The sequence below is a fragment of the Stegodyphus dumicola genome, chromosome 5 (genome assembly GCF_044657685.1).
Source record: "Stegodyphus dumicola isolate Sdum_Otavi_A_Nest chromosome 5, ASM4465768v1".
In the NCBI taxonomy this organism is placed as follows: Eukaryota; Metazoa; Arthropoda; class Arachnida; order Araneae; family Eresidae; genus Stegodyphus; species Stegodyphus dumicola.
Window position 1 is genome coordinate 61,180,183 of NC_140772.1, and position 144,179 is coordinate 61,324,361.

The following is a 144,179-nucleotide window of genomic DNA, read 5'->3' on the forward strand; positions in this document are numbered from 1 at the left end:
TTGGTCCCATGAAATAAACTATCTCATCACGTTACTACAGCGCAAAAAGCCATATTACGTAAACGGTACTTTACAATATAGAATTTAAAATAAAAACTGACTAAAATTACATATATATAAATTATTTTAAATATATACATTATTAGAAAACAGATATATATATGATTAAAATTAATTTGGGATATGTAACCTCTAGAAAATCGTCTCGCAGCTGAATGAAACTACAGTTTTAAAAGCGGGAAGTCAGAACAGGTGGCATCACAGTGACGTCAGATTACTGCCTGTTAAGTCAGTACCTCCAGGTACTGGTTAAGTCCCCCCCAGGGGGGGCCCAAGAGCGATGCGCAGTGCAGGGAGAAAGTTATGCCACATGCGCATGACGTCATGTGGGTGACAGCGTTAGTTCTTGGCGTTTGTTTACTTTCGTTGCATCAACAGTTTGATTTGATTTGTGTTGTTAATTTGCTATTATACCTAGGCGGAAGTGGCAAATTGTGCTATAGCGTTGTGTCAGAATTATACACGTTAATACGTTTTTTGGCGGAAAACACTCTTTACAACCAGATAAAATAACTATTTTTTTTAATGAATTTATGTAATTTTCATACATAAATGTGATGTAATTTTACATTTATTTTTCATTTTACTGCTATTTTACATTTAAATTGAAAAATTTCTCATTTTAAATCATTTTTTATCATAATCTTCATTTTGTGTATGAGACTTACATCGTAGTGAGATATTTAAACTCAGTGTCATGTTTACCAATACTGAGTACCTGAATGATTAGTTAATAAATTCGCGTATCCAACTTCATTCACATGTTTTGGTTACTTTCTTTACATCCCAAACGTAATTCTATGCATTGAAGCAGCGTCTGGGTTAAGCTTTGCGAACTAAGTAAACTGATACATGCCTCACCGTGAGGAAAGAACAATTTCTCGACCACACTATGATGCAAACATCGAATGAGTGAGTGACATATTTCCTTCAGTGTTATTTAACTGATGCATACAGGTATGTGTGATGTAATTTAATTGATATAACTTACACATGCTTGAACCTGAAGGAAAACAAATCTGTGTATAATGCCAGAATACAAATAGCGAAAGAGTAAGTAAGATATTCGGTTCAGTTTTATTTAACTGCTGCATATGTTTTAATTTTGATTCCATATAACTTGTTTTTAATTATAAGAGAAAGAAAAATAATTCAATATTGAACACATATTTCGAGTATAACAAAAGTATTTTAAGAAATAACCTGATAAAAATACATTAGTAATTAAAAATATTTAATTTGTGTACAGGCTGAATTGAAATTAAGATGTGGTGGTGTATTTAATTATGGCAAAGCACACTAGGGCTATATGCATAATAGGTGTGATGCCTTCGTGGAGGACCTTCTCAGGGAAACTGGCTCGTATACACGTTACGCATGAGGAAAACCACGAAAACACCCATGCAGCCAGCCCGTTCGCGGGATTCGGACCGAACTACCAGTGTTCAGCGACTTTACCGCTCGGCCGCTGGTGGGCCGAAACTAAGATGTGGGGCAAGTTTATTATTATTATAATTGTGCGTATATGTGTAAGAAAATGTATTTTAATTGTTCCATTTTTAATGTATGGAAGGAAGAATAGGATGCCAATATCGAAGATTATTTACTATAGCAAATAATCACGTCAGGATAAATGTTATATAGAAATCTTGTTGAATGTAAGGGATTATAAGAGTACTTTTAGATTATACTGAAAATATACGCACTTCTGCTAAAATCTGAAGTGAATCAGTATGAAGTGACTTTTCACTTTAAAAAGAATGAGATAAGTATTCTATTTAAAAGTATAATGACGGATATTAAGAAATTTGTAGAATTTTATAGTATTTAAATATGAATTTGTTAAGTCAAATCTTTTTATATATATTTTTGCTTGAGATATGTAATTTAAACTGAAATCACGATCATATATTTCTCATGGAATGTCAAAGTTCATTTGTATTAAAAAAAGTGCATGAGCAATGAAAATAAATAGAATAATACTTTTTGATTATGTTTTTACCATGGTCTTAGCAGTTATGCCATCATGTGTTCTGTTCAACAAGATTTATTTAGTGCAAACAATACTACGAAAAAATATTGAAAAATACCTTGTTTTACAATATTTATTTCCCTTAATTAACTTAAATATCGTTTTTCATTTTCTAATGCTTTCCTTTACGAAAAGAATTTAATGTTTACAATTATTTTCAGCATTCGTACGAATTCTGTGCATAAAATAAACATTTTCTCAGGTGTTCAGGTTCTTTAGGTGTATCTACCACATATAAAATGATCATTTTGCTTTAGTTTACATTTTTTCCATTACCAAAATCATGTAGCAGACGCGTCGGCCGATGCGTCTTGTCTCCCGGGTGACGTCACTACCAGCAACCAATGGCACGCTTTTTCCGTTCCTGGCCTAACCTTAGTATATTAAAGAACCTTGAGTCCCCCCATTAGGCTCGCGTCGGCGAGGAGTCGAACAAAGAAATGAGCTAGCCCTTTCTATTTATCCGTGGGTTCGAAGGGTAGCCAACTTTCACTGTCGACGAAATAATAAATAAGTACTAGAATAAAAGAACTGAACATTTGTAGTTAGTTCACTTTGTGAATTGTTCCTGTTCTGCATAGATTGGATGTACTGTATTTTGCCGTTTTTTCAAACTGCAATGTGAACGCAATCTTGTCGTCCTCCATTAAGGTACATAGAGCTTACTAGTACTGACTGAGTAAGATAGCCATAGTCCGTTCCGAATTCGTTTCCAGTCGACTGAAGAAGTATTGAATGATTTATGGTTCTTGTTATTTTTCTAATGTATATTGAGACTTTATTCTTCACGAAAGCATGTTTTTCGAGATATACGCTTTGCTGTATTGAACAATTTAAGGCATATAGCCTTTGAATGCATTGCCAATAAAAATTACGCATTCGAAAGTCCACAGCCATTGAGTTATTTGGTTTCCTAAATCACCTATCTCTTTGCTTAATTAAAATATTTTACATTACATTTAAATACTCAAAAGTCTGCATTTTGACTAACTATGGGATATCCTTCTTTCGGTTTTGAAGTTTTTTGAATTCTATAATTTCACTACAATGCTGGTGTCCCACTCTTGCGAAATATCGTTTAATTTTAAACCTTCTTTTGTCTTTCGAAATCAATCCTTTTCCTCTTCTCTTTTACAATTGTAAATTGTCTCACAGATAGATAAGTTGCTAGCTGCCGTATCGCTGGACCCGAGCTTGAACAACACTTCCTTACAGAAAAAGGTGTTGGTTTGAATCCCGTAAAAGAAAAATCGTACAGTAAACCTGTTTGTTACTCAAGGCCCATGCCAGTGACAGATATAATCCTGTGATTGTCGACCCGATAAAATTCGTAGACTTGTGATGCTATTATTAGACAAGTAAGACAAGTCACAACACAGTAGTAAACTAATCTCTTTTTGTAGCAGTCATTCATGTATAGCTAAGCTCGACCTGTAGCTCCATATATACATATGGGACTGCTATAACATCTAGTCGTGCACTTCCTTTTTTTCTGCAAGCAGCGGTACCAACAGTATGTATTTATACATATATATGCATATATTTACATATATGTACATATATATGTATATTTACATATTATACATATATACGCATACATATATATGCATATATGTACCTACTCTCTTACCGGCTTTAAAGTCCTTACCCGGCCTTTATTTTCGCAGTCGTTGGTCATAATCATACAGTGGTTGCCAAATTGTGGACACTTTTGGAAATTTTTATGTTTTTGAACTTTGTATGCTTATAGAAAACGCTACGTTTCACAAAATGCAAACTTATATATATCATTTTAAAGAGAATTTATTACTGAATTCAATACAAAACACAAAATTCAATTATTTGCAATACAAAAAAAGTTAAACCATAATAGTTATCGATATACATTAGATAGTGATGATTGCAGTGAGTTATCAGTACTTAGTAGGGTACCCTTTATTTTTGATTACAGCTTCACATCGACGTTTCATTGAGCTGACAAGAGTTTTAAGCTCTTCTTTCGTTATTACATGATGCCAGGAAACAATTATAGCCTCAATTAGTTCCCTTTTATTTGATGGGCGCCTCATTCGGACAAGAGTTTTCAAACAGTGATACAAATTTTCGATAGGATTGAGGTCAGGACTGTTTCCTGGCCATGACAACAATTTAATGCTCTTTGTACGAAACCACTCTTTCGATATTTTGGCCGTGTGGCAAGGAGCAGAATCCTGCTGAAAAATAAACGAAGCATTGTTGGGAAAGAGATCTCTGATGGAAGGTAGAAGTTTTGGTTCTAGAATAGTGTCAATGTATTTTCTGGCATTCAGTGTCCCATCGATGACATGAAGGCGACCAATACCATCTGCTGACATGATCAAATCATAACACTAACTGGGTTCTTCACAGTTGTTTGAATGCAGTCAGGATGTAGCAGTCAGGATGAATGCAGTCAGGATGAACCACCCACCTAACTTGCAATTTCAGCATAGGAAAGACCACTTTCTTGTAACACAATAATATTACATCTCTTCCTAGGTGTCCAATCTACTCTTTTATTTGATGTCATTGCTTCTTGACTAAATATTAAAAATTTTTACAAAATTCAATTGAATTCAGTAATAAATTCTCTTGAATTGAATTCAGTAATAAATTCTCTTTAAAATGATATATACAAGTTTGCATTTTGCGAAACGTAACAGTTTCTATAAGCATACAAAGTTCAAAAACATAAAAATTCCACAATTTTGGCTACCACTGTATACTTCCAGTTACAGAAGGTTTTATAAGATGAAAATATTCATGATTTAGTAATGTCAAATTTAAAGAAAAATTAATTTTGACCAAATAACGAAATCTAATTTTTAATGCTGTCTACCAGGTTCTATATTTATATTTGGGAAAGTTTTATTCTCACTATGAAAACAAAATACAAGAAGTTTGACAACAAAAATTAATCGGAGTATTTAATTTCAAAATTTGCTATTTTTGACATCATTTTCAACTCCTCTTGAGAGATGCGTTAATTAAATTCGAATAATTCAAAAACATAAGTTTAAATGAAGTGCAGCAGAAACTGTATAATTTAATTATACGCACACGGAAGTCATGTAGTGTCCACGTCAGACTTTTTAGATAAACACGTAGTCTCATTTTCTGTGGTAAACAGTGACCGTAGATTTTTTTCTTTGTTATGAAGCATATCTTTTATATTCTTAGATAACTTCTACTAATATTCTTACACTATTTTCATACTGAAAAAAAGCTTATCTTTTTTCGGAAAGTGGGAAAATGTAGTATTCTATTCAAAATTTATTTACATAAACTATTTTGAGCATACAGAAATCTTGAATGGACAAGTAATCATTTACCTTTCAGTAGAGAAGCCGTTGCCAGTTCGTTTTGTTTCAGGAACTCGTTTAATGAAATTCTTTCAAAAAATGAGTGCGCATCTTCCACATTTATTAAATTTTATTGTAATACTCGCAACTTTTTACCCCAAAGTGAGAACAAATATCATTTGCAATAGTTACACGAAAAAGAAGTTATAATTACTTAAAATTACAGAACATTTTGTATGTTGTTTGAACTAAAATATTTGTGCATTTTAAAAAGCGAAATTTAAAAGTGATGAGTTATAGGATAATAATAAGTAGAGGAAAAGACAAAAGCGAAACGAATGGGTGTGTGAAAGTTAAAATGATTAGAGAAATGGTATAATAAGTAAATTTTATTTTTGCGCCTGCTTTACCCGCATTTCCTATCACGTTTTCAACAAGTTCATTGAACAGTTTTATTGCTTTTAATCCCACATTTCCAGAATCGTCACTAGTAGTGTAAACCTGCTTGGAAACCTGCTGTATTTCAACATCTGATATTTAGTGGTTATTCAACCTTACCCACGGCGTAAGTTCGATAGTGTTTGAAACTTGCAATATAAATTAATTGTTGTCAATATAGAACTGCTGTCACCTTTCCTGATGGTACAGAACAGTAGATTCGTAATTTTTGACAAGATCCTACAAAATCATATTCTAATTTTGAAATAAATCTCTTTTATAATAACTTCACTATCCTGGTAAAGCTAATGAAATTCAGATATGATTTTAGGAATCACGATGCAGTCCGTTGCTTACTAAATTATCGGTTAGAAGAGAAAATATATTTCCTACATTTTAAAATGCCGAATTTCAGTTTTTGTACTAAATATTAATTAGCTTAATTTTTTAATATTATATGTATTTCCGCATAAATGAGGTTTATTTCAAATTAAATCAGTTGCTAATAAATATATGAATGTTTTATAAATATATTAATGTTTATTATGGGATCAAAATTTTTATTTTTCCTGCTTAGATTTACAGTCTTCATGGATATGTACGTACCATTACGCTATTCTTAAAATTAACATATTTTCATCATATTCACTAAGTACACGAAACACTTGTTATAATAATAATAAAACTAATTTAGTATAATAATAACTAATAACTATTTAACTATGTAGTTATTATTATACTATTACCTTTAGTTTAAAGTTACAAAGCAGAAGACATTAAACAAACCCTATCAAAGAAACCCCTATTAAAGGTATCATGGGGTTTGACTTCTAAAGTACTTTCTCCCTCCTTGATGCCTTCGTGGTGCAGTTGGAAGCATGTCCAACAAACAAGTAGTCCGAAGTTCGAATCCAACGAAGGCATTTTTTGTGTTTTCCGCTTTGTCAAACCTAATAAATTTGTAGACTAACGGAGAGTGGTGGAAAATATTGTTCTCATGCTTGGGGCTCTTCTTAACACTCGGTTAAATTAATGAAACCAGAAAACTTAAAACTTTTATCGGTTTGCACTACTGTAAATCTGAAGTAATGCGATGATATAGAAAATGTAGAATGATGATGGAGAAAGGACAGATGATTTAGAAACTTTAATTCGTAATAAGAAAAATTTGCTCTCAGCAGAGAAAAGTTAATTAATTTCCTCAATAAGTAATTTCTTCAGAATAGTAGCAGACTTTAGGAACATAAAATAAGATTAAGGATATTTAACATTTTGAAACCTAAATTTTCATGAACTATGTATAACAGATCCTATCACTGGACTTTGAGAAACCTTAAGATTTTGAAAGTGAATTGTAAATTTTTCTAACTGTTCAAGAAGTTTTAGATTCAACGGATTTTAAATCATGTAATCTTTTTTAAATACCCTATTTGTGTACACTGTATTCAAAACACAGAAATTATTTGTTTATTTTATTTGGCTCTGAATTTTTTCTATAGCTTTTTGGGTTATTTATGTGGATGTTTTATAATTTTTTGGAGGTGTTTTATTTTAAATTTTACATATCTAAGCATTTATAGATTTAAACAGATCTGGTAGATAGCGTTGAAGATATTAGATCTCAACATTTGCTCAGCTTGAGGGATGATTCTGACAAACCTCGATTCACATTTAATTCGTTCCTGAAGGCTGTTTTTCAAACGAAACTATTTTCTCATAAGAATTAATGTAAAATGGATCAATTCGTTCCTGGAACACACCTGATTGCTTAACTTTACAACAGTATTTTGTGCACAGGTTCATAATCCAAAACCAACAGAAGTAAGTAAATATGAAACAAGAAAGATAATTACAATATTAAGCAGATGTACAAAGAATATTGGACGCATAAATGGTAAATGATTAAGATTTTACTGTTTGGATGCAAAATTTTTGTTTTTACTTCTGAATGTGTTCTAATTCTTTCTTGCCCAGCTCTTTTTCAAAGTTCTCTAGTAATTTATTCACGTCTTCAGTGTTAACTTTCCAGCCTGTCCTTTTTTATAAAGGCAAAATATCATAGAAAATAATAAAAAATCCTAAGTGTCAAATCGCTGAAAGTCTCTACCTGGAACCCAAATCTGGGCATAATTTTCTCCAGGCAGATTCATCCTCCTGCTAAGTCTCTAGTTCTCCAGTTTTTTATTTGGGAGTTAAAACAACATAAATTTTAAAATGATATTTGCAGGAGTTACTGATTGTTAATTTTCTGTCAGATGTTACCTCAAAACACCTCTGAAAATCATATTTTGCCGGCTTGAGTGCTTGTACCTGGAGACACTGTTCACTATCCGAGGAGTTTCTTGTTCAACTACTTTGTCCTCGAACCAAAATATTCGTGAAGGGAGGCATTCGTGATCCGAGATTCTACTGTATCGCCAAATTTGTCGATATATGGACAGTTTTCTTAATTTACTGTGAAATGTCATCTCGCGCGAATTAGATTTTAATTTTTGTATTTATTCAGTAATGGTGAAAGTTAATTTAATTTCTGCAGGAACTGAGGGTTTGTGCGGCTGCATTTTATTTCAGCTTAACAGCGAGATCCGGGGAGCAAGTTTAAATATAACTAAAAAATCATAAATTCTCTATCACATTTAATTTCTTAGTATTATTCGTAGCGATATTAAATCTTCAATTACTTTTATATTATACATTTGTTCGGGGTTAAATACCAATATATGTTAAAATAACAACTTTTGATTTTCATATTTATGTTTTAATGATGATATATTTTAAGAAATGTTTGTTGCGTTAACTACTGTTCCCAGTGCACATCTTGTATGAAAAGCTAAGACAAAATTTATAATTTATACCTAATTTCCCACCAGTTCCAATTTGCCCAGATTCTATGAAGTTATATTTAATAACGTTTCTATTTTCATATCATATTTTATCTCCGCAAAAGCAACAACTATACAAAATTACATATATAAATAAATAATAATAATAATAAAACAATCTTTCAATTTTTGAATTGTCAAAGTTTATGGAAATCTTGTTATCTTCTTGGATCAGTCATCCCAAGCAATGAAGATCGTCAGTTAGAGCACTAACTGTATCAAACAGTAGACCAAGCTTTAAAAGATCATAAAGGCCTTTAAAAAAAAATTAACTGGAATGCCAACTTTTAAAGGAAACGGGAAATTTTCAAGGGTAGACGTCACACCTCTTTTGGTCCTTTTTACCACAGCACCCAAGTACTTAAAAAGACTTGATACTCATTGCTTTTGAGGCAGAGCAGGTCGTGATGCTTTTCTAGTCGTGACATCATTACGCAATTGCAACGACAAAACGCACCTGCCCATCATCAGAGCAGGCAAGAAACTGGCAAACCCATTACGTGGTACATTTCGCAAGTCCATCTTGCAAATCTCTCTTTTTTTTCAGAATTGTTCAGTTATTGTTGTTTCAGATTAGTTGTCTACAGCTTCTGTTTACATAAGTGGCCGCGACTGATAATACATATTTTATTGATACAGTTATATTTAAAGAAATAACTTTATCAGCCATTAGATAATCAGTTTTCCTTGCATATTTATCAGTTGTTCTAGCTTTGCATTCTCTGTTTTGTCTACTTATTGCGCCATCTATGAAGTTATGATACATAATTCCTAGTGCAAAAAGAAAGGTTTCTTTATATAAAGCTTTTTCAAAACAATTTACATTTTTTTAATCTCGCGTTTACATTTTTTTAAGTCTTCTCCTGATGACTACGAATATTTTTTATCTTAATATTTTTAGTAAAATTTGCTTATTTATGCAGTAATTTTTTAGTTTATATAGTTTGTATTGGTTTTATTTTTCATCAAAAATTGTTTCATTCTGTAGTTAGTTACTTGGCTGTTTCACTCTTTTCCATTCTGCATGTCTGTTCTAGTGTTTAAGCTTGAAATATTTCGAGATTTAGCCTCGCTAATCTGGGTCAGTCCGTCACTAGGAACTGCACTTTCGTCTGATTTTTTAAAGATATTTATCTCACGTCGAATGAAAAACTGCAGAAAACTCATATTATTCTTGATGCTTACATAGAAACTGGAAGAACTAAAATTCTAAAACTTAATTTTGTTGATGATGGGTTTGCTTGAAGTGCATATCAATCCAAAATAAACAGAATTATGCCATTATTAACTTTTTATAACAGTAGAAGAAAGCAAAATATGTCACTGTGATCTTCATCAGAGACATTTCATCTGGTTTTACAATTCAGTTATTGTTCCATGCCTCATTGTAAATTTCTTTCTGATTTTACATTCATTTCTTTTACAGATTTGAGTAAGAATGGCAGTATTCTTTTTAAAAAACCTGATGTAAGCACCATATGACTTCCTTGTACGGCCTTTTTAAGTTATACAAAATTTCTTGCTGCACTTCATTTAAATTTACTTCCTCGAATTAGTCTAACTTAATTAATCAATTCCTTAAGGCAAGTTGAAAATGGTATAAAAAATTGCAAATTTTGAAATTAAATATACCGGCCAATTTTTGTTGTCGGGAATTGAGCTTATAATTTTATTTTGTCATAACGAGTATGAAACTTTCCCAAATATTCGTATAGGAAACGGGAGATTGCATTAAAAGACAGATTTCGTTATTTGTTGAAAATTATTTTTTAAAAATTTAACATTGTCAAAATATGAGTATTTTGTTACTTAAAACATTTCTGCGGTTGGAAGCAGTATATGACTATGACCAATGATCGCAAAAATAAAGACCCGGTAAAGACTTCCAAGCCGGGAAAGAAGGTAGGTAAATATATATATGTAATAATAATAATAACTGTAATTACCTTAATGACTGGGCGATAACTGTAACAGATTTGGGCAGTTGTTTCGCTGCGTATTTTGGATGATGCACAACGAAGGAGTGACTTGTAGACTGACGTGGCCGAATCGAACTGAATTTTTATTGCTAAACAACGAAATAATTATCGAAACATACAGGTATTCTTCCTCACACATCATCATGAGCGCAATATGCACCCCACAACCTTATATAGCGTATCACATTTTAGATAACGACGTAGTTAGTAGCAAGACAAAGACAACAGAGCGACGAAAGAACGCGACTAGGAAAGTCGAAACAAAAGACAACACGTAGTTGAATTGCCACCGGTATTTATTGTATTGTAAGATTTTTCGCTGATTTTTTTAAGAACTATACGCTATGCAGAAGGTTAAGATGGCATAATGCGGAATTAGTTTTCAGATATGACGCAGTTTCGAAAAGGTTATTAGGATTTTTAGAGTAGAGAGGGGGAAGGGCTCAAGCTGGAGGAATTAAGGGGCTAAATTAAAGTATACTTCAGAGTATAATTGCAATAAAAAAGGGAAGTGCGCAACTAGATTGTATAGCAGTTCCATATACAAAATTTCAACATTTTACGGCTAATAATTTTTGAGATATGTACGGACGGACAGACGTCACGAAAAAAAAAAAAAAAACTTCCAATGGATTCGGGAACAGTCAAAGTGGATATTTCCGTTTAAATGGGATACCTGAAATTTTTCGGTACTGCAATATTTCCTTGACTTCGCACGAGGATAGCGCACAAGTGAAAAGAGATTCTAAATAAGATATAATAGAATTTCTACAAGGCACTTGTTGAGTTCTGATGAAAGGAAGAAGCATCATAATTTTAGCGATGTTTTCTTTTTGCATTGTTTTCTATGCGACGTTTTCATTCGGGATATTTTCACTGCTAACTGGAATAATTATTATAAACTTATAATTTTTTCCCAGTTTAGAAAAGCATTTATAACAATAATAATAATTTTAAAAAAAATTCTAAAAGCTTTCAGATTTTACATCCAAAGGGGCCTTTTTTTTAACAATTTGTATGTTACCTTTATTTATTAAATATCATGTTCTTCGCACTTAAACCATAAACTGAAATTCAACAGCAATATCGCAAAATAGTTTAAAATGAGAATATCTTTAGAATTTCAGGTACACCGTCTCGCGCGCTGGAGATAAAAATGATTTTTTCCCCGTACAGTGTTGCCATTCCTCGCTTTGAAATTGTTGAGTTCGTTAATCAGAAATTCTTTAATGCTTGACAAAATATGAGACAGATAATAAAAAAAATTGTAAGTTCCAAATTAGGGCTTCCAGATGCTCATATTCGGTGGAGGATTACGTTATTCAAAATTTGATGGCTCTAGGTATCGTTGTTTTATCACAATGCGAAAAACATATATATATATATATATTTATATATGCAGATTCTTCAATACTTAATTTCTTTAAATATAATACAAAGCTGTAATATTTGGTGGCAACAGTTTGAAAAGTGAATCAACGCAGAAAGTGAATCGACGCAAAACGCCAAAATTAATAGTCCTTCTGGGCTAACGCCCTTTGAGCTAAAAATAAATTTCTTCGTCTATAAATAAAAATAAAAAAGCGTAGAATATGAAATTTTTCTATATGTATTTATATATGGTAATATTTCAGCCTGCTGCTTCTGTTCTACAGAGACAAACGTATTTCAAAAGATATAGTATACCGCTCTTAAATTCATGGCTCTTCCTGACCGGAGCAAAAGGGGAATGGCTTAAAAAAATCTAGCATTTAATTTTTTTTTTTTTTTTTTTTTTTCCCGATAACGAGAAAAGTGCTAGGAAAAAAATAGTTCGGCATAAGAGATCACGCCATTGAACACGTCTTATTTCTTGTGAATATGAAGTTGGACTACGTGTGACTTCACGTGACTATGAGTGTCGGTCATTATGGTGTCACGTGTTTGAAAAACTGCTTAATTCAGAACTAATTCTGCCTGACAATATAGATCTACGTGAAAAAAGTACAGTCAAAATGGATCAACCTAAGAAGCTTCAACCATTCATGAAATTGTCATTTTATCCATTCAATGACCTAGTTTGATGCTTATTTTTTATAGAATACTGATACCAAAAATTTCTGAACTTCAGACAAAAAAAATTAAACGCGGAATGTTTTAACAAATGGCCAAAAAAAAAGTAATGGTTTTTTTTTTCTTGTGCAGGATATCGAAAAGAGAGCTAGAAAAAATAGTTTTAATATACAGTCAAGTTTCAAAGTGGCCTATATCTAAATCTGAAATATGTTTTCCTTAACTGGAAGTGAAATTCAACGAAAGTTCGATACATCTGGGTAATACGAAAAGTCATAATGTTTTTCTTAAAAATAAAACGTTTCTTTTATGATGGAGTTAAAAAAGAACAACGTTAATAATTCTGCAGAAAGATAAAATTTTCGCAATAAATAAAACACACAAAATCCTTATATATAGCTTTATACGTAAAAAATATTCAAGACAATAACAATACAAAATGTGTGTATTCATTCGTCTTGCATTGATCTAAATAAAACATGCAGAGTCATTAGGAATTTTGGAGCAAGAGGCATGAAAAATTATCAATGACCTCGCCAGGATTCAAACCTGGACCTCTCGAATACGCGCCGAGTATGCTACCCTTAAACCACGAAGGCATGCAGAAAGGAAGGAGAAAATACTTTATATACTCCTCCTTTTAAAGGGCAATTGGTGATTAGGGGACCCAATCGCCAATTCTTGATGGTGAAGAATCATCACCCACCACCTTTTAGTTCGGGAGCTGCTGTAGTAGTCATTAGTTATTTTTGAAGCAAGAGACACGAAATATGAGCAATGCCATCGCTGGGACTCGAATCTGGACCTCTCGAAAACGCGTCGAGTGTGCTACCCTTACACCACGAAAGCATGCAGGTAGTAGGGAGAAATGACTTATAAACACAGTAACTAATGACTGAAGACGAAAAGGGATAAATCTTATTGTTCAAGATGGAAATTTACCCCAACACTCAGCTTTTTAAGCAGAGCATGAGAAGAAATATGTAAAGAACTCTGACAAATGAAACAACTTGAGTTAGAAAATTTACTTATTTCTCTATTTTGGACATGTTTTTTAAAGTAACACTCCTATCTTTATTGAATGAGACACAGTAGCAAGGTATGCTATAATTACATTAGCATTTCAAATTTTACGTATTTCCTTTGAGGTCTCAACAAATAAAATTTTATTAATAAAAGAGAATGCAGTCTGGAAGGTGGACAAATGAAGAACACGTTTGTTCAGAGAATTTTCAGTAAAAATATAGTTTTAGCTTGAGCTCACCGTAACTTGGCTTGGGTATTTCCCCGTTTGTAGCAGGAACCGTAATTCCTACTGAGGACCACCAGAATCCTTACTCATACGATCATTAGTAGTTATTCATTTTATACGAGAATAATTTAATATTAGACAAAATGGGTTGTCAAGAGAGCATTATTAAAGTTTTAAAGTTTTATTAAAAGCGTTCATATCTAAAAAGCAAGCAATGAATTCCAAATTGAAAAGGGAATAAGGTCAAAATCACTGGACACCCCCCCCCGGAAAAAAAAAAAAAAAAAAACTAACATTGAAAAATATTTGGCTCAGATATGTTGTGTATAACAAAACTAAAAGGAAGTCTAATTTATAATTATATTGTTAATGTTTTGCCGTTTTACATATTAACAAATTCTATATTAATATTGACATTAAATGGGATATTTTATAACTAATCATTTTAAACGAAACGAAAAGGATTCTGCATTAAATTTCATTAGTAAAAAAGGGGAATTAGTGATTTAATCTGATGCTTAAATTCGAAGCATTGTATAGATAAGATATCTGAGTTCACATATAATAGGATCGGATATGATGATATTAATTCTTGGATAAAGGAGAAAAAGTACTAATTGCGTAGTCTTAAAGAAGGTGGACGAAAAATATTGTTAAATCATTTTGACAAGGGAAAAAAATATCTTATGTGGACACCGGCCACTTATACGGCCTGTTAAATTATACATATTTTTGCCGCACTTCATTCAATCTTTTTTTCTCTAATTTCATTAGAAATATAGTATTTCTCGTTAAATTAATTCAGTTCTGTCTTCGCAGCAAGGCAAAAATGCATACAAATTTAAAACATCTTCATAAAATTGTAAAATACAGAAAAGCATAAAACACCAAATACAGTTAAAAACTGTCAGTTAAATTTACAATTAAAATTAAAGTTTCTGATAAAAAAAAAAAAAAAAAAAAAAAAAGCAATTCAACTAAAAGGCAGGAAAACAGATTTTTAGGCGCCCAAAATTGAAAGTTTACTTTTGATCCTACACGGCAAAACGACGCTAAAGGTGGTACACAAACTGACTTAATTTATTATTCCACTAAGAGTTTGAAATGTAAACAAATGGTGCTCTCGTTAGGCTTAGCAAGACTTAACTAACTTTTAATCTGTTGATAACTCTACAAGTATGACATTACAAATTTTTGACAATTCTACAACTAACTAAAGGCGTAAAATCCTAAACCGGAACATAAAAGCAACATATTTGAAACACTTTTTAAAGTAAAATATGCACAATTTGTCAATATATAAGAATAAAAAATTGAGCTCACCGAGGCGAATAACAAAGGGAATATCTAATATCTGGTTCTAACAAAAGTTTTCCACCAAAAAACGCTCTTAATAAACTTTAAGAAAAAAAGCATGAAACCAATAGGTTAGTTATAAAATTATCTGGTTGTAATGCTGAAACTTTTGAGCCAAAAAAGTTCTTAATTAAAGTTAGGTGAAAAAAACCCCATTAAAGCAGTATCTTTAGTGCAGGTAGTAATCAACCCCCAAATCTATGATTATCTGTCGGTTTGGTAGTTTTTCAAAGCCTTTGGTCCAGAAACTTGGTGGCCGCGAGTCCACAACAACCTCATTTCGGACATACTGAGCACAATGGAAGATAGCACCAGCAAGATGTAGCTGCAGGTGTGAAAAAGGCAGAACTCTGAAGGAGCGATGTTGGAGCTATATGGTGTGTGTGGTGAAAGATTTCATTCGAGTCTGTACTCAGTCCATCTGGTGAATGCAGAAACATGTGTTCTTGCATTATCTTGATGGAACATTACTTTTTTTGCGTCAGAACTCAGTTCCGACGTTTTTCCTTGATAGCAGCGTCAACACGGACTAGCATCTCGCTGTGCACCTTACTGTCCAGGGTTTTACCTTTGAACAGATTATTATTATTATATTATTATTATTATATTATTATTACATTCGAACTTGAATCTATTTGAAGTTCCTTCTTTACTGGAAAAAAAAAATGTTAGTTCAAAATTTGGGAAAACAAAAGACCCTTCTTACAGCTTTAAATAATAAATAACAAATATAAATAATTATATTAAATATAATAAATAAATAATAGAAATTATAAGGCTCAGACAATGAAAACTGTTTTAAATATTGTGAGTTTAATATGGGGAGACAATGCCCAGAGACGCAGAGCATTTATTGCATTTGTGGACAATTTGGATGTTGAGTATGGTGACATTTCATTGTACTGTCAAATGCGCTGGCTAAGTGCTGGAAATTGTCTGCAACAGTTTTTTGGGTTGAGGAATAAAATTCTTGCTTTTCTCAAAAAAGAAAACATTGGGCATGAGTATCAAGAAATCTATTGGAAGAAATCCAGTTTTCAAATAATCTCACTTTTCTGAGAGACAAATAATACGGCACACTTCCCATTTTGTCAGCAAGTGAAAGAAGAAAATGACACAAATTTTAGTATGTTTCATGAAATAATTACTGATATCAAGAAAGAGTTTCAGGACTGATTCCAGGATTTTGACCCCCTAAAACAAAACTTCCATAGTTAATCCATTATATAGACATTGAAGTAAGTGAGGTGCCTTGTGGCATTCAAATTGAAATTTGTGATCTACAGGCAGATCTATTCTACCAGACTAAAAAGTGTGATGTCACTGAACATTTCTGGAAACTGATTTCTAAAGAACGTTTTCCCAAACTGCATAAATTCTCTTTGCAAATGCTATCGCTGTTTGGCAGTACATAGTTGTGTGAAAGTGCTTTTTCTGCTCTCAAACAAATTAAATCAAAAACTAGAAATCGCACTGAAAGTGAAAACATACTGAAATCGAGCCTGAGACTTTGCCTTCTAGAAATTACAGTGGACGTTGATAAACTTGCATAAAAAAAAAAAAAAAAAAACAGTGACAATTATAACATTGATTTCTAGGCTGTAAAAAAGTGATATATTAAACTAGTGATTTATATGTAATTCATTTTCTTTCTTTAATGTCTCTGGCCCTCATTCGCCTATACTAACGTTTGATTGGCCTTCGGGTAACTAAAAGTTGGACCACGCTGCTATAATGCATTGCTTCATGACTAAGCTAAGCTTCTCATCACCGATCAAATTCAAGCTGTCATTAAATCATCTGGGTGGAAATAAATGTATCCTCCTCCCCCCCCTACAGCTCAGATTTAGCACCAAGTAATTGCTACATTTTTCTGAGTTTGAATATGTTCTCTCTGGCCAACGCGTTTCGATAATGAAGATGAAAAAAATGAGGCTCAGAATTGGATAACAACAGGTGGTACATATTTATGAAAATGGAATTCAAAAGCTGGTTTTATTTTACGACAAATGTCTCAGTAATGTTGGTTCTTATATATAAAAATGGTAAAAAAATGGGGAACATGCTTATTGTAACAAATATTTTAAAATATCTCATTCAGGTTTTTGGTACTTAACATTTTCCTTCTGAATATTCCTTCTATGTGGCTTTCATCTTATCAGCCCCATCGCTTTTCTCTCTACAAAGAATTCAGTTATAGAAACAGGTGTCAGTTGCTTAATAAATCAACGAAAAGCCCCTTGCGTTGAAAGTTTACTTTTTTGAATTCCCTGCAATGTTCTTAAAAATTTTTAGCTATAAAGTATGCTTGCTCGAAAACGCAAGTCTTTAAAAAATTTATGAATTCTATTCTATTAGCATAACAGCTGACAGACACGATTGGAGACATAAGGGTATTCAAGGTCGTTTCCATATATGGAGCAAAGTAGGCGGGGCTAAAATGGTAATGTGACCTTCAGAAAAGGGAAAGTGATCATTAAAAAAAAATTCAAAAGGATGGGTTTGTTAAGCATTGTGTTGTTGCTTTCGCCTACGTAAACCGCAACCATACGAAACTACTTACACAAAACTAAAGTAAATTAGTGACATTATTCTTCCGTTTAATCAACGCAGTATTTTTGAACATCTCTTATCTTTAGGTAGTATGTGTGCGATTTTTCAGGGAAGTAAAGAAATAATTATTTGAATTTACAATTATTACACCTTTTTTTTATTACAATATAATGTAAACAGGATTTTATTGTTAAATATTGTATTTAAAATTTGTTAGCAGTAAACCTATGTTTAAGAGAGAAAAGAAATTAAAAATTAGGCAAAAGAGCTACCTTATTTTTGGCTTAGATTTCATCGAACCTCTGTCGATTTCGAAGGCGAACAAGGACAGGCCACAGAATGTTTTTCCTTCTGACGATGAGGGACCTATACTTGCAGGGCCGAATTTATGTATAAGCTACACAAGCTATAGGTTAGGACCTCCCCCCCAAAAAAAATTAAAATATATTATAACAAACTTATAAAGGGCCCCATATCTCAAATAACTTAGGGTCTTATCAAGTTTAAATCTGTCTCTGTATACCTGTTCGCCGTCGAAACAGGTAGAATTTCAAATAAATATTCATCAAACACAAAGTTGTTCTTATGCCTTATTTAAAACCTAAGTTTAGAAAAGTTATACAAAATAACTACACGGAAGAAATCCAATCAGGAAAATATAAATTTCCGATTTGTATCAAGTAAAATTTTGCAAACGGTAACCAATATTCGAAAATAGAATATTTATTCCAGGCGCCTTGCTTCCAAGGTATTGATTTAAAAAATTTTTTTACGTAAAAATTATGTTAATAAAATAACTAAAGCGATAAAGAGGAACGTTAATTGTAGGGCAAAATGACATTCACTCTTCGTTAAAGAGAAGTGAAAGTATTCATTCAGACTACTTAATTTCGAACTGATAAATATTCTGTGAAGAGATAATACAATAAGAGAGATACAGTAGTTCAGAAATTTAAAAAATAATTAATTTTGACCTTAATAATTGCTTCTAAAACATTTGTTTTTAATTGTACAAAATGAAAACATGTTTAAAACTGATATACTCCTTAACGGCGTATTAAAAAATTACTAGAAATATAGCATTTCATCTGGTTACAGAACTGCAGAGATGAATAAATATATCTAAATCTAAATTTTATATTTCTTCTTCAGTCTATCTAAATCTCATGGAATGCAATAATACCACACAAAAGTTCATTTGAAACAATTGCCAGACAACGGAATACCGTGACCCTGCCATTGAAAACGATTCGTGCCGACCGAGTGAGGAGAAGGAACAAATTAATAATCTCTCCCCTCCCGCCTGCGAAAGGTTTCAAAAAATGAGAAATCTGGTAGTAGCTTAGTCTTTGTTTGATCTAGTGCGCAAATTAGATAGGATAATGGAGAAGAAAAAGAATGTAATAATTGGAAAACGACTATTTTATGATGGTAGAAGGTCAAGTGAACCTGTTCTTTAGTTGTCCATTTAAAAGAAATGGTAATTTCCTATTGTGAGAAGTCTGCCACTTTCGTTCAAAATTTATTGACTGAGATTACAAAAACCGAAGGATTTATTATTTCGGACATTTAAAACAAGTATAATTAAAAGTTGGATCTCTTTCTTTCGCTTCATATGTGTATTTTAGTTGCTCCTTAGTAACATGTAATTTTCTAATACTTTTTTTTTCCTTTTTGTTTTAGAAACGAATATGTTGAAATGAATAATATATTCAATCTGTGCGCCTGCAAAAACTAAATTCGGTTTTCATGGGTAACTATAGTTCAATAGTTTTTTTTAAATAGTTGATTATTTGAACAGTGAAAAGGTGGGTTTTCTACCCTCTCATACAATTATATGTTTATGTGATATAGTTTGGAATGCGATGCAAAATCGTAGCTAGGGTTTGCAGTGCCCCGGGGACAAGTGAAGATTTCGCGCTCCCTCATGTTAGCTAAGAATGGAAAATATTTAATTCTAAAATTTTGCAACATCAGTTTTTCTCACCTGGCTGCTGCGTCCAGAGACAGATGTCCCCTCAGATCCCTTCTATCACTCACCGCATCAGGGCGTAAGTTGTGGTGAGTGAAGTGTTAGATGTGTAAAGAAGAAGCTTGCAGTCACGATCGATTTTAGTATTCTTTTTACTTCCTTGTACGACGTAAAAAGCAAGTATTGTAATCGCGAAAAGTTTCAGGCAGCGTATTTCAACGAAAATATCCATTTTGACCGCTATCGAATGCAGTTTAACGATATTTTTGCGTGATATCTGTACGTAAGGACAGAATAAAAGACTCGTTTCCTCCAAAAAAATTATAAAACTGCTTTAAAATGAATTCTGAAGAGAATTTTTCGTGGCGTCTGTACGAACATATGTACGTACGTATCTCGCATAACTCAAAACGAGTAGCCTCAGAACATTGAAATTTTGTATATAGGACTGCTATAACATGTAGATGTTCACCTCGTATTTTGGTTGCAATCGGCCGCACCAAACGTATATAAATATATTTATATATATCCACTCTGTTACCCGGGTCAGTGATCTCAGTTTCTTTACTCTTACATATTTGTAAATTGTACATTTTTTGCTTTAAAAATGATTGAATTATGTTGTTTTTATCTTTCGGTTAAGGATTTTATGCCTTTAGTAAATCTGTATGCAATATTTTTAGAATTATCAACAATTTTAAAGTTGTTTAAGTGCCGCTAAGCCTTTTTTTATGGCGGCCATTGATTGTTTATATTTGAAACAGTAGACTAGTGGATTTGTTGCCAATCTAGAGAAACTTATCTTCGCAACAACAAAGATAACGCGTTCATTTAGTATTGCCAATTAAATAATGCTAATCCTTTCTGGAATTTTTTCGAGGAAATAAGAGTTTAAGATTTACTTCGTAATTTTTAATATAGATATTTTGAGTTTTTATGCATTTTTGCCTTCTCGCGAAGTGAGAACTGAATTAAACGAATGAGAAATACTCAATAGTCCGTGAAAAACTGTTTCTTTTTTGTTTTGTTTGCTTAATTTCTTTTATACGTCGTTCTAGCTTTATTATAGTATTTGAATAGAACATGTGGCAACGTTTAGATAATTCTATTCTTTAAATGATATAAATTTTGTGCATTATGAGTTATAATATGAACGAAATATAATACTGTTAAGTGAATCTAGCGCCAGAGTGTCGCTATGGTAAACAAATACTAGAGTGAATTTTAAAGAATTCATTTATTCTATTGAGGTTTATGCGCTGTCGGCGAAGTAGATTTAATTCAATCCAATAAGTTTAAATGAAATGCAAGAAAAAATGCGTATAATTTAATATTCCGTACAAGGAAGTCATGTGGTGTACACATCAGATTTTTTTTGTATAAAGTCGCGCAGTAATTTCTTGTTTTTTTTTTTTTTTTTTTTTTTTTTGAAAAACTGCGTCGGTACCCTATGGAATTCTAAAATACATTTGAAGCAGCGCAATGGGCATTAGCAAGTTAGCAGCAGAGAACGAACGTGACGTATTCAAGATGAAATCTTGGTTCAGAATGAGTTAGTTTCGGTTATTTTTATGCTGACTGGTTAATATTTAAGCTTCTAGAATTATTATTGGCTGCAGATTTATATTGGCATCTGCGTCTTCAGTATTATTCAAGAATATTATGACATGGATTAATTTTTAAATGACACAGTTTAAAGAGCTTTTATTTTGAGCATTTCCTATTTTTAGGACAGAAAGAGAAAAACGCCAAATTAAAATGTTAAAGGATTATTACAAATTAGAGTTTTGCTTCACGTATTTTTTTATCTTATATATATTATACTAGCAAAGAAAAAAAATGCATTGGTTGTCACTGAGCATTTCATTTTCTACCAAAAATAAGGATTTAAAATCCATCGAACAGAACATTTATGTTAGTAAAATATATCTTCAAACGAAATCAATGATAAAATTCTCAATATCTGTAGCAACATCTCGTGGTTACTTTGAACATTAAGAATATAAAATGCTGCCTTATTCTTTTGATTTTTGAGAAAATTTTAATTATACATTCACGTGCATCCCCATTTAAGCAGGATATAAGGTTAAGAGAAACTCTTAAATTTGTTTGTTGAAAAAAATTCTGTGCATTGAATTTAGCAAGGTGTCGTGGAAGGGAACTCCAAAATCGTCGCTAAAACATAAGAGAAATCCAAATGAAAATTAGTATAATTCAAGTTAAAATTAAGTTTGGTATTAGTAATAAAGTGACATCACAAACTGCTGAGCCAAGAAAATATACGTTGTAGAGATATTAGGATTTTTTTTTTGGGGGGGGGGGAAGCAGGAGAGATGAAAAATAGGCAATCGCCTCCTCCGGGGATCGAACCACGGACCTCTGAAATACCGGATCAGTGTGGTGACCACTACACCAAGAAGGCACGCCGAGAATGTGGGAGAAATACCTTATAATGTGATTAGGATTTCTGAGTGAAATTTTATTCTAAAAAATGCAGTGAATGAGAATTTTCAAAACTTTGGGAAACGTCGGGAAATATTTAAATACATTTTGCAGCCTGCTTTTTATTATCGGAATCATTCAGTATGTTACTGGAACTTTTCGAACATTTCTCAGTTCTTCCGTTTGTAGATTTTCACTGATGTTCGTAACAACTAAATCTTCAAAATTAATGAAGCCACTAGAAATTCCGTTCTATTCGTCATTACGTATTCATTGGCAGACCATACTTAATACTTACGTATTCATTGGCAGACCATACATTGGCAGACCATTACGTATTCATTGGCAGACCATACTTCAGTTCCATTTCCTCAAGGAAACGTCTTCTCCCTTGACTGTTCCGATTTCAAATTTTCAGAGATAATTTTCCTTGATTAGCAAAGCATATGACTGTCATCAAGCATGATTCTTTCAAAGAGGTGCTACGTTTTTTTATGCAGTAAGATAATTCTTTAAAATCAAAGCCCTTCTGAAGGGAACTAGTTCATACAAGACTTCCATCACAAAAACGACAGTGGCTGAAATTTTATTTCGGGTATCATATTTGAACGGGAACATCGATTTTGACTGTTATCGATTCCATTCTCGATACGAAAAGGATTCTTTTTCCAAAACACATTGGAAAATGTATTTAAAATGTATTCAAAATGTATTTTTTCGTGACGTCTATACGTACGTATGAGTCTCGCAAAACTCAAAAACTATTAGCCGTAGAACATTGAAATTTTGTCTATAGAGTTGCTATAGCAGTCCTATATGCAAACTAGTAGATGTTTTACTATAATACCTAGTTCCTCCTAGCACCTCTTTGTTTCATTCCCAATAGGAAATACCAAAATATATCTATATGTATCTATCTATCTATATCTAGCTTCTATCTACCTATCTATTTATTCATACATATATATAGGGTATTTGATATTGAATGGGACAAAAGAATACCATAGTACAAATTCTGCAATTGATTTATTAAGTCGCTTTAATTAATTCTGAAACTACAGTTATACAAGTTTTATCTGACAACAGCAATGCAAAAACAGCAATGTCCGTTTATATACATATATTTGTAAGATCTGTCTCTTCTATTCCACATAAACTAAATTAGATTCTACAATGAACCTGGCGAATTCTCGCACAGGCTTGAATGAAAATACCAGCAAAGAATAAGGGTGAAAAATAACCCTTTATTAATTCCATCTAATAACAGAAAGGCACGATCTTCGTGTTGTGTAAAAACACCGTCAATTTGCGGTGAAACTTAAACGTAGAATACAAATCAATTCAAAGTCTAATTAAAATAGTTCTGGATTAGCACATCAAAGTGTTGCTACCATAGGTTGACTCAATAAAACCTAACAGGCTTGAAAATTATCCGAAATGGCCAAGAGGCGTACTAGCTTAACAGCGAGATAGCAACGAAACGTGCGCTGGCTAGCGAAAACACGTTGTGAATAAACTCAGAGATTGACTCGTTTAAATACTCACTTAACTTAAAGTTACATCCTAGCGAGGAAATGTGAGGGAAAGTTGATGAGTTCAGGAAAGATATCAAATTTAAAATAATTTTTTATGCAAAATAAGGGAAACCCTACACATTGAACATTTAAATTTAAAAAAATAATTCTTTACATTATTCAAACTGATTTTCTTTGTCTCGTGATCTAAGTTAATGAAATGCATGCAGGTTTGTGATAAAAGAATTGACACATATGAAGAAATCTAAGCTCTGGTTGTGAATGATAATCTTAACAAGTGTAATAAAATTAATTTTAATACCAAATTCAATTCAAGTTCTGCATAATAACCAACTGAGTATTTTTCCATAGAATAAGCTACAAGTCACTACTTGGAAAAATGCCTTGTAACTATTTTGTTCTTTCAGTCTCAGAAGGTCTCGTTAAAACAACATAAGATTTTACATGATAGAATATACTAGTCATAGTAATTAAGGTGGATAAAACAAGCTTTTCTGTAACCGTAGCTCTCCACTTAGATTTTATCGCGTTGTAGCAAAAGGAAGAACAGTCTAGGAGCCCCCCCCCTACAATAAAAACGAAAGCAGGTAATTTTTCTGCTGCCCGGAGCAAGGTCGAACGGGGCATTCTAATTTGTAGCGACGCTCATTGAATTTCAAGCATCTCATTATTAAGCATTTTCCTCATGTAATTGGCTCGCATATGAAAGTGTTTCCATTTCTCCAACAAACATAACTATAAATTACTGTTATGCAACCGATGGCCTACATTGGATTAATAGTTTTCGAGCACTAAATAGAATTCCTATTCTGAGTTTAAATTTTTCATTCATTTCAAGCGCAGTTTCTCATTGAAATATGTAGATTAATAGAAAGATGTCAAACGTAATTTTTTTCTTCAATACTTTGTAAGAAAAATATAGTGTTAAAAATAACTGATCGATTTATCATACATAATAACCCTATATATTACTTTTCCAACTTCAATTCTAGACTAAAGAACAGTTTGTTTTTTGACATAATGTAAGGATTCATAACATGTTTCAGTTTCAGCTGCGTATGTGTATTTCATGTTTCTAATATGTCATTTTACTTCAAGCCTCAGGATTATGGGCATTTCAGAACATTTATTTTTTTATTAAGGTTCTTATAACTAATATTCCAACCTATTTACTAATTGCAGAGATTTGTTTAGAAAAAATTAGGCAAATTATGAGTAATAATTCTTGCATAATTCAAAAAATTTACAAACTATCACGTGTAAATCGAATTGTTCAGTTACTTACAGATTACGAAAAATTCAAGAGTATGATAATATTATTGGGTTCTACGTGTTCGTAAATTTGGAGTGATTGATTACAACACTTAATGAAGAATCAAAACGCAATTTATTCGTCAGTGTTCCACAAAAGAGTTCCTAAGACTCGTTTACAGCCGTCAAAAAACTGCGATAAACACACTGAAACAATCAGCAACACGGCCTTCAGCTATCAGGCTATAACGGTGAAGAGAGCTTCAGGGCAAAGCGCTAGAGTACAGCTTCCAACTCGGTCGATATCTGTCGGAACTCAGGACGCGCTACTATTGTAATCAACGTACTCTAGATACTCTTTCGTTACATTGTTACTCAGCGTATAGGCAAAGCGCTAGAGTACAGCTTCCAACTCGGTCGATATCTGTCGGAACTCGGGACGCGCTACTATTGTAATCAACGTACTCTAGATACTCTTTCGTTACATTGTTACTCAGCGTATAGGCAAAGCGCTAGAGTACAGCTTCCAACTCGGTCGATATCTGTCGGAACTCAGGACGCGCTACTATTGTAATCAACGTACTCTAGATACTCTTTCGTTACATTGTTACTCAGCGTATAGGCAAAGCGCTAGAGTACAGCTTCCAACTCGGTCGATATCTGTCGGAACTCAGGACGCGCTACTATTGTAATCAACGTACTCTAGATACTCTTTCGTTACATTGTTACTCAGCGTATAGGCAAGGTATTTATAGCTTTTGACCTACCTTCGAGAACATTCTGGTGAAAACCGGTAAGAATTCGTTCTAGAAAAATCTTCGCTCCGTCTATGGTACATCGTCAATTTTCCCCGCCAAATGGGCGATTTCGAGCCAAATCTGTCAAACCTGCCTTTCTTTGTCACTTTCTGGCAACCCTGAACCCGCTTTGCGGGTAGGCTATCTTACCGCAGCGCTGGGCATTTCATAACAATATGTTGACTGAGCATCAAAATTCACGAATTACACTCATGTCCATAAATTAAGGATAATTCAGAAACACTCGGAAATCGAACTCTAAAGTAAAAATTTCACTTGTAGAATTATCGCACACATATAATATGAAATAATATGAAAATTACAGGAAGCCATCAGATGACGCCGATAGAACGTCACAATGACGAGAATATAAGAGAAGTGTATATAAGGAATGGTAGCTAAGAAATAAAATTGTTCACAATTGTTCTGTAAGCCGCTCAGTGCCATAACCGAATAGTTATGATACAAAGGACGCATGTGGAGGATTTTTTACGTGGTAGAATTATCAGTCTCCTGGAACGTGGACGCGGATGAGAGGTATCCAAGAAACTTGGAATAGCACAAAGTGTCACCTATAGGGCTTGGCAATGATTGCAAATCACGGAAATGTCAGTAGACGTTGCAGTACAATCCGGCCCCGAGTTACAACACCGAACAACTGTTTTGTATTCAGCAGTAAACAGAGTGCATGAAATGTTCAGCGCTTATTTAAACGGACTATTACATTCATACATTTAGTTCGATTATCGCAAACTGTGTATTTTCAAAAATAAGGCTCGTACGTCATACCTGAATTTCTCAAATTAAATTTGCTGCGGCTCAAAATGCTACGCAATTTTCCTCTTTTAGTGCGATGACCCTTCGGCTGATGGAGCTGAAACATCGTTGACCCTCATGTGATCAATAATACTGCTAATGCCGGAATATTGAAAATGAATATCGACCCTGTGAGAAAATTTCACCTCGAATGAATTTCTGCAATTTATCAACCGAAGTAGAAAACAACCGCCCACCTTCCGAATCGCCTTCCCACGTGACCAGGTTGAGTAAAAGTGTTCTTTGCTTGGAAATTTGGAACCCTTTCGCTCCATCAGCCTCTTCCCGCCCGCTCAGAATTCTTCTTTGACCTTCTCCGCCTGCAAGGTCAAACACTTTCCACGCCGCCGAGAATTATACAATTGTGTTAGCAGTGGAGAATAATTTTTCTTAGGATTCTTAAAGAATAGAACATTTTTTTCTACAGGTGTTTTCCACAGGTGAGTGATGCGTATTTAAATAGAATTTAGCTGCGTGTGACGGATTTTCGCACATAAAGCAAGGGCAAAGGCGGGAGGTCTTTTATTTTTTCTCTCTTCCTTTCATTTTTGAATCAGGAGTTGAAAAAAGTGCTGCTTAATAAGCTTATAAATAGTGTCATTATTTCGTAGAATTGAACCGAAAGCAATAACTCTCAAAATACTATCAATGAAGCATTACTAATGCTTTGATTCAAAACAGGAAAGAAGTTTAGCATCATTGAGGCTTAATGCAACCACAAGAAGATGTCTTTTGGATGTACCTCTTTCAGTAATCACACAAGTAAAAAAATTACTTTAAAATGTCTCATAACTAACATTATTTTAATATTCGAGCTGAACCAAAAATTAAAAAAATATATGAATCTATTAAGCCGGCTTTCTAAATTTGTAATGCTTAAATATCTTTTTACTGACAAAACTGTAAATTTGAAAAAATCAGCCTCAGCGTTGGCATGATAGCAGAGAAAACTTGCTGCCGCAGCTTTAGGCCAGCGTCAGAAACCCGGAGAAAGCATGGATATTTGTAAGTGTATCGTGTCTTTACAGTTATGGGATCACTTAAAAAACGATAGAGCCGAAATTTCTCTGGGGAGGTTAAAGGATGGAGGGGAGGTATGGGAGATCGTCGGATTCCTCCATCTGGGGAATCTTCTTTAAAACTCGGATGGAGCTCGGCAAATTCGTACTGTCACCTGTAATGTGTTTAAGAGCCGCGTTACACATTCAAAATATTTCAGAAAAACAACTGTTTAGTGCAATTCTTCCGCTTTGTCAGATGATATAAAATAGCCAGTCACCACCGATTATTTTTGGGGTTACCACCTAAAGAGGAGACTAGGTCTCCATTATAAACTCAGAGACTACCGATAAAGAAAAACCATTCAAGTTCTTTAATTTAGCCCTCGTTGGGTAAAAACATACACTCTAGAGCTTTTCGAGAAAGGAAAGAAAAGTCTCGCATCTTTTTTGTAATGATAAAGCCGGAGGAAAAATTGTTTGGAGCAGCTATTCGTCCAAAACATAAGAGTGTGTGATAGCACTCTAAGCCAACGATAGGCGCGTAGCCGAGAGGTAAGACGATGTTGCTATCAGATAAGTGAGCTAAATCACTACACAAATTTTTGAAATAATAAAACTTTATTATCCAAATTCGCGTAAAAAAGTCATTCTGTTTCAAAAGAACATTCTGTTTCTTCGCTCAATTGGCTTTTATTTAAGATCCATGATCTTATCCTGGATAGTGTCATTTTGTCAGTCAGCAGACTCTTGCCCTTTCCTAGTAGTCCAGAAGGTACTCGACGTGATAAAGTGCAGATCCATGCGTGAACTTATCATCAGCAGACTGCTTCTTGCCTCCATCCTCCTCCCCTTCGATGTTACTTGATACTTTCCCCCTTTGCGCGACTAACAATTTGCTCATCTATGTGGCATTTGAATGAGGGCAAGTTGTTGTCGCCCTCCAGCTATTCATAAATGTTTTGTTCATCCACATGTTCACCACCAGACAACTGTTTGCAGTTTGAGCATGACCAGCTGGTAACGGGTTTTAGGAAATTTTAACCATAATTTTGGATACGCCTGTATTTGCATCGAAACCTGAAATTTTTCTTAATCTTCTAAGTCCGGAAGGGTTTTTCTCGAAGATTTAATTAGAGTTGAGGATTTCACTTTCTGCCATGCGGCAGCACTCTCGTAAATATCATCCAGACTTGAATTTTTCAGAAAATTTTTTAAAACCATGTTCTTCCTAGATAAATTTACGTAACTTGGAAGAATGGTAGTTTCGCTTGGCCACCGTGATAGCTCCTTGGTCCATAAGATGTAGTAGGGCTGTCACGGCAAGTACTTTACAAAAAAAAAAAATTATCCGTCTCTTAATTTTAACGTCATTTCACTTAGATGGGATAGCGCGTTGTCTAAAACTAACATTGCTCTTTCAGAAGGGCCCTGTGATTTAAAAAAGTCTGTACCTGAGGTATGAATTTTGTATCAAATCACTGCTGAAATACTATTCTATTAATCGGTCCCCTTTTCTGATTGAAATAGTGGACTGGTAAGTTGGTGGCTTCCATGCCTTTAAAAGACCTTGCTTTTTTTCGTCTTTCCAATGAAAACCAGGCTCAGTTTGTGGTTTCCTGCCGTGTTAGAGCACGCCATTACTGTCACACGAGATTTACTGATCTTGTGACCAGTAGTATTCTCTTCTTTTTCAGACACAAGAGTTTTGGTAGGCAAGCATTTCCAAAATAATCCTTATTCATCAACATGGTATATTTGCTCTGGAAGCAAGTTTTCAGTCTCAATCAAGTCTTTAGAATCATTGCAAAAGTCTTTTGATTCATTCTGATCACTACTCAAAAGTTCAACGGGCACTTCGAGCTCTCGAAAACCATGGCGCTGTTTGAAACATAGTCATCCTGATGATGCACAGAATTCGCCCTAATTGCTGAAAAAAATATTTAGCTTTTTCTACACAAATCAATCCATTTATTAGGTTTCCCTGGGCTCTTTGCTGACTAAACTACTCTAGCATGGCTTTAAGGCTGCTATCACACATCCGTTTGTTTCGGAAGAACACCTGTCTGAAACAATTTTTCTACTTTGTCACAACAGCCAGTCACCACAGATCGCTTTGAGCGAAATCCATTACAAACAAGCTGATAGCTGATTGGTTGAAAATGAACAACTTGCAATTTTTTTCGAAAGGAAGGAAAAAAATCGTGCGCGTCTTTCTTTCAATGGCAAACCAGGCAGAAAAATTGTCCGAAACGGTTGTTCGTCTGAAACAAATGTATGTATGATATGGGCCTAACTAAGTACTCGTGGGTTGCTTTTTTTCATTGTTTTCCTTTGCTTTATTCCCACGGCGGAATCATGTGCTCACGCAAACCGCACAAGTTGATCCTTTTTCTTTAACAAATCACGCACAGTCTGCTCGCCAACTCCATATTGCAAAGACACTGATTTCACGCATGATCCGTTTTCTACTTTATTTATCGTTTCAAGTTTCTAATGAATGGGAAGAACAACATGCTTCCACAGGCCGCCCAGTCGGTATAGTGGTCAGGGAAGCTGACTGCGATGCCGAAGGGCCTGAGTTTGAATCCCGGAGAGGGCATGGTTGTAACTGTCCGTCCCTTCATAGGAAAGGCGATGGGGGCCCACCTATTAGGTGCCTCCATAATAATGAGACCACCACATCTGGCCTTGTATAGATTAATGGAGTGGGTTACATTTGTAATTGTTCACAATTAGCCATTGGGGGGGGGAACATGCTTCTACAGTTTTTCTGGCATTTTGTAAGCAATACTGATTGCAGTGATTCACATTCATTTGTCAATTTAAAAGTAAAATCTAAGCTTTCCCTTGAAACGCCGAGCGAGTAAGTTCAGCTTTTTTTCAGCGAAAGTACAAAAATTATTTGCCAACTTCTTCAATTACTGTTTCGCCAAATCAAGAGCGCGTCTTTCATCAACTGTAAGAAGGGATAAAAGACAGGAAAGGACAGGAAGGGATTTGTAACCGCAATCAAGTTGTTAAAAACGTGTTGGAAAGAGGAAAAGCAGAAAGGGGGAATAAGCCGGAAAAGTCGTCAACGGAAATTTTTCATCAGCGTTTGCTCTCTCTCTCTTTCTCTCTCTAGCGTATCTGCTGATGATTCTTGCAATAATATTTTTTCCCGCCAGAGCGCTTTTCTTTAGCGGGGTCCCGGCTAAGCCGCTAGTCTGAAAAGCAAATTTTACTACTCACATAGAATTAAAATATAGTGAAATATTTAACGAAAGCATTTTACATTACAACTGTAAAATTTTTATCCTCCACGATTTTCAATTTTCAGTTAACGTCATTAGATAGATGACAGGTATTTTGCAGAATATAAATCAATGTGTACCTAAATAGATTTTACGCTTTTATTTTTAAAAACACGAAGCATTATAACTTTTGCGCAATTCACTTCTCCAGTGAAAATTCTCTCCTATTAAAGCTCTTCTGTTGGAGACACAAACTCAAATACTTTTCATATAGCTGACGATTTTCAAGTATAAAGCATTCAAGAACTTAAAAATTTCATCAGAAAACAGATCCAAAGACTTTTCAAAGCTAACAAACTATAAGTTTATGAATCAAGTAATATTCATGGAGACGAACTGGACTGAGAAATACAAAGCCCATATAAAATATCTAGCTAAAAAGTGAATTACTGAAGTTACTGACTTCTGTGGTTTTATATTTGTTTTTATTTAGGATTAATCTGCTAAACAGTGTCTAATGTTTCAATAATTTATTTCAAAAACGTTTACAAGGAAAAGGATACATACCTATATTAAATAAAAGCTTAATGCTGATTTATTGCAAAAAATTTCAAAGCACATCCTTAATGATTCAAATTAACAACTTTATTTCAAGTGGATTAAAGCATTTTTTTATATCTCAGAGCATAATGAGTTTTATCGGAATCTTGATTTCCGAAAAAAGTAAATTTTTTAAATTGAAAATTATCTCACACTTCTCCTTTAATAGTGTTGCTATTAATAAATTTGTTAGTTAAAATATTTTTTCCATAGAAGCTAAAAATATGCTTAAAATTTGTTTGCATTTAAATGATATCTTTTGAAATTTTAAACTTATTAAAATTTTATTGTATTAAGATGCAAATCATAACATGTTGTTTAATTCATTGCATTGATGTTTATAAAGGATTTTTTCATTTTCTGCATTATCTTTATAGAAGCTTAGGTTTTAGCGAGTTTTTTACAAGTTATTTTTGTCTTATGATTTTTATTGCTTCATCGTAATTGGCACAGATGCCGAATTAAGTTTAGAGAATTAAAGATTCAGCATTATGGCAGTTAATGAGTAAGAGAAAATAACTTTCTGAGCTCTGTTTCAAACCGCTCGACACTAAACTCTTGGTTTTTAGCTCTGTTTGACAAGTCATCCCTATAAAAGCTAATACTAGTTTGTTCGCCTTGGATTTAACTTCAAATGAGACTGCATTCTGAGTTTCTGAACAGATTTCGGAATTGGCTTTAAGCTGTGTCCCACAAATAGTGATGGGTAATTGTTATTATTTCAGTTTGTAATTATAATTAGTAGATTTCAGCAAATATGTTTATTTTATTGTTCTCATGAACTAACGGAAGTTAGCAAAACACGAACATTCCTCTAGAAGTTTTAGGATGTTGTTTTGGAGAGCATAAGTTTGAATTAATTTGAGAAATAAATCCCCAGAATTTCTGTTCACGTTGCATTTATATATGTATTTCTCTCTCTCTCTATATATATATACTAGAAAGACCAGCGGTCATACGAAATGACGGCTGTTTTAGATATTATAAATTGTAATTAAAATGATTTGTGCAAAGGTGTCTGCTAATTCAAACTGAATTACACAGGGCAGGCGGCGAAGACGCACGCCCTCCTTTGCTTACTGCCCCACGGGGTTTTCCCTTCTACTTGCTTAAAATAGAGTGCAATGAAGAAAACCACTGGCGGTACATTTCTTAAGAGCCTCCGATAGCTCAATAAATAAAGATGATTTAAATAATAAAATGTTAATTCACATGTCAAAGATCTCTTTGTACTCAACATTTCTTGTGTAGATCTTTCCATTATTTTTAAGCTCGCCTTGCAGAGGACCATCCATTATTTTTAATTTTACGTCTGTTCTTTCGCGAACACTTGAACAGGCAACATAAAGTTGACCGTGTCCAAATGCAGGCTCAGGTAAAAGAATGCCAACACGTTTAAGCGTTTGGCTTTGATACTTATTGATGGTCATAGCAAAGGGAAGAAGAAGAAGAAGAAGAAGAAGATTTGGGCATTCCCCGTATCGAGAACTCAATCTCATTCCGGGTCCACTCCCCCTTTGGGCACATCGTGGTGGTTCAACCTCCACTATTACCATCCAGGAGAGCAGCGCACCACCTGGGGAAGTACCCCAGGCAGCACCGGTCGTCTAATGCTCCTACCAGTCGCTTGGGCGAGCCCGTCGCAGCGGGACATTACCCAGCGACCCCGGGGGAGACCCCCGGGTTACTAGTACCACGCCACGCTAGGACGTGCCAGACTCTGGGGCCGGCCAATAAGTGACCTTTCCCAGAGCCTTCAGAACCACCAAGTTCATAAATTTTATACCCCCGTGGCCGAGACTGCCTAGGTACAGATCCTAGCCAGTAGCTTCGCAGAATTCTCTACGTGGACCCCCGGGGGGATAGCAAAGGGAAGTTTTACAAGAAATTGCCTACGTCTCAATTGAAACGGCAACCCTGTGCCGTGGTAACTTCACCCCATTGGCTAGTACAGTTCCGCAAGCAACCAATAAACTATTGGCCACAAGCAGACACTTAAGCTGCATATAATAAAGATGTTTATTTATTCCATTTTATTTGTTTTTTCATCGTTGACGGTTTTTGCCGGTTGCATATTTCCAAATTCTAGTTTATATAGATATTAAATTTATTTATTAAATGTTAAGTGCACGTGCTCTTGTATTTTTAATTTTTCCGGTTTAGCTTTCTCATAATATTCGTCCCGAGCTGCCCTGCTATGGGGAATAAAGCAATTTACAGTTACGCAAGCAACCAATAAACTATGGGCGACAAACACTTAAGCCGCTTATATATATATATAGATATAGATACTGTTAAACATTACTTAGTAACGGAATAAACAAGGCATTCAATAAACGCAACACACTTATAAAAATTTAATATCCAAAATAATTTTGAGTTTTCTATCGAGTTTGATTGTCACAACTCTAAAATCACTCTTGAACAGTATCTTTCATGTAATCATCGTCATTATCATATGAACTAAGCAGAGGCTGCTTTAGATTTTTGAAACGAAGCAAAATGTTACTTGAGCTAGGCCTGGTGAATACAGCGGTTGAGAAAGAAATCGAAGTGCGCAATACTAAGTAGGAAACCTGAAAGTGTGCGAGTACGTTGCCACGGAAAATCTGCACTTTTCTAATAAGTTTACCATGGAGGTTTTCTTTTGTGGCCCGTCAAGTTGGGTGAATAAGTTGTAATAAAACACCTTGATCACGGGATGGCAAATATTCAATAAATAATTATCTGATTTCATTCGAAAATGTGATAGCCAAATTGTTTCTAGCGGATTTCCTCGTTCTGAGCTAGTGGGGCTATGGGAATCCATACAACGTATTATTGTACTTATGCTGGATTATAGCAATAAATCTATGTTTTATCTGTTGACCGTAGTTTTGAATAAAAATAATCTTCCTCAGCGGCGCTTATCATAACATAAATTCTCAAGAGTAATCAACCCGGTTACGCTTGAGAATATATATATATATATATATATATATATATATATATATATATATGTATATACTCTCTGCTTGATACTAAAGGAAATATATATGCGGTTTCTACCGGTTACTCTATCTTCATTATTGTAGGTCAACATTAAAAGCATCCATACTTTCGATACATCAAGGATTTTACGTAAAACATCTTCCATCGACTCAGCACTGATGATTATTTCTGTCGCAATCCGAGTAACTGCTACATGTCGATTTTCCGTCATATATTGTTCTCCTTTCGTACGCAGTTCTTTGGTATAAATATATAAATGATATTCACTTGTGGATATACGTTCATAAATTTTACTGATTAACAGCATTTTTCAGGTCGTAAATAATTACAGGAATTGCCAGTAGTAAATAATTACAAAAATAAATTGTTTATCACCAGCGATTCTAACATTTAATTTTATACTTCCAGAGGATGATATCTTGTCAACTTTAACTTTTATTAAACGTTGTCTCATCATTCTACCAGTATTATCTAACAGTTAGGTCAGATTATTGAATATTCCAATTTTAATACTAATACATTTGAATATTTAGTTATAATGGGAAATTCGTTAGACCAGTTTCTTGAGCAATATTGATATTTTACAAAAATCGTACATGAAGATTTTTCATCTCTCATAGTAAAATTTCATATTTATTACTCATGATATTTTCCCTCCCAGATGGCAGAGTGTTCAGAGATTAAAAGTTACCGAATCATTCTATTATTTCACATTACCGTTTCCGAGAACGTTGGCTAGGATGCATCAAAGGATACAGATAATGCCCCCGCGAAGAGGAAGAGAGAATCCATGTGTGTAGCAGAGTGGATATACAAGGTTATACTAAAATCCTTGACACATTAAAAAATTAATTATATAATATGCATAAAGAATAGAAATACGAAGTTTTTAGATGTAAAAGTTTTTGTTTTGTAAATTTGACCTTCCCTTTTTTCAAACTAAATCTGGGCGCTGCAAAATTTTTATTTAAATAGAGGCGTTTGTCATCCTTCGCACTTCACAGTTGCACAAAAATGTTATTTAGTAGTATTTGTTCTCTACTACACACCTTGATTTCTTTTTGCGTGTGGGAAGGGAGAAGTATACCAAAACAAAGTGTATATACAGGAGGTGAAAAACATTACCAAACTTCAAGCACAATTAAATCAACTAAAACAGATTATTTCACAATCAATATGAATTCGTATTTGGACTGAAAATGAATATCAATTATATACGCTTCAAGCAACAGAGGTTCCTGCATTGAAGTTAGGTAAATAAGACATAGGATTTAGGTAATTATATAATAATTGCTGTAACAATATTTGTAAACTGTGCCTGTTTGGTTATGTATTTCCGTAATAAACGTTTTAAACACTTCAAGAAATTATTCATATTTATTTAAATTGGAAAAGGAAAATACTTCTTGCGGATTCTTTTAAATTTTTATGTATAGATATTTTTATTCGTTATTTCTTTAAAAGAGGCTACAGTAGTCATTCATTAATGAAAGTAATGTTCGAAAGTTCTAATGATTATTAAGTAAATTTGACAATCGTATTATGACGAAAATATTAAAAAGTGTTAATGAAAAGGGAATTTACAATGGAACTCTCTGTTTGATACTAAAGGAAATATATATAAAAATTTATAATTATATATATATAAATGTATAATTATATATATATATGTATACATATACGTAATTCAGAATAAATTAAAATAAATAATACACCTCATATCCATCCCATATAAACTTATTATTTATTTTGCAGTATTACCCCCGGCAACAAGAGAGCAACTGTTTGAACTGCTTTTTATCTTGTATTTATTCATTGGTACATATATAAACATATATATATAAACATATATATATATATATATATATATATGAATTTAACAAATAAGATATTATCTCATTCATATAAATCTAATTAAAATTTTAAATTATGAAAATTCAATTATAAACAATAATAAATGATTAATTATTGTGGCGAATTAATTTGTAATATCATTCAAATTAAGAAAGCGTAAGTAAATTAAGTCCAAACATCTAAATACATGAAAGAATAGATAATCCAAAAATTTCATCTTAAAAACGTAAAAAAATCTTTTTTTAAATAAATTAATTTTCATTTAGTGAATAATTGTTGAGCAGACAAAAGACAGATTTTTTCAAGGGAAAGTTGCCTCCAAACCTAATTGTTCAATTACTTAATTCGTGTTTCGTCATCCATATAGGCACGGATAAAGAATTACACAAAACAAAAAGTAGTGAAATATTTAAAGAGAAATTATATATATGTATAAAAGCAAATGTTTAATGCTTTTTTAATGTTTCGAAATTTCAGATTTTAAACGCATCTTTTTTTCCGTCATCAAATATTGCATTGCAATAAATATACTTAATTGTACCTTCAGCATTAGAAGTTATCATGTGGTGCGTAAAGCTACTTCTTAGAGCGAAACTGGAATCTTTAAATCTTGAGGCAAATTTTCGTTTTGTAGAGCTCTTCTATTAATTAAATCTAAAAAGGTAATCTTTTATCTCCGTAACTGTTTTATGCTTTTCAAGATGTGTATTATCTGAACAAAGAACAAAGAACAAACTTCAAGATGTGTATAGTCTGAACTTATTTAACTTTTTTCAGATTTGTCAGATCAAATATAACGTACTGGAAGTTATTGCTAAAAATGTAGTGGCATTTTCTGATTAAATCTTATAACTGTTTCTACTAGTAAAAAATTCGCGTTTTAGAAAATAAGTAACATCAGTTGTTAGAAGTTTGTTTAAGATCTTTGCTTCCGTAATAAATGAATGGAGTAAAGCGCCCTTTAGCGCAGGAAAATAAGTAACATCAGTTGTTAGAAGTTTGTTCAAGATCTTTGCTTCCGTAATAAATGAATGGAGTAAAGCGCTCAAATTGCAGATGTTGCAATTTGAGGATTCGAATATGTCATCTGATTTCCATCAGAGAAATATGTGTTATAAGCAGCTCTGTACGCAGGTACTCTAGGAAAATGTATGAGTATCGCTGTTAATTAGAATTAGCTTTTTTGCTTGGTGCTTTTCTAGAAGGTATTTTAACTAGCCTTAAAATTATGAGTTACTTCCTGGTTAGTGTAATGGCAGAAATATTTATTTTTTAACAATAGTGCAATACTTTTCAATGCCAGCAACTTTCTTATTGTGTTGTTTTTTGCTTCAGTAAAATTTTTTTTATACATTGGCTCAATTTACTTAACAGTTCAGGTTTTATTCTGTTCGCAGGAAAATTACGCTTTTCAGCTGGATAATTGCAAAGGATATGTGAATTGCAAATCCAGTTGTTATTTTTATTTTATGACAAGCAAAATGCTTTCAGATGTTAAAAAGAGGATTTGAGCGTGAAGATCAGATGAAATTTCATTTTATTTTATTTTACATGTTTTTTCCTTTGTAACTTCAATAACAAAGTTGAATGTTTGTCAATAAAGAAGTTGCATATACAGTCATATTTAAATAGTATTGAACACATGGTTGCATATTGGTAAAAGCCATAGTCACCCATTTGACAGTGTGCTGGACACAAAACGACGCGATGGTCGATTGCTGGAAACCCACATGCATTATAAAACTACATAGAATATCGAGTTTTCTAACGTTGTTCTAATGGCCTGAAAATTGTCCGCTATGGATAAGATAGTATTATTACATTACCCTTATGTTTCTTGAATTGGTCATGAATAATTTCAGCCAACTTTCCTGCTGCAGGATATCCTCGCCACTACCGAGGAAGAATGCTGTAATTTCTATCTTGTAAAGCAAGTGGAAATAAAGTGTATAAATAGTTTATAGTAAATGGTATGTTTCCCATCATCACCTAAAACGTTACATTGTATTTATCAAATGCCTGGACATTGACCATCAAGTCATTAGGCATTGAGCTCTCCAATACTTCTTTGCAATACAGTCCAAACTCTTATGTGCAGAACACACGTCCAGATGAGCAGCGTCCATGACTTGTCCAGAATCACACAAAGCACATGAAGGTGAGGCAGTCAGATTGAAACGAAACAGATGAGCACCAAGACAGTCATGTCCAGTCAATAGTCTAAACTCAGCCCTAGAAGTAGCACTAGGAGTCCGAGACACAACCGGCTTTTAATACCTAAAACGATACATAATATCCATTTACAACTGTGCCAGAGGAGGCCTTATTTTAATACATACATAGACAAATCTGCTTTTAACGGGCACTCAAGGGAGAGAGGCCTTTTTTCTGTTATCAGTGCGTATGCGCTAAAGAAGGAGAGAATATTTCTCATAATTTGAGTGGTCCGGGGATTCAGGACTTAGCGGGAAGTGTCCGCTAAATTGGAATATTCATAAAGGAAAGTTCGATTTTATATCCGCCCTCTACTTTTAATAAAAATACAGAAATAAAGAGAGATTTATTTCACGTGAAAAACTAATTAGGGTAGATCTGTAACATTGTTCGTAAGTAAATTGCCATTTGTGCCGCTTTATTACAACAGCGTTACTTATGCATCTTTGCAATATTATGTAATAATTTTACTGCACAAAACGTGCAGAATAGCATTTTCAATGTAACAGAATGCGTAGAATAGCATTTTTTATATACTTATGCAGAGATATTAAAATGTTATTCTGCACATTTTGTTTATAATTTAGAATAAGTTAATCAAATTTACACCTATTTCTCAAATTCTTATTGCTCTTGCTGCTTAATTTCTACTTTTAAAAATCAAAATGATTGAAGTTCGCCTTTGTTCTTCAAATTATGCACATGATTTTCAAAGACGAATTAACAATACTTTTTATAAGATAGAGGTCTGCAGCCCAAACGGGATAGTGGTTAGTGATTGTGCCGAAGGGCTAGGTTTCAATTTCGAGGAAAGCATAAATGTTGGTAAATGTGCAGTATGTTTGCAGCCTGGGGACAATCTAAATATATGGCAAGCCGAAAGTTCTCTCGTATGGTTTGGCGGTAGGAGAAAAGGAGTATGTGACCCTCGGAATCACCTCCCTCAAAATTGGTTTACACTTACATAATTAGTTCAGAAGGTCAATAGCTGTACGACCAATCTGAGTTGGTCGTAGAGGTATAGAAACAGAGAGAAATTATGCTATTCCGTTCACTTCGATTGTATCTGCCCAGTTCACTTCATCATGCCCTATCATGTGTGTTAAGGACACCTCAAAATTGGCGTGGAACCTGGTTAAAATCGTAGTCACCTATATGGTGCTCAACGGTTTTGCCAACGAATGGCGTAATCTTTCACTTCTTGCCATGATGAATTTCGTTGGCTTGTTTTGATGAGGTCAGGCAAGTTAGATTAGTCTCAACAACAGACAGAGGTCTTATAAGATTCAGTAAAAATATTTACAGAGAATACAAGTACGAATTTTATTAATTTAAATGCAAATTTTTTATTTTTATTTACTTACTTTTTCATATTTTTCTGCATGCTAAGATTGTGCTATTAAACATCTAGTTAAGGGTTTATCCTTCTAGTAGAAAAAGGGAATTCGATAGATAAGTTCCCAGACTTTGGTAATTTTGAGCATATAACGCATTTTTGAAAAACGTATAGGAAATTAGAATTTTTATAGAATTGTTGCTGAAGTTTCTATAGCTTTTATAGAACCTGCTGAAAATCTGTCAGAAGAAATACATTGTTGATCCGTTATATGAAGGAAAAATAGTACTCAGGAAAAGTAATACATATTACATAATTTATTCCCATTAATTTAGTTTAAAAGTGAAGATTTTGAGGATTACATGAAATTTAGTTTCATTAGATATGTAGTTCATATTTTAGTATATCCACAAATGAAACTTAAGATTTTTAATTCTGTAAAGACGCTTACTTGACCCGTGAGATATCGTTTAGAAATATGCATGTAAAAACTTAATATACACAGATGTCTTACTATCTGTAAATGATTGCTTAGAATTTTAATCAAGGATAGCTCGATTATTTTGATCATGTGAAGACAGAAATTTTTTACTACTTCAGCTGTGAAAAACATTTCTTTCACTGATAATTGTATAATGTATGAGAAATGCATAATTTTTTTTCATATAATTTTTCTGAAAAAGTGCCATGTCGACAATATTGTTTTTAATTTATAGTTAGAATTTGAAAATCTCTTCTTGATTCATACTTAAAAACTAAACTATAGTTCACGAATAAATAGTCAGAAGTTAAGTAGTCGAACAATCTTTTAGATGCACTTTGCATAATTTTCGAGGTACTATACTTCTCTTCTTAGTCAATAATACTTGTCTAGAAAAAAGGAAATCGCTTCGTCTTTTGTCTTCATAATTCAAAGTGCCATTTTAAAAATCAATGCATGCTTATATTCTCTACTTTTAAATCTAACTATTCTATTGGAGTTTGATTTTCTGCCTCTGAAAGGCTGGCTACAGATATTTAACTTAAAAATTTCAATTTCCTCTGAAGTAAATATTAGCTAATTCCTCCTTAGATTTTCCATCCAAAAGACATCTCTCCTTAGACAGATGCTCATTATATTACGGTTACCATATGTTCGTATTTAGTATTTACAATTTGTATTTTAAATGCTCTGTGTGTTTTTACACACAATTCTCAATAACTAATGAAATTTCCGAATTTTTAGTTAACAATGCAACTGCGATTTTTTTAAAAATTTTAATATAATTAAATAGTGCCAATCTAGTAATTACATTTGCAGATGCATCAAACAGACTAATACGAAATAGAACATGCGTTCCAAGTCAAAGCGTGGTAAATAAAATGTATAGGGAGAAGACAAGTAGCAGCTATTTTAATTCAGCATGTTACTAAAACTATTGAAAAATTTAATCTATAAAATAAAATTGTACTATACTGTGCGATTAACACAAATGAGAATTTCGAATATCTATAAGATAAAACTGCGATTTAAAGTTCAGTAAAGAATTTTTAAGAACTGAATGCTATGCTTATATTGCTCTCAATTCTGTACTGATTAACTGTCTTTTTACCTTGAGAAAAGTGACAGTAATTAAATTATACAGGCATTTATCCATTTATAGAATAACAGTAAGAAAATTTCAAAGAAAATTTGCTGTTATAAGACAATGAGCACAAAATAGAATTTTCATACAGGCTTAAGTCTGTTACCTTGTAGAGACATTAGGTATTTTGGAAAAAAGAAAGATGAATTATTCTTCAAATGTTCATTCATATAGTTATCTTATACAGTTAGTTCATATAGTTATCTTATATAGTTCATATAGTTATCTATTCATATAGTTCAAATGTTCATCATAGTTATCTTAATAACTTTTGAAAAATAGGAGACACCTATAAAGCAGCTTAAAGAGCTCATGAAAGATTGTCTATCAAATAACAGAATTACATAAAGAAATTTCAATCTTCTGAAAAATATAATTGCAATCATACTATAAAAATGTAAATATGTATTTCATGCTGAGAATTTCGTTTTCATTATTTTTAAAATTTTCTACTGGAAATTTTATTAGACACTGATTACTCTTACGAAATTCGGTAAACTTACTTCTATATTTTACCATGAGTAACTCGAAATTAATTTAGATCTAAAAAGAGAAAATTCAACAAACAAACTAAAAAAAAAAAAAAAAAAAAAAAAAAAAAAAAGACTTTCTTGAGACAAAAGTACTTCATATTAAAACATTTTTCATTTTTGAGCCGCGACTAAGGAAGTTTTCAGCCGTGTTGAAAAGGAGATTGCATTCGTTATACCATAGGTTTCGAAAACGAGTATAACTAATAAAAGCGACTGCGATGTTAATAGCCAAACAAAAAGCGAAAGCAATATAAAAGCGAATGAAAATGAGAGAAGCTAGAAGTTCGAGTTTGAAGGTTACTGTGCTACAACCTAAGGAGAAAACTCTCCTCGAGTAATAAACGGACAAGAATAGATTAAAAATAACAATAAAAAAGAAAGCAAAACATTTTCAAAATGATCTTTAGGAAAAAATGGGCCAAGATCCGTATATGGCTTCTTTGAGGCTCTTTTGAAGTCTTTGAAAGTGACGACGCATGCGCGAGGTAAGTAGTTGCGCATGCCGGGAAGTTTCTACCTGCCCATTGGCTAACAACTTCTCCGAAGACTCAACAGGTGAAGATCTTCAAGAAGAGAGTGAAAATATTTCTGAAGAAAAGGTACATCCTTTGGACACAGATCCTGTAAATAAGAAACAATCAGTTGGAACATTACTTATAAATTTTAAGGACTACTGCAACAATGTTTGTCAAATCTAATGACGTGAACTTGCGATAATTACCACAGTTTTTCATGGATGAAGAAACTGGTTAAGTAAGTCAATTAATTTTATTGCTATCACTTTTATCTTTTCCTGTTTTCATCTGTTGCAACTTGCGTCGCAAAATTTGAGAAACCTGAATTTCATCTGCAGTCTAATAGGAGATCTAATTTTCTTAGATCCAATACATCAGTTTTCAAAAATTTCGTTCTACCACTGGAGGATATTAATGTTCATTTTCATTGATATCAACTTTAAAATGAGGTAAAATTGTTAAAACTTAACATAGATTTAAAACCTACATTTTCGTATATAGATATATTTTAAATTAACTCATTACCTAATACAGCTTAGTTAATTTTTATGTTCTGTAATAACATTTCTTGCCTGCAGTTATTCAAAAACTTTCTTTAAAGTAATAGATCTTGACATGCAAAATAGAAAGAATTAAATAATGAAATAACTACATTCACTCACGCTTAATATTTAATTTAATCTACGATTATAGATATCTCTAGAGCCGCTTGATTTATAATGAAATCTTTCATCTCCATAAATCAGATTATGACCTTATTTCTAAATTATTTGGTTGAAGACTTTAATTTCAACCAATCATTTAAAGATGAATTTATTTAGATAGTAATCACAATTTAAGGGGTAAATGTGAATTTTGTTCGTTTCAAAAGATGCCAATATTCGTTTATATTTCAGTACAAATTTATTTTTTTATACTTTCAATAGATCATTAATGTTATTGTGAGGCACAACTACGGAAAAAATAAGTATTTTTAAAATGGAATTCACGGATACCATTTATCGGCTACAGTGCTTTTTATTGAATTATGTTGCATTTAAATTTAATACTTTCGATAAATACTGATGCACTTACATCAAGAAATTAAGCAACATTCTTTTAAAGTGGCTATATCGGAATCCATGCTATAGCAACATAACAACATAATTTCTAATGTTTACAATTTAATTCATAGAATTAGGCTGAACCGCAGTTAAATGAATTCAGAAGACAGCCTGTTTTGTAATTGTTTGCGTAATATCACAGCTTAAACTAGCGATCACAGCTTAAACTAGTGTTTCTCAAACTGTGCGTCGTGAGGTCATATGAGGTGTGCTGCAAAATTTTTGGATTTAAGCACACATTGTAAAATTTTGTTTCCATTTTTATTAAATTATTAATTAAATTCCAATTAAACTTGAGCAAGTGTATATTTTATTCAGTGAAAGTGTTGAAATTTAGAAGAGAAAACGGTATCAGGATCTATAAGATGACTCGTTAAACTATGTTCGTCTAGCTAATCACAATCTCTCTAGTGATATCTCTTCTTTGAGTTGTAATTCATTTAATTTCATTTCCTTATTAACTTTCCCACATTTGTCGTGACAAGATTAAGAGATATATCTTAGTAAAAAAATCCTGCTTCTGCAGAATTTGGCAAGACAAGGTCTCATCTCATTTCCATAGAATTAGGAAAGACAAAGTCCCACTTTAGGCATAAAATCTCATGCTTCTGAGGAATTCTGCAAAAACCAATAAGCAACATAAGAAACATAGACTTAATAGAATATAAATTAATTGAAGAGAAATTATATTCATAATACTGTTAGCTAAACCATACTAATATTATGAAACTGATATAATAATAAAAATGAAAAATCTCTATCATTATGAAGCAAGATCACGTATGTTCAGTTAAGTCTAATGTTAACCGAAAAAATGGTGGTCATCACTATCTTAAATTACTGCAACCAATGTTTTTACGGCTTAGAATAAACCCATCATTCTTATAATTTTTAATTTAATCCGTTCAGCGGTTTCAAATTTGAATATATGTAGGCAGAAAATATGTTATTTTAACTACAATCAATGACAAATGCGGCTGAATGCTCTGTGAATAGTATATGTCTTTTATTTAACTACTTATTTTTAAAAATTCAGTCTTTGGAAAATATGTTTTGGGAAATCTGATGTTTTTGTCAAAGGGCAGCTGCCTCTTTGTTTTGTTACAGTTCTCACTCTTTTTTGCTTCCATACACCAGTTTCACTATTGTTAGAAGATCATTCTCTCACCCTCTCTCCGTTCATCTCGTTGTAACCACCTGAGTTAAAAAAACCCGAAATAACCTGTTATTACTATCTTGAAATAATTTGTATTTATTTCAGAACGAATTTAAATATCAACAAAACAAAACATTGTACGGCCTATTGGCGTCAATGCACGTTCTAAGTTGGCCACTCTGTTTTATTGTATGTAATTTTAACTGCATTTGCATATCATTTTTGTAATTAAATTCTAGTTTTATTTCTTCCCCGCAACGCAGATATGTAATAAATCTGTAATTCTTAGATTTAACGAAAAGTGATCTTTTAAATGTCCCAAAAGATGATAAACCGTTGATATAGTTTCTGTATTCTCTCAGTACGTAAACCCATCACATAAATCTTTTAAGCTTCTTAAGAAACTTGGACTATGACTTTATCCTTTTTGATTTCGCAATTTGTTTACAGTGTTAATTTAAGTGTAAAAAAGTAAATCTTTCGAGAATATCTTTTCAAAGGAAACTACCCAAACCGCTGAATAATTAAAATGTTTAAATTACCTCAGTTTAATAACTGTAAATGAGATGATAAAGACAAATTCAGATAGTGAAAATAATATTCCTTTTGCAATCTTTATTTATCTACGTGTGAGCTTTCTAAAGAATATTTAATTCAATATAATTTAATTGGCAAAAATTTAAAAAAAGGTATAAGTTTTATTTGTGTAATAATTATGATGAATCTATTATATTTTGCATTTTTGATATAAGATACAAGTTACGGCATTGGTAATAACTGTGATTGAATAGTAGTTAAGTTTGTTAATATGAGTTAATTCTAATAGTGACGGGAGCTTGTCGTTTATTCCGGGACAAAGGAAGATTTTCTTATCCCCTCCGGATGAACCTGTTAATTTATATGTGTTATATTTGACTTGCAATGATTAAAAAATCAAGACGTGCTTTCTTTAAGTTTTCTTGAAGATTGTAAATTAATTACTTATTTGTGGGCAGTTAAAATATTACTTTTTAACATTAAATAAAAAATGAAGGTATAGTTAATGAGAATTTTAAAATATGCAAATTTCTGTGAAACAAATCTTGATAAAATTTTTATTTTTACAATAAACATAGCTTCCATAAAATAATTAAATCTGAAAGATTGTTATTGAGCGAATGTCTTTAGTTGTGTAAATGCGCTTTAAGGTGTTATTCAAGAAATAGAAGTCCTATATATTTATAAAAAATTAAAAGAAAGCTGTTGATCTTTTGCTCAAGCAATATTCTACGTAAAATTATTGCGTATTATTTTTAAAAAGGTTTCAGGAAGTTACAAATAAAAACAATAATGTTGATCAAATTTTGAAACAAAATTGAATAGAATAATAGTTAATTAAACTCCAACACGCTAAAAAATTGCCACCGTAGTAAAATACTGTAAACTGCTTAATTTCCATTTTGACTATGCTACAAAGTTTATTTATTTGTTTGCTATCCATCCCATTTACAATTTCTACGGTTGCTTGACCATGGGGGTCATTTGTGGTTACATAAATAATCAGGTGTGATGATTTCCGGGTTTTCAGGCAAGCTAGCCTGCCGTCTGAGTGACTCATAGATTTTGCATTGAGATTTGGCAACTCGTGCATTTATGGACTGTTGTAAAAGTGGTCTGGCAGTGGTTGTTTGTGACGCAATATGACGACCTTCATTTATCGATTCGTGCTTCTAGCTGTTTAAAATGAATGTGGTGGTGTGCGACGCTTGACGTTTGTTTCTTTTTTTCAGCTTGTCTGAATGAGTGAAAGTGGGAACGGTAGGAAGATTTAGATTTTACGAATTTTACATTCTAAGATTTTATTCTATTCAGCACAAGAAATGCCCTATAATATATCAACAGCGGCACACAATTTTAACGTAATAAGAAAATGTTAATGAGCGTAAAACTGAGAATAAGCTTTTAATTCTACATCGCAGATATTACTTGGAAGGGTTATTTGGAAAGTACGGCATTAAAAGTGAGTCTCGAAAACATATCACAAAAATTCAGTTTTTGTTTTCCTGCATTTTCGTTAGTTAAAGCATAAGAGGGAAAAATAATATTAAAATAAAATTTAAATATGTAGCAAAATTTAAATAAAAAAGCAAGTTAGAAAATGCTTAAACAATACTGCTATTTAATATTTCAAACTTTTTATATTACTTTTGCCCTATTGTATCACATTTTATAAGCATGCTATTAACCTTTAAGTTTGACTTAATTAATTTCCCTTTACTGAGGGTGATTGCCTTCACAATATTTAAAAATGACTTTTTTTGGATTTTTTAAGTAACCGTTAAAATTTATAACCGAACACTTATAAATTCAATTTCGTTGACATTCGCATTGTTTTTTAAAAATACCAAGAAAGATTTGTTCTCCATATTTTATGAAGTTTAGATTAAAATCGTGAGTGTTTTAACATCACAGAAAGATACTTTCAAGTATATATGTTAATATGAGATAAAATTAGATCTATTGGTCTTTAAAGTTAAAAATTTTATTATGCTTAAACAATTCGCTCAAGAAAGACTAGGGAAAATAGCCCAGAGGGATTTAAAAGAAGCAATGCATAACGTTCTGTGTAGTCACTCAAGTCGCAATTACGTAATAGTGTAAAAAAACATCGTAGTATCATCAACAGCTTTAGAAAAAGTATTGTAATATATTTCTTCACAATGTTAGCGAATAAGAAAAAAGACACCGAGTCACCAATGAATAAAAGGTACAAAAAAGTATGGAATGTTCTCATGATTCCAATTGCTTCAGAAAATTCATGTAAAAATGATAGCTATCTTGTTTTTTTTAGTTCACAATAGGAAACTTATATATATTATATATTGATAAACGGGATGTAATGTTACATAATGAAACGGAAGGCACTTTGGATGCAAATGAAAATCATATTTTCATGTATTATAATTAATGTCCCTCGCATTTCTGAATTTTTTTATTTTTGTAATTTTGTAATTATGAAGTTAATAATATTTCAAGATCTGTTTCTTTTAATGATACAAACTGCTGTATTATTAAAGTATTTGGTAACAGTAAGGAGGAACAAACAGATTTTGATTGGGGTAACAATAAAGAGAAAATAAAGTTCTAAATTTTATTTGAAAAAAATGGGTGGTTTACCTTCTGTTTTTTTTTTTTTTTTTTTGCAAAACTGAGAGGGTTGTACTGTTGCGTGCTAGAATATCATTACCAATCATTCTTCAGATTTTGGAGTTATATAATTTTCTAGTTATGGATAGCATGTATTCTTAAAAGGTGATATGATTAAAGAAAATACCTTAAATTTTTTTTTTAATTTGCGTGTGTAAAGTTTCTTGTGACACCTCGTGGTATATGAGCTCCACATTCAGCTTGGCCATCATACAGATAAAAGAGTTTTGCATTTTAGAATATGAAAATTATTCATGTGTATCGATGACAGTACAATAGACATCTACAAGTCACCAAAGCATTCTACGATTGTATTAATATTTCAAGAATTTTATTAGTTTGTACAAAAGCAAGAGCTTCGATGAGTGTTTTTAACGAAACAGAGAAGAGAGAAAAGGTATTGCAGGTAGCTTATAAAAATCAACAACTTGGTATATGAAAGATTTTGTGACTGCAATTGCAGCTAAGTTATAATAAATATTATAACATATATTAGACTCAAACGATTGTTACAAGATATGCGAATTTAGTAATTTTATACAAATGGCATTATAAGACGGCAATTTGCCAGCCGTCTAATATTCAGTGACCGGGAGATGTTCCGTTTATACTGACTAATAAATGGCCTCATATTGTATTGATATTGTTTACTAATAATTTAGAAAGGAACTGAAAAATGAAAAATAGTTCTCAAATTTGATAAGTTTTAATAATCTTCAAATTCCTTGCAGTTAACTAACTAGGTCATAATCATAAAGTATTCAAAAATATCTTAAAACACACTTTCTCAATCAGTGACTGACTTCTTACTATATAATTATCTAATTTTCAGAATGTTTCAATCTGTTTAGAAGGGGAGAGATATCAACCGCTTTGAATTCAGAAGATCGACCTTTTTCAGTTTCTGAGACAAGAATAATTTCTTAAAACTGAAAGGGATTATGATAAAAATTAATCTATATATGTGTGTAAAATATAAATTATGAAACAACATATTGCTACGAAACGGTAGAGGAAGTCAAGTTCCATATGCGCAAGTCTAATATGTAATAACGTTAGAAGCATATTTTATGCCTATCGTAAACCTTTATAAAATAATTAATCTTGACGAAAAGAATTTTTCTATAATTTTTCTCTACTAAACTAAATTTAATTTTCTTTAGTTTTGTTGGCATCAGTGTATATGTTTAATTACATAAATAAACTCAGATTTCAGTTGCCATAAATATTTTGATAGTATTACAGAGTTATTTTAACTGCGTAGATTTCGGAGCAGGGAACATGAAAAATCAGCAGCGCTGTCTCTGGGATACGAATTCCGGACTTCCCAATTGCTAGTCGGATGTGATTTCCAATCACAAATTAAAACCCGAGGCAAATAAAGGATAAAATTTCCTATAAGTGATCGTTAAAATATTTTAATGAAGTAACTGCTTTATATCTGGTATTGATGAAGATGAAAATGCTAAAGAAACGAAAATTTAGTGCGAGGAATTTGTCATACCTATCGTGTAGAGAAAAAATTTTGATTACCTTAGTTTCAATTTCAGAATGAAATTTTAGAAAAATTATGGACAGATTTTTCGATTAAATTTAGGAAAGAATTTAAAATTTATGTAAGAAATTCGAGCTTAGATTTATTTTGGTAGTTTAGACTGGCTTCCTTTCTACATAAATTCAAATTTCAAATTAGAATGCTTCCTTTCAACATATTAGGAAAATATATTCAGAGTTACAATTTATAATTGTTTTAGTATTAATTGATTATATTTGTCCTAAATTTATATGAAAAATATTTTAAAGTATCTCTACATATAATAAAAGAAAGAGTCTGGGTGTCTTTCGTTCGTGCTGCGCGTAAGCTATAGACCCAAGGCAACGAAATTTGGTACACGGGTGCATCTAAACAGCAGGGCACCTCGAAGCGATTTTTTTCAAAATTCGAATCAGATTGTTTTTTTATTTCATCTTTTCGATTTTATTGCATCATTTTAAACAATTTCATTCTTTTAGAAATGTGGTTTTGGCAACAGTTTTTCATTCAGTTGCATACTGGACTGATCAAGTATGATTTCTAAAATACCCTAAATAATATGTAAGAAGTATTTTACTGAGCTTGGGACTGATGACGTGAAAATCAGCACTGTTGCCACTTGGAAAAATGAGCGCGATAATTCTGTGCAGTTTTTAAATTTAATGTTTCTCTTGGATACTGGTCGTTTGTGGAGAGAAGGCAACGGGAAGTTGGTTAATTTATTTATTAGGATAATTAATATATGTATTACGGGATATTGCTTATTTCATTATAATTTTATTATATTTAATATATTTGTTTTTAAAATTTGTGTTTTTTCTTCTTTTTTCTAAAGTTTTCTGCAGAGTGAAACTCTGCGCAGTTTTTAAATTTAACGTTTGGTGTTCCCTTTAGGCATTTTTACGGTACATTTAAAAGCCAGACACGCTGCCAGTTAATAATAAATTTATCTAACGCAAACGGTAGGTAATGACATTGGGCCATGCATATATATTGTTGCGTGCGTACGGGTTCGTTTGAATTGAATGCACAAGTCCGATGAAAAATGGACAAAATTTTATTATTATCACAATAAAAATGCTTAAATTCCTTCATATATTCTTTCAGTATTACAATCTCACAGTAATTATCTTTTAACTACTCAAACGTTCAACAGAAGTTAATTCAAAACAGCTAAAGAAAGCTAATCCGCGAATTCGCTACAATCAACAAGAGCAGTTTTCTAAACAAACTCTTAAAACGACAACAAACTTACTAAATAAAACGAATTGAGAGGTTTTTCTTCTTTTTATATGATTTTAAATCGCGAGCGAGAATTTTCTGGAACTTTCTCGAAATTAAAGAGATATTTATTTATTAAATGTTAAATGCATGTGCTCTTGTATTTTTAACATTCCGGCTTAGCTTTCCTTTAATATTCGTCACGCGCTGCACTGCACGGGGAATAAAACAATTTAATTTATAATTCAGCTAACATTAGCTATTTAAATACAAAATCCGTAACAATATATAATTTAGACTAATGCAAATTTGTAAGACTAAATACATGGAAATATTTACTGATGTTTACCAAGCAATTGGCCCACTTTCATTTTAAAAAGCAACCTGATCAAAATAAATGCATCTTTGTTGTATTTCTGTTTGTATTTTACAAAGATTTTAGTATTTAAGTAATTATTTGTTTTTAAAAATGATCTGAATAATAATATTTTAGTCATTAATTTCTACAATTTCTCCTTCATACCGTTATACTGTATATTGCATTTAAGAACAAACAATTTTCTGCTGAAATAACTAGTTTCGTAGTTTGGCCAGGCCCCTATGTTATAAAAAATAATAAAGAATTACTTAAAATATTAATTCAAATACCTGCTTACATTTAAATACAGAACAAGGAGTAAGCTCTAAAATTTCGAACAGAAAATAATGAATGCTAAAAGTGTGATAAAGTATTAAGAGTATATCTTGTTATAATAAAGCTTGATATCGTATACTTATAACATAGAAGTGCCCATGTTAAACAGAGATTTCTCCCAGTTACCTTTGAAACTGCTGTCACGTTTTCATTCTCTAAACTAGATGGTTACGTGATCGCAGTCACATTAAAATGGGTGAGGGAAAGAAAAAGGCCGCCATTAATATGTCACAGAATAAATCAAGTATCAAAAGCTTTAAAAATTCTACAATTAAAGTGACTTTTAAACAAGCCATGCTAACAAAGGCTTTGTCAGGGAAAAAAACCTAATAATACCTTGAAAAAAAATTGCAATGAAATGGGAAATTCATAGATAGAAAAAGCGTAAATACCAACGCTTTAAAGTTAAGTTAGCTATGCTGTATATAAAAGAAAGTAAAGAAATTCTTTCTGATTATACTGCGTTTTACATATTTGCGATTTCATGGAAAATAAAATTCGCAATATTGTTGAAAATTTAGAAAATATTGGCTTGATTTCACTTTGTCAGCTAGGTTTTGTTTTCACCCGTGGAGTCACTTTTCAAATGTATGTTACCTGCAACTGACTGTCTTTACGAATTACGTAATACTTTGGAATGCTTTTATTTTATCTACAGCACGTGAGAATTGCTTTTCATAAATCAGCTCGTAATATAATACTTACGAAAATACCATCAATGATTATACGGAGTAAACAACAAAACAATTTCTAAAATGCAGATTAATTTTATATAACAGCATAAAAAAAGGCAACGAGTGTTTTTGGATCTAATTCTGCAAACTTTTTTGGCATAACTGTTGTTTATGTTACAGATGGGGAACACTTTAAACTTCCACTCGCATCCACACCCTTTTAAATGTGATAAATTCTTAGCAGAGAACCATCGCATCGTTTCCGTAATAATATATTTGTTGAACCTGAAAACAGTAATGGACAATGAAGATTTTTCAAATGAGATCACTTTCTGAAACTGATACTAGATAATTTTTAATTCTGTTTCTTTCCTCTCGCTCTTCTTGGAATTTTCAAACAGAGAAGGATGAAGCGGTTTAGTAAATTTTCTTGCATTTAAGCTCTCGAAAGTGATCGTTTAAAGAGTGTGTCCAAAAATGTCTCTAATGTTTAAAGAGTGTGTCCAGAATTCAAAAATATCCAGAACTATTCCATGTTTTATTTATGTCAATGAAGAATCTTCTAGTTTTAAAATATTGTCACATTTTATTTCATTTTTAGATTCGGAAAAAATATTTTAGTTCAACATTCAAACAGCAGCAAAATGCTCAAATGTATTATATCTCGTGAATATATTGTAGATTTCAGTTAACAGATAGTTAAACGCAGGTAATTCCAGCAGCTCTAGACATATGCAATTACAGATAAACCTTTCGCAAGAGAATATAATACTTTCCTTGCTTATCTTCCTCAAACCAAAGTCAGCAGCTCAATGGACAAAAGCACCGAAGCACTTTCTGAAAATTATGTAACTTGACTAGTGAGTTTCCAGGGAACTTCATTATTAGTGAGTTATAAAATCTCTAACACGACAGAACAAGACAACAACAAGTATACATGCAATGTGTAGAACAAACATTTACACTGTAGAGACATTAGGTATTTTTTAGAAGCAAGAGAGATGAAAAATTAGCAACCGCCTTCGCCGGGAATCGAACCACAGACCTCTGGAATACCGGCCCAGCATGCAAAACCACTACGCTGCGAAAGCACGCCAAGAAGGTGGGAGAAATAACCTTATAACATAAACTTATAATAATGTATATCAATATAAAATTATTGCACATTAATATCGTAAAACGCAAACAGAATTCAGATAATTTCCACAGTTACGTAAGTTACTTAAAGGAAAACCTTTCATAATTCTTATGTTTTCTTCTGCTAGGAATGTAACTAAGAGCACGCTTCTCAAATTGAAAACAGTTATCGTTTTCAGTCTTGATGAATAATTTTATTCTAGAATTTCAAAGAAGAAAAAAAAGATTACCATTTCATGAACAATTTCTGCCAGAAGATTTTCTTTCAGAAATGAATTTCTAAGGTTCCCTTTCAGAAATGCTTTATATCTCGACACCACTAAAGCATATTAACCCCAATTTATGCTTTGGAAAGTTTCAAAACTGCATATTTATGTATTATATTTATATGACACTGGAACAAGACATAAGGTATCTTGTTAACGTTTTTTTTTCCTTCCAAATTTACTAATACTAATTATTGTTTTGTTACTTTATTGAGGTGTAGAGATGCTACCATGATTGATGGATTATTTTCATCAGGCTTATCTCAAAAGAACCTATTATCGCCATTAATTTAAGAATATATACTTATCTCTCGAGTAATTACTTCAAGTACATGTCTACTAAGTGTTTGGTCGAGCATGGAGAAGCACGCGAAGGCTACCTGCTTTAAGGGAGGAACCCATTGATAGAAATGGTAATTATGAATTCATCAGAGTCGTTGGTTATTCAAAGGATCGATGTCAGTCTGATGAGTGCTTATTACAGTTCCTACGTTTTATTTCTGTATTATCGACACTTGTTCATTTAAAAAGTCACTTTTTCAGACAGACATCTGAGGACAGAGAATTATATTAATAAGTGTGGTTAAGAACTCCTAAAAATGGTTCTTATAATGATGGTCTCAAAGAGTATTGTCATCATTTACCCGAAGATTTATTATTGTACTTCACAAATACTTTGTGTTCATATGAAGAAGATTTATACTTACTATTACTCATTCACCATGGAACTTAAATCTATTATATTTTGCACACACCAAATTACGCACATAAAGTATTATTTATTGAATTTTATTCTAGCGATAAATAAAAATGATCAATGAAAATAAGCTGCTTATGAAGCATTTGAGCTTTTACAAATACTAGATACAGAGAAAGAAAATTATTTTTCTCTAATTTTTCTGCCAGAGGTTATTAATTTATATAATACAAGATTAATTACAAGAGCCCCTTATATGCTTATAAAACAGTAAACTGGGACTCGAACCCTGTAAATTAATGAAAAAATGCTTATTTAAGAAAGAATGTAGTGTCAACTATTAGAGGCAAAAGCAATAATTATTGATTTCGCTCTAATAATCGTGAATTTTAAATTTTAAAATAATATTTAATCAAAAATTTAATCGTGAATAAATATTGAATCAAAAAGTTAATTATCATAGTAAGATCCTCAAATTACATAAATACTGCCATAATCTAGAATTTGAAAGCTATCTGTGCTGTCTCCAGTCAAAATTATGTAAAATACGTATTATGAGTCCCAATATTATTTTGAAACATTTCATTTTTGCAAAACACAAAAATAAAAACAAAAATGATTATATACTGTGATTAAAAGATTATAATGTTTTACAAAACAACTTGCTTATTTTCCTCTTTTCTGTTGTGCACATAAATATAGATTTAAATTTTATTCTTTGATTTGGCACTACTTTAATTTATCGTTTATTTTACATGCCTATCGTGTAAAATGTAAAATTTTGACTGTATGCAATAATGTATGTATTTTGCAATAATGTATATATTGCTCATTTTGACGTCTCCTGCTTCAAAATAAATTAATGACTATACAGTGGCGCCAACACCAGGATTTGGTGATTACCCATAATACCCAGTTTCTCTTTAAAAGGGGGAGTTGCCTTCGTGGTGTAACAGTAGCGCACTCAGCGCGTATTCGAGAGGTCCGAGTTTAGAGTCCCGGCCAGAGTAAATTTAAAATTCTATTAACTGCTTAAGCAGGTAAATTTAAAATTCTATTAACTGCTATACGTAGCATTTATTTTCTCCTCAGTTTCAGTTTTTTGGTGTTTAAGTTTCCTTTTTGCTATTTTAGGGAAAAATATTAATTAATTCAAAAATATTATGAAATATATAAATATTCTTCTTGCATTCACAAATCCTTATAAGAATATATATTTACAGATTTTAAAGCGTGAAAAAAACATGTCTGCAGTGTTGCCATCATGCTATGACTTGTAAGTGCTTTATATTTTTATCAAGAATGTTTCTACTGAGGTATTTTAAAACTACGATGGTTTTGAACCACTTTAGTTTCGACGAGGAGGTTTTATAGCACGATGCCATGTTTTCTCCTTGCTTTCTTTTCTCCCACGATGTTTGTACCACAACATTTCTGCCTTGCGTTGTTTTCTCCGGGACGTTTTTGATTGCATTGTTTTCAGCTAACATCAGCTTGCAACGATAAACGTACTTTCTTCATTGATGTCTCAAGCTTTGATGAGCGATCCAGCGGACATCTCCTTTAACCATGTTCTGATTACCACCTAACCCTTAACTCTTTGAGGGGCAGGAAAAGGCAATTAACTTTTTCAACAAAACTTTTGTTTTATTTACTGTATCAGATGTTACAATGAAATTATTTGCGACAATTATACATATTTTGTCCAAGACGCGCGAAAAAAATGACCACTTCTGATGGTTAGTGTCAGTGACCACCGCCCACAGAAAACATCCCTACAAATCAGTTTCTGTATTATTTATAGAAACAGTTTTTCTTTTTCAAGCAGAGTGTAACTTTGCATTCCCACACTGTTCTTACAGGCCATTTCTTGGTGCTGCAGAATGCACATCGTCGTGATGTTGTCTTCGATGGCTGATGCTTATTTCCTTGAAGAAGAATTGCTGCATCAACTACTGGCTTATGTTTCTTTGCCATCTAGTGAGCTACAAGGGAACTTCAGAAACGGTCAGAATTTAAAACCACTCACACGAGTGAGTAAGACGTTCAATAGAAAAGGTGGTTACTATAGGTAACCACTGCCCTTCAAAGAGTTAAGGTCACCTGAGTTTAGATATCAAAAAATGGTCTTATAATTCCTCGTACTTTCGTTTATCGGACGTGAAAACTAAGAAAGCAACAATGGAAGCTGCCCTAAAGAGCGTTATCCCTAGAAAACCATACTTTATTAAAAAGGACTTGCCTTTAATCAGTTTTAAAGGTGATATTAGTTTAAATTCTAAAATTCATCCTGTTTCAGAGGCTGCGGATTCTGGCCTAGCGGCAGCACTAGAATGCGAAAAGAGTAAATCTAGAGTAAGGTGAAAATAAAATGAAAGTATTAATAAGTGAGAGTTAAAAATATCGTGCAAACATTCCAAAAATAATTCAGCATGGCTGCATATCCAGGATGATTCAAATGCATTATCACTGCAGAAGCTCTGAAAATTTAGTACAATAATTCCTATTTTTCAAAAAAATTCTTAATCATTAAGATTATATATTTAATGATATTTTAGAAAATGTAAAGATGTCTTTTGATGCAGTGGCCAATATATCTAGCCAGCAAGCTAGAGGATCTCGAGATCAGTTCCTAATGACAACCGAATTAATTTTCAAGATTCCGGTAATGAAAATTCTTGATTATTATGCAGCTTAATTACAATTCTTAGTATATCGTGCGAAAAGTTTAACTGAAAATGCTGTAACTCTTAACATGCTATTGTATTAATAATATTGTTATATTCGTGATGTCTACGCCTGACTAAATAAAAATACTTTAGCATATTGAATAATGAGCCAGGATTACAGAAAGTCATCAACAATCTTGACGGAAAATGCCCTCTTCAGAACTAGACAAAGCACACTCGAATTAGCAATTCGAGTGTGCAATTCGAGTGTGCTTTGTCTAGCTCTGAAGACAAACAAACAGTTCTGAAGGAAACAAAAGATTTCATTGTTCTTCGTTAAGAGACTGCAGCTGAAATAACCATTGGACATTTTAGCTGCGTAACTCTTCTTTACGTCAATTTTTGTATGCCTTTTCGTGAGACATTTCGACTCGGAACTCAAGAATAAATACGTCGCATGGCAATTCCAAAGCGGTAGAACCTGTTTCACTTTCCATGCGTTGGCTTAAATAAAAGAAAAATTAGAATTTTTTAGTATGAAAGAAGCTGAATTTTGTTCTTTCTTGTCTTCTCAGACTGGACGTTGTAAATTGATTTAATGTAGATAATAATACCGAACCGTTTCAAAAATGATTCAAACATTGAAGAAATACCTTTTATTTTCCGTGTAATCAGGCATTTAGGGGGAAATTAAACATTCCATCCATATAAAAGTATAAATCCACAAATCATTTCTTTCAAGAAGGAAATTTTCCTCTTTTTCTGAAGCTTTGCAGACAGATTTGAAATATTTTACAGTTAGTATTATTAAAAAAAGCCTGCTTTGTTTTTCGGACTTAACGTGCAATGAATAGTAAACATTTATTATTATTATTATTATTATTTTTAAATGACAATAGTTTACCATTTAGCTGAGAAAAAGAATGTCAGTTTTTAGTCTGAAAACATAAGCGGCGGGCTATTATTACGATAGTTTACACATCTGATTTTTCTGACATTGGGAGGCATTGGGAGTATGAAGTCGTTACAAAAAATAAAGAATATCACCCAATCTAGAACATAAATTTACAAAAATAATTCTTAAAGTCATAGATTTAAAATCGGAAAGGATTATATTGATTTTGTTTTCACATCATTTTCCTTTTTAAAAGGAAGTTTCCTTTTTTGTTGTAGCTGGGCTTATATTATCCTAAGATGGTGTTTTGTGTATTTTTTTTAGTTAAATTTAATGGATAACTTAAATGTTCATGGCACGTATACTGAGATGTATTTAACTATCTAAAAGTTAATAATATTTAAAATATTTTAATAGAAAATTTTTTTATTTCAAAATCACAGGACAATGTTAGCAAGCATATCAATTATATTGCAAAAAGAATTTTATAATTTAGTAGTCACAGGCTTCATATGCACTAGATTAAAAGCTTTTGTTTTCTCCGAAAATAAAGAACTTACAAAGTTATTGATGTAAGATTTAAAGTTAATTATGTAAAATTTAGAGTCAGTTAGATAACAAATACAAGCGCTGAAAACTACCATCTTCGTAGTTTAATATGTTCGGTGATTGGCTTCTTGCACTCAGTTTGTAGAGTTTTTCTGAAGCAGGAGATGTGAAAAATGTGCAGTGCCGTAGCCGAGACTCGAACTCCCGACCTCTCGAATACGCATTGAGTGCAATTCCAGTTACATCACGAAGGCACGCGAAAAGGAGGGATAAAATACCTTATATACTCCCCCCCCCATTTAAAGGACGACTAGGAATGAGGGTACCCGATCGCCAAATCGTGGTGATGACGAATTAAAGTCCTCCACCAACTTTTGAGCGCCATTGTGGAGTCGTAAGATTTTTTTTTTTTTAAATTTTTAATCAAGAGACGTGAAAAGAGTGCAATAACCTTGCCGGGATTCGAACTCCGGACCTTCCGAATACGCATCGAGTGTGCTTCTAGTTACACCACGAAGGCATACGAAAAGAAGGGAGAAAAATACCTTATAAATGCGCCTAGATTGACCTATTTCAGAGCTATTTTTGTGGTATTCTATATGATTAATATAAAGCTGATGTAATTTCTGGGACACAAATCTCCATGAAATCAACTGTCTTTAGATGTGTAACAATTTTTGCTTGTAAGTGTTTTTACATTAACCTCCCACTGTATCCAAGTTTATCTCAACAAGATTTATTAATCAGAGAAACTGTGCTTTAACCTATAACCATTAATACTGAGATTTTGAAAAGTTGTTGAATTTGATAACTTTAAGAGACGTGTTCCCATTTGAAGGCTGTACAACAAAACAGCAAAATACGCCTGTTCAGAAGTTTGAAAATCGGGGACTTTAATGGGTTTTCCTCATTTATTCCATGCCGTAAATAATTAATACATTTCGACATTATTCCATTGGTTTTAGAATAATAACACAAAAAATTTTTATTCGTGAATAAAGACGAGTCAGTTTACGTTATTTTTCACGTATAATGTAAGAACAAAAACAAAAATTCAATTTTTATTTTGAATATTTAACAAAATATTATAACAGTATTAAATTATCATTACATCTATTCAAAGTGTTGCATCTAATTAGCTTAACACATGTTTCTCACTTCTCTAGAAAACATCTTGTTAGGTAAGCTAAAAAGAATGAGTAAATACTTCTGTAGTAATAGTCTCAATTTATAAGTAATGGTATAAAGAAGCATAATTATGCAGAGACGGAAGAGGAAGCAAACGCATTCCAATCGATCCTTCTGCGTCCAGACACCTACAACTAAGATTCATAGCCATTGGAAAAAGAGAAGAAGATCATTCCATACCCCGCATCTTCTGCTCTGGTTAGGTCGATTACCCCTGCAAGTAAAGAGATATCAGTTCAGAGTCAGGGTGTCTGGTAAGTTCGATTGGATGAATCAGGTTTTGAAAGAAAAGAACTATTTTCCTACATTCATTGAAACTATATTCTTAAATTTATCATTACATGGGACAACGGTAATAAATTGCATGGGGCAATAATTGCATGAGACAAAGGTAATTAAAATGAATAAATCTTCTAAACCAACGAAACTATAATTTAAACAAGTTCAAGAGCATTTTTTATCCAATCCTTTTAACTTTAAACCCCAGAAATGTCAACTCTTTAGAACGAATAAAGTTTAACAGAACTTAATTCAGGAAAAAAAGGATTAAAAAAGGCAAGTGAAAATAAATAAACGCACTCGAGAGTATACTGAAAATATTTTCAATGCATATCAGTATAATTCAGGTTCTAAATTTGGATTTAAATTAAATTTTCTTTTTCGCCTGTTCAATTGCTATCTGTAGGCCGGATCTAGAATTGAGGACACTGAACCTTGATTATGTTAACTCCTGAAGAACTTCAACCTGCAGAAAGACTTGAAATATCGCAAAGATTCAGTATTTGATTACTTTACTCTGGGGTTTATTCGTTCTTTCTGTCAGCTTTTAAGATACTTTTGGATTTAGACTGTAAAAGTTAATAAAAGTTTAATGAATAAAAGATTAAAATTTATGTTTATTTACGAGCAAAGGTATAAGATGTATCTGGGTCAAAAAAGACGATTTGGGATACTTATAAGAGGAATATATATATAATTTTGCAAAGTCCTTATTTTTTATAACCAATTATTTTAAGAAACTTTCCATTCTGATTTCGTTTTCCTACCAGAATGTAAATTTAACGACGTATATGCAAATTTAAGCGAGTTGGAAACAGTATTTAAGCAGAAGTTTTAAGAGTTCGCAGTAGAAGAGTTAATTCTGAATTTATGCCGCGTGTTTGATTTAGTAACTTTGTAGTTGAATAGTTGGTGCTAGCCATTTTCTTTAGATTATATTGATATATTTTAGTCTCGGCTTTGCTGTATGCAGCCAATTTAGCGGTTTAGATAAAGTAGGAACCAGTCGAGTAGCTAATCTTTTCTTTATTGTGTTACATACTATTTTATGTTAAAGTGAATTAGCCACAATTGATGGTTAAATTGTGAGCACCGAGTGAGTGCATTTCTGTTCCGTTTAGTTAAAATAAAAAAGTTATTCTAACCTTCTTCTGCAGTCAGCTGTTCTTTTCAAGACCTATTGAGATTTCGCTACTTCATCTTTCAGTAGGTCTACAGTCTATGATCTCAAAACAAGGAGAGGACTCTACCATTTCATCAAATCCTCATTCGAAAGTGGTGGAATTTGGGAGGAAGTTACTGGACTTGGAACTTTTATTCACTAAGCTCCTTAGCGATGCTTGAGAATCACTTAATCTATTATAATTCTGGAAGATTGATTCAAAATACCTTATGAAATTCCATTTGACAGTGCAGAACTTAAACTATGGCTTATTACTTCGTGTTCGTGCGGGCAAACCTTTGTAGGTTACTTACTTTTTCGAAAACCAAAAATTTGAGTAAGCCATTTTTAACTTTAAATTCAATTTCATTTTTTTCCTGTCATCTGTTGTAGATTTTAATAAAACATATATTTCATTAAATGAAAAATAAATACAAATACAAATCTATGCAAGTACATTTGCAAAAATACATAGAACACAAGACTAAGCACGCTAAAACATAAGCATAGTCATACGCGTGAAAGCTCAATATTTAACGCAGTAAATTATCTAAGCAATACGCGGTCGCTAATCAGAATCGCATGAAATGAATGCAGGAAACTGTTTGAAAAAAATAATTAAAATCATGAAAATGAATAAAAAGCACGTTTTTTATTTAATGTTTAAACATTCGAATGAGTTGTTTTCTGCAAATAATTGCCATAATAATAATATAAGTATTTAATAAAAATGTATAAATGGTGCTGGCACCTTTTAAAATCTCTGTTATGAATTTTGTGATTAATGATAATCGTTTTTCAAGTCTTTGAAACTTCAGTATCAGGAAAAGCAAGCTTAAATTGCCGTAGATTTCGAATAAAACACTATCGATTTCGATGGCATTCAGATAGAAGTCCCTTTTCTACAGGGGCAAACCGCTTTGCAAATATGAAAAGTGCAGAAAAATTTTTATAAGCAACTCACTAGAAAAATTTTGCAAAAATATTTTGGTTTAGAAGAGGGACCTATATTTGATCGCTTTATTCAAAATCAACGCTAAACTAATGTTGCCTTTTTGTCCAGTTTTTATTTTGGCTGTTTGTCATGCAGTTATATGCGTAAAATGCTTGTAAAGTATCTCAAGTTCTCTTACAGCTAACTTCTTAGTCTATAAACTGTTTTATCGGGTGAAAGCTAGAGAAAAAACTCTAGGGGACGAATAAAGTTTCTTAATAACACGAAATGCCTTGGCATAATTCTTTTTACTGAAGATGTTTTAATGGAAACTATGAAAATGTGCCCTTGGGTCACCCATTCTGGACTTTTCTAGTTATGTTTGATTGCCAAAATAAATAAATAAATAAATTAAATTAAATTTGAAAAATGTCTGAAAGCTTTCAGATTTTATATTATGCCTAAAGGGGCATTTTTCCTTTACCTACACATACACATTTCGAAAGCATTTGGGTTAATGTTCCTTTGGGCTGAAAATATATATATATATATATATATTTTATATATATATATATATATATATATATATATATAAAAGAAAAATCTTTAGAATTTTGGATAGACAGTCTAGCGCGCTAGAGATAAAAATATTTGTTTCCGTACAGTGTTCCCATTGCTCCCTTTGGAATCGTTGAGTTTGTTAATCAAAAATTCGTTAAGAGTTTATAAAATATGAAATATTCGGATGGAGAACCATGTCATTCAAACTTAAATGGCTGTAGGTACCATTGTTTTTTCACAGTGCGAAAAAGATGAATACCTTCATGAAAATTCTTCATTATTTAATTTCTTTAAATACAATACAGTACGGTAATATTTGGTGGCAACAATTTGAAACGTGAAACATTTATAGTGAACTGACGCAAAATCCCCTTTCGGGACTAATAGCTCTTCTAGCTCCTACATATATATGCGAGTGCTACATCGATATTAGAGAGCTTAGAAGATTATAAAACTGTTAAGTGATTAAAGTTCCGCGAAACATTGATTCTTACATAGCTAAAACATAATTAGTTAATGGTAATGTAATTGAAAGTCAATTTTTATAAGAAATCTTTTTAGAAAAATTAATTATTTTATGGGAAAAAGACTTTCGTGATTTTTCCTTCATTTACTTGAGAATTGATTTTACTTCAAATAGAAGTGAATGAACTATTGATTTGAGATTTACATACCTCACCGTACATTTAAATTATTATAGAGAAAAATAATAATGAAAGCAATGATTGAACCACCATTCTTATATTTTATTGTTATAGTTTACCAGTGTAAATACGGCTTAGTTCAGAAACGCATGACTCAATACCGTGCGTTTGTAAATGCTTGTTGAATTGTTCTTGTTTCTTTTATTATTTCTTTTTAAAAGAACGACGTTTTCAAAATTTTCTACTAAAATTCAAGTTGAAAGCATTAAAAAAAATTTTTATTTCCAGATGACTCAAAAGATTTATAGTCCAAAAATGGAGTTCTGAAAAATAATTTGTATAACGCTTTTTTTATTGCTAATTCAGAAATTGTAATATATGCGCCTATTAAATTAAATTATTTAAAACGAAAGTCTTTTATGTTGAACTAAATATAGGTTACAAAATGATATCTAGATTAAAAAAATCAGCAAAATATAGGTTGCGAATGCACTATGCGAAATCTAGCAAAACTTCTCACAAACAAAAAATTCTCGATAGTTTCGACTTTGGGAGAAATTTTTGCTTGCAATGACTCATACCAGTTATTAACACACTTTCAATATTATTTTGTCCTGTCACCTACGAATTCTTTTTTAAGCCTCGGTATATCACTGGGCAAAACGAGGTCAAATCCGCAGTGTAGGCTGCTAAGCTTAATAGACAATCACCACCTTTCGGCAATATATTCCTTGTTTTCCAGAACTGGGGTGCAATAGAAGTGGGTGGCGTGCAAGGCTGGAACAGTCGGAACACGCAAACATGTAAAACATGCGTATTTGTCTTTGTTCTACTCTGAAAAGTTAGAACTACTAGAATTTTTTTTCTACTTTTCTCTAAATATGTGAAAAAGTTTAAATCTTTTCTTCGAATATAAAATCCATGATGTTAAATTTAACGATGGAATGAATTATTTCATTTCGACGGACTTTGGTAACTTTGGCAATATTTTTTTTATTCGAAGAGCTCATAACTAAATGCTAATTAGGAATTATAAAATAAATATACCTGTAGCCACAAACTCTGAACTGATGAAATGCACCCTAAGCTCAAAACGGCTGAAGAAAAGGGTGAACAAGACTGAAAATTTCTTAGACTTTTCGAAACTAAAATCTGAATAAAACCATTCAGCATCACATTTCATTAATCTAAAAGTTAGAAAACAGATTAAGTTTTATCCATAGCCTTTTTAAATTCAGAATCTCAGTTGATTTGACTTATAATAAGTAAGGCTGAATAATAGATACTAAAATTAAATTTAAATAGAGCAACTCCATTCAAACTCGAATTTTATGAAGTAAAATACAATTCAAATCCTCCACTTCATAATCAGTTTTGGTTAGCATACTGGGGAAATGCCAAAAAAATGCCTACCAATGTGGGAAATATTGATTAGTTTACTAGGACACGAATCGATCAGAGCAGGAAGTGAAGTTATATTTGACGTCACTTAGATGTTATTTCCACATAGCAGTCGCTAGCAAAGATTTTTTATAAGAAACTATATAAAAGATATGTATAAGAAAATAGATTTTGTAAGAAAAGGAATCTTCGTATGAAAAGCAACAGTTAACTTTTTTCATAGCATACAGAGAAAATTCACTTTAGAAGATTAAACTACTTTACAATTTTGCGCTGTGAAATTTGTTACTGTAAGCAAAGTAGGCAAATTTACACGCCCCACCTGGCATAAAAGATTTTAGGCGAAGAAAAAAGGCAATTCAGTGGGCATTAATCTGAGGAAAGAATCTTTTACTTCCCTGTCCGTACTTACAGCTAAAATACGATTCATCACGCAACAAATTGCGACATTATAAAGAATTGAGGAAGTAAAGGCAGGATTCGCTCAACCTCTTCAAGACGAAATCCATTAAGAAAACGTTAACAGCGGTTTTGCGGTTTTTCATTTCAATGGAATTTAGATATAACAGAATAGTAAGTAAAGAAATGGCTCGAAAGAAATATATTGTTTTGATTGTTTACTTTCTGAGGAAATATGCAGTTTATAACGCAATCTAAAATGAAAAAAAAAATAATAAATGATGAAATTCATCAAAATTCTTTTTCACTTTTAATATATTTTGATTGGATTGTTTTCTTTCTACGAAAAATGTAATTTTACTCAACTGATGTCCTAAGAAATATCTAAATGAATTTATGAAATTCATTCAAGCTCTTTCTCTCATTTTTCAAAACTTTTAACAGATTTCAGCTGTATCTAATTTTTCATTCAATAAAAGCTTTTTTCATTATAATTTCTTAGAAAAATTTACTATGTTCTTAGCGAATTGAATGGTAAGATTTTGGAGTAACCTAATGTTTCATTCTTTATTGTTTCTGCATAGCAGTTTAGTAGTCTAAACTTGACTGCTAACATTGTAGATTATTAATCAATGCGTTTATCACATGAAAATATTTTGAAAATGATAATATATATGAGTACTTACGAACATTAACATTTAACTAGTCAAAGGAAATCGTATTTTTATTTCAGTTACCTGAAGATAAAAAGATTAGATTCTAATCATTTAAGTTTTATCCATGAAGATTAATCCATAAAAGTCTATGATATTTTTCAAATCTTCAAATTATACTGCTGATGAAATTTAGATATAATTGATTATGGAAAATTATATGGAAAGTCTAGCATCTTGCAGAGCTATTGAAAGAACCTTAATTCGGCTTCAGTTAATTGAGGAAAAACCGTGATAATTCTAGTGTAGCCTCTATATACCTGCTATGACAGAACCGTCATATATCAAGCGGAATCGAAGCTTCTGAAAACCGAAAAATTCAGGTATTAATCACATAAGACTCGTTAATAAGCTTTCATTTAGTGTTTAAATATTCTTAATTTAAAGTAGCTTTGGAAATATCAAAACTCCGGGCTAAAAGAACGAAAGTTCTGATTTAAAATGAAGCTTACAAATATCTCTGAACAGATTACAAGCCTGAAGAGACAAATTTGTTGCTCTTTTTTCAAATGAGAAAGATGATTAATGAGTTATACCAAATTGTCTATATTAAAAACCTTAAAGTTTCTCGGCAAAATATTTATTGTCTTCATAGAAAGGTAATTAAAATACAATTTTTCGCTGCATTAATAAACCATTCTCATCTGAAACCACTTTTATGTTGTGAATCAATCAACAAATAATTTTCACATGTGGCGTAAAGAAAATAATAAACAGTTGAGTTTTTTGAATGCAAATATTTAAAAAAAGGAGCAGATTTTACAACGTTTAAAAAGCAGTATTTAATTTCCCCCAAACGACAATAATCTAATCTTACTTTGAACAAATTAAGGAAGCTTTCAATCTAAAAGTACGGTAGATACTCTTAAAAACTGATTTGCTGAAGTATGTCGGCATTTGTTTTCTAATTCTTCTGGAAAATTTCCATAATAATATTCAAACACGTTAAATAAAAAAAAAAAAAAAAAAAAAAAAAAAAAAAAAATTAAAGGAAATTTTGACAACTTATACGTTGCATTTGATTTTCCACAAATAATATTCTGAAAATGTATTACCAGTATTGTTATACATATATATAATAATTAATTTGATGTAATGTAAGGTTGTACATGTTTCCTTACGTTATTTAATTTAACTCGAAATGTTTGATAATATCCAAGGGAAAAAATCCCCGAATTTCCACTTCAAACAGAAATTTTCTTTTGTAGCTGATCGAAAATTATCTCGTCGAACTGAAATATTTTACATTTTCATATCTTTCATTAAAATTTCTTCACACGTATGAGAATTTCTTTTTGTTTTCTTATTTAAAGCCGTTGAGAGTTGAAGTTGTTAAGATCCATTGCCGAAATTCTTTACACAAGTTGCATTTATTATCGTGATTTTTGTACGGATATACTTTAATTTTTAATTTAATAATTTACGAAATTGGAGAGAAAAAGGTTTTAAAAAACAGAACTGCAGAGAACATTAAACATTTTCAATGAAGGAAATGAGAAAAGTCAATTGCGTCCTTTCCAGAAATTAAACTGCGCATTCTCCGATTGCTACCTGAATACGTTCATTGCTATACCGGAAAGACGCTCGGAAAAGTGCTTTTATAATTTGTTTGTCTTGTCGAGTACTTTCAAATCCATTACAGGCGAGATCATGCTGCTGGCAAAAAATGTTTCTTTTAATGAAATACCTACAAAATTTAAGTGTGTGAGACCTTTTTCCATTTAGACCAATGCGGCATTTATTCTACTTCCATTAGGAATCGAGCCTAATATTTTTCAGGTGATTGTTTTTATCACGGAAGGTAATGAAGTCATTGACTTTCCTTTTTTCATTTATGCCTCATGGCAGCTCACCGGAGGCCTTATAGCACTCCCCTTTACTAATTAACCAGAAGAATGCATTTACATCTTTAAGTATTTTAGTTCAGCCCACGTGAAAATGATTTCGAAAGGCTTTGCGATAAAGTCAGCTCACCAGGAATAGTTGACACATTTACCCAATGCTCCAGGAAATGATTCTCTTCATCTAATTAACCGAGATTCTTCTCTTTCCAAAACTAATTAGTTACTATTTTTTCTGCTTATTGACTTTTCTCCCTTGTTTAAAATTAAATGGAGATTTAAATACTTCTAATTAATAAGTTCAAAAGGTGCCTATGTAAGATAATTTCATGACTTTTTTCCAACAAAGTTTGAAGATCATTATTTGACAATTTAAAAGGACGCTTATTAAGGCTGAGACACCATTGGACTGAATTTTTTATTTAAAGCAAAATATTCGTAGGTTATTTGCCTAATTCCGTCTCAAGCTAAGACCATTTAAACTCTGAAGACCGTTAAAACTTTGAATTTCAGATTTTTATAAAGTTATAAAAATCTGAAACTAATTGTTACTAATATAAAATTGATAACATATGTATGAAGATTTCGATTTCATGAAACTTTCTACCTTGAAAACAAGAAAGAAACAAAGGTAAACTAAAACGTATGAGCAGTGAAAAGTAAACCGAAATTTAATTGAAGTGTACAGCGTACTGTGTGTTCACGTAGAGTATGTAAATGAGTTTGGGGTTCCTTTTACAGTGTTAAGTAAACGTTACAAGGTTAATGATAATAACAGTACAAGGTTAATGATAATAATTTGATTTTTTAAAATTTTAGAACCTTTTTAGAAATGTGAGTGCAGTCACACAAAGAATCAACATTATATGAATGCATTATTTTATCTAAAATTTTTTTTCATTGTCATGCTCCCAAATTATTTTCTGGTAAAGTATAATATTTGCCTAAATCTATGAATGTTAAGACATCTCTTAACAGAACATATATACATATATTCCTTTTAAATCCCATCCTTGTTGATGAGTGTATTTGTAGAGCCGTTTTTAGAATTTTTCGAAAAAAGAAACTGAAGACTGAAGTCAGGAAACTGAAGACTTAAGTCAGGAAACTGAAGAAATTCGCAATGTCCTCCCGGGATTCTTAAGTCTAGATCTCCCGAAAACTCGTCGAACGTGCTTCTAGCTAAACCACAAAGGCAGGTGGAAAGAGAGGGAAAATACTTTATATAGTTCTTTCGTGCCTTTCTCATTGGTAACCTAAAAATATCCTTATTACGAGTTTTCATAGACCCTAATTTTACCAAAGTAGTGATTAAATATTCATAGATTGACAAACAAACTTGTTTAATGCGATCCTAGTATATGAATTATGGAAAGATTTTGAAACGAAAGTAAAGTAAAAAAGTATAACTAATTTTAAATATCGAATTAAACTCTTTGTGATATCTAGTGATATTTGTGATATTCTTATTGGCTTTCCCTACACAGGAATAATGTGCAAGATGATTTAATTGCTTCACAAATGGACACTAGACAATTTTGTGTAGTGTCCAATTGTGACAATGGGGTTGTGATTTGTAACAACGAGGGCGCAATAGTTGTTTACTTTGCTCAGAATATGAATGATGCTTGTTAAGAACGTTTAGAAAGGCAAGATCGTAACATATTCAAGACAATAGTTTTTAACATTTTTCTTAGAAGCAACTTTGGTAGATAAGTTTAGGTAATACATCTCGATGGACACGCAATGAATTTATTCGTAAGGGCGCTGAAACATCTTTGAAAATTGGAAATCCTCCTTTGAAACTACTTTGATATAAAATACCTTATAAAATTTTAATTAAAGCGATGAAAATTCATGCAGCTTTGAAACATGTTCGTTTGTCTGCCTGCCCTCTTCATATATATATATCTGCCTATCTAATATCTGTCAATCTAGCAATGTGTCGATTGATCTACGATATATCTTTTATAGCTTATACATATATACGTAAACACACTGACCAGTCCAAGATAAATTTTTACGCAAGTTGCGAATAATATGTCTTTGAGGTTGTTAACTGCAGCTTTAGTACTTTTTGGATATGTAAAGATGCGATGTTGGTTGAATAAGTTAATAACGATTTTTGAGCAAAGAAAGGTAACGACAGGTAAACTAAAATCGATAATATATGCTTCAGAGTTTTATACTATTTCGTATAATTTTACTGCATTGTATTAATCTTTCTTTAAGCTTTTAAATATAGATGTGTGTGTCTGTGTGTATACGTGTTTAAGGGAACTTGAATGAAAGCGAAAGTACAAAAGGAAGTGCAATACTCTTAAGCGCGGTAACAGCTGCTGCATAATAAAGAGATAAATTCCTAAACTGATAAGATATGTTAAAAAATGTATTTACGGGGTGAGTACGGTATATGCATGAAATGAATGAACAATAAAGAAATGTCCCAAAGGTAAAATTAAAAAGAAAAAGAAAGCAAATTACGATGAAGAGTAACTGAAGAGTGAGAAATGGTTCATTCATTTCCTTATCAACAGCTTTTCATGATTAATTTAAATTCTTTCACGCAAATATTTGGAGAATTTTGCCTGTTTTATTCATTTTAAGTCTTAAAACCGATTATTTACTTTTCACAATGGTATTAATATTGATTATTTACTTTTGATTTTATTTTTATAATCATATTATTATTTATGCCTTTATGCACTTACAGGTATTAATTTGATTAGAAAGGAAGATAATGAAAAGATAATAAAAAAATAAAAGCCATTTCAGGGAAAGAATACTGAAGCATTGTATACTGAAGCATAAATTTATAGAAATGAAACTAAAAGTTCAGATTAAATGTGAGAAAAATTATGAATTTTCAATCTGTACCTTCCAGTTTCAGTTTTGGAGCACGTTATAAATATTCATCTTAACAGTGCCATTTTTTTATAACGTTCCCTAAAGTGTAAAATTGGTATCATTTCAACTTTAGATTATGGGTTCATTTACTATTGTTAGTTAGATTTAATACTAAATTTACAAATTAAAAAAAACGAAATTAATGGGCGCGCTGCTTATTTACATCAGAATAGTATTAGTTTCATCAGTAATTAAAAATGTAACCACTTTGTCAGTACATGAATTAAATATATAATTATTACGCACTGTATGGTAATTTATTTGACATAATTTACATACTCATATCTTTAACTTTGTCTGAATTTAGTAAATTACGCGAAAACCTTGATATTAAAAGAGATTATTAATACTGAGAGAAATTAGAACAATTTTCAAGAGAAACCAGTTTTCCTGTTATATGTGGAAATCTCAGGTAAATCCAAAGAACGATTTAATTTTTCAATGAGTTATTAAACTTAGTGTTTCAAGTTCCTATTTCAAATTAGCCTGAAATATATTTCTTAAAGCGCAAAAGGACGTTACTCCCGAATGGCACATTAGTCTCGAAACGGCATTTTGCGTTGAATCACTATAAACGACGTATCATTTTTCAAATTGTTGCCATCGAATATTATCTCCCTGTATTATACTTAAAGAAAATACATAACGGTACCTAGAGCCATAAGATTTTGAATAACGTAATCCTGCACCTGAACATCGGCACCTAGAAGGCCGAATTTTGAATTTGTTTTAGTATCTATTTCATATTTTGTAATACTTTAACGAATTTTTGATTATCAAACTCAAAGATTTCAAAACGAGCAATGGCAACACTGTGCGGAAAAATCATTTTTATGTCCAGGGCGCGAGACTGCTTATTGGAAATTCTAAAGATATTATTTTTAAAAAATATTTTGTGATTTTGTTGTTGAATCGAATTTTATGTGGCGTAAACGCCAGGAACGTAATATTCAATAAATAAAGTAAACACACAAAACGTTAATACTAAAAAACAACACAAAAAAGTTTCGTAAAGCCATATTAGTAAGAAAATTGAATATCGATATGACGAGCTGAAAAAAAAATAACAAAATTACAGAAATGTCTGCCAACACTTTACGCTGCGTCTAAACATATACTGCTTTTAAAATTTTTGTAATTTTGCTGTTGAATCGCATGTGGCGCAAGTGCAAAGAGAATGATGCTTAATAATAAAGCTAAAAAGACAGAAAAAAATGTATTATTAGTAGGAGGGAGTCTAACAGCAAGAACTCAGTTAGAGAGTAAAAAATTTTAACATACTCTTTTGGGGGACCCTTAAAATCTGAAACATTTCTGATTTTTAATTGTTTATTTATTTCACCCATTTTCTTTTCTTTTTTTTCTTTTTCTTTCTTTCTTTCTTTCTTTTTCTTTTTTTTTTTTTTTTTTTAAATTCCAAAGGGGCTTTGTCGCTGAAGGACTATTGTTTTCTTTTTGCGATTTTGCGTTGAATCACTTTTCAAACTGTTGCCACCAAATGTTAGAGTCCTGCATTATATTTGAAGAAATTAAGCAATGAAAAATCTGCATAAATGTATGTATATTTCTCGCATTGTGATAAAACAACGGTACATAAAGCCATCGAATTTTGAATGACGTAATCCTCCTACGAATATGGGTATGTGGAAGCCCAAATTTGGAATTTGTTTTATTATCGATTTCATATTTTGTAAAGTTTTAACGATTGTTTTTAAATTAACAAATTCAAGGATTTCAAAACGAGCTATGGCAACGCTGTACAGAAAAAACATTTTTATCTCCAGCGCGCGAGGTCTCTGTATTGGAAGTTCTAAAGGATATGCTCATTTTAAAACTCCATGTGTAACGTGTATACGAGCCAGTTCCCCTTAGAAAGTCCTCCACGAAGGCATCCCTCCCCTTAGGCAGATAGCCCTAGTGTGCTGTAGAAACCGTCGCAGTTTTTTCTAGTTTTATATTTTTATAATATTTTGTACGACGCCTGTTTCTGCGTTTGTCTTCTTCCCGACACTTTCGTCCGCTGTGTTTTCGGTAGACGCCTTCTTTTTATAGGACAACAACTAGTAATTTCTGTTTGCATTTTGAAGTGAAAATGATGTCCTTTTGAGAATTAAAAACAAATTGTCTTACAAATTCAACTGAAATCAAATTTACGAACCGTACGGAAAACAACTACTTAAATATAATAGCATTTCAGTCAGCAACATAAAGAGAAAATCAAAAAATCAATCATATTGTAATCAGTGATCAAGTAAATCATAGAGGTTTTTTTTTTTTTTAGTCCAAAGGCCGTTAGCCCAGAAGGGCTATTAATTTCGTTTTGAAATTTTGCGTTTTCCAAATTGTTGCCATCAAATATTAGAGCCTTGCTTTGTGTTTAAATAAATTAAATAATGGAGAATCTGCATGAACATATGTGTGTCTCTTGCATTGTGAAAAAGCAACGATACGTACAGACATCAAGTTTTGAATAGCGTTGTCTTCCACTCGAATGTGGGCATCTGGAAGACCAAATTTGGAATTTGTTTTTGTTATCTATTTTATATTTTGTAAAACTTTAACGAATTTTTGATCAACAAACTTGAGGATTTCAAAGCGTTCCACTAACATTAACGTCACGTGCATCTTCAAGCACGGATACTTTATGAGCGAGGTTTTTTTACATTTCTTACTGAGAGCAGCAACGCTAAGGTGTTACAATGTCTAACGGTATTTTGCGTCGAATGACTTTGAATGTCTGTATCACTTTTCAAATCCCGTTTAGACCCCCCCTCCCTGTGAAAAGAGCGCACCTTTAGTATAAAATCTGAAAGCTTTCAAATTTTTATCTTTTGCTTTTAATTTTTTTTTTACTTATTACGTGTTCCACCTTTAGGCACTACACGGAAAGGAAGAGATGTCCCTTGGAGGACTTTTTAAGGAAAACTGGATCGTATCCACGTTACACCAAGGGAAACCACAAAAACGCTTATGCAGCTAACCGGTTCGCTGGGACTCGAACCCCGGACCGCACTACCAGTGTTCAGCGGCTTTTAGCGTTCGTCCGTTGGTGGGCCAAATCATAAATTTATCCATGAAGTTAGTGTCTAAACTGAGTAATACTGTGCCGTGTGCACCTTGTATTATGTATCTTTTAATGATATGGAAATATTGATTAGGTACGTTCCTTATTTTTAGTCTTCCTTCCTGTTTAATCTCCAGTTTTTATTTGTAGATACACCTCATGAACGTACTTTTTCTCCACATTTTCAAAGTTTTTCTTTTGCTTTTGTGGCTGCCAATTATATTTTATTCATTAAAATGAGCATTATTTTCCTTTTTTCCTTTTATAATTAATGATAGAATACTGTGAAAACTCTGATACTTTTCTGCATTTTACCTAAAATCACATATTTTTTTAAGTGATACGATTATTTCGACATTATAAATGCATTTAATACTCTATAAGAATCATCGATGTTGATTTCCAAGAATGGCTAACAGTGTATAATTAATCTTTAGATTCTATGAAGTCAGTCATAAGTTGCTTAAACTTTTGAAAAGATTGATATTTATAACTGCGTAAGTCTGTTAATGTCTTCGACAGTTCATCGTTGTCAATAAATGTGTTAGAATCGACAGTACGCTTTGTCCCTACACTAGTAGCGTCTGAAGCTTAATGGACAGCAGTGAAGCCCTTCAATTTCGATTCCTTTGTTTCTTCTCTATACACCGAAGCTTTAAGGAGCAGTAACTTAAAATCAAAACGGAACGAACATCAAAGGATATGGACTAAATCTATAACTAAATTCACCAATTTTTAGTTAGTAATTTATACTTTTGTTGATTATCTATATCCAATATATTACTTAAGTAATACTTAATTTTTTTACTTAAGTAATATATTACTTAAGTAAAAAAATTAAGATAAATTAATTTTAATTTATGGAATACATTTTATTTATAATAGTCAGATATATTTAAATATAAATATAGTAAATAAAAGGTACTTACACATGAAACTAAATTATACTAAAATATAAGGAAAGTAATTTTAATATGCATATATTACTAAATAATTTTGCTTTCATATAATTTTCCCGATAAATGCTTATATTTTCCATATAAATTGCCTATGTTTAGAGATTGATTGATTAGTAGTTTTCTGCCTCCTCTCCAAGTGTCTGAATGGTTAAGAATGCTAAATACTAGTAGTTTGAACTGGGTTCGAACCCAGGGGATTTCTGCTTGGCTGGTTTTTCATGATTTTCTTAATGTTTAACATGAAAAGAAACCGGTTTCATTTAGATTCCACGAAGGTATCCCTCCTCTCAGGCAAATAGCCTTAGTGTGCTTTGCATATTCGAAACCTAACCGATTACTTCTGTTTCTAAAATATGAGCGCAATTTGTTCCAACATGACAGCATAGTAAAATAGCTATGAAACTCGAAAGCATAAGAAATAGCTCACATTCTGTCCAACTTTACCCGTGCATCGATTTTTAGCAGTTAACACCATTTTATCCTACATATGTATGCACTTTTCTTTTATTTGCAAAAGCACACATAATCGCGGCAACAGTGACCTAGGTCAGAGAGATATAAATTAATCCAAATGTTTCTAAAATTGAAAGATGTTTATCATGCAGTACAGCTGCAAAAAACGTCGCCATTAAATTACCATCCCACGCCTCTGACAGTGAAATCCTACTTTTCTGGTCCTCACATGTTCACCCCTCCCTGATTTTTACATCATTTAAAACAGACGAGAACAGGTCCCAGGTTGTTGATTCAGCACCTAGCGGTGTGGGAAAACAAGTTCTATTCCAGAATTTACATCACGAGGAACAAATTTTGTTTTCAGCTCTAGAAACTCGATCAATTGTCTGGGAAAATGAATCATTCTTCTTCTGGGGGGGGGGGAGAAGATGAAAAGAATCTACGCTGAAAAAAAAAAACATCTCGACAAATTAGATCTTCATTACATTCTCGGACGAGTCTTCGTGACAATCTGTACTCAGCATACAATAGTATTGCTCGTCTATATTTGAGGTGGGTTTATGAATTTCGTGATGTTTCAGGGAATGATGTGCCTGACCTCTTTTTTGGTTAATAGTTCTGATAGTGTTTTGAAGTTCGGCAGTTTGTACAATGCCTGAAGCCATTTCTTGCGATTACGGTAATTTCATATAGAGTTTCTGTAGGAAATTTTAGACCCAAAATAGATGTTAGACTTCTTTTATTCCGATCTATTCGAGGAGCGTGAATAGCTTTATTCATTTTTTTCCCCTAAAATGTTGACCTGAAATAAGGGTCTTTAATTTGCTCTATTTTAAACACGACAATGTATTTATAAATTGCCTAGGATAAATATTAAGGAAACGTAAGATTCATTCCATAAAGCAACAAGTTTTATTTAAAGAAAAAAGTTTTCTAAAATAAAATGGCAAGCAGTTTTACAAATAGGTGCTGTAGCTCAAATCAAATATGGGCAAAGGTATTTATCTTATACTAACTGAATTCATTTTTAATAACGGCGCATACAGTGTAATATTTATAATCATCGTTGACCAATGATTCATTAAAAATATTTCAAATTCTAAAATTATAATATAATTTTTATATTATATCATCTATATTAAATTTCTGAACGTATAGCTTAACAATACTATGCAAAATTTGAAGTTAGCTTTAATTGAGTTTCAAAATTTGTTTTGAATAGTTTGCATTTCAATAAATAACTTTATAAACTCAAAATAGACTATATTCATGAAGCTTTGAATTTTTAATATTTTTAACACTAATTGGAATTTCATATCTAAGTGTACAAATGAAAATCATTCGAAACTTATACTGCCCAGTAAAATAAGATGATTCTAAAGTATATAGAACTGATCCTATTTTTATTCTTCTATTTTTGTACAATGAGGTTAATTAATTATATAAAGATGTAAAGAAAATTAAAATTAAAGAAAAATAGAGATAAAGGTGAACTAATGCAGTTGTGTCTGTCCCTTAATTTGAAACGAGCCAATTTAGAATTAAAAAAAATTTGTTGAGTCACGTTTATGTATTGCACTTTTAATGTTTAACGCATAAAATACGCAAACCATAAAAATATGTGCTATAATATGTTAAAAAAGTGTAAATATGTACTCCTTGTATTACTATTTATTAAAAATTCAGTACGATGAAATTTAAATACATGAAAAGCATATTTTAATGTGCTGACACTGTACGTCTTCTGCGAGTTTATTGTACTTCTGTGGAAAGCGGTGTTAAACACCCGGGTACCTCATTAATGTTGTTTTTTCTAAGTTCGTTATTTGCCATTATGCAGTTTATAATTGCTTTCTAGCAGTTTTACATCAGTATGCACAGACTGGACAAGCATGGGAAGCAAAATGGGTTTATAAATGATTAAATTGTTACAATAGATAGAACGCTGTTTCTGGCAATCGGAGATAGAGTGCTCGAAACCTCTGGATAATAGAATGTACGTGTGGCGACCATGTGAGAAAATTTGCGAAGGTCACCCCCAAGATGCTTCCTTAGCCAGGGCAGAGCTGTACCAAAAAACTGCAAGTTCTTTTCAATGTTCTTCTTGATTGTGAATAAGATTGCAATCCTCTTAAACATATTAAATTGGATCTTCCGTTTTCTTAGCCAAGTCTCTAATGCATGAGTACAATTTTGAAGGTGTTGAATGACTGGACTATGGAATGCGTTTTGAGCAAGAATCTCTGTATCATCAGCATACATTACTAGTGCAGTGCTGGATGCGCGAGGAAAATTGGTCACGTAAACGTTATATATAATGTGGGGCCTAATTAAGACTTCTGTGGAGCGCCTGCTAAAATAGCTCGACGGATAGAATATATGTCTGAAATATGAATGAAAAAGTGTCTACCTGTTAGATAGAACTTAATTATGTGTGTAATGTAATCTGGGAAGCCCAGGTTGTTTACAAGTAAATAAGTGCGCCCATCCAAACACGATCGAAAGCTTTGGCTCTTGCCTTGCGTACCCTCCAAAACATGCTCCACTACTCTGTAAAGCTGGTAGGACATGGAATTTATTATACTCAGGTATATACGATATTATGGCTCGGATGTTCATTTGTTATCATGGATTTGAACATTGATTTTTTAAAAGTACATTGCTAAAAACTGTTTTCGCAATGGTAAATTGATTCAAATCAGGAGTTTAACTTTTGAAAAGTTTCATTTAAGAGTGGATTCAGAATGAAATTAATTAAACGTCGTGAAAAGCGAGGATCAGGGAACAACGGAGTGTAATTTTTTTATGATATCACTAAAAATGTGAGAAGGGCTGAATGCTCTTCTAAATTTTTAATTGCTGCATTATTTCTTAAAATAATTCTATTGCTTTTCAATATCTATTATACAGTCAAAAGTCGGACACCCTTAATCCGGAATGATCTATAATCCGGACCTCAAAGCTAAAAACTTTCTGCGCATGCGCTGCATTGACACATGCGCATAGGCGTTTACGCGTGTGCGTAAGACCTTTACGACTGCGCATATGCGTGTGCGCAAGCACAGAATACGTTTTCGCGTGCGCGTTTAATGTATAACGGCAGGTATAAGCTAAAATTATCTAATTATCTATTTCAGTTAATGTTGATGATTGCGTTGTTCCTTAATCTTCGAATTGGATCCGGCTTATTATTTTTTGCAGACTGTAAGAGCAATTTTATAAAAGTAAACTTGAACTTTCGATTATGTCAAATAGAATTTCCGATGCTGGAGCTCCCAAAGGATCTACAAAACGAAAGTATGTTTCGATGTCCATCAAACAAAAAGTGAAATTGCTGCGAAAAATGGATAAAGACATGAAGAAGGTGACAGAGAGGTTAGTGAAAACGAAAAAATTTCGATTGACAAATTAGTCGGTATTCTCGGCACAGCAATTACGGGACTTGAACAGCGGAACTTTGTAACTGAACAAGAAATTATGTCTGTTTATAGAATTAAAGAGAAAGTATTATCACATAAAACGAAGCAACTTAAACAACTTACATTGAAAGAAATGTTTAATAAAGTAAACAAATAAATATTAAGCTTTTTTTTGTAAATTTTGATACCCTTTAGATCATAATTGCTCATTATTTCATAAATTACGGTTTCATATTTTTAATTTTAGAATTTCTGCATGCCCTCTTATGAGATTTAAACTGATGATATCTATAATCCGGAATCGCCGAAGTCCCGACGAGTCCGGATTAACAACTTTTGACTGTATGCGCGTTAATACTTTACGGTCAACACCTTTTGTTTCTAATCCAATAATAGTTTTAAACTTCCTTGTACAGTTATATAAAGCCAGCAAAAACTCAAAAAGCAATTTTAGATTTCTTACAATAATTAGTAATCATTTTATGTAACGTAACAAATTTCTAAACATAATCTTGAACTCTCAAAAAATGAGATTTCTGTAATTCTGAAACTAAAGCTCACAGCACTAGAATTTAAATTTATTTTCTCAAATATTCAAAACAAAAGTGTTCGCAGAAAATGCATTTAAGTTATAAGGTGAGCTATAAAGCTTTTACTTGAAACTTTAAAGTTTTTTTTTTAAATTTTCAATAGGTATGAAACAACAAATGCATTCAGTATTTTCGCACAAAACATATTTAAACTTTTTTCTGCTGACGCATGTAAATGGCTATATTTTAATTAAATGATGTTGTCGCAAAATTGTCATACAGCACATCTTATTCGATTCCCTTCTTAAGTTGGAACGTTATGTCTACGAATAAATGCTTAAGAGTTATTTGATCCTGCAATCTTTTTAAAACACACTAAACAAATAATGTTACATAAATCGCAATGTAAAATCTTCCTCATAAAAATTTATTTCCTTCCCTTGAAGAATTATTTCATAATTTAGTTTCATGAGAAGGCAAAATTCACCTGAGAGAAGCAGCCTTTAATAGATTTATGCAATTTTTCTCTGTATAAGACAAATATATTTTTCACACTAATATGAGCTAATAAAAATATAGTAAAAAGAGGTTTCCATTTATAAAAACATCGCAATTTTATGTCAGAAAAATTTCTTAGCTAGCTAAATTTTAGTTAAATATAATTTTTTGTTCTTATTACTTGAAGCATTTTGAACAATCTTACTAGAAATCTTACACAGTTATTAATTTGCATCAATCTTAATCCGATACAATATGACTTTTAAAGTTTTTTCTCAAAACGCTATTTCGGACACATTTTCTTATTATGACAAAAACATTTGCGAGCTATAAACAGCTTCGATTTTTCATAAAGCAAAAGTATGTAATGATGTTGGGAGTTATTTTGTTACACACAGTTAAAAAACTTATATAATTAGTACTTCAGAGGTTCTTAAGAAGATAAGCGATATTTTGGTAAATATTTTATAAAGGCATCAAACTCATAGGCAGTATAATTCAGTAAGAAAGAAAATCAACTTGTATTAGTTTGTAGAGTCATTAGGTTATTTTGAAGCAGGACACTTGGAAAATGAGCAATACCCTCCCCGGGACGCGAACCACGGACCTCTCGAATATGCGCCGACCGTGCTGACCACTACACTATGAAGGCATGGTTAAGAAGGAGAAAGAAATACCTTATATACTCTCTTTTTAAAGGGCAACTGGAGTTTAGGGGACCCAATCGCCAAATCCTGGTGGTGAAGAATCGTTATACACCACCTTTTAGTTCGGGCGCCACTGTAGAGGCGTAATGTACTTTTTGAAAGCAGGAGAGATGAAAAATGAGTAATGCCCTCGTCGGGATCGAACCACGGACCTCTCGCATACACGTCGAGCTTGCTGACCACTACACCAGGGAGGCATGCTAAGAAGGCAGGAGAAATACCTTATAAGTTGATAGTTCTCCTCTGTACACAAAAGAAATGCCCGATTAAAAATAATTAGAAAAGACACCTTTGGATAGTAATGAATTAAAATAGCACCTTGGGAATTCATTCTTATTTGTGAATATTTTTCATGGAACGAAGACAGCCTAGTTCTTAGTGTGAAACTAATGAAGTAAAATGTCAGCTGATTTGCTAAAAATAAGGTAGCGAGAAAGTGTTTCTGCAGTCCAGGTTATAGAGGATTTACTTCTGCATTCAAAACACATTTGGTAAACATTAACTCTGAAAAATAATGGAGCTGAGTATTCTAAATTTGTAATTGACGCTTTTGTTGTTGCCATTCCATTGTTTATGTGCAATCTAATCTCGTTTTCGCCAGGTGGTGTTTTGTCTTGGCCATACATTTAGAGCCCCAGTATAAGACTTTGAACTTGCCCAGTTTCATCAAAGTTTTTGTTTCACGAAATGTCCTACGAGATATAAAATTCCAGGGTTTAATACCTTTCTGTCTTTACCATCAACTTATCGGAGAGCTCCCGATGAAAGGATTATATCTCTTTATTGACGAAAGAGTTTACAGCCACAAAGATATATAGATACGGTCCATGATACATCCGGGGATCTGAATTATAAACGTGTTGTTATGTGCCCACCAACTATCTCAACAATTTGGGTGCAGATTTACTGTATACTTCCTTACCACAGAAACGAACATTAAGATGCGGATCGATGCAGGCTGAAAATGCCATTGAGAATTAATTCAGAAAATAAATGTTTAAAGAACAAAGTGACAAAAAGCTAAATTTTATTTAATTTTAATAGCTTATTTATTGTCAGACATACCGTCAAAGTCTGACAGCATTCTATGGATTTAAATCCTCATCCATCAAAGTCTTATCAAAATACCGACTTCTGTTTAAGGCACCAAGGTTACAACTAAGGTTATAGGGCTCTGCAGAGTCAGTTAGAGACATAGCGTGACGGGTATCTTTCAGATTTCAGCAAATGTCTGCTGTTAGGGAGAGTCTCCAACTAAGTCAAGGGCACACTGCGGGATACAGGCCGACTTTCGAAGCTAAATCTGATGAATGATGCAACTTGCCTTGTAAAGAAAATGTTCTTAAAATATAAAAATAAATAAGTAAAATAAAAAGCTTAAATAGTGTTACATCTCACTGAAGTGAAATTCTCTTTATTACAAACTGTCTAAAATCTTTACTCTTTTGTCAGTTTCAAAGATGGTTTTGAAAAATGTACTTATTTAGTAAATTTTTTATGTTAAATACTTTCATATTTTTAAATTAAGCTTCTTATGTACTTACTAAAATAAATGCACAGACAAAAATCAGGTTTAAACTAGAACTCAAAATTATTTAATAATAATAATAAAGCAGCTTATTATTATTGCCTTCAGTTCGCTGGTCACAATTTTATGATTTCTTGAGAAGAGAAGGATGCCCCATGGAGGTCTTTTTAAGGGAAACTGGCTCGTATCCACGTTAGACATGGGAGAAAGTACGAAAACGCCCATGCAGCCAGCCCGTTCGCCGGGACTCCAACCCTGGACCGAACTAGCAGTGTTCAGCGGCTTTTACCGCTCGGCTGTTTGAGGCCAGTTTGTGATGTTTCGTATTAATGAATATCTTCTATAAAATTATAGTATTAAAATATTTTAATGGGTATGTTTTTTTATGTTATAATAGCCTTTTTTTTAGAAAAAGGAAATTTAGCTTTGATCTGTATATCTATAAAAAAAAAAAAAAAAAAAAAAAAAAAAACTATTATTTTCAATTTTATATCATCAAGCAAGTCTATTATTTTGCTAATTAAAAAATCAAACCCTTCTATAATTTTAGAAGACAATATCAAATCTGTGCAAAAGGGTATCCGACTTTATTTCCGATAATTGACTTTCATTTTAAAATTCTAGATTAATCAAAGTGACAAATTAAAATTCTAAGCTAAGTAAAGTAGCAACATGACTGACTTTTATAAACTTCATTTAACGTTGATGACATTAAATAAATTCGACGATTTCAGAGAATAAGGAAACTAAAAATTTGTTATGCATTTAATCCACCTAATAATTGACATAATTTTAATTACAGACTAATTAATTAATTCAATAAATTTTCAGTTTTAAGGTATTAATGAAATAACAGTAATTGTTATTGATTATTTTAATGTTTTGAGTATATATATATCTTGAAATAAAATGTATTTTGGAAATTATACACATTGGATTCAAATTACATATAAATTATATAACACTAATTGAAAAGTAGTGAATCTGATTTTTAAAATTTTCACTAATAACTCAAGTGTAATTCATTTTTCGGGGAAATACTATAAACTCATCGGGAAGATATTAAAAAATGATTAAATTTCTCTAAATTTGTGAATTACTAACACACCATTGACTTTTTTACCAATCAACAAATGTAGTTAACAGGTATCGATATTCTAAACTACAAAATCCACTGTAGAGTTAAATTATATACTATACATTTAAGTGACGTATTATTAAGTACTGAACAAAATAAGAAAGGAAAGATCCTCTCATTTTCTACAAACGGCATAGAAAGAAAAATTTTGTAAATTTATATGTCAGTGATGACATATTTAAAGGTCACATTAACAATTTCTACAAATTTATATTAATTCCACCGATGAGCTGCAATCATATATAGTCTTGTAATCAAAAATATTACAGTTGGAGATTTTATATTTTTAACTATTAATCCTAGGCATAACAAATACAACTTTCATTTACAAAGACTCGTATCAAAATGATATAGAGAATTTTTTGAAAACATTATCAGTGTTGGAGGTGGGTAGGAAGGTTCTGTATATAGAGAAGTTTAACATTTTAAAAATGACTTCTATAGATCCAAAGTCCTGTCAGTAAAATGTTCGGTATATTTAGAACCTCAATAGCCCGAGGCAACTGGAACCGTAACTACCTTACGTAATCAAAAGTCAGTTAATAGATGCTGAATTTTAAATGATACCTTTCATTCAATAAGATTTCACTGAATTCTAAACTCTAAAATAAGTGCATAAGTGCTGAAATTTATTCTTTTATTAGTAAATAAAAATTATTTTCTTCAATTAAAAATAATCGACGTAAGCTATTATTTTGTTGCAGAAATATTCATGAAAAAAATGGAATAAACAAACTGCAAACATTTCAAGTTCACGCAACTTGAAATTTTATTTAATTTCTCACATAAACTTTTAGTACACATTAATTTTACTATTATTATTATGAATGAAAAAATTAATTTCCTTTCTTGTGATAGTCCTAGAATTCTATCAGCTACTGCAAAATCACACTTTAGTTCTGTCAACAAAAGATTCACAGGAAAAATATCAGAATGTTGCTCAAAAATTAAAGAGCCTTGTTTAAAGCTTCAATATGGCTAATTTTTAGGTTGTGTGTTTTTCTTCTCAAAATAAATCTCATCACTGCAATTTTTGTTCTTGGATGTATTGCGCAAATGATTTCTTCGTCACAGAAAATTTAAATCTTGGTTTGCTGTTTTCTACATTTATCCAATTCGGAAGATTATCTTGAGAGACGTCTTCTGATTCTTTTATCCTTTAAATCATACTTCCGTATTCATTGTCAAGTTGGTGTCTGATTATTATATTGCTTTCGTCTTTAATACATGTAAACCATATCTTTTATCGTAATCCATTAAAGTAATGATATTCACTAACTCATGAGTGATAAGAAAGGTTAAATACTCAATCACTGATAACAGAATTAGGAAATATTGTTGATTTTTGTTGTACCTTTTACAATGCTATTACATTTTCCTAATTAGTAAAACGAATTGCCAACTCGTTTAATAAAGACCTCGATGGATAATAATCTAGTAAACAGAGGTACTATTGTATTTTAATAAGCTGACAACAAAGCTTTCCATGCCTTTAAATGCAAACATCGTGGAGATAATCGAGTACAGATTTACTTATTATTTAAATAAATTTTTAATGTCTATTGCTAAGTAGTTTTGACCAGAAATTACGAAACAAAAGTTGTTCATTTTGGTGATTAAATGCTAAATATCGGGTAAGATAGCACCCCTCATTAGCTTTGTAGCTGGCCTCGTAAAACTAAGGATTACCTTTATCTTCTCGAATTTTGTTCATAAAAGGTGCGGAACAATTTCTAAACTTATTAAAGCAAAATGAACATCATACTAGTTAAACTTTTCTGTCTATGCGGACTGTATAAAATGTTAGGTCATCCATTGGGGCATAGGGTTTTATGGTATTGTTAACAGGGAAAGGGCAAGGGCATTGATAGAAAAAGGAAAAGAAGTTACGATTAACTGGCAACGTTTATGCGAAATTTTTATTCACGAAAGCAAAACTGCGTTAATTGTAATGGAAATCAACTTTCTAATTTAAATAACTGAATTAATTTTTTGAATTTAACTAGTTGTTATGGAGATGAATAAATCCTAATAAAATGTTTTCTGTTACAGAAAATGGGTATATTGCATTATTTTATTATTACACACACATATATATATATATATGTAATAATAAAATTCCATAGTCAAGAATACACTTAAAATTCCAACTGCATGTTCTTTTCATTTTTAATGGCGACGGTCTCTTATTTTGAAAGTACGTGGAATTAAATACCCAGCCCCGTAGTCAAGTTGTTTTGCTGACGAGGCTGACGTCATTTCTTGGAACGTCTCCGCCTTTCCAGAGGCTATAAAAGAACTTGCAAAGGAATATCGGGGTCTTTTCTTTAATGTAACGATGCAGTAAACCTCATACAAAAAGTTAGTAGTAATTCTTTTTTATTTACTCCGGAGATCAGATTTTTGTAACTGCTATTTCTCCTGAATAATAATAAATGAATCCTGTTTTTTAAACTTATCGTCTGATAATTTAGGCTACGACTACATTTATGATTCTTCACCAATCTATTTATTCCGGACAAAAGCTGGTACATCACATTATATATATATATTTCTACCCTGTTCCATTGTACCAGTATAATTTTCATGAAAAGTCGTCTGACAGCATGCAGAAGATTTTTTATGAAGATTATCGACTGCAGACTTGTGTTAGTATGAAGTTGTGTCTTCAGAATAATTTTTACAGTGTTGAAGCCTTTTTATAACATCGTTTACCTTATTTTGAGAAATATTTTGAATGGAAAGGATCAATATTTAAGAATATAAAGCCTATAGTCATTTTGTTTCAAACGTGCTGTGTAAGGGAAAGCTTCGGAAAGTTCTTCTGAAAAAGAAAAAAATAAATTAACTGTGATATTAAATATTAGAATATCAAGTAATATTTATCTAACAGATATAAAGAAAGTACAAATAAGGAAGATGCAATATCTACAGATTTCTGAGCTAATCTGATTCCTCTGTCTGTTGGTAATTAGCTAAGGTTATGGACAATGTGCAATATTTAATCCCCAGAGCAACCTTCATGCAATTTACACGTAATAATACTAGAATTTATAGAAGAGAGGATCGCCGTATAGTATTACGTGAATGGTTTTTATTCTTTATAAATTATTGACTTGCAGGATCTTCCAGAAACATGCTAACTTCGACCTAAACAATACAGCAAGTTAATTTATAATTTATGTTTCTAATGTAGTTCCTGTCTTAAGAGGTATAGTTTTTTGATAATTGATCTTTCTGTCAATGATGTCCAAATATCTGACATCTTCTTCCTGATCGCGAAAAACCGATTGTAAATGAAAGTATTCTTGCTTGTTATGAAATTGTTCTGTATGTAAGAGGTATAAAATGGAAATAATATTTGAATTTTGATTTATTCATACCTACATTTTTACGACATTTTTATTATTATCTTTCGAATTACAGAACTAGTGATTTGTCATTTTTTATCAGCGTGCAGGCGGAATTTTTCCATGTACATTACACAATTTTTGCAGCGTATAAAGTAGACTGCAAGATATTTAAAGATAACTTATAGTTCGCAGAATCATAAATTAAGACAAGGATGCTCTTCGGTAATGTTCGGAAACATAACCTTGCTGAAAATGATTGAGTAACGCACACAAGAGAACAAGTGCTGTTTCGTTCTTTCAACAAAATTTTGATGAATCATTCGAGGAAGCTATGGTAGATGTAGAATTTTGCATCTAAATCAACTGTTTGTTTTCGTTTGCCAAGTTCCACACATTTAGTAACACCTACATAGGACACACTGTAAGAGTTGGAGGTTATATTGTGGGCAGAAAAAGCAAGGAAGGAACGATAAGCGTAGGACATGTCGTAGGGCAGTGCTTTGCATATCCCTTGCGCTTTTTTTTTTCTTTTCTCAAATCTCTGTAGGTGTAGTGTGCATGCAGGAAGCCTTTCTTATTAAGCAGTCACGCAGTTGACGCCTTCTTGGTAAACAAGACACCTGGAAACAAATTTCGTAATTTTCGACATCATTTACAGAGGCTTTGCCTCTAGCTCGTTTTCTAGCTGCGGAAAAGAGCAAGCAGACTGGGACTGCGGCTTTGTGCTTAGTTCTATGAATCTTTTGATTAGTGAAGTGTGATCACTCTGCACTTGTGTGTCACGAACATGATGAGGATTTAAATGGAGCTCACCGGGAGGGAAGGTGAGTATCATTACTCTCCATTTCATCAAAAATATTTCTGTTTCTTGCAGTGGAATAGTTTTCATGGTGAAAAAGACAGATGTAAATGTCCTGCTTCAATTTTAGGTAATAAAGGGAAAATAAAAAGTTAAAATTTGGTCGAAAATGGCTGATTTAAACATAATTTAACAAGAGTGCTTAAAACTTCATTGGCACAAATCTCCAATAGAATTTTGGATTAATTTCCGATCTGCTTCGAGATGTGGCCGACGTTAGCATATTGAAGTAATTAATAAATCTTTAGACAAATATTGGGAAATTGATTGCTTGTTGAAGGAATTTTGAATTTTCTAGACGTAGGAAGGAAAGTGAATCTTGATGTAGGGAGATCCTGTCTGTTGGTTTTCTATTATTTAAACAAATTTTGCTTTAACATTTTATGGAAAATGATTTTATTACACTTAATATCATTTTCCTTCTTGATATTATACTTTCTATAAGGGTCGGGGATATCTTGCTTAACTGGATGTTGTAGATTTGGCTATGTGTGTGTTAGCGCCGATTAGAATGTTGTACAGATCATTACAACGACATATTGTGAAACGTTTTGAATTCATCTTCCTTTTAATAAATAAGGATAAATTTCCCTCTGATGTTTATACTATGTTCAAGAAATATATAAAAAATATCAAAGTTTTCCTTTAGTAAAACTGATTAAAAAGTAATAGGCAATTATTGTTTGGAAAAATAAGTTTATATTGCTCCCCAAACACCATTTTTGACCTAAGTACACATATTTTATCTTAATCATGATATGAATTTAAGAATAGAGAATTAATATGCTAAAATAAAACAAATATTTCTATTGATAATTTCAAAACTTTTTTGGTTCTTGACAGTCAAAATTTGCTGCTTTAAAAAACATAGTCTGATATTTTCTTTTCAAATTTTCATTTTTATTTGTTAGTATTAGTGCTTACAGATGCAATGAAACAATTTCGAAATTTTCGAGTGGACACGCCCACTTTTTTCCTGCGCAAATTCATCAACGTTTTGAAGAACCATACAAATTGCTTTGGGATCCTTTATAATGCTGTTCTTTGCAAATGTGTTCGCCTGCAATTTTCGTCACATTTGTATAGTTCCAACGCCATTTATATAGTTTTTCAATGCGTTTAAATTACGCAGGAAAAGCGTGGGTGTTGCCATTCTAAAATTTCGAAATATTTTCACTGTAAGATTTGCACTCGAGACTGTGATAATTTAAAAGAACAGAGCTCCCGTAACCACTAGAGCTCTGTTCTTTTAAATTATCTTATTTTAAATTATCTTATTTAAATTATCTATTATTATTATTAGTCTCGAGTGCAAATCTTCAAGTAACAACATATGAAATTTCATTTCGATTGTTTGAGCAGATAGACCGCTAGGGGTTCATATACTGGGGAAATTGTTTTGTGGTTACACTGTATAACGATACAACAATAATAATGATAATGAGCATTTATATATATATATATATATATATATATATATATAATAATTTTTAAAAGAAGAATGAGATACTTGCAAGCATGGCCAGTAGAACGATTCTATTATTTATTATTAAAACGCCAGTCTTGTTACAGACAAGCATTAGTGATGCATCACTGATAAACTGATGCATTACGCACGTTTATTGTTGAAGAACTTTTATATTTTTAAAATGTTGCGACAAGAAGAGAGGAAGCGGCAGCAACTTAGTTAGCAGGATATGCGGAGAACGAATGGCGACATGTTGAAATTCTCTTTCAGGAGGATTTAGTTTCAGTATAGATTGTCCTCATTGGCTAGTCTTAAGTATTGATTCCTAAATTGTAAATCATTATTAGATGATAACTTATGTAAATGCCTGTTTCATTAACGTTATTCAAGAATCATGTGAAATGGATTAATTTTGAGCCGACTCAGTTCAGGGCAATTTCTTTACAAGCAGTTAACAGAAAGGGAAATACCCAAGTGGTAACAAAACATTAAGGGACTATTGCAAAGCCAAATAAGCAATTTGATTTACATATTTTTTAACTTACACATACATAAAATGTGATATATATATTCTTTAAGGCGTACAGAAGATAAACTTTTTTTTTATTTCGGTAAATACATGCTCATATCTACATAGATTATTAGCTATTGCCTTCCAAAACACAATTCAGAATAAAAAGAATGAGTATATTTTAAAAAATAATTTAAATCATAAACAGAACAATATTTACAGGGATGCAGAAATAGCAGAATTATGTAAAAATCGCATACTTCTATCATTTTGCTTTCAAAATTTTTATTTTTGCTTTCTAATCGATTTTATTGTACGAATTTGTTTCCTTTTTATTTTATGATGATTAAATGACCATAATTTTAAATTTAAATCCAATGGAATACCATAATGCATTAGTTACAATTGAGTCTCATTCATGTAATATAATTCATATAAAAGATCATAATATAGGGTATATATATATATAATTCATCTGTCATCATATATATATATATATATATATATATATATATATGATGACAGATGAATTTTAGAAACTTCTCGAAAGTAAATTCTCTTCTGCCGTCGAAAATCCAACTAGATGCAATTACTGACGTTTAATACCTTACCTACCAGACTATTGATTGACATATATTATTGTTTTCAAACAATGAACTTTCTTCTTTATTATGAAGTTGATATTATACCTACCATGTTTGGAATATTTACTTCAAAAGCGACAAATGAATCATTTTCCACTTTGAAATTGTTTATATTTTTCCGCATAGATCACCTAAATTTGGTTTCCAAAACATAGATCTCTATACACAAATGGGTCAGAAGGTAATTTTTGGGAGGTCGCTATCTAAAACATTTTGTAGAGATATTAGATATTTTTTGAAAGCAGAGAAATGAAAAATGAGCAATGCTCTCACCGGGACTCGAAACACGGACCTCTCGAACACTCGCCGAGCGTGCTGACTTGCTAAGAAGGGGGATAAATACCTTTTAATTTGATACGCTTTAATTTAAAATATGTTTTTTGAAACAGTCAGGATGAAAAAATTTTAAATAAAGCTGAACGTAGTTTCGTGTATTCTAATATTTAATTATAATAATAAATATTTATTTCAAAATATTTTGTAAACGTATTAGTTAAAAATTATTGTTAGGCTTTGATTAGTTTCACTATCCTCATTGTCTAGAGGTTCAACATTTGCATTATTGAAACATATTATTTAACTATACATGCTTTCAACTGTGTGGATTATTTGGATGCTAATTATACCAGCTGAACTTAGTAAACACGGTATTAAAATCCATAAGACAAAGCTTCAAAGTCTCTAGAAGTTTCAAATAATTAAGGCTTCTAGACAAATAACAGTCATCAATGTGCAATGTGCATTTCGATGTTATTTCTTATTTATCAAAACGAACTTTTTAACATTTTCATTTGGAAGTTATAAATAATTGGCTATATTATTTTTCTTAATTTATAAAGCTACGATTATAAATACTTTAAGAATTATGGTATAATTATGCTATAAGAATTACGATATTTTGATTTAATACATTTACTTTTGTTAATACAAATATAACTATTTATATGTTTATATCTATCTATCTATCTATAGATAGATATAGATATAGGGGCGGGCATTTACCTTTTTGCCTCAGGTGAAAAAATATCTTGGCACGGCTCGGTCGGTCATTATCATCTTATTATTGAGATCTATGAGATGTCTCGTTATCGTGAGAGTTACCCAAGGTGTAGAGCAGAGACGAAAGATGTAGCGATACATCTCGGGTCTGAACCAAAACTACACAAACGAAACCGAACCTACTACACCTTGAAGTTCGAACAACCAGTTAGCATCCGCATACTACTAGACCCTACATTAACACCGTAATATTTTTTGTCATTTTTCAAATTCATTTATTGTTTTTATTAGTGTGAACTGTATGCTTCTTATTTTTTATTTAAAAAATAGAGTAATATTTTCATTTTTTTTTTCTTTTTGTAATTTTATTTTATATTTATTTGCGAAGTTGTGTTCAGGAATTTATGCAGATGTACAAAATTACAGTTTAAGCAAAAGAATGTTTACAGGTCACACTTCTAGTCATAACTAAGAAAAAATTAATAAAAAAATAAAGAAAGGAAATCTGAAAGGATGTGGATTTCATCATTGCATCACAGGATTTGTTAAGGTTTTTATGCTGTCGCCAAACATCGCAGTTTACCAATCTGCTCCTGGACTAACTTTTGCTAATAACATTTTTTTCCTGGTCTTTATTTTTAAGCATCGCATTCTTCGCATTTACGTCACATTGAATTCAAGAGAATGGCACATTATTTAAAAACAGCATATCTTTAGAATCCCAATGGAGTGTTAGGAGTTGCCATACATTTTTCTATATTTACTATATTATTTCTTTGAAAAATAGCCGATGGGGTCTAAAAGCCTCTTAAAATAGTTACCATAAAAAAGAAAAAAGTATATAATTAAAATAATCAATAAAAAAGTATATATTTTAAATGAGTTCAGCTAGTGTTATTTCCAAAATATGTTTAATATTTCTGGGCATCTCATGTTTAAATGCATTTTTACTTGAATCAATCAGACTAAAAAGTACGAAAAATATTTTAAAGAACTGCTTTCACTGCTTTTCAATCACTAGGTTTGCAACTCAGTAACATAAAGATTAAGTCTGAAAGCTAAATAACTTACGCTTTATTAAATAGCACCAAGCTCATGCGTGGAGATAATAAGTATTCTATTTGAGACAGTGGAAACACTGCTTTCAAATAGCCGAATTTTGTGGAATTAAAACTGAAAGATAAATAAATATCTTACATTTTACAAAATGGCAACAGTCTAGCCCGCTGGAGATAAAAATGTTTTTGTTTCGAATAATGTTGTCACTTTTTGCTTTTAAAACGCTGAGTTTGCTAAACAAAAATTCTTTAAATTTGTAGAAAATGCGAAATAAATTAAAAACGAATTCGAAATTCGTGCGCAAGTTCGGATGAAGGACTATGTGTATTATAATTCTAGGTGCTGTCTTTTTCCACAATGCGAGGAACATACAGGTACATATTGATTCTTCATAATTTATTTTATTTATTTATTTATTTACTGAATAATGCATTGCGAAAACAATTCGAAATTCATTAGGACAAAAACTGAGTTTCAATATTAATAGCTCTGCTAATGGTAATTTTTATTTAAAATATTATTTATTTAATTGTATTAGATATGCAGTGAAAGGGTTAATTAATCCTTGGTTTAGGATATATGATCCTTTTTTTATTTAAGCAAAGGACTGATATTTTCAAGTCGTTGAAATATAGCTATTTATTGTTGTATAAAAACATTCATAATATTTGAAGGCCAATAATTCTTTTTTAAAATTTTGAAAATGTCAATTTGCGGGAAAGGAAAATCTTGAAAAGGCAACTACCATCTTTCTTTTTCCATACTAAGTAGTATATTTTTAAAGTAAAAATTCTGGAATTTTTCACCTTTCAGTGCTCCAGCTAGCAAACAAACAAAGGACTGCTTAAATTTGATTTATGTGACAATAATAACTATTAGAATTTAAATGCTTATAAGCTTGAAAAAGATTGTGCATTTTAAAGTAAATTGATGACCAACATGCATTCACAGAAAATGGACAAAATGGTAAAAAAAAGATAGTAGGTAGAATAGTAAAAATTTGAATGATTCCAATGCGAGATTTTTAAACAAAATGGGTGCTGTCTGATGTAATAAACAGCTTGTATATTTTAAGCAGGCGAGTAGCCTATTTCATTGATGTAGTTGATTCCCAGCTGATAATTCCGGGCATACTTCTAATTAAATGTTTAGATAAATTATAGTTTTACTTACTTTTAAATACAGCGTATTTGTGTGAGAACATGCTTGACTATATCCATTGAGAATTTGTATGTCAACGATTTATGTGATTTTACGGTTATAAATTTAAACAATTTTTTGTTACGTTTATTGAAAAAGGAAAATCAAAAACTAGACTCCTGTAGTTTTATTAAGGATTTTGAGGCAATATTCAAAGTGGCGAATATATTGACATGCATGACATGATTTATTTCATTCGTGTCAAAGTATGTTCTTTATATGGTAATTTTAAACTTGTTGAACAATTCAGTCGTGATTGTTGTTGCGGAGAAGAGACTTCAAATTCATGGTCAAACTGATGATGTGATTTGTAATGTTCTGCATTGTTTAAGAGAAAAAATGACGATCTGAGGTCATTCGTACTGTATAATTAGATTCATCATGAAAGGCAGTTGTGGCAGATTTTACTATATATGAAATATAATTTTACTATTTTCTTTATTATATCGCAGGCAGATAAATCTTGCGACAATGGTTTAGAATTTTTTTCTAAAGGAACATTTCACAAAAACAAGCTATAAAAGGATATATGTTACTAATCTGAAATTAGTAGCAAGAAAAAGTTGGTTTGAAAGACAAGGAGAATGAGTTTTTTGAAGTCTTTTATCCACAAATACTAATATCCCACCATGCAAATGGTGTTATTAACGATGTAATTACCATATGGCACTGAAGAGGAATTTCATGGTTCTACATCAAGTTGTCTCTGAAAAGAAGTTTGGATAAAGGGTTATAAATTCCGCTTCCAAAGTTTCCACTAACATATTTTCAGTTAAAACTTACAGTATAATAGAGAGTATTCTTTAATTAAAAAAGTTAAAAGGGTTTGTAGGATAGAGTTGAAAGCCTGTATTATTAAACGTGACTAATATAATGATTATTTTTTTATTTAAAGAAAATAAAATAACATTTTCAAGTTATTTTATTTTTGCCACCCGTATAAATTAAGATTCTTTACGATCTGAAATGAAATACTTTACCTAGTTGTAATAATTTGTTAATTACATTGCAGTACAAAAATTGGATAAAACTAAATTTACATTATATCTCCATATCTTTATAGTGTTGTGATTAATAAATCTAAGTAACAACCGAAAGACGATAGTTTGAGATTCCTGGTGAAGAAGCAACGATTTCTCACTTTTCCCTCTCTGAAAATGCTTAATAGACTGTACAGATTAGGTGCGGTTGATAAAAGAAGATATAATAGTTGCTATTTCACGTTCAGTTGATACTATACAGCATATTATATTTTCAGTTGTGCGAACCATTGCATAGATATATTTCAACTTTTTCCCAGAGTGTTGCTTTGTAGGTTGAATTTTTTTAATTTTTACTGCTGATGATTTAACATCTTTTAATGACTGGCAAAATCACAAGCGAAACATTTCTTCATTTTGCGATTCTTGAAAGATCGGTGGTAGATGAAGAGGTAAGAGATCCTCGTATTCCATTCCTCCAGGGTGTTTAAGATCAAAAACCTGGATGGATCTTAAGCAGCTACCTTCGATTCCATGACATTACTTAAATAATCTAATCCATTTATTTCATAATTCAGGGCTCTCATTTTGTTGTCGGTAATATTTTTTCCCGTCAATTAGTTTAAATGAAATAATCGATATCATAATAATTATTCAATTAGTGAAATCTAGCATGAAAAAGACTGAAATGATCATTTATAGCATTTATAGCATTTAAAGAATTTGACATTATTTATGTTATGATCTTTTTCGCATAAATATTACGGAACAAAATATGGATATGTCCCATGTTTCATTGGGGAGGTATAGTCGTAATACATGAAAGGCGATATCACCTGTCTGTATGAAGACTATACATGTTAAGGTATAGTCGTAAATACATGAAATATTATTAGTCCAAAGGGACTTTGTCCCTGAAGGACTATTGTTTTCGTTTCGCGATTTTGCATTGAATCACTGTAAATGTTCGTTTCACTTTTCAAACTGTTGCCACCAAATGTTAGAGTCTTGCATTATATTTAAAGAAATTAAATAAGGAAAACTCTGCATAAATGTATGTCGAATTTTAAATGACGTAATCCTCCTACGAATATGGGCCTGTGAAAGACCAAATTTGAAATTTGGAATTTGTTTTATTATCGATTTTATATTTTGTAAAACTTTAACAAATTTTTGAGTAACAAACTCAACGATTTAAAAGCGAGCAATGGCAACGCTCTACTACGGGGAAAAGAAACCTTTTTTTTTATTTCCAGCGGGGCACGGAACTGTGTATCGGAAATTCTAAAGATATGCTCATTTTAAAATTATTTTGCGACATTGCTACTAAACTGAATTTTATGGTTTAAGTGCAAAGAACATGATATTTAATAAATAAAGGTAACACACAAAATGGTAAAAAAACGCCCCTTTCGACTTAATTTAAAATCTGAAACCTTTCAGATTTTCTTTGGGCTTGTATTTTATTTTTATTCTTTTATTCTATGTTAAAATTTTGCCAATATACATTATAGATTTTTGCCAATATACATTATAGATTTTTTTACATTATTGCCTAACTTATTAAAAAGTGAGAAAGAGACTATTCAATCACTATCCATATTCAGCAAGACTCTAATATAAAAGTAATGGATAAGCTTTAAGGAGTTTTCGAGCTTTAGGTTCTAGATTATAGTAAGACACTACAGTGCACTAACTATTTTGATACAGCTGTCAGCAGTCACTCTCTCTAATTCTAGTACTTTTAAATGCAGAACATAAATGCCATTAACATATTTCTTTTCCTTTTGTGATTAAAATCCTTTATCCCTGGTCAAAAAGCGATATAAAATAGAACACAGTTGTTATTTTGATTTTATTTTTCAGTTCCAGAGAGCAAGCATTATTTTAACAAAAGTCTCCGAAATCCTTTTTTTTTATATATCTTCTTAATCCTTGACAAACAGTTCGAAAGTCTATGAAAGTCTTTAATCTAGACTTTAATTAGAGGGAGACAAATGTGCGTTTGGCTGTAGAAATGTTTTGCAACAGTTTTTGTGACTTTCGATCTACAGTAAAATCTAACAGTGGTCACTTTCCGGAAATGATCGTCCCGTGAGGGTGCACTTCCATAGATGGTTAGTACAGTGGCACGATACTACTTTTGCCGATGGCGATGTTTTCGTGCCCCCTACACTTGTTTCTGTCTGTCTGTCTTTTGAAAACGAGGAGTATTCATTAGAACGTAACAAACATCGGGGTTTAAATGAGATTACGTTCACAGAAAACATATTAAAAAACGGCTCTAAATTTAATCTTTATCGCAACTGGTTAAATCTGAATTTCACTTTTACTGTTTTTCATTTCAAGCCTTTCTTTGAACACTTTCAGTGAGGAGTTTTTCAAAGTATTTGAGGTTTGTTCTCCATTTTTGTTTTCATTATGTACTGTAATATGATTACAAATTTGGAATGGAACAGAAAACAACATGTACATTGATTTTGTTTTAATTTTTAGCTCGGAAAGTACGTAAAAATGACAAAAAACGTTTCTTCTGCAAAACATGACCACTAAAAATAAAGTCAAGATATTTGAATTTTGTAAACTATATTATGATGTTTATAACCTGATTTAGGAAATGAACATTTTAATTATCATAGCTCAGGTACTTAAAATGTTATAGATGTTAAAGTTGTGACAAATACAGAAACTTAGAAAGTTTGGAGGAATTCACAATTGTATTATTATGAGCATAAAAAGTAATCGGCCTATATAGGATACTTTCTCAATTTTTACACACTTTTGGTGCGCGATTTTTAAGTTATTTGGGTCATATTTATTTACGTTATGATGTTTCCGGTAAAGGCATAACGTAAAAAATATTGCTTTAGGAATAAATAAAAATCATATTTAAATATATATCACATTTCAAATTTAATATTAAACTTCAAATTTCTCCTTATTTATAAATTTCATCGTTTAAGCTACCTAAAACACTTATTTTTGTTTTCCTTTTTGCTCTCAACGCTTTTGTACGCTTTAGTGGGATATGAGTAGTGTGTTTTGCGAAAGTAACTTCAATTTTTCTAGCTCTTTTCTGTATAAAAAATTCCTGTGCTAGTAATATTATTTACCTGTGCTAGTATTTCAAAGAAACCTTAAATCCATCATTATACTGACAAACTTCAACGTGTGTTTAAAATGTTACTGTAAAACTTTTGGGAACTGTGTATCATGACAAATCATTAAAATTGTCATTTGCATTTTGAATTTCTTCAGGCAGGCAGACTTCTAATAATAATTCCCTAATCCTAATTATTAGAAAAGGAATAATTCTAATAATTCCCTTTAGCATGGCTGGTAAGTTTATTAATCTGAGAATATCAACTACTATATTTGTTGATCCTCAGTATTTTCTCTGAATTTATGTTTCGTATGCAGTCGCTCGTTGACTGTAAAACTAGCTCTGGGACTCTACTTAGAAATTTAAAAAATGCACTTTAAATGCAAAGATTAAAGTTGAAAATGACGCTTCTGTTGTCAGATATTTGAACATAACTTATGTCGCAAGTCTTGAATTTTACTTTTTTTTTCTTATTTTTGATTATTTTCGATATTCATATTGAAAGGATCTACATAGTAAATATATATAGTTAAGTTGTAAATATATATTAGTGAATTTCCGTTTAGCAGAACACTTCCGGTCTGAATAGTTGTTATCAAGTAAAATTACAACGCATGTTGTAAAACATATAGAAATAAAATTTAAGCATATTTGAAAAGATAAAAAGTCCCGCCAAAATGTTAGAAGAAAAGTCGAAAATGGTATTTTGATCGAAAATCATGTTTGAAAGGTATTCGGACACCTTAATTGAACGCCAAACTTCTTTTTAGAATTTGAGACTTTTGTTTAAGTTTTTGGATTATATTGCCTCATTAACTTCAGCTGTGGAATTTATGTATAAAAACTGAGGTGTTGTTTCATATCAAAAACTGCAAAACTCTTAAATTTTTAGTATTTTGCATGCCATGTGGTTATTATTGTTATATAATATCTAAATTTATAATAAAGAAAAATATCTCGAAATACACTTTTAATCCATTAGGTAAACATTTCTGTAAATAAATGTTTTAAATTTAAAACTTTAAAATGTAATAAACACTTTCATGAGCTCAAAATGGCTTGGCAAATTAAGGGTCTAGTAAAATATTTTGCGTCATTATCAATTAAAGAAAAAAGTTATCTATTGTTATCACTATACTTAAAAGTATACAAATTTGCTACGTATTTAGATTAACTGTAGTTACGTAATTAGCTTTTCTCTGTTTATGCTTGCTAACTAGATTAAAAAATTTACAGAAGAAATTACAAATTTATTTAAACATATGAAACTAGTCCTGGAAATTTATGCAATTTACGCTGTTGCTTTTAGTGTCTTCAAAATATACCCGATAAATTCAGCCGCAAAATGGTCGTCTATTAGCATGATACTTCTTTGTTAATTTGACGTGAATCATTCACTCAACATAAATAGAAGATAAATTATGAACATTCTGAACAGCTCGAAATGCATCAAATAAATATTATATTCATGCCTTGTAAATCTGTCAATATATAAGATCTTTTGCTTTTGTCTTATTTATAACGCTTACTAAATTATATAATTATAAAGTACTTTCCTTTTTTTTAAGTACTGTAGAGACATTAGGTATTTGGAAGCAGAGGACATGAAAAATGAGCAATTCTCTCGCCGGGACTCGAATCACAGACCTCTTGAATACGCGCCGAGCGTGCTGACCACTACACCACGGAGGTATGTTAAAAAGGGAGAGAAATACCTTATATACCCCCCTTTAAAAGGCGACTGGGGGATTAGGGAACCCAATCGCCATATCCTGGTAATGGAGAACCATTATCCATCACCTGTTTTTAGTTCGGACGCCACTATAGAGACTTTAGGTTATTTTGAAGCAGGGACACGTGAAAAATGAGCAATGCCCTCGCCGGGACTCCAACCTACGCGCCGAGTGTGCTGACCACTACACCACGAAGGTGGGAGAAATACCTTATAAGTGCTTGCTTCCTTTTCAAGATTAGTTAGTTTGATGATAGTGAAAATACATTCTGCTGTTTGCAAAATTGTAAAGTTTACATCTGTCAAGATAAGGGTAAACAAATATAAATCTAAGCCGGCTAAAGAAAAGCGAATATAAAATACAAAGCAGGATGAAGAAAAATATTTATTACATACCGGTACTTACTGTTTACAAGTACTTAAATAAAGATTTTATCCTTAATGAATTAATTATAGTAGCTTGAATTTGATATACGTATTTTCACTTCATTTTATCGTTTATTTAAGACTGAAGTTTTATCAAGTTTCAATTCTATAAATCGAAACAACTCTCTGCTTGTAAGAAATGTTGATCAAAATTATTAATAAACGTTCTATACATGTTTTGCACATATTAAGCTCTAGACATGTTTCAAATAATATTCTAAATTCACTACATAGGTCTGAATCTTTTTCAGTTTAAAATATTTCATTTTGGTATTTGAGTAAGTATTTAAATGTTTTTATTTTGAAGAAATTTAGTGAGAAATATTTAAAATTTAATTTTATACCCTTCAAACGTATTTGAAAATTTCTAATGTATTTCTAATAATATGTAGCAAATATACTTTTATTATAAAAATAGTCTAATGCTTAAAAATAATCTTTCGATAAAGGCATGAATATTATCATTTCTGTGTTGATTTACTGATTTTCAAAACTTAGATGCCATTTCCTTTTCTTTTTTTAAGGAAAATCCTTTATAATATTTTCGAAAAATATATAGAACTATATCATTTATCGCAGGGATAAAATAATGGACTTCAAATTTACTTCAAAAGATATAAGTTTATTTTAAGGTAGTCAGTGATAAAACAGACAAGGATTGGAATCAAATTCATTTTATAATTAATATGAAGACATTGTTAAAAAGTACCTGAAAAGCCCGTGAACTAATGGCGTAAGCGCTAGGTATTTGTAAAATAAATAAACGTTTTATAACTAAAAACTATTGCCTAGAATATGCTATATTTAGCTTCTTTATATTCCTTGGATGCCTCTAACACAAAGTCTGTTTAAATTTAAAAATGAAAGTGATGCAGACATGCTATAATATATTTTATCTTAAAAATAATAAAGTCGTAATTTTATGATACCTAAAATTCAATATAATGTATATTCATGTCTAAAAAATCTACATATTTTGTAGTTAAACCTAATTTACTGTTCATTGAGCTTACGTGAATTCTTGTTTCTGATGAATTCTTTGTTCAGTGTATTAAGCAATTACAGCCCCCCCCCAGAAAAACAAATAAATAAATAAAAAAAGAGGTAAAACTTAATTAAACGGTTTATTAAACTTACATATTGTTACAGAAATATGAATACTAAAATAAGTATTGTACGATAAATTGCTACAGCGCCTAATAAACTCGGATACACTTATCTGCACTTTTTAAGCATTAAAAAAACACAAGAAATAAAGCAGCTCGGCACACAGACAGACGGCTTAGAATAGAACACTGCTTTCTGGCTCGTTGCCACAGCTGTCCTCTTAAACGAAAAATTCACTTGTTGTTTGAACTCAATCTAATTTGCCTTCTGGTGAAAGTTGACGGAAGAAATAGGAGGTGTTGAAAAGAATTGATGTAAAAATTACGCCTTATTTAAAATAAACTTTAATTTAACACTTATTTCTGTTTATGTAACCAGTATACATTTCTGTTGTTGCCAATAGTGCTACGTGAGATCTGCAAATATACTTATACCTTGCAAATTTTAATTTACTTCAAAAGATATAAGTTTATTTTAAGGTAGTCAGTGATAAAACAGACAAGGATTGGAATCAAATTCATTTTATAATTAATATGAAGACATTGTTAAAAAGTACCTGAAAAGCCCGTGAACTAATGGCGTAAGCGCTAGGTATTTGTAAAATAAATAAACGTTTTATAACTAAAAACTATTGCCTAGAATATGCTATATTTAACTTCTTTATATTTTTTATCTTATGAGCTGTATGTGGCGTCTTTCTTTCTTTTTTCCTTTAAAATTGCTGTAAATCTCTAAAATATTTCCTGTATAAATATGTATTCAAAAAAAAATATTCTTATATAACAGGATCTGCATAATGCAAACTAGTTTCATTCAACTGTGTGCTGCATTTCCCTCTTCAGTACTGAACTGAAAGGTAATGAGGTTTTTCAGGATGATATCGGAACATTCGACTGCCTACGTGATAATATCATAACATTACACAACATCCATTGGGTGCGGCTGAAGGAAGTCTTAATATCATTCTCGAAATGAATAGAAATAGTTTCTGTTATAACAGAAGGTCTGGCCTTCAACTGTTCCATTTTATGGCATTTTTGATGAATGGTTTTAAGCTACAGGGGAAAAGAAAGCCGTAAAGGTTTCTCTAACAACATCTACCAAATCGTCATTAGTTCCAGAAGACTGGTCTCCATTTCATGTATTTCAGTACATATTGGACATTGCACAATGTGAAGTGTTACAGTGTTAAGATATTTCAGAAAATTACATTGTTGGCAAATACTTTCTAGCATTCAGAATTAGAAACTTTACCAGAAGTATTAAAAAATGAAGATATCTAATTGAAGCTAACCCTTTTTTCTCGTGTATGACAAAATTTAGCTTCATATCAACTCGAGAAAAAAAAAAGCTAGATTTGTACAAAGTAAAGCGTGTAGTTTCTCTTGTTTTCAAAAGTGATGGTAACATACACTTTTTTTGAAGTTTTTATTAGCAAAGATTTAAATAGTGCGCTCTTCCATCACTTATGACATGTCTATTCAAATCAAGAACTTTCTATATTTAATTTCAAGTTGCCGAAAACTTTGTTCGATAGAATGTAGAATACCATTATTTATAAACTGTAAATTATTGTCTGCACATTTCTTTCAAAGAAGTGCTTGCATTTCGTTTCTTAATATAATTTTTATTATGTTAGAAAGCTATCTGTTTAAAATTGTTTAAAATAAATTTATATGAAAGATTTTTCCGTTTTATATGACGAAATATTTTTCCGTTTTATATGACGAAAGATTTTTTTCTACTCTGTGGTTTATATTAACACATAATTCAAATTAGTTTAATTTTTCAGCGTACTTTATAACACAATATTATTTATTATAAATGTAAAAAAAAAAATCAAGAATAACATTAGAAATTTCATTGCATGGATTGTTGAATCCTAACGCTTTTGACTGTTTAATTTCTTTTTGTTTATTTATTCCACATTATGATAAGTTTTAGAAAAAGTAATTAATTACAGTTTAATAATATGCAGAGTGAATCTGCCCAAGAGGGCAAACTATAGCGGATGAAGAAGGCAGCTATACAAGCAACATTTGTCCTAGAGTGTGTGGTCGGAACGCAAGCGGTGAGAAGTTAAAGGGTAGTTTTCCACTATCACTTTTAAAGAATCAACACAAGAATACTTCAGAAAGCATTTTATCAACAGGAGTGTAACTGATGTACACGTTCAAAGGAATTGCTCAAAAAAGCCTTCCGCCAACTATAATGCATGCTTCAAACCTGCGCGATAGGGACTGACGTACATTTGCGAAGACGCCAGGCATTTCACGAGTATCACCGACAACAACGGTGAACATGGCGGTTAGATCCATATTCGCTTTCACGGGGCAATCGTAGATTAGGCTTTTCATATGGCCCCACAGGAAAAAGTCCAAAATCCGGTGATCTTAGTGGCCAAGCTATGGGACTACCTCGACCAATCAATCGCCCTGAAACTTGTGGTTCGTATAACCAGCCATCGTCTTGGCAATCTATAGCAGGAAATGCCGTCGGGTGCGAGGACCGACCCTTTTTATACCATTTACAATGTCACCTAGCGGCTCGCTGTTTGTTTGCGTTCCAACCATATATTGCATGACGAATATTGCTCGTATAGCAGCCCTCTATCATCCACTAGAGTTTTGTCTTCTTGTTCAGATTCAACGCGTATATTGAAGTATTCATGGTATCACAGAAGTACTATGTAGTATTAATACCTTATTAATTCTACATAGTTATTACTACTACATAATATTAATACAGCAAGTATACTATATAGTATTAAATCATACTCAGTATTCAGGTTGTTACCTTGATAAATAATAAATTAGATAAATGTCATAAATTAGACATCTTTAGCACATCTTCGAACACATTTGTTTTTTGTCTGAATATTCGTTGACCCTTTTGAAAGAAGAATCTCAGTTAAAATAGTTACAAATCAGTTTTTCTAAAATTTTGGTACTTCCCAAATATTTTAATGAGTCATTTCCTCAACAGCAGTTTTATAGATTCATATTTATAGCGTGCTGGCGACCCTAAAACAAGTTTTAAATATTTGAAGCTATTAATATAAAATTTGCATGTATAAATGTAAAATTGTTGCATAAAATTACCTCGAGCTAGATTCCGAAGATAAATAATTCTCATAATACGCACGATATTCAAGTATTATTAAAAATTGTTTCAAGGTTCTAATATGAAGACCAAACAACAGTAGAGTTTCAGAAATCCCAATAAAAAGAAATTTTATTTCCAATTCATAGCTCAGAAACTAGTATTTCTATTAAAGAAAAAATCTGATGTGTACACCACATGACTTTATTGTACGGAATATTAAATTATACGTATTTTTTCTTGCATTTCATTTAAACTTATTGGATTGAATTAAATCTATTTCGCCAACAGCGCATAAACCACAATAGAATAAATGCACTCTTTAAAATTCACTCTGTTTGTTTACTATAGCGATATTCTGGCGCTAGGTTTACTTAAAAGCGTTATATTTAACTCATATTATAACTCAGAATGCACAAAATTTATATCATTTAAAGAATTATTTAATCTTTGCCACATGTTCTATTCAAATACCATAATAAAGCTAGAACGAAGTATAAAAGAAATTAAGAAAACAGTTTTTCACAGACGATTCAAAAAAAGAAACAGTTTTTCACAGACGATTAAATACTTCTCATTCAATTAATTCAGTTCTCACTTCTCGACAAGGCAAAAATACATAAAAAATCAAAATATCTGTATTAAAAATTACAATGTAAATCTTAAAAACTTATTTCCTCGAAAAAATTCCAGAAAGGATTACGTATGATTTAATTCACAATAATAAATGAAGGCGTTATCTTTGTTGTTGCGAAGCTAAGTTTCTCTAGATTGGCAACAAATCCACTATTTTGCTGTTTCAAATGTAAACAAGCAATGGCCGCCATCAAAAACATTATTAGGCTTAGCAGCACTTAAACAACTTTAAAATTGTTGATAATTCTAAAAATATTGCATATAGATTTACTAAAGGCATAAAAACCTTAACCTTAAGAACAACATAATTCAATTATTTTTAAAGCAAAAAATGTACAATTTACAAACATATAAGAGTAAAGAAACCGAGATCACCGAGCCGGGTAACAGAGTGGATATATATATAAATATATTTATATACGTTTGGTGCGGCCGATTGCAATAAAAATACGAGGTTCACATCTACATGTTATAGCAGTCCTATATACAAAATTTCAACGTTCTGAGCCTACTCATTTTTGAGTTATGCGAGATACGTACGTACGTACATACGTTCGTACAGACGCCACGAAAAATTCTCTTCAGAATTCATTTTAAAGCAGTTTTATAATTTTTTTGGAGGAAAAGAGTCTTTTATTCTGTACCTACGTACAGATATCTGGCAAAAACATCGTTAAATTTCATTCGATACGGTCAAAATGGATATTTTCTTTGATATATGCTGCCTGAAACTTTTCGCGATTACAATACTTCCTTTTTACTTCGTACAATGAAGTAAAAATGTTCATTATTTTGTGCAATGAGCAGCATTCCATGACCGAAGAGGAAGGAAATCAAAAATTCAAAACTCGTATAAACTCGTAACACTGAAGGAATTCGCAGTTGCATCTTATTTAGAAACTAGAATAAACTAGAATATTGCAAAATTAAGCCTACTGTAAAATTTAAAAAAAAAATTTTAAAAACCTCGAAAAGTTTAGCTTTAAAATTTCAAAAAGTTAAAATGTATTTAAAAAATTAAACAATATAAAAATTAATTTAAAAACAAATTCTTATCTGATTTTGATATGCACATTTCAGTTTAACATTTGGAACAATGCCAGGTTAAGTAATTATGATTTGTCTACTAAATCAAGAATTAACCCTCAAAATTAAACATACAGAGCACAAAATCTTGTATTTAAAATGTGCTGTTTAAAATGACAATGCCAAATACTAAGAATCTTGCTGTCGTTTTGCTTTTAAACTAAGAAGTACAGTAGAAAGCATAATATGCATGCCTACGCTGCAACTTGTTTAATAATGAATGCTCATTTAAATAACATCTTTGAAATTCAGTTTCGATATTTGAAAATTTCTCCGATGTAAGGCATGCGAATATTTTAAATTAATGTTTTCGTTTAAATTAAATCTTAGTAGCTAAGAGAATTACGTTTGGTTATGTTATTATTTTCTGCCAGAAGCAGATTTATATTGCTTAACTGGAACTTCAAATGAAATTGTTTTAAATAAAGTATTTCTCCGAGGAGAGTTCTGTTCCTTGAGTTGATAAGACTAGATACCTTTACAATGTACATTTGTAAATACCACTGATCTTCTGTGAAAGTAAATTTGCAGCTTGGTAACATAATGACCATCAAACTCGTTAGCAGACACAAAAATTCGAGTTAAATTCTTAGTCGAAAGAAAACTTTGTAGTTTTATGAAAATCAAACAATAATCTCCTCTAATTTCAATTATGAGCTCTGAATATTTTATTTTGTATAGCTAAGAAATGATAACAGGCAAACAATATTATCTTCACCCCAAAAGCTGGAGTTATACCAAAAATGCCTCCTATTACTACCACGATCGCAACTGCTTATTTTTCTAATAGAGCACTTATCTTTCTTTGCTTCATAAATACCTTCTAACGAAAATTTCAAATTATCAAAATACATTTACGCACTTACATTAAAGAAAATTTATAATAAAATGCAGGCATTTCCCAAAGGCAATGTCTCTAAATAAGGAAGCAAATTTTAATCTGTTGATGAAATAAATCAGTGCTAATGCATATTAATTGTTTCAGTAACATCAAAAACTTGAATGACAAGACATTTGTTAAGATTTACAAATTAAATAAGAGAAGATATGGATGCAAAGTTTGCTTGTAACAAGAAGACAATAATAAGCTATAAAAAGTATTTCTATCTAATATTTTAAAGCAAAACTATTTTGCATGAATTTATGTGTTTTGTGTTAAACTGCCTGTGAATAATAATTCTTAAAGGACAGCAAAATATCTAAATGCAAGAAGAGAAATTGGAAATCTTTTGAAGATTAAAAATTAATTACCAATAAATTGAAAAATAATGTTTCTTAAAGCATTAAAATATTCTACCAGTATTTATGCTTTTAATAATTTTTAATTGTATTTTCTCAGTCAACAGAAAAGAATGGTGTAAGTTTAAAAAAAATCTGGGTGATTTAAAATACGCTCCTCTTGAAAATTAAAAGATAATATGAAAAATTATCTTCACTCATTAAAGTTTTCAACAAGTGTCTGATAACGTAATTATTTATGTTTATTATCTGCAGCAGAACAGAAGATTTGACTTTTGCTCAAAGGTTAGTGCAAGAAATTAGAAAATTAGGCGACTGACAACTTGCTCGAGAAAACCATGAAGTAACTACCAGAGAATTAATTGGTTTTACATCTTGAGGCTACTCAAATCGCTGTTCTGCAAACTCGAATCAGCTGTACTGCTGTTACACGAAAGTTTCATAAATTGGATTTTATGCGAGAAAATAAAAGGTTTGGGTTCCACTCTGTTTTCCACAGTGGCTCATAAAGTGGTGTTCAATGAAACCAAAAGGAATGGGACCATGTACTATTTCCTGAACAATCCAAATATAACCTGAACTGGGATTCATGACATTTTTTTATCTGGAGGGAGTGAGAAACATGCAACCTATCTTTCTTTGTTATGAAAAGTCTCTTTTTCAAGTTTCATAGTTTGAGGTGGAATCATCGAATATGGGTGCACCGAATTGCATATCTTTAAAAAAGTTCTGTGACCTATCATAGATATCTGAACGAAATTTCTGAACATCATATAAGGTTGTTTATATGCGCTGTTGACTCAGATGTTTTATTAATGAACGACAGTACTCCTCTGCGTTGAGAAAGTGGTATCAGAAAAGTTAGAAACAGAAGATATCACTAAAATTAAATGACTACTTACCCACTGTACTTGAATTCGATCGACCATATATGGAATGTCTTAGGATGCAAAATTGTACCACGCCAAATGCGATCTCAGACCCTTCAGGATGTATAAAATTATATATATGGTGCACCGAATGGCAGTTTCATATATATGGTGCACCGAATGGCAGTTTCATATATATGGCTGCACCGAATTGTATATGAGCAACTTGTAGTTTCTCAATGCTTGATCAAGAATTCGACTAATTCTTATGAAATCAAGATGTGAGGTACTGCATTTCTGTCATAAGTGATCATAAGCCATATTAAATAAAGATTTGTTACCATACACAGCAGACCATTTTTCTATCATTCTTAAATTTTTAAAAATGGAATTTAATATTTTGAAAATTATCTATCAGAAAATATTGTAGTTTATGTTTAATAACATTGTATAGATTGATTCTTATTAAGTAACAATTAAGATTTACTTCTGTTAATACCCTTTGATTTTGGCAAGCAAAATATCATTATTTCCTAAAAAATAATAGATTTATAATTATGAATGAAATATCAAATGTGACTTTCTTTTTGTAGCTATGTTATTGTTTTTACTGAAACATTTTAACACGTTTATATTTTAATCCTAAAACGGATTAAATAACTATAAGTCGTTGGGAAACTGTTAATAATAATTTCTTAATCTAAAAAAATAATTATCAGTCACCTTCCAGAGACTGTTTATATTCACGTACGAAAAACAGTCCTCATTGAAATGTTATGATAAAATAATGCATTTTGAAATACTATGTGTATATTACATTTGTTTTTTTTCATTTGCTTTCAGGGTTCGTGGTGTCGTCATGAAGGAATAAAACTACTTCCACAACAAGCCGACGCCCAGTCATCCCACGCACTTCCATAGAAGGCAGCAGACAGGAATGGCCATCGAAAAGTAGACAATTTCGGTGGGCGACCAAAAAAAAATTTCAACTTTGCGGGCGAAAGCAATACCAACGAAACAAATATCAAATATGCCTGGAAGTCTCCTCCTGACATCGTCGCCGACATTGCGTGGGGTGACTCGCAACGAATCGACGCGTTCGGATTCTTCTGCTGCTTCTAATACGTCCCAGGGCTCTATCTCAGGCAATAAGAAAGTGAGCTTTAACAAGTCTGTACGCGTTAAGAAGTACCCTCGCCCTAAAAAGAACGATACATCTTCATTTAAAAACGAGAATAACGGAGAGGTTGACGTCAATGGTACGGAAGTTCCAGGCAGTCCGGGAAAGCGTTTTTGGTTCAAAGTGTACAAGAATAAACACCGTCAGTCACCAGATCCCAACGAGTTCCGGCACAAAACTGAGGTCATCTATTATGGCAGCAATGGAGATGCTGACGTTAACGGTTATCACGATGATATCATAAGCTACCACCCAAATCCTTCTGCTCTAAATTATCCGGTGTTGACTTCAGAATGTGGAACTCAGACTCCAAGTCGCAAAGGAGATAACTCAACGCGCACAGCTCTGTTGGGGAATGAATTCACTCCGCTTCATCCGAGTCAGATGCCCTCTGATCCTCCTCCAGTGAAAAGGAATTATGTAAAAAAAATTGTCAACCGTTTTAACGAAGAAGCAGTGCTTCAGCGACAGAGATCTTTTGAAGGTGACACTATGGGAAGTCCCCCCGTTTCACCACCTGGATCGCCGAGACAGCATTCAACTCCCAAACAAATACCGGTGCCTCCTCCACCGCCTCCTCCTATTCCTCCATCCACATCTGAACCTTTTCCTAGAGCTCCAACGCCTGAAGGAATTTTTTCTGCTTATCGATTAAAAAAGAATCCTATTGTTAACGGTGTTAAGGTAATGTTTGGTATGAATCAAGTTAAGAAAGAAGAAAAAAACGAGAAAATAAATTCAGAGAAAAAGATGCAGCACGAAGATAGGAGAAGTACGGAATCCGGACCATACAAAACAGAAATTGTGATCTCTGATGGCTCTGAAACAGAAGTTAAATCTCCGTATCCTTCCACCGATAAATTTCTGTATGGAGAGTTTGATCGCCATAATGAGCTTGTTAAACGAAATGGAAAATCAAACATTTCCCTATCTATGGATAATTTAGGTGACGATAGTTATGGATATTACTTTGAAGATGGAGATAATCGTGAAAGAAAGAGCAAATATCATGTAGAAGCATGGGATAGTGGTAATCAGTTACTGTTTGACACCACAGATGTCAATACTGCTACAGCTAGAACAGACAAAGGTGAATTTGTTTCAACTGTTGGAGAGAAGCATCAGCTTTGGAGAAATAACAAACGTATAATAGTTTACGAAGAACCTTCACCAACTATTATCAGACGAAAAGCCAAGTCACAAAGTGATTTAAGCAACACCGAAAACAAACATTCGCAGGATGAAAAACTCGATAAAGGAGTATCCACGGATGAGCTATTTACTCGAAAAGCTGAAAAGAAAGAAACATTACCGAAAAAGCAAAAAGACTCTTGGTTGAGACATTTCAGATCTTCTACAAAAGACAAGGGAATACAGTGTAGCCATATTCCTTCAGATGAACCAGAAGAACTATATGGTTTTGGAAGGTACAAAATTATTCGTCCAAGGAATGGGGTTGTGTCAGCTTTCAGCAATGTCCCAACTCTAAACAAATCTAAACATAGTGAGACTACGAATACGATTTCGAGTGATGTGAATGGTCATAACAGTAAAACAAGTGTAATATACAGCCAAATAGATAAATCAAAAAAGAAAAAAAATGGACATAAAATTTCGAAGAAGAAAACAGAAGACGGAAGGATGGGTGGCTTATTTAAATCCCGCTCTGAGCCTCTGTATATTGGACCACCTCCAAAATCACAACAGTACTCAAACGATGATAGTTATGTGAATGATGATGGTCTGGAAGATAATTATTTTGAAGACAGAGGAGAGAGAATTGTGAAAACATCAAAGAAAAGCTTTGGATTTCGACTCCACACAGGAAGAGAAGATGATGTTGCAGAAGGAACGAAAAACAGCTTCACCGAAGAAGATTGGTACAATGTCGATGGTGACGTGGAAGCTGTAGAAAGACAAAAGAGAAGAGGCCGTAGTCATAGAGATATCGCTGAAGTACGGCAAGAAATAGCAGAAGAAGAAATATCTGATGCAAGCAGTCTCAGTAACGGCGAACACAGGCGTAATACTGGAGGTGCTGGATCTGTTATGCGAGAAGTAGATTATAAGAAACGAGAAATATCATATGAGAATGTCCCTAGGTCAGATGGCGAAAGTAGTAACCAACCTAACATAGAGAGCGGACTCTGGTATAGAGACGCCGACGAAGATTATCGAAAAGAAATGGCACAAAGTGAAGTTTCGTACCCGGCTGGTAATTCAGTAGGCAGTGATAGATTCTATACAGTGGATCGCAGAGAGAAACCGAACAAAAAATTACCCCCACCAAGTCCTCGAGCTTATACTCTTGACCGCCGCCATTTAAAGAGTAAGGATAAGAACAAGCAAGTTCCTAATACCAGTGGTGTGAAAATCTTAGTAAATGGCAAAGAAGTTAAAGAAAAAACCTCTGGAAAGAAAACCAAGAAGCGAGAAGACCCATCTTCGGTTCAGAGTGATCCCTTATATGTAAGAGGTGGACTCGCCGCTGCTTATCAAGCCAGACAAAGAGCTGCAGTACGACGGAGCAATAGTTCTGCTTCTGGATTAAGTAGCAAATATCACAGCAGTAGTCCTAACATTCGACGGATCGTGGCTGGATCATCAGAAATATCGGCTGCTAGTTCTGAAAGTGACTCAGGTAGGCATCGTCGACCATTAGTTATGTACATACCGGGTATTAGTCACCCGGAAAAGTCGTCCGAAAATGATGATAGGGTCAGTAGCACCATTGCAAGAAGCCAGTCTATGATGACACCATCGCGCCCACCTCGCATGGTGAAACGAGTGAATCAGAAAGCGTACAAGGGATCTAAAGCAGATCTCCACCGAAATGGTGACATTTATGAGGAAGATGAAATCATGCCATTGGCTTCTGAATCTAACAGAAAGAAACCTCCGAAAGTCCCTACAGATTCAAGGAAACATAATGACATCAAAAGACGTCATTCTATGCCAAAGGACACTAAATTTTCATGGTTAAAATGGAGGATTAGAGGAAAACCGTCTAGGGAGCCATGAATCCTAATTTTTTCTCTGTCACGGGATCCTCTTCATTCAACAAACATGACTTCGAACTTATACTTGTGACATTGTTCATTAGCTTTATTTCATCATAAGAATGCATTTTATGCTCTAATGTTTTGTACATATGGACTTCCTTACAGCCAGTTTGTAACATTTTAAAGCCTTTCCTTCAAATAATTATCTTAGACGTTGACGTTCAAAAGTAATTTTTGGAGTAAACCTCTGCTTCATGTCGCTTTTAACATAGTCAAGTTTACGGGTATGTGCACATTTTTAATTGAATGAACCATTGCGCGGATAAAGAACTTCTTACTTCCTATGAATACTTTGCTTAGAATTCGTTTGTTTTTGAATACATTTCTTCGATTGCTTGCTCACTGTTATAAACTTCGACTGACAAAGTGTTCTTCCGATGGATTGTGTTTCTACCACCTCAGACTGAAAACTTGACTGCATAATTTTAATGTTAAATAGCAAAGAATCAGAACTGAAACTATTTGTGTATGTACACTGAATGTGTGATGTCATGCAATACTTTGTGCCAATGATAGTATAGCAGTCATAATAGCTGTGCCATTATGTTCTTGAAAAGTTGGCTATTGCAAACCTTTTTTTTACTTTGCTGTAGCTGACTGTTAATTCTTTTCATTGTATTCATTAGAGTGCTCAAAGTAGTAAGTATAACATACCCTTTTAATACATTTTGGTCTTTCCAATTTGTTGTTTGCAATAATTTAAGTGGATAAAATAATTAAGAGTACTTGCTGTGTGTTTCAAAGCTTGAAAATAAAGCAAAATAAGCAAAATAGAAGAGTTTTAATCTGTAAAAATTTTAACCGAAAGTTAAATATACTCTAATATAAGAGTATATATATATATTTTTTTGTAAAAAGTGCGTTGCATGAAATAAATGGTAATAAAAGAAAATTAAAAAGAAACGGAGGCTGATATTAATAATATAAAATTTATTTCTTAAAACTCACTATTTTAAAGGTTTGACAAATTGTATATTGGCTTGTATGAAAAACTTATATAACTGGCTTTACTAGCTAGTCGATATTGATGTCTTTTAAACTAAATATACTGGAAATTTAAAATAATCATAGTTACAATTTAAAAACTGTATTAATAAGTTGCAAAATATTCCCGAAAAATGTTAACTGTAAAAAATTTCTTAAAATAAAAATTATCATAATTTTTCTTAGATTCTTTCAGATGGTTATGATAATTGGAACAAATACAGTAACACAATGCTTTTTATTTATGAAAAGTATAGTAAGTGTATCTTTCATATATTTTAATTAGTTAACAGTATCATTTAATATTTTATTCTGAATTAAAAAAATGCTAATGTGCTTAACAAAATAAAAGTCTGATCCAATTAGCTGTACCAAGTTCATAATATGATATTCGATGTTATGCTACTAGAGACTGAATACTCTGAAGAGACTGGAATATTCTGAAGTCTCTGTGCTTATACTAATGTAATTGCTTGTATAAGTCAGAGGTTTCAGCTTGTTGCAGAAAATTATAAAATGTTGTAAAAGCTTTCACCTTTTAATAGTAATCTATCATCGATAAAAAGCAATTCAGTTATTCCAATTAGTCTAAAGTTTTGATTACTTAACAGGATGTGATATTCATTTTACGTCATCTTTTCTTCTAATTTTCAATAAAAATGAAACTAGAGTGATTGCAGTTTGAGCATTTCTTTGAAATAGAGATCGAAACTAACTAAATTTTTTATTAAATTATTATTATTTTTTTTTTTTGAGTAAAAAGTAAAGCATCTATTAGAAAGCATTATTTCAATACTCAAAATTTCCAAAATAAGGAGATTCATAAGCTATTTATAAATTTCTACTAGTCTTACATACTTTTTTATAATTTTTCAAACTGCCTTTTCAATAAGCTGTGGTAATTTACAATACTCGAAAGGCAATAAACGAAAATTTGACATTTTAAATTAAGAAGATTCTAGAAAATATCTGAACAATCAACATATCTCTGCGACTAATTGCGTCTTAAATTAAGTAATGTGACTATGAAAACTGCTTGCATGATCTTCCTGTATTTATCATTTATTAAACTTATATTGTACAATTTACAGTTTATTATTTCTGCCATTAAAAAAAATCAGATTTCATGATAACTGATTAAAGAAACAAGCAAATAAATTTAAGTAAAATATTATTATTATTTTTATTGTTTCCGTAATTTTGAGCTAAAATTTTTTAAATGCGTTAAGCATATTTGAGTTTAAAAGGTACAGTTATAAATGGGACAGCATTATAATGAAAAATGAGCTAAATTGTTCGATTCAAAGATACTGTATAATAATTCTAAAATCTATTGATTTAATTTTATTGTCTTATTTAATGCGTAATTACGTGTTTCAGTATTTACAAAGATTACTTTTTGATTGGATAACTGAAGAAAATTACACCTCAGAGAACGGAAGCAACATACATAAACACATACATACACTCGCATTAAAGTCAAAAACAAAGGAATCTATTGGTAGAGAATTTCAATTATTTTACCTACCTTCTCCAAACATTTTTTTCTGATGTTTCCTGAAATTATCGACGCAAAAATAGAGATAAATATTCTTTTATATGTAAAGTATATATTCATTTATACTTACAGATAAATACTCATTTATATTTACAGTGAAGCCCCTTAAGTAATCCCCTGTTTTAACATGTCTTTATTTATATGCATTAAATATGAGTAAGAAGGGTAGGAGAGAAAACCTTTTACTTGGATTTCAATATATAGCAACCTTAATGTATTCTTTTATATGTAAAGCCTGTTTTCATATGTAAAGTATTCTTTTATATTTGAAGTATATATTCATTTTTACTTACAGATACTCATTTATATTTACAGTGAAGTCTCCTTAAGTAATTGCGTTATTGTCTAACTTTACTTGGTTTTCTAAACAGATTAGCTCGTTTTTAACCACTTAAAATTCATAGTTCCTTGTCCAATTTTAATATGAAAGATTCCTTTAATACATTATGTAATTCAGTTTCATAGAACGTAATTCGAAAAAAATCAAAATTTGATGTTATTTTTATAAAAGAAAAACGTAAAAACTTTTAAGATTTTTTTATATTCAGTATGAATTTCGACGTATGTTTTTCTACTTTAGCATCTGCTCTACAAAACTGCTTTTCTTAGGATGGCCGTATGCATTTTAATTGTAAACTTATACCTAACCAATCAAATTTATAAATTTGTAATCAATTAATTAACTTTTTTATTTCATTAACAAGCAATGGATGCTATTGTAAAATTTGAAATGCTACTTTCTTTACTTTATTGAATGTTTTCGAAATTCTATTAGAATTTAGCTTGATTTGAAAATGTTATGAAATGAAATAGGAAATAAAAAATTTTGAAATCTATTTCTTTTAAAGATAGATGTATATCTAATAATCAGCAGATAATAACTACTACTTTTAATATGTATCATGGTGATATTTAAACCTTATACAAACCAGTAATGCAGAATTTTTTAAACTACTATTTAGGATTTTAGGATTCGAAGTAAAATTTTGGCACTTATCCAAACAATTAATTAACCATTAATAATAAAACAAGTCATAAAAATATATAAAGAGACTTAAAATTATAAATGAAAAATAATGCTGAACTGGTTATTATGAATTACTTTACAAGGCAAGGTTAGAGTAATAGAAGCAAAAGGTGAACTAGTTGAATATCTACTCTTTCGTAATATCTATTATTTCACTCTTAAAACTAGTTTTAGCTGGTATGTTTGGAAAGTGCTTGTTAAGGAGCTCCAGGTAGTAATAACGAAAGGTTTCCTCCTGATTTTAAATATCTAACCTTCCAAGTTATTACCGTCAGCCAAGACTTTTAACATATGAGAAAAAGTTAAATATGTTTCCAATTCAAAGGTGTTAATACAAAATTAAAACGAAGTGCTCTATATGTTATTTAAAATATTTACAGTATTGTGTGTACTTTTGTGGGAGAAAAACGGAATTAACGAAATTTATTCCAATATTTCTATTTCCATTTCATTTTCAAAATGGAGATTAACTACCACTTTTTTAAATTTATAAAATGTGATATAATATTTCAAATAATTTTGTATCGGTGAAATATTAAAGTAAGTTTAAAGTATGTTGGATCTTATGTTTTTCTTTTTATTTTCACGTATATTCCAGGTAAACAACTAAACAGGTAAAACCAAAGGCTTACGTAAATAAAAATATAATTTAAAATAAATAATAATAAGATTTTAAAAACAATATCTGAAAACTTTCAGTTTTCATATTACGCTCAAAGGGGCTTTTTTTAACGTTTTGTTAAAAAAAAAAAACGTTACGTTAAAAACGTTTACTCTAAAAAAAGTTGTGTTACCTTTTGTTACATTAAATATCATGTTCTTCGCACTTAAACCATAAAATTAAATTCAACAGCAGTGTCACAAAATATTTAAAAGCGCATATCTTTAGAATTTCCGATACACAGTCTTGCGCGCTTGAGGTAATTCCCCTCCCCCGTACAGCGTAAAAATTCCAAATTTTTGCTTCTTTGTGGAAAAATTCGGGTGGAGACGTACGTTATTCAAAATTTAATGGCTCTAGGTACCGTTGTTTTATCACAATGCGAGACATATACATACATTTATGCAGATTCTTCATTATTTAATTTCTTTACATGTAATACAGAGCTCTAATATTTGGTGGCAACAATCTAAAAAGTGATTCGCCGTTTATAGTGAATCAACGCAAAATGCCAAAACTAAATTAATAGCCTTTCTGGGCAAATTGTCCCTTTGGGCTAACAATTCATGTATACTAGTTATTTCATAATTTCTTTCAATAACAGGCAATAATTCTTAGGCTTTGAAGTGAATTCAATTTAACACAGTTTTGTATTATTTATATGTACCATATTTACCCACGTATTTTCACTCTTTTTCTATTAATTTTATTGCTTGAAAATCAGTAGGGGAAAATACGCGATGTATACTACTTTTAAAGAGGCAGATTAAATGATAAATTTAGCACATTAAAAAGTATATATAAAGGCACAGTAATATTATTATGTTATGCATTTCAAAAGACTTATTAATTTCAATACCATTCTTTCACTAATACAAAATAATTTTCTACATGTGCATACATTTTACATTTTTACCACAAATCAGAAATTTCTAAATCATATGTTGAAAAAACTACAATGAAAAATACGCGAGTAAATACCGTGCATAATTATCCTTTACAATCATTTGTAACGATAGAATTGCAATATCAAAAATGCATTTAATATACATTATTTATACGATGAAAAAAGAGTGAATGCATGCCATCACAAATGATGAAATTTTACCGAAGTTATTAAAAATATTTGTTGAGTGTACAATTACTAATTTAGAAGTCAAACAACAAAAATTAGTGTTATATTTGCATATTTTCACAGGAATAGTTTCGATGGTTTTACCGAACGATCATCCTCAGCTGCCGAAGATGAAATGAGCGAGATAAGATATAGTGATAAGATAAGAATGGCTGGACAGGAGTTAAGCTACCGGTGGTTAACTCCTATTCAGCCACTCTTATCACTATAATCTGGTTCATTTGCTTTTTGGTAGCTGAGGCTGCTGGTTCCGTAAAACCATCGAAACTAGTCCTGTGAAAATTTCAAAATATAATGCTGATTTTTGTTGTTTGACTTCTAAATTAATATTTGTTCGGCGTGTTATATTTTACTTAATGGTAATTTAGGTATTTAAATTACTTTCGACATCACTTCATTAAAGCATGTACGTAATATTTACTGCGAAGCTGCTATATTATTCTGTTATATTTTTCCTAATCGATAGTAAAATAAACATTTTTGGTTTAAAATAAACTTATAATTAAGGATTTACATATTGTTTGCATACTGTCTGTGGTGGTGCTTTCCATAAAAAAAATAATTTTTAAGCGCGTTCAAAACTTGATTTAATCTCTTTAAAAAGCTTGAAGTTTTATACAGTTGTCAAGAACATCATTTACTCTTTTATATTATTTCTCAAATTCAGAACATTTGACCTAATTATGTTAAACAAAACGTTTAACAATGAAGAAAATTAACATTCTGTTTCTTATTAAAGATTATTTAGTATGGAAGGTTTTGTATAGCTTCTTTGAGAATGATACTGTGGAATGCTTATATTCTTCGCTGAAGAAAAGAAATAATAGCTGATAAAAATTGGTAACTAGGCTTCCAATGTATAAATTAATTAAATATAAAAAATACCAACTTGTAAAAGGGAGACTAAATTGATAAATGAACTACTTTTCTTCAGTCAGAACTTTGGCTTTATATTCAAATAAATTAGCTGGTATTTTCTTAAATAAATAAAACATTTGACAATTATATGAATTTTCTAACGGTTAAAGTTTTAGTGTTACAGTTTGCTGCTCTTTTTATCTTCCCGTCTTAGTAGTTTGTCCTATTCAAAATTGTTATAGATATTCAGTTACTCGAGAACAAAGTTCAAATAACGTGTCACTTAACTAAAGTTTATAGTTAAGCCTAGTTCTTTTCTTGTCGTAGTGAAATACTCATCATACTCTGCGCTTTTCACTGGCCGTATATTGATAGCCGTTTGGCAAGTGAATGTTGAAAGTTGAATGAAACGAATCTCTGTAAGTTAGAGTTAACAATACGCAGGTGTACAGTTGATAAGTTCTTTAACATTTGTAGCTTTACGCCAACTAATGAATAGTTTGCTAGCCAACGACTCTTAGTTTCTGTAGTGTAAATTGTTTTAATTTGTGCCATAATTTATAGCTCACATGAATTTTCAGTTGTTAGTTAATTGGTTATTTTTTAGTTTTTTTTTATTATTATTATAGTGAAAGAGATAATTCAGCTTGATATTTAAATAACCTAAGCTAGACAGTTAAACCGACGTCAAGATGATAAGTAGGATTTTAATTTTTAGTTACAGTTCATAAAAAAATACGCAATTAAGATAATACTTAATCTGAATGATTAAGAAAGCAAACTGATTTATTTTATTGAACACTTGGAAAAAATACTGTACACAGACGCACGTTTTTTTTTTTTTTTTTTTCATTTCTTTTGAGAAGCGAAAGTTTCAGTCAAAAATTCTCTCAAGTCTGTTCTATAAATGCAAGAAAATATTTTTAGAAATCCTTTTACAGTGCTACATTTGCAGGAAGCTAGTAGAAGCATGAAACTGATTTAATTTTGTTCCGAGAGCTTTTTATCTGCATCCAAAAATAACTAAAACTACAAGGTCATAGATATGATACATTTAATATGCTTTAAATAAAGCTGAAAAAGCTTAATAATTCTGAGGTAACACTGGATTAAGCATTCAAAATGGTACTATAAAAAATTCGATGCTTGTATTTTTAAAAATATATGTATATCAAACTTCCCAGTTTCTACATTTATTTATTATTAATGGTAACAAATAAAAAGCCTAATATTATTCAAGAAATTGCTTTCTGCCTATTGAAACGCACAGAACCTTGCAGCTGTTATTAACAGAAAATACGACTGAAAATTTATCAGTTATTAGCTTCCATGTTGATGTATTATTGAATATATTAAATATACATTCAATCATTTTCTTGGCATTCATCAATGAGGTTTGAATAAGCAAATACACAGAAATGGAAAAACTCTTGAAAAGTGATTTTAGAATATGGAATAACTTATTATTATGACTGACTGAAGTACTAAACCCACCTTTCCGTCACATAAATTAGTGTCTTCAGATCAATGGAGTAACGTATAATGCCTGAACTAGATTTTTTTCGTATTAGCTTGAAAAACAAAAGATGATTTGGATTTCATCAAGGTCAAAGTTTATATGCTAAATTGTCTAGGAAAAATCCCTGAAATAATGGTCTTAGTAGGTTATTCCATGTATATGTAGAAATTCATACCTGCGAATGGTGATATTTCAGTCTTTGATATAATTGTGGGTCGATCTTACATCATTGATGCTGTAAGTGCAGTCTATCTTGCCTTATTCTCAATACCAAAAGGAATAGTGCGAATCATATTACTAATAATTTAAATCACGTGAATGGGCCTTATGTATCCAGATTAGTAGGCTTTTGATTATGGATCTAGGTCATCGCAGACCTATTTGTATGCTTATGCTCACAGTCGTTCTCCTCCTTAACATTTACAGTGGACAAATAATCATTTTGCTATTCAGTACTGGAGAAGGTTACATTGTCAGAAGAATGTTGTTTTTTATACTGGCAGAGAACAAATTTAGTTTGCCATAAATTTAATCAAGTATTTTGTCTAACATGTATTCATTCGCAGTTTCTACTGATAGATGGAGAAAGAGAGGTGATGAACGTGGTGTTTTCTTGAAGAATAGTTGAAAGCATCATCCCTGCAATCTATTCACAGTTCGCAATTAATTCATGGAGATTATATTCCCAGATGAAGCGTTGCAACAGCGATTATGCAAGATAATACTTTAATGACATCTGCAAAGATGGCTAAGGAAAATGAATAGGCATTTCCTTTACTGTCATGGTTCCTAATTTGCTAGCCGTAAATTCATACAAACATTTCTGGTAAAATTCATACAAACATAAATAATTCATACAAACAATTTTGAAATAGAGAAATAGTGTAAACTCCAAACATATAATTTATAGAAACTGGAAGACTTTTGCCATAGTTTTAAATATCCAAAGAAACATCTATCTATATTTCATTCAGTTTACGCCCCTTTGGATAAAAGCTGCGCAAGAGGAGGACTTGCATTATATTATGTGTGGGGCTTTAAAACTACGGCTATTCCATAGTCCATATATCTGCTGCCTGCAATTACAATAGAGTCTACATTTTGCAATCCTATTAAAATTTTTCTGTATGAAAAAATTTGTAAAATTTATAATGTAATATTCTTTTCTGTATATTTTATGTTTTTGTTGTTAATTGTTTACTCATTTGTACTTTTTACCAATAAATTCACGAAATTTTGCACCGAGAAATCCAGAAATTTAAGTAATGTTTTATAGATGTAAAATTATGTAGTATGAATCTAGAAAGCAATTTACAATCATTTTCCAGTTATTCTGTAATGTATTCTAGGATTTCCTGTAAAAACCAGCAATCCAAGTTTAGCATTATTCTAGGTACTTTTCGAACTAATGCTAAGTTATAGGAAATTTTATTTAAGTCTTATTTTGCTGTCTTTGATATTCTTGCATCATCTTCCAGATCACAGATCTTTGAAGCAACAATAAGCCTTTTAAACAGGTAAAATTATGTGAAGAAAGTTATACTTATATTGGAAACCACAGATGTAACATTTTCTTTTAGCAGAAGTGTGTTTACTAGTGGAAGAAACTCAAAACCGTGTTTATTTTGTAAATGATTTTAGGCTAATAATCAATGAATGTCTATATATCTGCAAGTGTATGATACCTGAAAAGAATTCAATGGCGTCAAAAAAATTATATTCTTTTTACATCTATAACCTAACTTCAAAATAAAATTTGGGTGGAATTATTTAGACAGTACATTATTCTTCATGTGTAGGGTTTTAGTCAATCCATAAATTTAAAACTCTAAAGAACAGTCTTCATTGTCCCTTGCTGTTCTGTATATTTATGTTAACAGGCAGTGTTAAGTTTTCTTCAGTTGAGAGGTAACCACCATATTGCCTAAGTGGCGAGCAATATATCCTTCTTGCTTATAATCCCTACTTAATCTGTTATGATGAAAACACAATGACTATTACTAAATCTATACCAAAAAGCAATAATGACAACAAAAAAATATGTTTGATATTCTTTTCTTATAAATATAATTTTATAACCTTGTAGAGACATTAGGTATTTTTTGGGGGAGCAGGCAAGATGAAAATGAGCAATCGCCTTCGCGTGGAATCGAACCACGGATCTCTGGAATACCGGCCCAGCGAGCTGCCGTTACACCACGAAGGCACGCTAGGAAAGCGGGAGAAATACCTCATATACTCCCCTTTTTAAAGGGCGACTGGGGTTTTTAGGGGACACAATCGCCAAATCCTGGGTGTGGAGAATTCTCATCCAACACCTTTTTAGTTCGGGCGCCACTTGTAGAGACATTAGGTATTTTTTGGAAGCAGGAGAAATGAAAAGTTTGCAACGCCTTTGCGAATAGAACCACGGACTTCTGGAATACCGGCCCAGCGTGCTACCGTTACACCACGAAGACACGCTAGGAAAGCGGGAGAAATACCTTATAACTTTGAAGAAAGCTGTATCTCAAAAAGGAATCTTTTAATGAATCGATACTAGCCCCTTTTTAAAATATTCCATTTTCCTTTCGCGCCCCACAGATGTCAGACGTATTCCTTTGTTTACCGTCTGCTCTTGTGCTACTGTTAAAGTCAATTTTTATTTTTCTACTATTTATGCATTATTTCTTTCATTTTTCACAGGAATTTCCTTAATTTTTTAATTGATAAATTTGATAGCGACAGACTAAGTTTATTTCCTTAGTTATTCTTCAAATATTTCCTTTGCGATGAAACTGAAAGGCTTAGCTGCATTAAAAGAAATATGGAATTTTAGATCAGACAGCTCTGCATAATGTCCGCCTTAGGATGATGAATACTTCTTGTCAGTAGTCTTCACAGAAACTTATTAAATACATATTATTGTTTTTTTTTTCCATAGCACTGTAATTACATACCTATTGAGGTTTTCTGCGTACATTTTCAACAAACATGAACGCATATAACAAATTCATGTGTGTAGTTATGAAATTATTAAATAACATTTAGGTATGTTTAGTGCTTATTTTGTATGTCTATATGTTATATTTTGGGCAATGTTTGTATTTGTTTGTTTCAGATATGAGCCTATTTTTTTACATCAAGTAAAGCACTATTTTTAAATCTACATTTTAGGCTTTAGAGAAATTACCTATATACTGTTCATTTATAAAAATTATCAAGTAGTACTTGATAGAGCTTATAGAAAGTTTCTCTTATTTTGCAACTCTGATTGAGCCGCTTTTCCTTTGCTGCTCTTACTACGCACTTAAAGTGCATCTTAAAAGTTTACTGAACTCACAATGTAAGACATATTTATAAAATGTGTTACATCATACACTTGTGTTATAGTTTGAAGAAGAAACAATCGTGGCTTCCCCATCGAGAGATCGTGATAGGAATTTGATAAACGAGAACAAGTCCTTTCTTGCAGATGGCACCGCACCCGAACTAGTTTGAACAAGTTTTGGAAGATGAGATATACTACCGGCTCAATTCGTGATCACCCTTTTTCTAAAGTAAGGGGCGCTGTTTGCATGTCGTGAACGGGAGAAAATGCAGTTAATCTGGATGCATGGAAGTCTTCGATGCCCTTCGCAGGAACTTGATGCTTTTGCAGGGGCGATTAAAGATCGAGATACGGCATCTTCTGACAAGGAGCTGTGTTTAATCTTTTGACCTCAACTGAAAACTCACTTGTTACATGCAAATTTTATGTGCTTTGCCAAACCGGTGGAATGAACTGTAGGTGGGCTGTGAGGAACAAGGTTCAACCCTTCATTTTATTCATATGTGACTTTTAAAAGACCCCCCTATAATATTTCACAGAAATTCACTCATTTTTAAAATACTTCTTTAAGTACAGTTTGACTAATATGTAAAATAAGGTGGCGGCACTAAATATGGAAAGTTGGGCAAGAATTAGGTAGCATTTATTTAATACATTTAGCTGTGTAATTTAAAATACATTAAAAATATAAGAGGCAATATGCTTTGAAAAAAGAGGATTATTTACAAAACAGTATTCTGCAAGATTAACATTCTTGAAGAAATTGTTGCAATACATATTAAAAGAGGCTTGCTTTGTCATAAATGAATGCAAATCATGATCTTTATTTCTGTTCAAAGGTCTTCGATAAAATTTTATAGAAAATGAAAAAAATTGTTCATGTCTTTAAATAGAATTTCTGAGCTACTTTAATGCCATCAGTGGCCGAAACGTTAAAGAGTGCTGAATACTGATAGTTCGTCCTGATACTGATAGTCAGGCAAAGAGCTGGACTGCATGGTTGGTTTTCCTCATGTGTTAAGTGAATACGAGCCAGTTACCCTGAGAACGTTCTCCATAAAGCCATCTCTCCTCTTAGACAGATAGCCTCAGTGTACTTTGTCATAATTAAGTAACATAATCTGTGCTATTTTATCAGTCCTAGCACTCTTAAGGTAGATTAATTCGTTACAAGCATTAATTAAAGAAATTTAATTGCGCTAACATATTCATTCTTATTCATTATGATTTTTGATAATATTATAATCGAACTGATATAACAGAAGAACACGCCCACCAACGGCCGAGCAGTAAAAGCTGCTGAACACTGGTAGTTCGATCCGGGGTTCGAGACTGGCTGGCTGCATGGGCGTTTTCGTTGTTTTCCTCATGCGTGACGTGGATAAGAGCAAGTTTCCCTTAAAAAGACCTCCACGGGTCATCCCTCTCTTTCCGTGTAGTGCCTAAGGGCGGAGCACGTAATAAAAAAACAAACAGAAGAACACTATATTAGAATTAACTTAGTGCTGTTAATTAGAAGATATGTTATTGATAAACATAAAGAGAATATAGTTTTCTGTTCTACTATTAACTCTGTTAGTTATATGAACAAGAACAATGCAATTTTAATCCGTTACTTAATTCAAAAGCCTAAATCTGTTTCATGCTCGAAAACTGATGTAAATAAAATTTATATTTAAGTAATTAATGTAGTAGAATATGTTTACTGTTCGAAAAGTGACATAAGTAAAATGCTTGGCAAAATATTTAATGCTAATTTTCATATTAATAGTCAACAGAATGGACTAAAAATAAGGTCTGTGATATAGTAATCCAAATTAATCCTTATAATTAAAAAAAATCAGTATCATTATTCATAAATTCTAGTTCTGTTCTCACGAATGGTGATGAAAGCGAAGCATGCAGGCCCCGTGGTACCTTGCAAGTCATAATAGTTTTGCATGTTATCAAAAATAAAAGAGGTCTGTTTTGATACTATTGTTTTACTTGTACTTCTAGTGAATTGTAAGCGATATAAAGAGAGTTGCAAATGCTTATTCCAAATTATGGTATTATTATGTTCTTTTCCTAGAAATTGACTTTTATCATCAGATTGGTATTTTCAAATTGAAATTTACATGATTTGGGCGCCGAAATAAAGCATATTTCATTTCTTTGTAAAAAAAATTTACCATTTTCTACCTAGGCAATAAAATATTACTCACTATCAGAAAATGAACTGTTTTCCAACAATGGGTTACGTCTGTTAATTTTTTCTAAGTACATAATTAGCAATTTTACAGCTTAAACACTCCATTTTCGAAGAGAAAAGGGCATAAATATATCCTAAAATATACCTGCAGCCCAATATATTTGTTTCGATAAGCTTCCTGTAAAGGAAATATACCGGAGTAGAAAAACGCAATCAGTGGGTAAATGGACAAGGTCGTCTTCTTCATAAAGATCTCATAGATATCCTTAATAGGGCAATGGGGTCAGCATGACGGTTGCTCGGGTGTTTAAATGTCACTTTGCTTTAGCAAAACAATGGTTTTACTTAGAAATGCATCGGAATGCTTTTGTTTTAGGATTAGCTCGATTACTCAGTTTAATTAATTACTCAGTTTTACACGCAAGGTATATCACATAAATATAAAAAAGGGGAATTTTCGTCCCCAAGAGATGACATTTTATTTGTTATTTAAAATGCATTGCTTCAAGCAATATTTCGTTTGGTAAGCAATATATATGTAAGAAAAAAATTAAAGTTTGTAAACTACACAATTATCTTATGCAGCGAAACGTTTCACCTAAATGAATATATTCAATATTTCTTCATCTTCTCTTCCAATCCATCAATTTCTACTGAGCTTCAACTCCAAAGTACAGATACAAGGAAATTGTTTTGGTAACGAAAAATTTCTATAGTCTGATATATGAATTAATCATACATATACAATGATGCACAGTTAAGAAGTTAAAGACAGTTTTAAAGCTTCAGATTATTTTTCTAAAAGATGTTACTTAAAGTAACAAAATCATTTTAGTTTCTGACTGAAAATGCTAAAATAATTTCAGTGGCAAGGGAACATGTTGAAGCTATGTATCGTAAGATTTTTCAAAGAAGGAGCTTAAAAACATATGAGTCTTTTAAGCAAATATCTGTACCTCTTCAATTAACATTTTGTTTTCTGGCATTACAATAATTTGAAAACTTTTCTCACATTAACAGAGTCCGTAAAATTTACTTTTACAGAACACTTAATTTGCGTAAGTGCGTAATATACACTTAATTTGCGTAAGGGAAAGAATGATGTTATAACATTGTAGAGACATTAGGTATTTTTTGAAAGCAGGAGACGTGAAAAATGAGCAACGCCTTTGCCGGGACTCGAACCACGGGTCTCTTGAATGCGCGCCTAGCGTGCTGACCACTACACTACGAAAGCATGCTAAGACGGTGGGAGAAATACCTTATATACCACCTCTTTTAAAGGGCGACTGGGGATTAGGGGACCCATTCGCCAAATCCCGCTTGTGGAGAATCGTCATTCATCACCTTTTAGTTCGGGCGCAACTGTAGAGACATTAGGTGATTTTTGAAAGCAAGAGACGAGAAAAATGAGCAACGCCTTCGCCGGGACTCGAACCACGGCCTCTCGATTACGCGCCGAGCGTGCTGACCACTAAACTATGAAGCCGTGCTAAGTAGGTGGAAGAAATACCTTATAACATTAACAGGTGTTTTAATACATGAGCTCTTCAGGTATTTGTGTTTTGCAGTGCCGGGACAAGAAGACAGCTTTGGATAGAGAAAATTTAGGCACTTCAACACATCGTCTGTATAATGTATGCAATAAAACTATCTGTATAATATATGAGCAAAATGTAATCATCCACTATTCTAGATGATATTCATCTTCTGTAAAGATGGTCGTTTTAGAAAACATAATTATATATGATATTATTTCCATTATTATGTTTATGCTTCGAGAAATACCGCTTTCTTTCAGAGGTAAACATTTTATTCAGGTAATTGCCATAAAAAGTTTCATTGCATATATTTTATTGATAATATTCAAATTATATTTATTTTTATTAATAATATTCAAATAATATTTATTATTAAGCAAAAATAAGTTGTACTTTAAAATAAAAAATATTTAAACTATATATAATTTTCCTTTGTTTAATAAAAAGATATTTACCCTAGGAGCCTAGGACCTAGGCTATTGCCTAAAAGCTTGGCGCTCCTAATCGCCTAGATTCGCTTTATGGTAAAACCTGTCCTTCTTATTTTATATTTATACCTTTATATTTGATGCATATTTTAGAGAGGTTTTATGGGCATGTTATATACGCTATGTTCATTTTGCCACTGCATACTAGACAATTCTGCTCTGATATTCTAGTGCGTTCATATAAAATTTGTCTAATCTCATTAGATGGACTTTTAATTCTAAAGAGCCGCCATATAATTGTAAAAATGCATAGGATTAACAATGAAGTTTTGAAAGACAAATTTTCAAAGATATAATCGACTTTTAGGGAAAGGAAGCCATAAAAGAATTTTGAAGAAAGTTAATTTCATTTATTACTTAAAATGTTCCATTTATGTAGAATTTACTTTTAAGTTTGTCAATATTAGGAAATCAGAGAAGCATAACAATCCTATGTTTTGGGGACATTTTTACATTTTGATAACTGTTAAAATATTTACTTGAGAAATTTGAATATATAGAAATAAACAGAATTGAATTCTAAAAATATGTATTAAAAGTAGTTTCTTGCGGTTAATCACATAAGGCCTATTAAAAGAAGGGTAGACACAGATTCGTACTAACAAATGAGAGGGAAAAAAGGATTAAACGGTCATATAACCAGTTTGTTCTGTCCTTAGTGAATCCGAGGGGTGAGAAATGCAATAGTCAATGTTTGTATCCAATGTTTAATTTCTACAGTAATAAAAATCAGTCATCGACGTTTTTTTTAGAATAGAAAATGCACAGATTTTTGATTTGCATGGATCTCTTTGAGTATAAAAAAAATTACATGAGTTACAATGATTAATACTCTGAAAAAAGTAAATTTTCTCTAAATGAAGCCGGGTGAATCATTTGAAACTTTTAATATAATGAAAGCAATGGCAGCAATTCTATTATATCGCATAGAGATTTTAATGGAAGAACAAGTACTCAGATGACAACGGTGATTAATTTTACTGACTCCATAAAAAGAGCCTTTTCTTTATAATTGAGCCGTGCCCTTGGCATTGCAACTGAGATGGTATTCTTCGCTAACATAATGCTATTAATTTTCAAAAGTGAAGACAGAATAGTGCATAAAAATTTGATTTATGAGTATGCGAGTTAATAATAATTAAGATTAAAAAATAATTCTAACAAATGATTGCGGATTTCTTACATTTTTAATAGACTTTTAGTTTTTTCCTTTGAATTTTAGAGGATTATTTTAATACGTGATTGCTATTATAAAAGTCCTCAGAGTTGTGAAATAGTAAATGAGATCAGTATATTGATTATATATTTTTAAAAATAAAAATAACAGCAATATGAAGCATTTTGATACCTAAAGTCCGGATTAAGATTGATTTTACAGCGTTTCAAAGACAAGACATAAAAGACGAAATATTTGTGTCATTTTCATTTTCTCTTCTTTAACTTATTAAATCCTTGTAAAAAGTTTTATTTAATAAATAATTGTATTTTATTACAAAACGAAACTGAAACAAATAGGCTGGTAAATTTTACAGCGTATGCTTCAAAATAATATTGGCAGACGATAAAGCGAGAATTTGAATTGTTATCGTTTCATAACATAGCAGGTGATCATTACAGGGCCGTTCGTAGGCCATAGGTTGCCCGAGTACTTTCCTAAGATTACAGCCCCCAAATCCCCCCCCAATGCACAATGATTAATAAACTTTTTATTTCATATTCACAAAGTACTTACATATAACAAATTATATACTAACAAACTGTATACTTACAATGAATTTAATTAATTAAAAATATTTAGGCGTGGTATCGCGAGAGTCCGGCCGCCCCTGATTTTGACCACCCGCGTACTTTTACGCGCTGCACCCCCGCTAGGAGCGGCTTTGGATCATTATCAATTTTTTACACTCTGCAGCAATTGTTTTACTGTATAAATTATTTATATTTAAAAAGCAGCAAGAAACATCAATACTCAACCTGTGCCCATTCTGCTACCTAGATCTCATCTCAAGATACAAATCTGGGAGAAGGCATTCAAACAATGGCAAGAGGAATGGATGCAGCTCCTCAAGGTAGAAGAGCTCATGGATTTTATCATAAACTTTCCACTGATCGACTTATCTCGGCACCCTTTGTAACAAGATTTGTAACTGGCTACGGCCCTTTTCCAGAGTTTTTCTGTAAAAGGGGATTTGTTTCATCTAACCTCTGTGTGTACGGTGAAGCTGGTACTCCAGACCATTACATAAGAGAGAATACTCACTCACAGAGGCGTGGCACATGCGGCTACCAGTTGATGATGCACCATTCATACGCTTCTTCATTAAGCAGCCTGCTCTGCTCAGAAAACTAAAACTTACAATGGAAAAACTGCAGGCTTTGGAACAGGACCTTTTTCATGTCACCTAGTGCACTACCAGTCTTCAGTACTTGCTGCCTTATTCCTAAGTGCCTCGTTGTGTGGTACTAGTGCTTTTGCGCGGCATGTTAATGTGCTTTTTAGTCTGTGTATGATGGAGCCCAGTACATGAGCACTCTAAAGCAACTAACCTATCCAAAGCTACTGCTCGGCAGGGACCGTACGGGTATTGCCTTGTCTGCCCTTGCTCTGTGAGGTCGCAACATGGTAGATTGTAAGAAGCGCGGGGCGGTACTCAGTTCCGAGAGGCCTTTGATGCCAGGACGGGAGCCGTCTCGTCACAACGAGTTGTATATGTAAAATGCATCAGGGTAACTTATGTGTGTTTATTTATTTATGTATATATGTATGTATCGTTGTAGAACTGGTCTGTAACCAAGAGTAAAATGTTTAATCATTAGTGTGGAATGTTTATGTACAATAACGTACACATGTGCAAAACAAATATTATTGTAATAATTTATTCCCAGTGTTTAAACCTAGGTGCACATAAAATGCATCACGTTAATGTTTAATTATTAATGTATAATATTTTATGCAACACCTGCAGTGTGTGCATCGGTATAAAATTATTGTATTGTAAATTACAATTATTGTAAAATGTTTAAATATCAGTTTAAAATGCCCAAATTTCAATATACTGCACCAACAAAAGGTTCTATTAAGCTCCTGATGCCGGGCTTCTGGGGCGCCAAAGAATTATCACGTTGTACAGTTGCGGATTCCGGACGATACCCGAATAGTCCTAGTAACTATAAAGTAGTAAGCTGCCTGGTGTTCGTATCCTCTCTCACCTGTCACCTGTGTAAATTATTTCAATATCGTTATCTCTGTTACTTGTTTTTTAATGCAGTATGTATCAAGTGAGATAAACATGCATTTAGAAACAGTCTTCTGCTCTGATTTACCATATCATTTGGCTAATAAGCCGCTTCTGACTATAGTGAATTGTATAAACTTGTTAATTTCTACTGCATTAAACCTAGGTTCGATTTCTGGCATGAAAGTTTATGAACTGCAATATCTTTGTTGAATATAAATACTTAAAAATTTTCCGACAACAGAGGTTCTGTTTGAAAGCCTTATAGCAGAGAAAGCTTCCATAGTCCAGAGTACAAGAAACGAGCCCCAGGGAGACCATGATTTCAGACAAAACTGAAATAAAGACAGAGAAATAACTTCCTTTTGTTTTGTCTTCAATTGAATAAGCCAGTTTTCTGCGTAAATGAATTTTTTAATATTTCTCTTATACATCACCTTTGTGTCTTTATATCAGCATTCACTAAAAAATGGGTATTTTAACACGCTCATTTCAGAAGATATAAGACTGAGAATTAGCGAAAGAAATTTATCCTTTGAAATCATTTCCCTTAGTTAATGATTTCAATAGAACGCTTGCCCAAAGGGTTTTGTATGAGAATTTAGGTTATTTAATTATGTCAAAGGCACGAAGCTATCTATATAAAGAGAGGAATGCTTTCGAAATGCGATTTTATGCACATTACACATGGGGGGGATAACAACACAGCCAGCCCGTTTGTTCGGGTTTTAACTACCAGTATTAACGGTTTAATCACTTGGCCATTAGTGAGCCAGTCACATATTTGGTGCTGATGTGTTAATAACACTGGAAAGTAAAATGAAAATATATTTACTTCACAGTGCACACTGTACTCTCGATTATCTGGTTTGCGGACCATCCGTGCGCAGCGGTGCCCACCCTCAACGCTGTGCGCGAGTGTGTGTAAAAAACAAGCACGCGAAAATTCGATCATAAAAAATATTCTTTTTTCATATAGAAATCGCAGATTTTTCTGGTTATGAAGACTTCGAGGCAATAGAAGTCGTATGCCAAAAAATTGAAAACATAAAATTCTTAGACTATGTCGTTTGGGAAAAAATAGATGAATGAATGTCGTTTAGGAAAACATAGAGGAAGCTGGGCTTTCAATATTTGAGTCATGCGGATATCGTTTCAAATATGACAAGAGCAGAAGAGGCAGATAGTAATACTGAAACTACAAGAAAAGTATATCCTGATAATTTTATTAGCCTTGAGACAGCAATGACTTCAGTTGAAACTCTGTTGGACTTCGTCTATCAAAGGCGATTCGAATACAATAATAAAACAGAACTTCGAAACATACGTAGTGAAATTCGAAAAATATTTAAACGTTCTCGAAAACGAAGTAAAATGACTGGTTTTTTTAAGAAGTAAACATCATGCATGGAAATCGACAATTTGAATTATTCCTGGATTTTCAATAATCCATTACCTGTTTCGCCGGCATTAGCCCGGCTAATCGAGAGTACAGAGTATATACAAAATTTAATGGATAGTACATAGTGTTTTAAAGATTGCCAACCATAAAAGTATTTTTATACTTTTTTTTCTAGAAACTGAAATTATGAAAAATTGAAAGACGTTGGGAAGTGAAGGAATATCCCAGTACATGAAAACTGTGCGAAATGTACCTATAATTAAGGTCCACAGCAACCTGCACAGAATGATAACATAATCGTTAAAAATCGATCTTCAGAAATCGGCTTTTTCGTAACTAAGCACTAGATTTAAGTGTTCATGTCGAATTTTCTGAAACTAAGAGAAAACAAATCGTGGATATGTTAGTGAACCAAATTATAGATATAATTGAACTTCAAATAAAACGAGTTCCAAGGAAGTATGGACGTTTACCTTAAAAAAAAGTATATTCTCATAAACGTAGATATCACTATTACCAGCTTTATACAAACTTTAGTCAAGTATGTAAAGAAAAGTTTAGAATTTTGGAATTCCTAAATTCATGCATGATGTGTTTTGGTTGAGAACAATGTTTGATGGACAATGGAACATTGGTTGAGAACAATGTTTTCAACCAAAGCATGGGAAAATTTTCGAAATGAATATGCGCTTCAAACAATTGCTTACAACTTTTGCACATAAGAATTTCCCGCAATGGAAGTAGTTTGTCCTAACAAAAAAGAAAGCAATTCATTTTTAACATGATTTTTGCATGCTAATCCATAAGACCATATTTAATAGCAATATATTTCAAATTCATAGGTAATGTGTGTATAATAATGATTTAAAGTCCAAATACTGCTTCTCAAAATCATAAGTCAGATGTGACATCAATCAAAAAAAAAAAACGTAGCGAATCTCTGGACTAGGCAAGAAATTTGCTCAAATAAATTACTTAGCTCAAATAACTCATTAGATTCCCATGTGAGAAATTAACCCCGCTGGAAAATTCTGAAGGTTATACGTTTAAATACATTATATTATTCAAATTTTTTATAACACAGTAATCTAAATCTATAACAGATTTAAGTACAAAACGTATGATACAAATTAACTCAGAAAATTGTTTTTCTAATTGAAATGTTAAAGCTGCTAAAACCTGCAATAATTTTATAACTTCTTAAATTACAAAAGAAATTTTTATCACATTCTTCTGATGATGTAACAACACCCAGAAATTAACGTTATGTATAATTAACATTCGACTATAACTATATGATGTTTATCAAAAATAAGAAGATACGTATAGTGAGTAAGGGACAAAAGAGGGTAACTATGATAATGCAGCATTCTATTATTTATAGATTTATTAGAGCAAAACTTTACTTAATCACATCTAACGAGAACTGATGAAAAGTACCATAATAATAAGTTTTTATTTGTGGGACCAATAACTTTATTTTGCTAAGCTTTTGTTATCAAGCCAATCTCCTTTTTATTAAATCCTTCAAAGTCAGCGTTGAAAACTGAGTTTCAGAATTTTGACACCAAATTCGCCCACACAAAGTTCATTGTATGAACAAATATTACTATATGTTTTTCCTCTTGTCTGGCAACAAACGGAACTGGAATGTGTTTTTAAACTACCAAGAAACGAGAATGTTTCGCCATAAGCAGCGCCCACTGAAATAGCACCTACGCTTGGTACGAAGAACAATTAATCGTGATGCAATTGGACCCGGCTGAACGAGTTGCGCAACATAGTTGAAGGAGAGAACTGGACACCTCTTTAAGAAAGCAATATTTGAATAGCTCATTGGCAAAAAAAGGTGAGCTTTTCTGCAATAAGTGATTAAGAAACATGGATAACAAATTCACCATTATTTATTTATTATTTTATGTTGTTTAGAACATACGAGGAAGATGCTTACGTTAGTAATTCCTATAATTTGGAGCTCAGGCAGATGAAATGATGTTAGGAATAGATGAAATAGTTTTCCCATTTCCTAATTTTTATCTGCAATTTTCGATGATGTTTGTTCGAGAATAAACATACTCATGAAACACAAACACTAGGATTTAATGGACTGTAGCTTCATTTCTTTTAACTTCTGTTTGGATGGACACTCTTGCCATCGCATAGGTGCACCTCTCCGCACGCAATCAAGCACACTAATAATGGCCGCTAGCTAACCACGTTGTCGTTTTCTCCCATCGTGGTTGCAAGATCACTTCTGCCTTAACATACCGCCCGGGTTGGGCATTTGTTACATAGTTAACAATGACCAAAATTAAACAGTTTTAAATCACCATATAGTCCAAATCATATATCACAAAATTTAAATTGATACACATGAACAAAAGCAATAAACATAATTAACCACAGAACATGAAATGCACAACATCTAAATTAAAATACAATGCATATATATAACAATTTTTTGAACTCAGGAAATATACATGAAATTATGTAACATCTACTGGTAGTACAGCTAATTTAGTTATTGGTCTTTTTAAAAAACCTGATTTGGTTTTTACAATACAAACTCTAACCTTTTTATCCTTACCATAAATTACCTCTTCTATTTTACCCAGTAACCAAGTCGAAGTGGGCATGTTGTCTTCCTTTACTAAAACTATAGTGCCCTTTTTAACGTTATCCTTAGAGAAATACCACTTAAATCGTTGCTGTAAATGACTGATGTAATCATTTTGCCATCTTTTCCACAAATATTGCGTTACTTTAGTAGTGCGCTGCCAGCGCTTTAAAGAACTATTAGAAAAATCAGTTAAATCAGGCTCTGTTATTGATGTTAAAGGTCGCCCGACTAGAAAGTGTGCGGGTGTAAGAGCTTCTAAATCATTGGTGTCATTTGACAAAGGGGATATTGGACGTGAATTTAAAATTCCTTCAATCTGGTTCAAAATTGTAAGAAACTCCTCAAATCTAAAAATTAATCTCCCAACTGCACGCTTAAGATAAAACTTAAACGACTTAACACCTGCCTCCCAGATACCTCCAAAGTGAGGAGCCCTGGGAGGGATAAACTTCCAATGAATTCTTTCAGATGTCAGATATTTGGTTAAGAATTCATCAGGGTATTTCAACAAATTGTAGAGTCGCTTCAATTCATTGCTAGCCCCAACAAAATTTCGAGCGTTATCGCTAAATAAGGTTGCGCATTTACCCCTTCTAGAAATAAATCGCTTCAAAGCAGCAATAAATGATTCTGTAGACAAATTTGAAACGATCTCGAGGTGGACTGCACGAGTCAAGAGGCAAACAAAAATTGCAACATAAATCTTGTGCACTACGCTCTTCTTCTGAGTTGTATACTTTATACCAAAAGGGCCACAAAAGTCAACACCAGTATGGTTAAAGGGAAAGAATGGATTCAGTCTCTCTAACGGTAAATTTCCCATCTTTTGATCCAGCAATACTGGTTTTACTTTGGCACACGTAACACATTCTCTTACTATCTTTCTAGCAAGATTACGCCCACTTATCGGCCAAAATTTTTGTCTAACACTATGCAAAAGCGCTTGTGCTCCAGTATGAAAGTTTCGAATATGGTAGTGTAACATAATTAAATGAGTCAGTTTATGATTTTTTGGCAGGACAGCAGGGTGCTTTGTGTTAAAGGGTAAGTTAGCTTCCTGCAGTCTACCACCTACTCTAATAACTTGAGATTCATCTAAAAAGGGACATAAAAATTTTAACTGACTATTTTTACATACTTCCCTTCTCTTACTTAAGTTCTTGAATTCTTCAGGAAAGTTTTGACATTGGACTAAGGAAAGTAATTTATTTTCGCTTAACGAAACCTCATCTACTGTCAGATGACCTACTTGTTTTTCCTTGGATCTACAATTTCTTATAAATCTTAAAACATAAGCAAAAACATTAATTAATTTAGCATAACAATTAGTAATACTAAAAACATAATCCAAAAGAGAATTTTTAACAGTTACGGTCAAATTTACATTAGAAATAAGTTTCAGTTCGCGCACATAGTTCTCATTTGAATTTTCAAAGTTATTATTAACACTATAATTGATGACCTGTTGATGCAGAAAATTTGGTCCTTGAAACCACAAAGAGTTGTCAGCAATAATTTCCGGTCTCAGACCGCGAGAAATTAGGTCAGCGGGATTGTCTGCTGTTCTGACATGTTGCCAGCAGAAATCCTTAGTTAGCTCTTGGATACGAGCTACTCTATTTGACACAAACACTTTTAGAAGATGAGGAGATGTAGCAATCCAGGCTAACACAATTGTTGAATCTGTGTACAGAATAACTTTGTCAACATATAAACTCAAAGATGTTATTACCTTACACACAAGTTTGGAAAGGAGCTCTGCTGCACACAACTCCAGACGAGGAATGGTTATTACCTTGATAGGCGATACTCGAGATTTGCTGCAAAGTAAAGTCACTTTAACTTCGCTCCGGCTCGACGGACCTCAAAATATGTTCGAGAATAAACATACTCATGAAACACAAACACTAAGATTTAATGGACTGTAGCTTTATTTCTTTAACTTCTGTTTGGATGGACACTCTTGCCATCGCATAGGTGCACCTCTCCGCACGCAATCAAGCACACTAATAATGGCCGCTAGCTAACCACGTTGTCGTTTTCTCCCATCGTGGTTGCCAGATCACTTCTGCCTTAACAATGTTAATGAATATTAACTGATTAATTTGGTTTCTATTATTCACGTGTTCAAAATTCATGCAAATTTTCAGATACGCTTTACTTCCTCAGTTGTGATATTCAGGAAAAAGAGAGCAAAGTAATATTCTGGTGTGTGCTAGTTCTAAAATTTTACTACTTTTTTCCTTGAGGTTCACATCAGAGTCTGCGAGACCCGTAAACATATTAATACATACATTTTATGTAAATAAACAATAGTTGAAAAATTCTGGTCTTTAAAACAATCCGGTCACTTTGATTGGTCTCTGGAAAGGAAATGGAAGACAAGCATGATGAAAGACACAAAACTTGCATGAACTAAGAAAGAATTCATTATTATTCCACAAAAGGAGGCTTTTAAGTAAGCTAAAACTGCTATGAAAGGGAAGAAATTCACTATATTGTAGGGCCAGCTCTGACGTAAATGCAAGCTGTTTTTGTGCGAATAACAGACATCTGCAGTTCATAAAAAATGTGCTGAAGTATGCTACACTAGAATGATCTTACTAGATGGCAGTTCAAGATTACAAGGAGAATAGTCTTATTAAGAGTGTTCGGTCGGATACATGGTGAGTGAAATCACAATACTTTTATTAACAATCAACCCAGTGTTACGAAGACCTTTAAATTAAAAAAAGCAGTTAATTTCTCCCCGTAGAACTAAGCTAAAGTAAATTTAAAGTGGTGCTAGTTCTGTGTGAAGTAAAACAATAAGAACAGACATACAGATGATGGACGTTGCAACTTTGCTAGAGAGAGCCATTCAAAAGACTGCTTTGCAAATATTTTGTTTCTAGAGACTCTAGAGAACAGAGTATCCATGACAAGGGTCCAGTAAACAAGTCTATAAGTAACAGCACATCTGTAAAGTGTAAGTCCAGAGAACAAATGGAAGCGTATCCATTATAAGGGACGAATTTCACTGTTCGTTTTCATTTATAAAACTCAAAACCTCTCTTCGATATCCACAGCTAAACGGCTTGGTAAATTAATCATAAGATACAGGATCGATCGTGTTTTATTATTTCCAGTGAAGAAATGAACACGCTTGAAAAAAAAATCTTTTGCTATTCATTTCAGCATACAAATGTGTTATTACCAAAAGTACTGTATCTATACCATCAAAAATTATCTTTCATACAGATTTTTCTGTTTTGTGATCTAGTACTTGAATTACCAGAGAAGAGTGTTTTTTTTTTTTTTTTTTTGTGTGTGTGTGTGTGTGTGTGTGTGTGTTACAGTGTAATAAAAGAATCGTAGGAGTGTTTGAAGAATGTAAATTTATTCTTCAGCTTTAGAATAAAGTGTATGATAAGATGAATAATTCGTAAAGAGACTTAGAATTCAAGATCAAAGACCAGATATGATTACAGAACATGCCCAAGCTGAAGACACCTTGGCGATAATGATACTATTGGAATACAGATTACATAAGCAGGAATTCACATAAGAATACAGAAGGAGAGAAAAAAAAGATCACATGACTTTATTGCATTTTAGCACATTTTTGTTCTACCATGTATTATTACAAGTTTCTGGAAATGATCAGTTCCTACTCGTAAACACTAGTAATACCAGTATCAACTGATCGCATTTTTGGCTCTATTTTGTAAAATTTAAGTTTTGCATGAACTCATTTGAAGCAGTCAAAACAATTCAAATTCTGAACTATAATGAAGATTTGAACAAATACCAATGTAATAAAGAAGAACTATTGCTTTTACGTCAGCTTAAATTTTCTGTATCGTAAGTCTAAGAGAAACATATGGTAATTGTAAATACCGAATTCGAAAGTAAAAATATGATGTTTTCGAAGTGAGACCTTAAACTTCGAACAACCGAGAGAATGCGGTATCTAAGATACTAGTGAAACCCTTTTCTGAATGTATTGAATGCATATTATAAATACCTCGCTCTTATTATTATGCAAAACTGAAAAACAAATAAATACAAATCTAACCCTTATTTTTTAATTTTTGATATATACTTGTATGTAGAGGGCAAGTTAAATTTACATCCATTTTTATGTCTTTCAAATTATCTGTAAGAGGAATTTAATGTATCTTAATCAAAATAGCAAGAAACTGATGTTTAAATACTAAATTATGCATTCGAAACAAATCAACTTAAGTTTAATGAAATATATTATAATCGATAAATTACTCTCGAAATATCGAGATCTATATAGAAAAACTTCTTTTCACGTAAAATGAGCATATAAAAAGATTTCAAACATTATTTTTTTTCCTTTTGATGACGTAATAAATATTGTTCAGTACGTAAAATTATTATAATTGTTACAAAGCTTTAAGCTTTGCTTCTAAATTTCAGAAGAAACAAGAATACAATTTATAACATAAGAAGGGTTTATATTTACTTGCAAATTTTGTACTAATTCAGATTTGTAAAGGAAAGTAAATAATAGTGTATCACTAGATTCGTTTCTTTTTGCCTGTTTGTCTATTATGCTCTTCGGCTGCAAGTCAATAACTTAAGTATTTTTATCCGGTTCTAAAAATAGCACATAATAGTAATAATATGATGGTGAATAATAATAAGAGAGTATATTGGCTTAGATTTCATATACAACTCAGAATACAGTTTTATATAAAATCTCTATGCCTCCCCACTTAAAACCACTTCTAAAAAACTCATTTTTATTGTATATCCAAATATTCAAAATTTCGAAATACTTGGTTAAAAAAAAGATTTAAGATAAGGATAATCAATTTTTATGTACTGTAAATGTTATATATATATAAAGCAGCTTTATATTTATTACATATATACACTCATTAATTTAGGAAAAATAACAAGTGACGATTCCTCAAAAAGTTACATGTAGAATTTAATGAAACTGGCCCACAATATACAACACATAGTAAGGTATTAAATAACATGGAAGGAAATTACCAGACAATTACGATGTTACAAAAATTAGCATATGTATAAAATAAACAAATCTCATGTGTCAGTTTGGTATATGAAAATTACCTTCAATATGGAGTATATATTCTGTTTCCCCTAAGAGCTATACAACCCATACAGCGATATGCGATGCTGTCAATTATGAAGTATATCGGTTAGGTAGGAAGTGATAGCCAATGCTCTTGCAAAGCAGTTCAAAGGTACCAAGGCTCTGAAGAGGAAGTTCGAGAGCAGCTATACGTCTTCCTAAAGCATCCCAAACATTCTCAGTAGGATTTATATCCTGTAATCGATCTGGCATGTCCATGCGCTGAATTGTTTGCTGCTGAAGATAATCATCCACCATTCACAGAGTGCGAGTCCTGTGCGGTCTAGCATTGTCGTTCTGTAACAGGGCGTTATCACATATTGTCTCGGCGTAAGGGTGCATATTAACATCAAGGATGTCATTTTTATAGCATAAGCTTTCATGGTTCCACGTGGGAAGACATGGAGGTCTGCGCATCCACCCAAAGATGTACCCACCCCAAACGCAGACACTGCATCCTCCGTACGTATCTCTTTCACGGATGCTTGATGATTGATAACGAGTTCCAGGTTATATCAATCAAAATGTCGATATACTATTTATACTGTTATATTACGTTATATTGTGTGTTATATTATACTATGTACTATTTTGAATATTAACTAATTATTAAAAATAAACCGAAGTGTAGTGGGACTATACCTACATTACTTATAGTAAACATTGGGTGTCCCACTACATTTGCACCTGAACCTGAACCTGAGTTCCAGGTTCTCTCCAAATCAAAAGCGCCTACTGACGCTTCGAAAGTTGAACCTGGACTCATCAATAAAGAGAACAGCTCTCTATTGATCAGTTGTCCCGTGGACATGTTGACGAGCCCAACTCAAACGTTCCCTTCTGTGATGTGACGTGAGTGGTACGCAAACGGTTGGTCGCTTCGAGTACAGACCTCCTCCGTGAAGCCTTCTAAGCACAGATGACGTTGACACCAATCTTCGGATAGCTGCACCAAGGGAGTATCTAAGTTGAGTCGGAGTTGAGGTTCTAGTCCTTCGTGCGCATAACAAAAAATATCGGTCATCACTGCATGTCGTAGTGGTTGGCCATCCTTGACTTAACATCCTGCATGTCGAATTTATGGTTAGAAATTGTTGCCAAAGTCTATGAACCTCACAAGGACTCACATTTAGCCATATGGCCACTTTTGTCTCACTTGTCCTGTCTCTAGTCTCCCAATTGTTCTCCATCGCAGTTCTTCGGACAAATGATGGCCGGAGGTCATTTTTACAAATTGTCTGTCCCAGATTTCTTATCTCAGTATCACAGCGAAATTTGCAAGCTTGTTCTAAAATATGCAATTTTATGCTCCTCGCAGATGACCTTTTTCGATTGAAGCACTACTGATTTCCATATTACAGATTTACTCAGCAATTCTTGTTTGACAACACATTCAAATTTTATAAGGACTGTCTTATTTTTGAACGAGTTATCGCTATTTTGAGGATTTTTCCTTAAATTTTGGAAACCAGTGTATAATGTTGCGTGCGTACGGGTTCCTAATAGACAGAACACGCACAGCTCTGATGACAGGCTGACAAAATTTATTTTATATAAAAAAAAAACTTAACAGTTCTAAAACTTTCTACAGAAACATCGCCATAGAATTCTTCACAGAATCACAGAGCACAACCCATGGTTACGCTTCATACTACTAAGAACGTTAAATACAATGCAATGCGAAGTGCATCTAAAAAGCGAAGAGAACCAACTTGGAGATATCTCAGTACTCCGAAGTCACGCTGAACTAAGTAGCTAACACCAACTGAGAGCGGATGCTCTCTCCAGCCTTATATAGTTTTCACGTGGACGCCGAGATATTTCTAATACTCCTCGAAATTACTGCAAAGCATATGAGGACAGAATTAAGGTTACAGCGATACAGAACATCACTTACAGTTATCCAATTACAATACCTATTACGGTGATACAGGAACCGAACCAAATGGTCGTAAAGTTTGGCTACTTTTGGTAATTTCCCGCCAAATTTGGTGGTAAAATTTAATCGCAAAAACCATTGCCAGCTTGGCCATATCTCGCCAAATTAGCGAGATAGTCATTTACTCAATGTTAAATACACTTGCCCCGGTATTCTTACTTTTCCGGCAATCTTTTTCTCTAAATTTTCATGTTAAATTATACATAAAAAATACAAAAATATCACATATAATTGCACTAAAATCATTTATGTATGTACGAAATTCGTAACAATGATATTTTGAATATTGATTGTTTTCGGATCCATTAATTGAATATGAAGTTCAAATTCGAAAATAAGAATTTGAAATTATATTAAAGGGGAATGGCTCACAGTTTATTAAAAACTAAAGTAAAAGCTTATTAGTGCACCTTGAAAACCTTGGTGGGCATCATTGTGCTCGTGGGCATAAGGTCAAGAAACCCACTGTTTGAAATAACCAGGCAATCTTCCTCAAATAAGGTGCAGTCTTGGGATAGCGGGAGGAGGTTAATTGTTAAAATAGTCTGGCAAATAATTATGAAAACAGATAATATTAGTCATACCTATATTAAAATCAATATTTCAGCTATTTTTAAAAGTAAACGTAATATTTGACCTCATTTTTGCTGACATAATGATGCGAAATATACGCAGATTTAGAAATTTTATCATTTGTAACGCATTTTATTTGCTTGCACATCAAAACTGAATTATCTAAAATTCTAACTGAAAACAAAAATAAATAAATAACAGATCATGATAACTAACAGACTAGCAATTCTTTTTTTTTTTTTTTAATAATAATGCGAACTTCAGAAATTGCAGAAAATATCTCGTATACTATTTGAAATTTTGAATGAAGTGCTGCAGATGTTAACAAATCAGCAGTCATTATCAAAAGGATTAGAAAATAAGAGCGCTTAAAGAATTGGCGCGAGTTTAACCATCGAAATAAATAAAAAAAAAAAAAAAAAAAAAAAAAAAAAAAATACAAGATTTCTTGATTCATCTTTTTTGTTCAAAATTCTTAATTATCAATATTACTTCAAAGAATACAAACCTCAAACAAACATTTTGGAATTAAGAGTGTTCTGATGAATGGAAGGGGAAGAATATATTTTCTCTGTCTGTGGCGGGATGATCAACAATGACATCGTTTATCAGTTTAAACTGACACTGAGAAAGGACAGTTTAGTGAATTAGAAAGCAAGGTTTGAAAGTCAGACACTGGCGTGGAGGCCATAGCTGTCAGAAAGATATGGGATTGAGTTGAACACAGCATAAAGCATAACAATTTTATTTCAAATATCAAGCAGGTCCTCAAACATCTTTCCAAAATATCTGAGAGAGAACATAAATGTGCACCACAACGATCTAGAGACCATTATAAACTCCTGAATTGAAAAAGATGCCACAAGTAGATCATATTTGCCTGTACAATAAGAAAGCATCACACACGATCAGAGAAACGCAGAAGTGGCTTGAAGATAACTTTCTGACCATTTTACCCTTAATATGTGTCTCCCAAATTTATCTGACTGAAATCCTCATGACTACTGCGGATGGATCACGAATGAAAGGATCGTTAATAAGACTGTCTGAAACAATAAAAGGTGAGCTGAGGGAGAGAATTTATTAGGCATTTCAAGATTTGTCTCCTGAGGCTATAAAATACGCTTGTTGCTGCTTCTGTCATTTGGAAGTTGTAACTGATGCTGAAGATGGTTTTACAGTGTGGGTTCTGTTTATAATGCAGTAAATTATTTTTGTTGTAATATTAAATTGGCTATAAATGTTCAAAATTAGAAGTTTTAGAGATATTTTGCCATAACATACTTTACACACCAATTCTACTCGTGCACTCTGTATAAATTCAAGACACCGTCATTTATGCAATATAACATTATAACGCTTAATATTTCGGTTAATATAGTATCTTCCGAACTATAGTAACTAGCATATATCTATCCTTGAGCTATGATATGTTAGATATGGTCAACTTTCAGTTAGTCTAAGCTCACAGAATGCATGACTTTAATGTCATAAGCAACGTAATGCCTTTCCTCTGTTTCAAATGTTCAAAATATTGTGTTTAAATAAAACCTATTAATATCAGAGTACCATACATATATACATATATCGTATAAGAACCAGTTTAAGAGTAAAGTATGCCTAATTTGATGTATTTACAGTGCATTTTGACGTTACCTTTCGTAATTAAAAATGCATTATACCTTTTCACTATCCTGATAACTATGGTATTTTTGCCTTAGCAGGACTACATGACGATAATCATAGAATGATAAGAATTTGTCAGTAAATGTGAAATGTGCAGTATAACCCCAATTACCCGAGCTTTGATTAGCCAAGGTTATCCGAGCCAAATGCAATAAATAAAAAAAGTCGTTAAAATAGCTTCGCTCAAAAGGTAAATGATCAACAAAGTTAATCAAACACCGACTTGGATTTTAGCAATGATGCAAACCTTAAAGATAGAAAACACTGCTGGTTTTTAGTTTTCGCCCTGGTGCCAGAGTACGTAGGTAATTGTCCAACAATAGAGCATAGTGAGCGACTTTTTAACCCTTTTTGTTTTGTGTGTGTGTTCTGCCTGCTTATTGAACATTGACTGGTGGAAGGAAAGATGTGATTTAACACAAGAAGAAAAGGTTGTTGCTATTAACAGACAAGATCATGGTAAAACGATTAAAAAATCGCTAGTGGTTTAGTCGTTGTCGAAGAGATAGTTGGTTGGATGGAGAAGGAAAACGGAGCAAATTTAAAAATGTGTTACTCAAAATGCACATGCAAAGACATCACAAAGAAAATTAAAACAGTGAAAGATACAGATTATGACAGACATCAGAAACATTGCTTTTACGGTTCCAGCTGATCAGAGAGAAGGGACGTCCACCATCTTTTGCGATATTACAGAATAAGGCTTTGGACTTTTTCCAGCGTTGTAAAGGCAGTAGAGAGGAATTTACCGCTTGCACAGGTTGGCTTAATCGTTGAAAAAGCAGTATAGCATGCGACAATGAAACATTTTTTATTATTAAACAAATGCCAGGCCATTGACTCTCAGGTCATTAGGAAAGAGCTTTTCGATACTTTTAGTTAATTAAACGACAATTAAACATTGCAGAGAAGATTTGGTCAGCTAACTCAGATGGAATTCCTTTATTAACAAATTGATTTAATAAAAACAAACCG

The 144,179-nt window shown here is 32.0% G+C and overlaps 1 protein-coding gene across 2 annotated transcripts; it reads left to right on the forward strand.

Moving 5' to 3' along the window:
* The first annotated feature begins 42,517 nt into the window (after positions 1-42,517).
* On the forward strand, positions 42,518-115,486 carry LOC118182868 (uncharacterized). Of its 2 annotated transcripts, none has more exons than XM_035352254.2 (2): positions 42,518-42,877; positions 107,965-115,486. In XM_035352254.2, exon 2 carries the CDS (start codon positions 108,152-108,154, stop codon positions 111,320-111,322), a length of 3,171 nt encoding a protein of 1,056 aa, XP_035208145.1. In that variant the 5' UTR covers positions 42,518-42,877; positions 107,965-108,151; the 3' UTR covers positions 111,323-115,486. The 2 variants fall into 2 exon arrangements, with proteins under 2 accessions (XP_035208145.1, XP_035208147.1); XM_035352256.2 differs by lacking the exon at positions 42,518-42,877 and adding an exon at positions 86,702-86,925.
* The last annotated feature ends 28,693 nt before the right edge of the window (positions 115,487-144,179 follow it).

Excerpts from the sequence above, each read along its gene's own strand:
- LOC118182868 (XM_035352254.2), top strand. The coding sequence starts at position 108,152 with ATGCCTGGAAGTCTCCTCCTGACATCGTCGCCGACATTGCGTGGGGTG.